Genomic DNA, 144,179 nt, shown 5'->3' with positions numbered 1-144,179 from the left:
ATTGAAATACCGGATAGGTTATAAATGGATGAAGAGGAGATACATACGACCCATTTGAATTAGGAGCGGGAGTAGGCCACGTCCATCAAACCTGCTGAATGTAATGCCATTCAATAAGATCATGGTTGATCTGATAGCAACCTCAACTCCACATTCCCGCCTACCCCGTTTAACTTTCACCCCCTCGCTTATCAAGAATCTATCTACCTCTGCCTTAAAATTATTCAAAGGCTCTGCTTCCACCGCCTTTTGAGGAAGAGTTCCAAGATTCATAGCCCTCTAAGTGAAAAAAAATTCTCCTCATCTCTGTCTTAAATGGGTGACCACTTATTTTTAAACAGTGATCCCTAGTTCTAGATTCTCCCACAAGAGGAAACATCCTTTCCACTTACACCCTGCCAAGATCCTTCAGGATTTTATGTGTTTCAATCAAGTCGCCTGTTACTCTTCTAAACTCCAGCAGATACAAGCTTAGCTTGTCCAATCTTTCCTCATAAGACAACCCACCCATTCCAATTATTAGCCTAGTAAACCTTCTTTGAACTGCTTTCAACACATTTACATCCTTCCGTAAATAAGGAAACAAAAACTGTGCACATTAGTCCAGATGCGGTCTCACCAATGCTCTGTATAACTAAAGCATAACTTCCCTAACCTTGTATTCAATTCCCCTCACAATAAACAATAACATTCTATTAGCTTTCCTAATTACTTGCTATATTTGCATGCTAACCTTTTGCAATTCATGTACTAGGACACCCAGATCCCTCCATAACTCAGAACTCTGCAATCTCTCACCATTTAGATAATATGCTTCTTTTTTATTGTTCCTGCCTAAAAGGACAATTTCACATTTTCCCACATTATACTCCATTTGCTAGATCTTTGCCCACTCACTTAACCTATCTATATCCCTTTGTAGGTCCCTACTTGCTTTCCTACCTATCTTTGTATCATCAGCAAATTTTGTGACCATACTTTCGGTCCCTTCATCCCTTCAAGTCATTTTTATAAATTGTAAAATGTTGAGGCCCCAGCACTGATCCACCATTTGTTACATCTTGCCAACCAGAAAATGACTCATTTATGTCTGCTCTCTGTTTTCTGTTAGCGAGCTAATCTTCTATCCATGCCAATATGTTACCCCCTACATCATTGTTCTTCGTTGAAAGGCCCATGAGCCAGTGGCAGCTTCCATCTCACTAAATGTGGCTCCCCGACACTCACCATGCTCCCTGCCTCTCCCTTTCCTGTAATCTCATCGAGCATCGCGAGATTTGATTTAACGTTTGTTTTCCATGTGACTGGCCAGGCTCCACTTTGGAGCAGCCTCTTGCTGCTCCCCGACCTCCAAGTTGCAGCCTACACCCCACCCCCAACATCCGAATTGCGGCAGGATCTTGAACGGGAACTCAAGTTGAGGAGAGGGAAGCGGCGAGAGGGTGGGTCAGGGAGTGGGAGGTTCTGTGAGAGGATGGGTCAGAGAGGCGGAACAGGCCACAACTCGAAGGTTGGGGAGGGGGAGAGGCCACAATGCTGAGGATTGTGGAGGAGGATGATCTGCAATGACTAGGAGGATCACAGATCAGGAGGGTCAGGAAGCAGGATTGGTGGCAGGCAGGAGGTAACTTAAGTAGAAAGCTACATATTTCTTTTAAAATAAAATAAGTTTAAAAATATAAAAGTTATTTCATTTACCAATGTAGGAATTCAGCAGTGTGGAATATTGTAACTTAGAGGTTATAATGTTTTAATATTTGTTTTTTTCTGGTAACGAAGTTCCCATGGAATCTAACTACAGTTTTAACATTGGTTCCTATGGGAACCAATGATTCACTTAAAGTTGTTTCATTTAAAGTCATGATTTTTTGGAACTCAAACACAACTTTAAATAAATGCATGTGTATTGATGTTTAAGTACAATATGGGGAGAAGTTTTAGCTCGTTGGGAGGCCGCGTACCTGACCCGACCAAGCCTAAAATGACGCGTGATGACGTCGGACGAGGTTCCTGACTCACTCGCGCAATATTTTGGTGGGCGGACGCGCTGCCGAGTCCAGTGCATGCCCACCAACAATTAAAAGGCCTATTAAGGCCATTAAAAAAGTAATTGAAAGAAATTTCTCGCTGCCCGTCCAACCTTACAGATGACACCTAGATGTATTGTGAACTATGAAGAGGATAATGTTAGACTTCAAGTGGACATAAATAGGCTGGCGGAATGGGCAGGCATGTAACAGATAAAATTTAATGCAAGGAAATTTGATTTTAGGTAGGAAGAATGAGGTGACGTTACACAAACTAAAGGATACAATTCTAAAGAGGGCTCGAGGACCGAGAGGCCTGTGGGTATATGTGAACAAATCGTTGAAGATGACAAGGCAGGTTTAGAAAATGATGAAAAGAGGAGTTCAAAATCATGTGGGGTCTAGATATAGTAGATAGAGAGTAACTTCTCCCATTGGGGGAACAATCGAGAACCATCTGTCTTTTACTGTTTCCTCTGTCCGCCAAAGGATTGCTTCCCATTTTATCATCACCTTTAAATATTTGCTTCAGAGTGTTTGGCATCTGAACTATGTGGCTGACCAATGAAGTTGTGTCACATTGAGTGTTCTTTCCATCTGTACTAGCTCATGACAAGACTTCCCCATTGGTGAACTTACCTTAGCTTCACATGACTGTCTAGTCACTGAACACAGTTTTTTGTGTCTGCACTTAAATGCATCCTCAGAACTGGAATATCTAACGTCAATATTTCTGACAGAAGCAACTGGGCCTAGCTGATTACAGAACTCCTTGAAAACTTTAAGGAAATCTAAGGCTTAAACTTTGTACCAGATGCAGACACTGCAGTTGATGTGAAGCCTAACTACCTCCTCCTGATAATCTCACACTCAACTCAGATGCTGGACTGCTGCCATTTCAGCCACAAATACAATCTGTTTCCTACATCTCTGCAGATCAGAAACTGCTTTTTGCAGCAACATAGAACACGCAGTTTAACGGCTGGATCATATGATCAGCACCTTATCCACACCTGCCAATTCTGATCAGAAGAGGTAGAAGTTTCCATTCGGCGTGTGGTCGTGTGCCCAACATGCTCGAGCGTGAAATAGCACACAATAACGTCGGGCGAGCGTCCCAACGTCATCGCGTACTCGCGCGATATCTCAGTCAGCGGGCGCGCGCGAGAGTCAGCAGCATGCTTGCCGACAATTAAGAAGCCTATTAAGCCCATTAAAGTACCAATTAGCGGGGAATTTTTCACTGCCTGTTCCAACCTTATCATCAACCTTGTCATCATCCGTATGTTGAGGTGCCTCATTCTGACGTGTGGACGTTTTTCCACGATTTTACGTTCTGTTTTTATTGACTTTAAATTAATCGGCTCCCTGAGGCAGCTCTCTGCCTTCAGGGAGCTTTCCTTCTGCGCTCCCTCCCTCAACGCCCACATTGACTTCAGCGCTCACCTTCCTCCTGCCCCCGACCCCGACAGCGCTAAGACTTTCAGCGCCCCTTTCCCGCTGGCTGGCCGGTCATTGGCCAGCCAGCATGAAATGGCGGTCAGCAGCCCGTTCCCCGGCCATTCCTGAGCCTGCTGACTGCAGCCACCCGCCGGTCGAAAATTCTGCCCATGATTGCCAAATTAGGTGTTTGCTGTTGTTACAACCTCAAGTCGTTTCTGGTGAAGTTTGAGGCATGGCGCTATGTTTTTTATATTTTAGTGAAGTCTCTGAAAACCTGCTTTGAACACAGTGAGGCCCATATCCAAGTAGTTGTTAAAAGTTCCAACTGCTGGGTCCAATAATGTTTTTCCCTTAGATTTTGAATTGGAGCAAAGTGATGAGGGTATCTGCCTGTGACGTGGCAAGAGGTACGACACGCACTGAGAGCTGGGCTTCATTGCCATTCTTTTGGTGAGCTCATCAGGAATTTTGAGCGCTGATGGGCAGTTTGTCGTTTGGGGAGCCATGATACCCAGGCTTGCCTGATGCTCACTTTGATGGAAGCTCGTGCCAAAGGGGAAGTTGCCTTTACATCGGCGGTTTGAGGTCGGTGCAATTTTTGAACGCTTGCGCGGAAGAACTTCAGCTTCTAGGACTCCCTGTATTTCTGATAGTTTGCAGAGGTGCTGCTGGAGCAGGTGAGGAACACAAAGGCGATCCTCCATCATTCAGGCAGGTGCACAGGCAAACCAGCTATCTGGTACTGAGAAAGAATGCAGGATCAGTCAGTCACTGCCTGCAACATCACACCCAGACCTGGCTGCAGAAAAGAATTCAATGATTTGGCCATGGCCAAGGTGAGGATTTTATCTTCACCTGCAGTTTTCCCTGAATGAAGCCTTGTCAATGTTTTTGCCTGAGTAGCGTCCCAGAATTATGTTAAAGATGCGATGTTAGTGTGAGTTGTTATTTTTGGCGGCAGCTGCAATGCCACACTTTCCCTTCAGCACTCTGAGCCCTTCCTTCCCCTGCTGCACGTGCTTCTCTTCCAATCGCGATGTGACACTACACCACATTTCTCCCTGCTTATCATCACACACTCAGCATCTGCCACTGCCCTCAGAACTGACAACACTGTGCAGCTATCGGGTTACAAATACAATGTGTCTCGCTGTGAACTGCTTTCACACTGGGGGAGGGGGCCACTTTCTTACAATCGGCCACCTCGCACCTCCTCTGCTCATAACTCGCTGTTTCTCCTTCTCAGCAGAAAGACTGCCTGAAGCTGCAGCACCAATCTCTGCAGACTCTGCAGACACCAACTCAGCTCCCGCCCTCTTTACAGGACAAGTGGGTGAGCCAAAATAAAAGGAGAGGGCCAGAACTGGAGAAGGTTCAGAAAAGCTCTTGCTCCAGTGATGTGAGTAACAACAAAATGAACCTGCACTTAGTAAAACATCCTGAGGCATTTCACAGAGCATTATGTGACAAAAAGAAATTGACATATTGACAAGGTTTCATTCAGAGAAAATGACAGATGCAGGTAAAATTCTCATCTTAACTGTCCTGGTTATTCTCCTGTATTGCAGCCATCCTGCGTCACTGTTAGCACAAGGAAGATACAAGGCATTGAAAATGGCGGGGATGGAGGCAAAATGCAGCAGGGTATTTTACTATTCCCGTGACCTTTTCTTTTTCCTCAAACAGTGATGGCGTGTTAATCTGGTACGGCATTGTGCTGCCGCACAGTTGCTGCACCTAACCCTTCACATGATATGCTGACACTTGGCTCTGCCCCCTTTGCTAGGTTCATACACTGGCTCAGTATCTACAGCCACACAGGAAAGGGTGCAACCCTCCAGAAGATGCATTTGTAATTGCCATTACCTTTCCAAGCACCAGCACAGAAAATTATACGGTAAATATCCCTGTCTCTATTACAGAGCAAAGCTGTACAACATGCAGAAGATGGTAACAAGGGACCCTCTCTTTGAGTTGTGTGGCAGAGATCCACCAGGCCTATCCAGTTGAAGCTTGTTGTCTGAGGAACCTGCTGGTCTGCTCAATGGTGGGCCCATGGTTCAAGTTGTATCTCAGAGCAGCCACAAGCTAGGTGTAAAAATGAGATAGCCCTTTTCCCAACAACCATTTTTAAAAATTCATTCATGGGATGTGGGCATCACTGGCTGGGCCAGCATCTATTGCCCATCCCTTGTTCAGAGGGCTTTTAAGAGTGAACCACATTGCTGTGGGTCTGGAGTCACATGTAGGCCAGACCAGGTGAAGACAACAGATTTCCTTCCTTAAAGGACATTAGTGAACCAGATGGGTTTTTACAACAATCAGCAATTACTTCTTGGTCATCATCAGACTTTTTTTTTAACCTGAATTCAAATTCCACCATCTGCCATGGCAGGATTCAAACTCAGGTCCCCAGAGAATTACCCTGCATCTCTGGAATACTAGTAGTCCAGTGACAATACCATTATGCCACCGCCTCCCTATTTGCTGTGACAGGTCAAAAGATTGGAGGGGGGAGGAGAGTTTAGAGGACTGATGTGGTCTGAAGGAGTCATGACAACATGAAGCGGTGATGATCACTGACCAGTTAAATATTAGGGCAGGAATCTTCCGTTCTGCAATCTAAGTTCAGCGGTGTGCGCGCAAGTGGGAATGATTTCTGCCGGGGGAGGGGGAGTGGGAGGGGGAGGGGGATGGCTGACCACCATGATCTTGAGCTGTTCGGCTCATTTAATATGCATCCATGAGAAGCTCACTGATTCTCACAGCGGGAACGGGCAGGGAGTTGCCATCCCTGCCGTTACCTCTTGGGTCGAAGGTCCGGGCACCATATTTAAAGGGCATTCAAACAACCGATACTATCCCTTTACCCAGCCACTGCTCCATCCTTCCCTGATAGCCCTTCCTCCCTTCCTTGGTCATTCTCCACGCAATTTACACAGCCACTGCCCGGTCTCAAGCATAGGCTGGCACTTACAGACACTCCCCAAAGAGGACAATATAGCGACAACTCCACTGTTAATTATGGACGAAGTCTACCCCGCCAGGCGCACGTCACGGAGGTGCAGTTGTAAAAGTGAACATTCTAATTTCTCGCTGGTGGGGAGCTTCATTTGGCAAGAGAACTTAATTCCGGCGAACTGACTGTTTACTGAGCTAATACACACAAAAGGGCTTCCTGACATTGTTCATTGGGAAGCTTGACCTGCCCTTAACCCCCCCACCTTTAAAGTCCCAAGAACATAATTGCTAAAGTTTACCCTGCCATCGGGAAACTGATTTTTGGCCTCGCGCCAAATTAAGATCCCCTGCCTGTCAATCTTCCTGTTGCTGGCAGGTCTAGAAGATTCCGCCCGAAGGGTGTGGCTGATGAAGCCTGCTGGCTAAATTGGCAGGAGGCTAATAATGGTTGCAAGGAGTCTGCCAAGCTTTTCTGATGCTCTGGGGAGTAAATGTCCCGAAGTTAACCTCCTGCAACTCGAGGAGTTCAGTGAACCCATATTACAACCTATGTTATTCAATCCCCCGTCAGTTCGTTTGCACAAGTGACATTTTCAGCAGCAAAGAACCAGTATATTCCACATGACATTTGATCGTCTCTATCTCTACCTGGAAGCTTCAAACACATGCTAAATTTCCTATTTATTCAGCTCTTTACAAAGCGGTTAACCACGTGAACATGCGGTTTCCACAGCTGTATATATCCCATATATTCTACTAGCCAGTGGGGGAAAAATTTCTTCTAATCTCATTTAAGATCGTTCGTTTTGTACTCATGGTTTACGTTCAAATTAAATCACCTGCTTACAAGTGCCTCTAATCATTTTTACATACCTGGATCATGACCTCTCTTGAACTTTTTTTTCCTGCAGTGAAAACGAATTTAATTTAAGGGCTTTTCTTTATAGTTTAAAGATTTAAATAATCAAATCATCCTTGCTGTTCTCCTCTAATGTGTTATTGCTCATCCGAAGTTAAAGTGCCCAGTGTTCTGAACATGGTATGTTCAGTGAATGAGACAAGGTTAAAATACTCAAAACACATTCAAGGCTTACCCCAGTTTGTGACTATTTTACATAATAGCTTCACTCGCTTGAACTTTCAGTGAATGGCCATTCAAATCCAATTTATTTTCCACCTTTGCCATTGTAAACCCATGACTTTGTACATTCCCGCAATTAACAGCCCATTTTAAAATGGTATTTTCATCTATCAAATCACAAATGCTCACTTTATCCTGTGAGAAAGAAAGAACAAATTATCTTGCATTTATACAGCAACTGTCATTGCCTTGGATAGTCCAAAGCACTTCACAGTCAATGAAGTACTTTTTGAAGTGCGGTCATTATCGTAATGCATTGTTCTAATTTGGCTGGATTGCTTTCAATTCCTTACAGTTGTCCACCAATCGTGTTACTTATGGTCACTGGCAAACTTGTACTAAGTACCCTCCTAAATAAAAACAGAAAATGCCGGAAAAACTCAGCAAGCCTGGCAGCATCTGTGGAGATCGAAACAGAGTTAACGTTTGGAGTTCATATGACCCTTCTCCAGAGCTAGACACCCTCCTAAATTTGCTTATAAACAGCAGGGCCAAAACTCCGCAGCCCTTCCTTCTTGTGCCTAACTTCACAAGAGTCCAGTTTTGGAGCCAAAACAGGCCAGGGTTCAGATATGTCAGGTCCTTACCTCTATCTGGTAGAGCCTCCTCCAGCTTCAAACAAGGTCAGTAGTGTGAGAGAGGGTATGTTCAGAAAGCAGGAACTCCCAAGCCAGAAGTCGTATGATCCCCAGGCTAGCCGGAGTTCAATGTGCCAGCACTGCTAAATTACACGAGTCTGAATGGTGATTGTGGGGCCAACCTGGAGGTTCAGGCTTGGACCATGGTCTGGACCTCTCAAAAAGCAAAAAATATTAAGTAAAACATTCAGCTTCCTTATAAGGTAGAACAATGGGGCAAAGGTTGGCATATTTCTATGCAATAGAGGTAAAGAGCTCTGGAATGAGCAATTGCAGCCTAATGGTGTAAAGCACGCACCCCAACATTTATGCTGGTGTGTTGTGGCTGTGGATTTTTGCACCCAAGGCAAAGAGACAAACTACTCATAATCTTTACAGTGCAGAAGTCACTGCTCCCTCTCGAGGAGCTTCTAAGCTCTTTGTTGTGGTACTATATTCAGCTCTGTCACATTCATCTGTTCTCTCTTCTCTGCTGCATGTAAATGTTTCCATTGTTAATGCCAAATCTCTTCTGCAACAGTAAGAGAAGCCATCACATGACCAAACATCTGACTATCTCATTCCCCACCCCTAGATGGTGGTGTTGTTTAGTGACATTGTGGTTGCTCTGTGGTATTTGAGCAGATTTTATTTTGCGAATTCTTGATTTTTTTTCAAGTTCTTGTATAATATATTTTACTGGCAGTGATCTACACTTGTCAGATATGTATGTCAGATATATATGATTGTATCATAAATAAACAAATAGCATGTTAGACAATATAAGTCTGTCACTGTGTGCTTTTGGAATTGTACCAGAATAATCACAAGATGAAAAATATCTTTAATTAAAAGACATGATTTATAACTTAAAAGGGAAGAAAATAAATAATTTGTGGCACAGTGTATATATGACCAGAAGAACAGAGCATACAGATATCCATGACTCATTGGACTAGATTCTCCTGTCCTTGGAACAGCGCACAATTGTGATGATGTTCTGCATTCTTCATCATTAACAGTTGGCAGTGTGCCATTATGAAGTAGGAAGGCTGGTATTTATGGAGCACTGGAACCACTGTTACTACATAATAATTTAGTTTAAAAGCGCAGGCCGCAGACACAGCATTTATTTGGTGCTTCAAAGTTGTGGTCCACAAAACAGTGGAGTGTGGGTTTGTACCACTCAATGGCATTCCCAATATTAGCCTTTCAGCGAAGGAAACAGGGACGTAGAACAGTACCAATAGATTTCCAAATACATTCTGAAAAACTTCATTCATGTTCGACTTCTCTGAATGGTCATTGAGTTTATCCAGCTGGCATTTGAGCCAAACAGAAATGGAAGGTCCTCAGTTCAATCTCATTCGCGCCGATGATGGTGGAATAATTAGCTTCAGTGCCGCTGGACTCTGGAGGAAAAAAATTATGCTTTAATTTTATCCAGTGAGCCCCCTACTGGACTCCCTCCACCCCCTAAGCTAATCTGCTTTAACCATTTATACCTCATCTGGACCTATCTCTCATTTCTACACTCGTCCCATTGCTACTTTCTTTTGTCTCGTACCATAGGGTAGAACCTTTCCTATGGTGGGCAGGCTGTTCGGGAGCGGGCGCGGAGCCGATCGCCTCCCGGGATTGGCTGCGTGCCGCCATTTTCCGCGTGCGGGCCAATTAAGGCCCATCCAGGTTAACGCGTGGCCGGTAGCGCTCAGCGCTACCTGTGCAGACGGGAGGATGAGGGAGGGTCAGGGCCTGCGCTCTTTCGCACATGCGCGCGAATCAGCACAGCAATCTCCCTAAGGCAAGGAGCTGCCTCAGGGAGACTAAGTAGATAATAAATCTTTTTCATAAATAAAGTAAAAAAATTATTTAAATATGCCCCCTCATGCGACAGTGTCACATGAGCTGGGACATGTTTGTCAATTTCGCAAAATTTATTTAATTATTTTATAAAACCTTCAGGAAACCTCATCCCGCCCGTGGATGAGGTTTCCTGAAAAGCGCGAAGGCCACTTGGGCTCTTCGCCTGCTCGCCAACCTTAAGGTTGGACGGGCAGCATTTTTAACAAGGTAAGTTTATTTTTTAATGGCCTTAATAGGCCGTTGACAGTTCAGCAGGCCTGCAACCGCCTCCGGCGCATGCCCGCGGAACGAAATATTGAAATGACGCACGATGATGTCAGGATGCGTCGTTTTACGTGTCGCCATGTCAGGCCCTCCCCCCGCATGCCGACAGCAATATTCTGCCCATAATTTCTTTGCCTTCCGTCCTATCACGGAGCTTCTTTTTTTGTCCCTCTCTCCAACCCATCCCCTTTTCCAGGCTCTGAATTTGCTTTAAAGCAGCTCACTGAAGAAAGATCGCAGACCGGAAACGTTAACCCTGTCTCTCCCTCCATGGATGTTACCAGGCCTGTTGAGTGTCTGCAGCATTTTCTGTCCTCATGCCATCTGTAGCGCCTTCCAATTCTGATGAAAGGTCATTGACCTGAGACATTAACTCTGTTTCCTTCTCCACAGCTGGTGTCCTGATCTGCTGAGTGTATTCAGCATTTTCTATATCTATTTCCTGCTTCCTACTTTAATTGTGTGCGTGTGAATGAAAAAGATTGGTGTCAACTGCGATTCCCCTATAGTCAAATATTCTGCTGACAATGGCAATGACTAATGGCCACACGAATGAGGTGGAAGTCTGCCTTGCTGCCTGCAATACAGCATCCCAACAAGTAATCAATAATTTCAGAAACGAGGGGAAAGTGTAGAAAAATTGAGAATAATATTTTCTAATCCATCCCATAAATGATTCATAAAATCTAAACTACAGTGTCTGTTACAGCTGCTGCTATATTTACTGAAATAATGTAGTTTCAAAAACCAGACTCAGCTGATTACTTGTGTAACATGCTTTGAGGATGAAAGACACAATTTCTCATTTTTCTTTATCTAGCTGAATTTAAAAAAACACTGGAACCCTATGGAGACAATGATGAAACTGCTCAGATTGATACAATACACGCAATTTCGCATTCCACCAAGTGGGATGAAAAATAAAACAGACACTCAACCCCCTGGGAAGTGTAAAAGACCCAAACCCCTGTTGGCTTGACAGCATCCTGAGACTGCTCAAATGTTTCTGAGATGAGACATCAAAATGCAATTACGTGTTCTGAAACAATAACTGCAGCAGACATGAACTAATAGAATTTCTCCGGAATATACATCCAGCAAGATACATTTAAGGACTCCTTACCAAGCAGGAGAGAGAGAAAAAAAGACAATGCTATACTGAACACGGGCTGCTGAAGCCATGTGCCCTCTCCGCCTCTCTCTTGAAAGTATTGTGCTTGGTTTTGCAAGGCAACCACCCTAAGAAGAGAAATCTACTGTGGACCAAGACCTTTTGTGAATAGAACATGGAAATCTGCTCCAGGCAACTACAACCAGGAAAGCAACTGAACAAAATGGCCATAATGAGGAACGACCACATTAAGAAAGCCAAGGAACAGCTAACCATATACTCCTGTTTTATTTTTCATAAACTATAAAAATTCTATAAACCTATCTTCTTATTCTGTCATCTGTAGTAGTGTGTGTGTATATATATATATATATATATGTATGTATATATATATATATATATATAAAAATAAATATATGTGTGTGTGTGTGTGTGTGCCAAGACGAATGCATGTGACGTATGAATGGTTGTTGCAATTTACCTATTTTTTAAATTCAGGAAATAGTTTCGAGAAACTTATCTTATTCTTTGCTTAACCTGAGAAAATGTGCCTGCCTAATCCTTTACAACGTAAAAGTGTAAATAGTGGGATTCTTACAGAATTGGTAAAGCACATCCTTTCTAAATCCACAAAAAATCCTGTTACAGTCAAACCTGGAGTAGGAGAATAGGGGTGTCATTTCAAACCTCCTCACATGGTCATAACAAGCAAGAACAGAAAATACTGGAAATACTCAGCAGGTCTGTCAACATTTGTGTGCAGAGAAAGTGAGTTAACATTTTAGGTTGATCACCTTACATTAGAATGCTTCATTAGATGGAAGGACAAAGATCTGAAACATTTTTCCAGCATTTTCTGTTTTTAGTTCAGATTTTCAGCATCTTATGATGACTTATGTAGTTAGTTTATTGCTACAAACTTCTTCATACATTTTCTGCACTCTATACACAAATCCATCAGAGAATAATTTTAAAATGCACAATATTATCACAGTACACCACATATAATTTGAACTTGAAGCATTGCGAAATGCTGTTTATTAATGATTAGGAATACATCCTCATAGTTTTACCATTACACGTCTTGACCTGCAACTTTCTTGCAATTGATTGGTTTCAATTTCGTATTCTCAAACAACAACAAATCAAAACTCTGAACAATAAGCAGTGAGTAATTCTTAAAAACAGAACTGGATCAATCAAATCACTCAAAAATTACTTCTAGCTGCAATTTTTTCAGTAACTGAAAATTCTAATGTTGGAAATAAGAATTGTAACATATTGCTGGAAAAAGAGCCATGTCGAAACTTTCTGTCTTACATTCATTAGGACACTTCACAAGAATTCCAATATAAGGGGAAAACAACAGTTTATACTGCATGTGAGGAGTGCTGATTGGTTGGCAAGTGGACTATGATTGATGGAGGTGTTGCCATGGAGAATGCACCAGTGTTGTTGACTGACAGTTAACTGTCAAGCATTATTTGAAATTTAAACTAGGCAGCTTGACCCTGATTGGTCAAGGCATTGCCCTGAGGAATGAGTCAGTGAATGGCTGTCAATTATTTTGTTTAGCCGAAACAGGCACAATGTGTGTACATGTTCTTTCTGTCTGCAAAAAATAGAGCCCTGTGTATTAATATATGTAGCTTCCAGTACACACAAATGCGCCACACTGAGAGCCCAACTAACAATCTTAAATTGGTTGTCAGTATAATTCTCCGCACACTTAGGATTGTCAGTCAGGCTCGCAGTGTCTCTTTTTTCAGTAATACTCAGCTTCTGTAATTTTAACATAATGAAGATATAAGAAATGACATATGCCATAATAATATGGTTAAACCTATGTAAGAGAATTGTCCTTTATCTTCCTCATTAACCTCTAAACACACAGGCCTCAGCCTCTCCAAAACCCTAAGGTTTTAATTGTAGCTGAATCTTTCCAGATCAACGACTCTGCCAATGAAAAGTGTCAACAACTGAAATGTCACAGTCTGAGTCGGTGCAGTTTTAAGAATCTCACAGCATGCATCAGCTTTTTTCTCTCTCTGAATTTTCTTCTCAGGCTAAAACAATAATTATAACTATAACCATGCTACAAATGGGCCACACTGTGCCCAAGAGAGGGGCCTTAGCATCAAACGAATGTTATCATTTATCTGGTAAGGTTCTGGCTGAGATCAGCAAATTTGACCACATGCTATTGAAGACCTTAACCACAATTTCACCCATGTTTAAACTGATAAATAATATCAGACTTCCGAAATGTGGCCCAGAAAATTTGACAGTCTATTAAGTGCTGCACATTCATTTGATGGATATAACCTTCACCACAGATGAAACTTGTGATGGATCTGTGGTTTAAATTCGTCTTTGCAAGCGATTTTATTGCTCCTGCATAGGTTTATCACAAGTTTACATCATTTCCTTTCCTATCAGTGCTATTTTTAAAACAATTTTCATTCACAGCTCACAAGTGGAACAAAAGTGTTCCTGTGCTGAAGCCCATTCTATCCAGTGATCACCCTAAAATATCACTTAATTGGTACTTACATTATTTATGTTCTTTTCTGACTGAATCTGCCAATTCCTCCCACTATCTGCTGTAACAGGTGTAATTCATATCATTGCATCAAGACTGGCAGATTCAGTGCTACAGTTCATAAATGATTGAACAGCTAGGAAACATTATAAACAATCTGAGAGATGATTTATTTGAGACAGTATGTGAGTTTACTGCCTTATTAGTGCTAGATATTTGTATCAATGATAAACCTGACTTTCTCCCCATTGGGTGCCCAGAGAGGTAAACTCCTGTAATTCATTTAATTCAAACTAGAGGGGAGTCAGTAACAATCATCACCCACCCTCAGCTTTCTGCATTAAGTCTGGATTACCTAACAGCAAAGTGGATTTCTTGCTCCTGGTTGGGAGGTAGGTTTTATGCTCATTGGAAATGTGCACTAAGTGTGGTAGCAGGCGTGAAGACCCGCCGGCCACAATGGCGGGTTTTCGCGCCATATCATCCCCCCTTCCCACCTCATAATTTATGCGGTCACAGGAAACACGCTGGTTCACTGGCGGGTGGCCTCCAATTTGCCCATCAAGCCGTTACCTCACTGTTTCCGCATGTCGGGCGTTATATTTAAAATACAGCTGCGCACACACTTCTTAATGCTTATAGCCCAGGACTGCTCCGGTGAAGACATGGCCCCAAAAGCCAGGAAGATTACAGCACCCACCTCCCCAATTCAGTGACACATCCCTGGGACGCCTTCTGGGTGCCTTGGAGACCCACTGCAAAGTCCTCTACCCCAGCTCTGGCCGCAGGAGGCCCATCAGTCTCACCAATCTGGCTTGGGAGGCGGTGGCAGAGGAGGTCTTTGCCAATGCTGCACACAAGAGGTCGGCCATTCAGTGCGGTAAATGGATGAATGATCTCACCCGAGCCAGCAGGGTAAGTCAACCATCTCATTGAACTCAACTCACACACTCACAAGTCCATCGCACACTTACTGGCCCCTCACTTACCTCCAGCTCAAGGAACATCACCACTCGCTCTCTCACACACATCCTCACATCTTCAACTGGCCTCATCTCCTCTTCATTCCGTCCATGGCTCCACTCAGCAAACACGCACGCCTGGCATCCTTCTCATTTGGCCTGGCATGCGCCTTGCTCACATTCTCTCCATCCGTTTTTATGCAGGACAAGATTGTGCACAATCGTTGGGAGAGCTCCCAGACCACGGGTGGAGTGCCGGACATTAAGGTCTTCACTGTGTTCATTGGAGCTGGCTGGAGAGGACGTGGACTGTTCCTGTGGTGACAGTGAGGTCGATGGCAAACACCCACCTGAGGATCCTGCACCACATGATCCTTCTCTCAACACTACTCTGAATCCATTGTTCTGTGTTCAACGTGGAACACTAATAATCTCAAATTTCTCTCCAAGTCACATCTGACATGTCGGCCTCAGGGAACCTTGTGCCTGACCCCAGCGCTGAGAGCACCTCACATGAGAACACTGAGGGCAGCACTGTTGAAGGCCCATCACGTCGCGCACCCACACCATCCATCAGCACAGCAACACACACTTCGGTGGGACTGAGATGTAGAGCAGCCTCAGGATCACAACCTGCTGAGCACAGCACATAATCTATTCCACAGCAGGCGGAGGCAGGGACATCTGAGTTCGCTGGCACTCAGAGGACTGCTGGAGGCAAGGAAACTGCTGAGTCCGAGTCAGATGATGAGCCTCTGGACTCGGTCCTCAATCAGTTGTTGGAGCTGCAAAGATAATCACAGGAACATCAGGAAGGGATGTCTGGTGCACTCCTCAGATTGCAAGGCATGATGGAGGAGTCTGTCCGCCTTCAGTCCGAGGTGATAGCGTCGCCATGCCAACATATTAAGGTCAACACTGGCAGAATGGCAGCACCATGGAGACTTTGGTCCAGGACATTGGTCCTGCGCTGCTGCACAGGCTGAACTCCATTGCTGACGCCATAGTTGGTCTCCAACAGTGTCAAAGCGAGAGAGGTGCAGGGTAGCTCGATCTCACTCCAGCTTCCCCTTCTCCTCAAGGAGTCAGCCAGGGGCCATCGAACACCCATAGGGAGGAGGACCAGCAGCTCAACACCCCGGGGCCATCCATCTAGGTGACTCTGGGAATGTCTGGCTGATCAAATTCCTCTCTTCCTGTGACTCCCGCAGCTCCAGCTCCACGGGCTGAGGAGGGTGCAGCTGGCCAACAACAGGACACCTAAAGAAGGGCAGGGCCCTCCAGGCCTCCAGAGGACGCCCACCAAGTTCATCACAGACAGGGCAAAGCAGTAAGCAGTCCAACTGCACTGTGGATGTCAAGGGAGCACCAAGACATAGCGACAGAGTTAGGAAGATTAAGAAGATGTAGTTCCACAGCCTGGGTATGGGTGTTAATCACTTGTACATAATGTTGACTATTGTAAATAAACTACCAAGAATGTCTCCCTGCCTATGGCTCCTTGTTATGATGAGCAGTGTTCATGTCACTCAGATGTGAAACTTTGGTTCCTGCACAAGATAAAGGCAGGTGTCTCAGTCCAGAGCTCTTCCTTGTGTAGTGTGTAACCTTCATAGCAAAGTGATAGTCCGACTTCATACTCACTGGACACATCAGGGATGCCTGCACCTCAAAGGTGCTTGTCATTGCTGCCAGAATGTTGTGGGCAGGCATCACAGAGTTCCAGTATTCTCTGTGCACGCTCAGCACCTTTGAGGTGGGGATGGCCCCCATTTCTTTAGCATCTGTGGCCGGTGGTGGTGTGCTCCTGAAGGGGACAGGTGCTGAAGGCTGACAAAGGATCAGGTGCATTTGAAGTTTCACAGCTGCATCTCCATGATATGACCCTAATCACAGGGTGCAAGCAAGCTGCCCTCAACCAGACAGGAGTCAGACATTCACAGGAGCAATGTGAAAATCTGTGGAGTGTCCCCAGTGCATATCGTCATCATCCTCCTGGAACCTAGTGACTGTTAGGGCCTCTGCTGCTACTCCAAGACATGAACATCAGCACTGAGGGTATATGCGCTAGCATCAGCCGCACAGGAGTCAAACATTCGCAGATGCAAGGTGAGGATGTCAGGGCTCCTCACTGCATCTCACCTTCACAAATCTAGCAGCAATGAGGGTGTGCTTGCCTCACTGACCAGTGCGATGGCCTCATCGCCGATATCCTCGCCTTTGAGTACCTGAGGACCTCATAACCCTCATCCCCTTCGACATCCTCCGCATCGGAGGAGAAATGCAGCTCTTCCATCTCCCCGCAGCCAGGTCCTCCCTCCATTGCAGCACCAGGCTGTGTAGCATGCAGTAAGCTGAGATGATGTGTGACACCTTCAGTGGACTGTATTGCAGTGCTTCATTTGGCCTGTCAAGGCATTGGAACCACATTTTCAAGATGTCTATTGTTTGCTCCACCAAAGCCTGGGTTGCGGCATGAGCCTCATTATACCTTCACTATGTTGCATTCTGAGGCCAGTGCACGGGCGTCATCAGCCACATCCTCTGTGGGTAGTCCCTGTCCCCAAGGAGCCAACCCTGTAGCCTCTGTGGACCCTGGAAGCTGTCAGGGATCTGAGACCTTCTAAAGATGTAGGAGTCATGGACGATCCTTGGGAATCGTGCTCAGACCTGTAGGATGTGTTTGTGCTGGTGGCACACTAGCTAAACATTCAGCTAGTGAAAGCCCTTAGAGTTGACGTAGTTGACTGCTTGTTGCCACCGAGATCTAAGCACCACGTGAGTGTAGTCAATTGCACCCTGCACCTGTGGAAAACCAGAGATCTGCACAAATCCCAGCACTCTTGCTTCCTGGCTTTCCTGATCCTGGGCGAAATACACAAAGTTCTGTGCCTTCGCAAAGATGGCGTCCATGACCTCCTGGGTACACTTGGGTGTGGAGGCTTGCAAGGTCCCACACATGTCACCTGTGGAGCCCTGGAAGGAGCCACTGGAATAAAAATTGAGCACCACGATCACCTTCACTGCTGCTGGCAGCAGATGCCCTCCATGGTGCCAAATCCTGCAGCAGGAGGCATATGTGACCAATCAGTTCCCTAGTCACGCGCAGTCTTTGGCAACACTGGTTCTCAGTCAACTGCAGGAATGACAAGCTCCATCTTTAGACCCTGGGTCTAGTGAAGAACCTATGAGCTACAGCTCGCTGTGGATAAATGGGAAATGGGTCAAAACCACAGCTCACCTGTGACAACGTAGCTTTCTGGCTCAGGAGCAAGGTAAAGGGCCATCGCACAAATAGTGAGGTGGCTGGCAGCTCCTTGGTGAGGGGAAATTGTTCTAGTTGAACAATGATCAAAAGAGAGAGAAGTCTGCAGAATCACTGTGGAACCTTTAGCACTATCCTGGGGAGGACTGTGTGAGGTGCCATGTCACTACTTCCATCTTTGATTTTGGTCCACAGAAAAGTGAACTCCAACTCCCTCGTTGGGTCTGTGAGTTTATGTAGTAAATTATCGTGCACTAAAATCCTACCCAAAAGCAAAATACTGCAGATGTTGGAAATCTGAAATAAAAACAGAAAATGCTGGAAATACTCAGCAGATCTGGCAGCTTCTGTAGACAGAGAAACAGAGTTAATTTTTCAGGTTGTGACCTTTCATCAGGACTATAATCCTACTTTTGCGAATGGACAGCCCCTTTTTATATATCAGTGTTTAATGTACGCAATCTTAAACTTATCCACTTTAAAAGTCATCATTCCTAAATCTATTGGCTAATTGCTCATGTTCTTTTGAATTCCATTAGTGCTTCCATATTCTTCACCAGCTTACGTAGCATTGCATCAACATATCACAAGAAAACTCTCTTCCGTTAGGTTAATGGACAGTATGGAAAACACAGTGGCCCAAAATACACGCTAATCACAGAGGCACCCAAAGCTATTCCCCCTTAATGCTTTCTGGATTATTACCAATTTTTAGCTAGCTTGACTACCTACCTTGCCGATGGCTTCTTAAACCATTAAAGGGAAAAGATGCGGAGCCTTATTTTTATTCCATCTGGCTGAAATGTTTATTTTTCTCATATACATAAAGTATCTAGCATGCATTTTGTTGGTCACATCACACATCCAGTGCCATATTTTGGATGTCATGTAAATTTCTCTCAACCGACTGTCTCAAATTTCACAGTTATAAAACAATAATATACTGGAGCTAAGAAGGAGGGAGCATCCAAATCCAGGAAAAAGACTGAAAAGCTACCAGTGAGGAACCAGAGTTCACATTTGAATGAAAAGAACCAAGCATCGGCAACATCTACCAGTAAACAGAGGGGGCAGGACAGTCTATCCAACTATTGTATGAAAATCTTTCCAATGGCCATTTCTGCTTTCCTACGGATTTTCTACTGGAGATCACGGACAGGGTCTTCCGGTTGGCGAGCGGGGGCAGGGCCCGCTCGCCGACACGTAAAATGATGCGGGATGACGTCAGGTGGAACTCCCGACGTCACCCTGCGTCATTTCCATTTTCAGGTCAGCGGGGGCGCAGCCGAGTCAACTGTGCGCCCACTGACCTGTCAACGGCCAATTGAGGCCATTGAGAAACTAATTAAAATCATTAATGGACCTGCCCATCCAACCTTAAGGTTGGCGGGCTGGCCAGGAGCCCTGGCGGGCTTCAGAAAAAGCATGAAACCCCATCCACGGGCGGGATGAGGTTTCATGAGGGCATTTAAGATTTTAATAAAGGTTTCAGAGAAAATTTTTAGACATGTCCCAGCTCATATGACAGTGTCACATTACAGGCCACGTCAGGGAAATTTTTCTATCATTTTTATTGCAAATTTTATTTCGGACCCGATCTCCCTGAAGCAGCACCTAGCCTCAGGGAGATGAGTGCACTCTTTCGCACACATGCGTGAAAGAGCGCACTCCCGGCTGAGGGAATCTCCCCCCCCTCACCCGCACAGGGAGCGCACAGCGCTTCTGGGCGCGCGTCACACTGGGCAGGCCTTAATTGGCCCATCCATGTAAAATGGAGGCACGCCCCCTCCACCCCCCACCCCAACGGGGGGGAAAATTTTTCCCAAGGTTTGCATAAGAAGGATTTTTTTTTTAAATCAAGAAAAGGACTAAGTACATCAATAGGATCATGTGTTCTATGTTTGGAATGTCACTGTCAAAATGTTCTGTCAGAAGTACGCGATGATTGAGGTTTGCATTCAAAGGGCTTCCCAGAGCTATCACACTGTCAGCTCAAGGTAACCCTGGATAAGGCAGAAGAATACTGTTCCAATATGACGAATGTGACTGTGTGCAAGCAGTTCATAGGAAAAGCTCTCAGAATTCTGAGTTTAATGAGCACAATTGTGATAAGTGATCATTACCTCCTCTACTCCTGAGGTCACTAACCGCTGGGTAAACCACTAAGTACAAGTTCTACCCACTGAAACAAACTTGAGTCATCAAGTGCTTTTTTAACGTTCATGTTTATTCAGTGGCAAAACCTCACTATTATGCTACTGAATAAACTCAAACTATCAAAGAAAACCAAAGGCGGGAATCATCCCAGATTTGCCCTAGTGCGGCAGTGGGCGGGTAAAATGATGTTTTACCAGCTGGCCGCAATGGCGGCTTTTCACGCCGTATCATCCCAAACCTGCCACATTAATTGTGCATTCCCGGGAAACAAGCCGTTTCCTTGGCGGGCAGGCTCTCATTGCCCGCCAGGTCCTCACCTCGCCGCTTCATCATGCTGGGCACCATCTTTAAAGTCCAGGCACGTGCACACATCTCAGTGCTTCCAGACCATAACTACTGCAGGGAAGATGTCCACGAGAGTCAGAAACACTGTAGCCGAAGATTTAGTGACGCATCTCTGGAATGCCTTTTGGACGCCGTGGAGGCCTGCTGCAGTGTCCTCAACCCCTGCTCTGGCCACAGGATGGGCAGTGGCGTGACTAACCAGGCTTGGTAGGTGATGGCAGTGGTGGTCAGAGCCAATGCTGTGCAGAAGAGGTTGGCCATCCAATGCAGATAGAGGATGAATGATCTCATCCATGCTGTCAGGGTAAGGCAACCATCTCATCTCTCTAAACTCACACACTCAAGCCCATCACACATTCACTGGCATCTCACTCACTGCCAGCTCAAGGGACATCACCACCCATTCTTAGTCACATACCCTCACATGTCCATCTGGCCTCATCTCCTCTGGAGACTACCTCCTCAGCCCTCACCACCTTGAGGCTACGAGTACGGAGCACCGAACGCGCCCAGTTCTAAGTTGCACAGCGAGTTAGTGCAACGCATGAAATCGCACTTTCAGCCCAAACCGTCTGTGGTCATTCAGCACTTCAAATTTAATTCGAGAGTTCGTGCCCCAGGAGAGTCAATTGTTACCTTTGTGGCAAATCTGAAACAGTTAACTGAATACTGTGAGTTCGGGGATGCCTTGAATGATAAGCTACGGGACAGGCTTGTATGCAGAGTCAAGGAGGGCGCCATACAGTGCCGCTTGCTAGCCAAATCCGACATCGATTTCAAGTGCGCAGGAAGACTCGCAGGCTTTGCAGCATGTGGATAATGGCGCCGCACTCCATGGTTGAGCAGGAAACTGTCACTAAGAGTGGCACGAAAGACAGAACAGCAGATTTTAAATGTGATTCCATGAGCACTGCAATTAAAGATGCACCATCGCCCTCTAATGTGACAGAGCTTAAACCTTTCTTAGGTATGATTAATTACTATAGCTGATTTTTACCTAATCTTTCCACTGTCCTGGCATCACTACATTCGATGCTGAGAAAGAACATCCGCTGCTCATGGGGTTCACAGCAAGAAGAAGCCTTTGTAACAGCGAAGAAACTACTTCAGTCACCATGTTTATTGGTGCATTGCATTGACGTCTGATGCTTCTCCTTATGGTGTAGGAGCCATTCTTTCACATCAAATGGAGGATGGATCAGAAAGACCCATTGGTTATGTTTTCAAGAACATTTTCCCAAGCTGAAAAGGGCTACTCTCAGCTGAAAAAAGAAGGGTTGTCGATTGTATTTGGTGTTAAGATGTTTCACCAATAGCTACACGGGCAACATTTTACAATTGTGTCTGACCATAAGCCGCTGAGAGGTTTGTTCAGTGAAGAAAAGCTATTCCGCCAATAGCTTCCTCGAGGATCCAACATTGGGTTTTGATGTTATCAGCTTCTGAGTGCACATTCACATACCGCCCTGGCTCGAATATAGCCAATGCAGATGCACTTAGTCATCTTCCATTACCGGGTAGTCTTGTCAGTACACTCGTTCCACAAGAGTTTGTGTTATTGTTAAATTTCTTGGATTCATCACTTGTATGTGCCAAACAGATCAAGAATTGGATGAGCAGAGACCCAGTCCTGTCAAAAGTCAAAGACTTTGTTTTACAAGGATGGCCAAGAACACTCATGTCTGATGATTTACGACCATTTTATTCCGGAAACACTGAACTGAGTTGTCAAGATGGAATTTTGCTGTTGGGTTCAAGAGTCGTAGTCCCATCACACAGGGTAGAGAATCACTCTTGGCAGAGCTCCACAGTGCACATCCAAGCATTTTGAAGATGAAGATGCTAGCATGTAGTTATGTCTGGTGGCCAGGAATAGACAGTGACATCAAGAACATGGTTAAACACTGTTTCCTTTGCCAGCAACACCTGGAGCTACCTGTTTCAGCTCCTCTCCACCCATGGGAATGGCCTGGTCGACCTTGGGTTAGTCCACATATTGACTATGTGGGACCGTTTCTAGGCACCATGTTCCTATTAATCATCGATGCACATTCAAAATGGCTTGATGTCTGTGAAGTAAAAACGCCAACTTCAGCCGCAACTATCGAAAAGCTGCGTCATTCCTTCAGTACACATGGTTTACCTGAAATTGTTGCCTCTGATAATGGAACAGCTTTCACCAGTGTGGAATTTCAGAGATTCATGGGCGTGAACGGTATCTGGCACATAAAGACCGCTCCCTGGCATCCTTCATCCAATGGTCTCGCCGGAAGACCTGTCCAGACTTTTATAGCTGGTATGAAGAAGCTATCTGGGGGTACACTGCAGTCTCGCCTTTCCAGATTTCTCCTGTTACCGTACAACACAATATACTACTACAGACTCGACACAGTCGGAGTTACTGATGAAACGTCATTTGCACTTGGTGTTTCCAAATCTAGACGGAAAGGTAACACAGAGCCAGAATAATCAAAAATTGAACCATAATCTACACAGCAAGATTTGTACATTCCATGTAGGCGATCCTGTGTACCAGGATAATTTTGGAAATGGACCCTATTTGACTCCAGGAGCCATCATTTCAGAGACTGGTCCATTACCTTTTCAAGTGCAAGTCAAAGATAGAATTGTACGTAAACATACAGATCATATTAGGGCTAGCGAAACATCCCAATGAATGTGATTGATATTTCGGGGCCGATTTCTGAGGTGCGTGATCATCCTAAAGCTGATATCCCAGATGTATCTAACGAGTTGCCAAATACAGAACTATTCAGTTCCAATCATGTATCTCCTAGTGCGACTCCAGATCCCGTTAATCCTGTTCAGGAACCTCCTTCGGTAGAGCTACGGCGCTCCAGCAGTCCCCGATGAGCTCCTCAGAAACTTGATTTGTAATCCCCAGAGACTGCACAAATGTTTGCTGGCTTTTCTGACTTTTTTTTTATTGTAAATGTAAGAAACTTAGGGTGGGGAGGAATTGTAGTAACTAGATGTATTGTCCCTCCCTCCTGTCATTCCCTCATCATGTGATGTAATAACAGGGGCTTTGACCATTAAGCTTATTGCGTGGGTAATCAGTGGGCGGGGCTTCCGACGGAGCGATCGCGTCTCGAGTACAAGCACCTCTACATGTCTCATAAATGAAATGCAGCCTTTTCTTCACCAAACCAGCTGCTCCATCAAGTTATTACACATCAGAACTGGGACCATTTCCTTTTTTCAGACAGAAACAACTGATCCTTAGTCTATTAACCAGCTTTTGGCTGCGTGTACCCTTTAAAAAAAATAGTTACGACAATAAATTTCTTTTAAAAATTGCTTTAAAAGGAGGTATTTTTCTAAATCTTTTCTGGGGAAAAATGGTCAAGGAAATACAGAAACATGACAACCTCATTGTTACTGTCTTGTTAATTACATTATTAGGGTTTGTTAATGTCATTGTTAAGGTTAAAAAAACAAGTGATGGGTATTAATTGTCTTTGAGCACATATAAATAAGAGATGGTTGGCCACTGCATTGAATGGAAGGAGAGCTGTGAGACTGAACAAGTCAATAAACTCTCTAGATAAAAGAAGAACTCTGTATCTTGGTTTCAACTTCACCAATCAGTTTGGACGGTATTAACGTTCGTTATATACAGTTTATTGAAGACTTATAACAAATTGAGCAACATGACTTCAGTTGATATAAATATTACAAAACAGATAGGACCCACTAATAACATTTTACACATACCAAGCCTCCAGAGTATACCCATTGCTCATTACTGATAAATGCCAAGTTATCTAATTACTTCTGACACTGAGACATGTTGACATTGATTTGGTTCCATCAGTTAAAAATTGTAGCTTGTCAAATCAAGATGAATTATTTGTAATTCAGCATCCATTATCTTTGTTAAGGTACAATGCAATTTCATATATTAGCGCCCAGGATTAGCCAGACTATATGATTTGCCATGCGAATGGACCCTCGTGGAATTAAAGTCAGCTTCCCAAGGTTCATACCCTTCACCATTGGTTATGCCAATGCTTTTCCAATATGTTCATTGCGAATAAGATAAATTCAGGGCTTATTCAGTACAGAAGAACTGGACACTGAGAACATTGCAGTGGATTTGGTTATCTAATAGGGCAACTACAACCAAAGTTAACATATACAGGAGGAAAACACGGCATTTTATTATTCTGCGGAATACAACCACAGTAGTAATAGCAATTCTTGGAAAGAAAATTGAGAAATTGAACCTTTCCGAGAAAGGAAACATACATTTGCATTGCACACACAATATCATATTGTTATCTGAGACCTTGGCAGTTTTTAAAAACTTACTCCTAAAGCATCTTTAAAAACGCATTCCTTTGACCATGGTTCCTAGTGGTTTTAAAATGATACAAATGTGTGTCAACACAATTCCAACTATCTATATTTATATAATGGCTTTAACATAATAAAATGTCCCATGGTACTTCAAGATTGAGATCAAAGTACCCCAGCTTGGCTTTTCAGTTTAGGTTTAAGCATCTTTTTGATTCCTGTTAGAAAGAAAAGCACCAACATTTCTGGGTCCTAGGATGATAATTGTAGCAGGATTTCTGACACATTCTGGCAGTAACAAGATATTTTGATGGAGGAGACACAGGTGCCTCCCTCATGTAATCCAGTCTCCCTGTCATGACTTCATATTTGGTGCAGGAATGCAAGGATCCTGAAACACCCTGCCAGGTCCACCTATTGTACAGGCAGTGGTAAGAAAACCATGAAGGAGGCATGTTGGCCATGCAAGGACTTGAAATAACCTCACCATGCCATATCCTAATGGCAATTGATCCAACAGAGATGGATTCCCGTTAGGATATCAGCCACGCATATTGGGAGCAGCAGCCACTTAAAAGTGGTAACTCTGGGTTCAAAGGTTAGACGGCCCAGCACTCACTTCCACCATCTCCTTGCATCAACTGGAAAGACATTGCTCAAAAATTTGCCCCACTAGTGCTATGAATGGTTCATTTTTGAAGTATTCCATCCTCAAGATTTGTGATGGGTGAAGGTGAGGGAAAATGGGCAGATGGAAGCCCCAGCCTATCTTTAACCTTTGGAACTTTAACCTCAGTACTTATAATTATTGTTAGGCTGGTTGTGGAGCTGGAAAACTGGGAATGCTAATCCCAGGTTCCCCAAAACTATACAAATGGCACCAGCCTTTTCAAATTCACTGGAAGCTTCCTGTTTCTTGCCTGAAAAATTCACCGTTAATCTGTCCACTTAAATGATCTTCGGTGGTAATTGAAGAATATCCAGCTACTACTCGTTATATATGAAAAGTTTTTTTTTTCTTTATTCTTCCATGGGATACGGGCATCGCCAGTGAGGCCAGTGTTAATTGCCTATCCCTGATGGCCTCTGAACTGAAGTGGTTTTCTGGGGCCATTTCAGAGGGCAGTTAAGAGTAAACCACGTTATTGTGGATCTGGGGTCATATGTAGGCCAGGCCAGGTAAGGCCAGCAGATTTCCTTCAGTGTTGCCTCACAAGCATTCTTTTTCATATTAATTTATGTTCACTGGTGTTCAAATCCTTTCCTACAGTGCACTACACGTTAGCTTTAATGCAAAGTAAACCATCAATCACTTTGTCAGATCTTTGGCTAATAGCTCCAATCAGATAGCAGCCACTCTCAGTGGCTGCATTAATGTAAACTGCATTGGTTACCTGGAGAATTTAAACTGAACACTTTATTAATAGGCAAGTTAGAAAAAAAAATGGCCTGGTCTGTGTAACCCTGCCTGTGCGTGGCCAATGTAGACATTATGTTCTCATGGTGGTCTTTGTCATATGTCATTCTTTCCATTATAACTTGGTTGCTCTAGCATGGTACATGAAATCAGGCCGCCCTCCAGGTCAGAAAAACTAATTGCCATTAACTAGTTGTCATGCCCAGTAAAAGGCATGTCATATTCATAACTCTAGACATTGACTGTACTCATATGGAAGTTTCTGGAACTGCCTTTATTTATTTAAAAATGGACATTGAGGAACTGTTAATATGGTTGCTGAAAACCTTTGCAACTTCAACCTAAGCTATTAAGCTTCCGGAAAGTTCTGAATTGAATATTTATGGGTGGGACTCTCTCGCACCCCCTCCCCCACCACTTGAATGGACATGTATAGACAGCAGTCCTTGTGGAGTTCATGCCTGCCATTGTTCAAAGCTAACTCCAAAACACTTAGTCAATGCATTCTTAGACTCAATGGCCAGGATTTTCCAGCCCCGTCGCGGGTGGGGCCTACTGCGGGTGAGGCGGTGCTCCTGCCTGAAGTCCATTGACTTGCGGCGGGACCGGAAGGTCCGGGCAGCGGGCGGGTGCAGAAAATCCCGCCCTATGTCTCCAGGTAACAAACGGAAGCTGACAAGACCTGTTATCCACAAGTTAATGTGAAAGATCACCATCTACCTTCTACTGTATATCAATGGCTGTTGACCATGTGACTGAAACTGGTTCTTTAATACAGAAATCCTTTTATCCCAAAACTCAGAAGAGAGTAGTCAGCATAATAACACTGACAAAACAACAGCTGCAGAAAAAAGCTGTGCCACCTCTGCTTTTTTATGAATCGTGAGGCTTAAAAGTATTTTTTCCAAAAAAATTGCCTCCCAGCTCTGATCTCACCTGTAAAGAAATTGGACCTCCTGACACAACAGTCACAAATGCCGGACTTCATGACCTTCTGAGCATTCTTCGCTTCAAAGGAATCCTGCAGTAATCCTCATATCCAACTCCAGCTAACTTACCTGAGCTACAACTCAAGATTGGGAAAAGCCCCTTCCTTCACAGGATTTCCAAAGACACGTGAACTGTTAGCTATTCCTTGGATTTAATTTTTGTAGAAGCGCACGATCTTCTTTAATTGTATCTTCCTGAAGTGTGAGTGTAACGTTTAGACCTTTTGGGGTTAGTGTGTGAATAAATAATCCCCTTTGTTTAAACCCACAAAAGTCTGCTCTGGCGATTTTAAACTGACCGCACATGAATGGATGTTTAGAAACATGCACATCTACCTTTTCAAAAATAAACCACACTGATTGCGGACAGGAAGGAAGGAAGGGAATTGGAGGCTTCGGTTTATCTCTCCTCCCCTGTCCATAATGTAGTATTTTCACAAGATCACAAAATACCTACAGTTGGTGAAGGCCATTTGTCCCATCTTAAATCATCCACCCAGAACTACCTACACCACCCATTGCAACAACTAATTGATTCTGAACTGATTCCAGGGTTTTTACCTCCACCAATCTGCCAATCCCAATTATCAGTCATTCTTTATGTGAAGAAGAATCTCACGATGAGCAGTCCTGATATACCTGTTGCAGCTTAGAACTTGTGTCCCACTGCTTGTTTACAAATAGCGTTCAAATTACCCAACCCATTGTCCGAAGACCCTGACCCACCATCACTCACTCGAACTGTGATCTCTTCTCCACCCTCCCTCCTGCGACCTCTTCCTCCTTCCTAAACGTTCCTCAGCTGCGGCCGTGCCACTGGCCTTCCGACCCAGCAGCCATTAAATTCGGCAGGGTCTCCACATTAACCACATTTACAGACTTCCCGGTCCTACAGCCAGGGATGTTAAACAGATGCCCTGACTTCCCTCTCAGATGGATGCAATAGATTCCACGACACTATTTTGAATCAAATCAACATCATTAAAAAAAAATGAACAATCTGGTCATTATCACATGGCTGCTTGCTGGGCTTTGCTGTGCACAAGTTGGCCACTGTGTTTCCCATATTACAGTCCTTTCTTTCTTTACTCTATGAATGATTAAATTGAAGAAGAAAGAAAGAACATGCATTTGTATAGCGCCTTTCGCAATTTCAGGACGTTCCAAAGTAGTTTGCAGCCAATGAAACACTTTCTTCGATTCTCTCTTGCCCTTGAGAAGGTGGTGGTGAGCTGCCTTCATGAATCGCCACAGTCCATGTGGTGTAGGCACTCCCACAGTGCGGTTAGGGAGGGAGTACCAGGATTTTGACCCAGCAACGGTGAAGGAGCTGCAACATATTTCCAAGTCAGGAGTGTGTCTTGAAGAGGAACTTCCAGGCGGTGGTGTCCCCAAGTACCTGCTGGACCTTCAAGTCCTGGGGGCAGTATAGAGAAAACTGCGAGACTGATCCCAAGCAACACAGGACTGTCTTGTGTGAAAATCTGGGCTATTCTGCACCTTGAAGAGGGGCAACTAATCCATAGAGGTATATAAGATAGGAAACAGCATAGATAAGGTAAATTCAGAACATTATTTCTGACAGCAGGAAAAGATGACATAGGCTTTAACTGGCAATAGACAGATTTAGGACTGGTCTCAGGAAATTCTTTGCACACAGACTGATCAGCTGGGAACTTATTTCCAAGTAGGATAAAGGGCTAAAATTATTGGGATCGTTTAGAGGACACTTGGATGAGGTGGTAAGGGTAGAGTGTGTTTTTTCTGGTTAGGCCAGTTGTGATGGGTCAAATGGCCTTACCCCTCTCTATTTATCCTTTGAAATGCCAACTCACAAACAGCTGGCATTTAATTTTGTATTAAGGATGTGACCGCCACATTAATTAGTGCAAAGGTATACAGTGGAAATGAAAGATAGCTTGCATTTATTTATGCCATATCAGTTGTTGACGAGTCTCAAAATGAGTTGTCGTGAATTAATTTTTGCTGCAGGGATTATTTTTATTTAGGAAATCATAGCAACCATTCTGTGTCAACAATAAGCACTTATATTTGCAGCATTTTTCTTTCGCAGTTCATCATCTCTATCTCTGCAGCAGTGCACAGGGCTAATGAAAATTTGAAATAACCACTTCTAGATGCTGAATGAATGAGAATTTCTAACCATTATCTCCTGCCCCAGGGGTACAGCTACAATGACAAGATCTATGTAACAAAAGGCCATGTCATCAACAGACTCTTTTGAACTGATGTTATTCAAGATTGAAACTTGCAATCCATTGTAAACAGTTGCCTTCCTCTTTGCAAAAAAGTAATTGACGCAAATGCACAGTGGTCACCAGCAAGAAGAGAAATGGCGAGCAGAGCTCATCTGGCTGCTATACACATTAGAGCCACTGGATGTCACTATTCTACAGAACAACCACTCTATTGTCCAAGGCATGTACCACTGCTTATAAATGCTATTCTTTCATTCAGCAATAGGGCAGTGTGTTTAAGGTGGCTGGATTTGAGCAACTGAGCCATTTCTGATATTAGACCGAAGTCACTATTCATTCTGAATTTTAAAATATCCAAAATGCACCACACATTAGCATTAAGTCACACAAGCACTTATTGTATATAAGCCACTAATATTCAAACTGCCCTTAAGCAGTTTTAGATAATACCTTCTGCTAATTTCCAAGTTCCACATTGTACAGACTGTCAATGCTTCATCCATTAAAGCAAAGAATTTTCAGATGATACTCCTGCATCATTAGTAATATGAAGAAGTGAAAAGTTGTGGTTAACCAACTTCCTCTTACAAAACCATTAATGTGCTGAGCAACATGTTTATGATAACTTTGCTGTTCTTGGGTTGCAATGGAAAGGAAAAAAAGACTTTATTAAATCATTCACAGAACGTGCTTTGCTTGCAGAGCAATTCTTACCATCCAGTGTCATATTCCAGTCTCTGCCCTGCCTCAATAGGTGTATCTCATCGGAAATTTATCCAATAAAGAGAGCAGAAGCCACTAGAGTGCACTTTTGCCTGATAAGGTTATATTTTGGATATATGTCAGTGACAGGAAGTTTTGTAAAAATAAACCATGTTAGAGTGAAGCTATTGCACAAGTGAGTTATACTGATTGACACAGTTGATGTATTTTCCACATATCATCCTTCCTCAATGCATATTCTATCTACATCAAGCAAATAGACTACCTAAAAGATTTTAAAAACAAAAAACTACTGCGGATGCTGGAAATCCAAAACAAAAACAGAATTACCTGGAAAAACTCAGCAGGTCTGGCAGCATCGGTGGAGAAGAAAAGAGTCGACGTTTCGAGTCCACATGACCCTTCAACAGAACTGAGTATAGTTAGGAGAGGGGTGAAATATAAGCTGGTTTAAGGTGGGGGGCAGGAGGAGAGAAGTTGAGGGTGGGGTGGTTGTAGGGACAAGCAAGCAATGATAGGAGCAGATAATCAAAAGATGTCACAGACAATAGGATCAAAGAGGTATTGAAGGTGGTGATGTTATCTAAGAAAAGTGCTAATTAAGAATGGATGGCAGGACACTCAAGGTACAGTTCTAGTGGGGGTGGAGTGGAAAGACTGACAAGGTATTAGTTGTAGATTTAAAAATAATGGAAATAGGTGGGAAAAGAAAAATCTATATAAATTATTGAAAAAAACAAAAGGGAGGGGGAAGAAACGGGGTGGGGATGGGGGGAGGGAGTTTAAGATCTAAAGTTGTTGAATTCAATATTCAGCCCGGAAGGCTGTAAAGTGCCTAGTCGGAAGATGAGGTGCTGTTCCTCCAGTTTGCGTTGGGCTTCACTGGAACAATGCAGCAAGCCAAGGACAGACATGTGGGCAAGAGAGCAGGGTGGAGTGTTAAAATGGCAAGCGACAGGGAGGTTTGGGTCTTTCTTGCGGACAGACCGCAGGTGTTCTGCAAAGCAGTCGCCCATTTTGCGTTTGGTCTCTCCAATGTAGAGGAGGCCGCATTGGGAGCAACGAATGCAGTAGACTAAGTTTGGGGAAATGCAAGTGAAATGCTGCTCCACTTGAAAGGAGTGTTTGGGCCCTTGGACGGTGAGGAGAGAGGAAGTGAAGGGGCAGGTGTTGCATCTTCTGCGTGGGCATGGGGAGGTGCCATAGGTGGAGGTTGAGGAGTAGGGGGTGATGAAGGAGTGGACCAGGGTGTCCCGGAGGGAATGATCCCTACGGAATGCCGCCAGGGGGGATGAAGGGAAGATGTGTTTGGTGGTGGCATCATGCTGGAGTTGGCGGAAATGGCGGAGGATGATCCTTTGAATGCGGAGGCTGGTGGGGTGATAAGTGAGGACAAGGGGGACCCTATCATGTTTCTGGGAGGGAGGAGAAGGCGTGAGGGCGGATGCGCGGGAGATGGGCCGGACACGGTTGAGGGCCCTGTCAACGACCGTGGGTGGAAAACCTCGGTTAAGGAAGAAGGAGGACATGTCAGAGGAACTGTTTTTGAAGGTAGCGTCATCAGAACAGATGCGACGGAGGCGAAGGAACTGAGAGAATGGGATGGAGTCCTTACAGGAAGCGGGGTGTGAGGAGCTGTAGTCGAGGTAGCTGTGGGAGTCGGTAGGCTTGTAATGGATATTGGTGGACAGTCTATCATCAGAAATTGAGACAGAGAGGTCAAGGAAGGGAAGAGAAGTGTCAGAGAGACTCCCTGGCGGCATTCCGTAGGGATCATTCCCTCCGGGACACCCTGGTCCACTCCTCCATCACCCCCTCCTCCTCAACCCCCAACCATGGCACCTCCCCATGCCCACGCAGAAGATGCAACACCTGCCCCTTCACTTCCTCTCTCCTCACCATCCAAGGGCCCAAACACTCCTTTCAAGTGAAGCAGCATTTCACTTGCATTTCCCCTAACTTAGTCTACTGCATTCGTTGCTTCCAATGCGGTCTCCTCTACATTGGAGAGACCAAACGCAAACTGGGCGACCGCTTTGCAGAACACCTGCGGTCTGTCCGCAAGAAAGACCCAAACCTCCCTGTCGCTTGCCATTTTAACACTCCACCCTGCTCTCTTGCCCACATGTCTGTCCTTGGCTTGCTGCATTGTTCCAGTGAAGCCCAACGCAAACTGGAGGAACAGCACCTCATCTTCCGACTAGGCACTTTACAGCCTTCCGGGCTGAATATTGAATTCAACAACTTTAGATCTTAAACTCCCTCCCCCCATCCCCACCCCGTTTCTTCCCCCTCCCTTTTGTTTTTTTCAATAATTTATATAGATTTTTCTTTTCCCACCTATTTCCATTATTTTTAAATCTACAACTAATACCTTGTCAGTCTTTCCACTCCACCCCCACTAGAGCTGTACCTTGAGTGTCCTGCCATCCAATCTTAATTAGCACTTTTCTTAGATAATATCACCACCTTCAACACCTCTTTGATCCTTTTGTCTGTGACATCTTTTGATTATCTGCTCCTATCACTGCTTGCTTGTCCCTACAACCACCCCACCCTCAACTTCTCTCCCCCCGCCCCCCCACCTTAAACCAGCTTATATTTCACCCCTCTCCTAACTATACTCAGTTCTGTTGAAGGGTCATGTGGACTCGAAACGCTGAATCTTTTCTTCTCCACCCATGCTGCCAGACCTGCTGCATTTTTCCAGGTAATTCTGTTTTTCTACCTAAAAGATTTTTCCCTCTGATTTTTTATTTTACTCCACCTCTCCTGAAGTCAGTAACTCATGTCCAGAGGCCAGCTATTACAGCATGAACCCTGGATCACACCAGGCATCTTCCTAGTGACATTCCACAAGGTGCTTTTTATCCACTGAGCTTTTAAGAGATTAACTATATATTTTTTATGTGGTTTAAACTAATATTTGTCAGCCCATTTATCATGGAGCGTGATTACGAATGATGAAAATCCACAGTACAAACAGGAAATTCTGCAAATACTCAGCATCTCTGAAGAGACAAACAGAATTAATGCTTCAGGTCAATGGCCTATCATCAGTTCTGACAAAAGCTCACTGATCTAAAGCATTGGATGAATTTTCCGAGCCCCATGGAGGCTGTGTTGGAGGCAGGGGTTGGGGGATGGATATGGAAAATAGAGGGGAGCTGCACTGGGACAGATCCCTGATGCATTCCCTCCTCCAGGCAACTTTCCTAGGGGCTGGCTTGGAACTGAGCTGCTGCCCACTCCTCAGAAGCAGGCAGTAAATTAAGGCAATTGAGGTACCATTTAGAAGCCATTCCCACCATCAGGGCAGCCGCCTGCTGCCAAGTGTGGAGGCTACCAGGTTAGTTGAGCCAACCTCATTGAGCAGCAGGCCAGGTCGCCATTGGATCTGGAGGCTCAATGCCACAGTGATAGGCATGCATGGATGATAGGCTCCAACCATATCCATTGCGACTCCTGTAGATGGGTTTCTTCTTCACCAGGATGGCCCTATTGGCTTTGGACCTCTTTATCTGATGCCTTCAATGCGGGCAACTGGGGGTGTCTCCATGCTGAAGCCCCTCGTGCTTGCCTGCCTGCCTCAACAGTCCCCGCCTCTCCTAGTGGGGCTACCGGCCTGATGTCAGTGCAGGCCCTTTGGTTGGGCCTCCAGCCTCAGGAACCACCTCGCTGTCCTTAATCAGAGATTAATGCGGAGGTGGCCAATAGGGCACCGCCTCCTGGAAGGCTGCACCAGTCGGCCACTAACAACATGGGTGGGCTCAGGATTCCTTTATGGGCCCAGTGTCAGTGTCCCAGTTCCCATTGAAATTTCAGCCCATCAACTTGGTTTCTCTCTCCACAGATGCTGCCAGACCTCCAGCATTTTCTGTTTTTAAGTACTTTGGTCTTGATGAAGAGCCACATGTATTTGTACTGTTTGAAACTTGGAGGGTGAGAGATATTTATTCCATTTCCAATGTCTTGGTCAATGGAGTTGTAGCTAAATCACAGCTGCAAATAAACTTCAAAATGCACTGGGAATATTTTAGTTCTTGAGTAATTCTGAAAAAAGAAACATGTTGTCAAAGCTTTTCATCTTGCACTCATCAGGACTTTCAAGGTAAACCAACAGTGAAGGGAGCAACAATTTCAACTACATGAGAAGAGAGTGCTGATTGGTTGGCAAGTGGAACCTGATTGGTAGAGGCTTTGCACTTATGCACGCTAGAAGCAACATATATTCAGACACAGGAACCTGTCTTTGCAGAGGAAGGAACATGTCCACGTACTGCGGCTTTTCCAACTAAACAAAAGCTTGGGGGGCAGCCATTCCCTGGTTCTTTCCCATGGCAATGCCTTGACTAATCAGAGTCAACCTGCCTGGTTTGAATTTGAACGTAAGTTTGGCAGTTAACAGTTAACTGTTCTCTGCTACATTCTCCAAGGCAACACCTCCACCAATCAGGTTCCACTGGCCAACCAATCTGCACTCTCTTCTCATGCGGCATAAATTGTTGTTCCCTTTACTGATGGTTTATTTTGTGAGTTGTCCTAATGAGTGCAAGACAAAAAGGTCTGATATCATGTCTCTTTTTTCAGTAACACTCAAGTTCTGTATTACCAAATGACTATTTTAGTTTTTGTTATTTGCCCAGATGACTATTAGAATTAAGATCACATGTTTGGAGGTGCATTTTATGGTAGTGACTGTGAGACATTAATATTCATGGAGGAGCAGTGGCATAGCAGTATTGTCACTAGATTGGTATTCCAGGGACCTTGGGTAATGCTCTGGGACCAGAGTTCAAATCCCACCAAGGCAGATGGTGAAATTTGAATTAAATATCTAATGAAGACCATGAAACCATTGTCAATTATTGTAAAAAACCATCTGGTTCACTAATGCCCTTTTGGGAAGGAAATCTGCCATCCTTACCTGATCTGCCCTACATGTGTCTCTAGACCCACAGCAATGTGGTTGACTCTTAAATGCCCTCTGAATGAGGGCAATTAGGGATGAGCAATAAATGCTGGCCTAGCCAGTGACACCCATTTCCCATAAACAATTTTTTTAAAAGTACATGGAATGCATAAACCACTGACCATAATCTAATGCTATAGAGTCCTAGATTTGCTTTCCTTCCATGGCTCCAAGTCCAGGGACCTGAAGTCACTCTGCTGACGTGGGATTACATTAGAGTTTCCCAGAGCATCCCCATTCACTAAGAGTGAAGTCAGCACTTCAGACTGGCCTGGATGCCAATGTGGTGACATTGGCACTACCCAAGTATGCAGTTCCTCCATGACATAGGCAGGTTGCCATGAAAACCAGGTCATTGCAGCTACCTAAGGTGCAAGTGGAAATCAAAAGTAGCAAATTTGTCTCAATCAGAAATTATTTTATCAAAGATACCTCTGACCAGGCAGAGATAGAATATACAATTTTGTAAACAAAGTTATACTTACTTTGCATTCTTTCTCATGCTTTGGATATTCTTTCTCAAATGTCCATTCGGTCAGTGATGTTTTGATTGGTTTTAGTGAAGCTCGTACATATTATCTTTCATGGTGCTTTATTTTCTTTCAATATTTAACTGTTGGCATGATTTGGACAATGATGAGACATTCTGCATTGACCTGAATTATACAATGGTTTCTTAACTACATCATTGTCAGCAGTTAAACTCGGTCTAGTTTAATAGAACAATGTTCAACTCTAAGTAAAGAAAATTGGACTCTGGACTATAGCTTGCGTATTCAGGACTATGAAAAGCTGCAAAAAATGTCCATGAATCACTATCAAGCGCCTGAAAATATACCTAATAAAAATACTGTCCACAGATATCTATTTTTATTTTATGTCATAACAGAGATTTCATCCCGCCCTTGGATGAGGTTTGATGAAAAATGTAAAGGCCGCCTGGCCAAATCGCCAACCGCAAAGTTGGACAGGCCACAAATAACTCGGAGACAATTGCGCCATTAAGGGGTTTAATTGTCGGCGGGCGCGCTTTCGACTTTTGCGCGCACCTGCCGAACGAGTGCGCGATGACATCGGGATCCTCGCCCAACGTCATCTCACGCGATTTTACGCCCGATCAGGTCGGGTGTGCGCCCGCCCACGGGACATAAAATTCTGCCCTGCGAGTTTGGCGACTGAAGGATGATCTGATCAGTGATAGGATTGTCTAAGGAACAAGAGATCCCGCTGTGAGAACACATCTGCTGAGAGAAGAGAAACTTACTGTCAAGAATGCTTTCGACACACGTGCAGGAACTCTGAGGTTGTTAATCATCAGCTGAAGAGTATTGATGGGGAGACTGACAAGCCTTTGCACTAGGCTGAGAGGCAGTCCAGACCTTCGAAACACAGGACAATGGAGAAAAGGAAGAACTGTTTACAAAAGGCCTAGCAGAAAGATCAAAGCCAGAGTACTGGAGATAAAAATTGTGGAGGACACCACACAAAAGAAAAGGAATCATGTCCAGCGTGGGGAAAGCAGTACTGTAACTGCAAGAAGCTGAACCATTTTTCACACAAGCATTTTGCTGGAAAGAAGAAAAGCAAGCCTATAAAGATCGTTGCTGGAGAGATGTCAGGCGATGCTTCTGATGAATCACTCCACACCTTAGAACAGGTTGGTACCTCAAGTCTCGAGGTCAAAAATTGTCTATGACTATGGGAGCAATGACTGCAGAAGTAGAACATCAAGTCAATGTGAAGTCCCAGATAGACATCAGCACCATATACAATATCATGAGCTTCGCAGACCTGGGTGAAGTTGATCATGATGGTAACCCAAAAATGAAGCTGCCAACGGTAATGTTGAGGCTATCTGATGGAACGATGCTCGCCCCAAGAGTACACACGAAGCTGAGAGCCTAATGCAATGGGAACAAGAAAGATCTACAGTTCCAGATAGTAGAGGCTAAACAAAACCCTCTCATCTCAGCTGAAACAATTCATGAGCTTGGACTGGCCACCCTCCGAGTACCAGAAGAGATTTGTGGTGTTTTGCATGGACAAGGCACGGAAAGTAGTGCAGTCCAACAACTAATGTCACAATGCCCCAAGACTACTCTTCCAATAGCTAAAAAATGACTGAAGCCAGAAGCAATATCAGGAGAGTGAGCGACAAAATCAAAGTAAAACAACAGAAAGCCAAATTTCACTTTGCTAGAACTGCTAAGTTACTGCCAGGGTTGAGAGTTGGAGAGCTGGTTCAGAGTGCAAACATTCAATGCCCTCAACAAAAGTCAGCCCATTTGGCAACCTAAAACTTGCGTAAAGCAGTTGTTGCTTCAATCGTACACAGTGATAATGAATGACCAGCAATATTGCTGCAACAGCACACACATATGGTGCAACCAGAGAAGCTGCCCCTTCACAGCAGAGAGCTGAGGAGGGAGAGTTGATTTTGCCAACTGAACAAGGAACGGAACGAACATCAGTCCCAGAGGTCAACTGCTTCCAACAGAGGCAATGGATCAGCAGCAACACTCGCCACGACAACAACATTCCCCGGAGTGGCAATGTCACACCAGGAACCAGCAAACACCAGATGAACAGCCAACAATCTGCACATGTACCATCAGAAGACCTGAACTCTTTAAGGATTGTGTGTGAAATGCAGCTGTAGAGACAGACGAAAGTGAGACAGACTAGAATGAACAGTTTTCTGCTCGTGGCAGATGACTTTCTTTACAGACTGTTTAAGTGGGTAATTTGCGACTGCAAATGATAATGCATGCAATTTGTTTCTTCCTTTTTATGAAAAGGGGAATGTTTGGGGAAATGCTTGCGCCTTTGTGCACTGTGCATGTTATGCACTGTGGATTTCCATTGTCATGTGACCACTGAGTCATGTGGCTTCTGATGTCATTCCTTTGTGAGCAAAGGATTCAGACAGAAGCCATTTTACCCATCACATGAAACACACAGAGAGACTTGGGGGTATATGTTGAAGGTGACAGGGCAGATTGAGGAAGTCATTCATGAAACATGTGGGATCGTAGCCTTTATAAATAGAGGCACAGAGTACAAAAGCAAGGACATTATGGTGAACCTTTATAAAACGCTGCTTTGTCCTCAACTGGGGGTTTTGTGTCCAATTCTAGGCACAACACTTTAGGATGGATGTGAAAGCTTTAGAAAGGGTGCAGAAAAGATTTACGAGAATGGTTCCCGGGATGAGAGACTTCAGTTATGTGGATAGATTGGAGAAGCTGGGGTTGTTTTCCTTCGAGAATTGAAAGTTGAGGGGAGATTTATTAAGGTTGTTCAAAATCATGAAGGGTCTAGACAGAGTAGATAGAGAGAAATTGTCCCCTTTGGTGGAAGGGTTGACAACCGGGGACACTGATGTAAGATGAATGGCAAAGGAAGCAACAACGACATAAGGAAAATAATTTTTAGACAACAAGTGGTTATGATCTGGAATGCACTGTCTGAGACGCTAATGGAGGCAGATTTATCTGTGGCTTTCAAAAGGGAATTGGATAAGCACTTGAAGTGAAAGAAATTGCAGGGCTCTGGGGAAAGGATAGGGGAGTGGGTTGCTTTTGGAGAGGAGCCAGAAATTTGTGAGTCAAAATCCCTCTCCAGAGACTTGCGTACAAAATCTAAGCTTGCAGTGCAGTATTGATGGAGTGCTGCATTGTGAGAGGTGCAATTGTTTGAATAAGATGTTAAACTGAGGCTCCATCTGCTCTCTGAAGTGTGTGTAATAGATACCAGAGAGCACCATTTGACGACGACCTGGGGAATATTTATGCTTCAATCGACAAATAAAAATGGATAGATTATCTGCCTATTATCACATTGTTGTTTACGAGACCTTGCTGTGTGAAAATTTGCTGTCACATTTTCCTAAGTTTCAAGAGTGACTGCATTTCAGAAGAATTTTATTGGTTGTGAAATCATTTAGGCTTCCTGAAGTTGTGAAAGATGCTATCTAAATGAAAACCTTTTTCTGTTGGCTTTTCCTAATTGAAAAAAATCAATTTGAAATAAATCCATGTCTGCACATAGGCTGTGACAAAAAGGCCATTGCCCATTCAGTGGAATGAATCAGACAAAACTAGGAACACCAAAATATTGTTGGTATTGTACAAGCATTATGTATCCAATCTTTCTGCAACAATGCGACATAACTCAAACAGTCATTAACACTACACAAAATACCAGCGACTTTATAGCCAGGATTACCATTACATCATTACTTCCGGAGGTTTTACTCTCCAGGGAAGTATGTGTGTGCATGCGTGTGCACGAATGTACGTACGTATGTACATACAGCTTGTAAAGGGTTTGAAAATTTTCATTGTTAGAGGGGATTTTGATCCAAGAAACCTTCTTTTGTTGGGCATAGGATCTGAGGACTCAAAAGACAGTTTAGAGATAAAGATGTCAAATGAAAATAAGAAATATAGGCAGCACTTTTAGGGATACGGGAATAGCGCGGGAAGATGGTGTTGAAGATTAGCCATGATCAAGTTGAATGGTGGAGCAGGCTTGAGGGGCTGAATGGCCAACTCTTGCTCCTATGAATTGTAGAGTAGGTTAGCAGCAGGAGCAGTAGAACAGAGAGTCAAGGGAGGTTTTAGAAAAATATATATATTTTTATTCATTCATGGGATGTGAGCTTCATTGGCTGGGCCAGCATTTATTGCCCATCCCAAGTTGCCCTTGTTTGAACTGATGTGCGTAAATTGGATACAGGACTATCAATTCCAGAATTACAATGAGGAACTCAATGGGAACTTTTGAAATGTAGATTAGAAGATGTCTTCTGCTGCACAAAACTTCACTATGTAATTAAGGCCCCTCAACTACCCCATGTCTCCTTTATGAATTCAAGACTGCTAACTCTAAAGTTCATTTATCTCGATTCCTTGTTAGTTTATAAATTCTGAACCTAGTATTGAATTGAACAAAACAGTCTGTGTTGAGTTAACTGATCTCTATCTATGTGACAGTATTTTTTATTTGTTCAGGGGTTGTGGGTGTCACTAGCAGGGTCAGCTTTTATTGCCCATCCCTAATTGCTCTTGAGAAGGTGGTGCTGAGCCACCTTCTTGAACTGCTGCAGTCCATGTGGTGTAGGTACACTCACAGTGCTGCTAGGGAGAGGGGTTCTATGATTTTGCCTCAGCAGTGATGATGAAATGGTGATATTTTTCCAAGCCAGTTGGTGTGTGGTTTAGAGGGGATTTTCAGGCGTTGTTGCTTACTTGCATCTGCTGTCCTTGCCCTTCTAGATGACAAAGGTCGCTGGTTTGGAAGGTGTTGTAGAAGGACCCTTGACAAGTTGCTGCAATCCAACTTGTAGATGGTATACACTGCAGCCACATTGCTCTGGTGGCAGAAGGAGTGAATATTTTTAAGTTTAAGATATTTAATGTGGCCCCTACAAGTAGACTTAGTGGCAATGGACTGGGTGAGGAGGAATCAGCCAGGGATTGCATTCCTAATCCAGGGTTGTTTGCAGGAAGTGTGTGTCAGCGATAAATCAGAAGTGTATGGGAATTGGTTGTGACACCCCATATTGTCAAATAGCCCGTTGCGTCTCAATACCTGGGATCACAGAAGAACCTGGGTAAAGTAGCAGACGGTGGTTTATTTCTGAGGAACCAAACCTCATCATGAATCAAAAACTCAGCAGGTCCGGCAACGTCTGTGGAGAGAGAAATCGAATTAACATTTCAAGTTGAATATGACCCTTCTTCAGATCATGCACTAGTAGTTTCAAGGAAGGAAGGAATTGAAAAAATACTCCAGTAGGTGACAGGTACCAATGGGTCCATTTATCAGCACACTGTCACGGACACCACAGGAGGCAGTTTTGTGCCCCAGTTTTTCCTTACTGTGGGGGATCCCTTCTCCTTGGTAGAGAAATCATGACTGACTTCCTTGTGCTGACATTTATGAATGCACCTCAAATAGTGAAACAGTGGAAAATTTTCCCCATAGCTGGGTCATTGAAGAGAGGTAAGTAAATCAGCAAGTGGGACAACCCAAACTGTTCACACTCATCTCCTAAGAGCTAACTAACAGGTCTGATAGCAATGCTACTAAGACTAGTAATTGAGAGGCCTGGATTAATAACCTGGAGTCGTGCTTTCAAATATTCCCCCCAATGGCAGTTGAGAAATTTAAATTCAGATAATGAAAGAAATCTGGAATGAATGACTAATATTAATAATAGTGATGAAACTACCGGATTGCTGTAAAACCCCAACTGAATGTCCTTCAGGGGAAGAAACCTGCTGGTCTGGCCTACATTGGGCTCCAGACCCACAGCAATGTAGTTGACTCTTAAATGCCATCTGAAATGGCCCAGCGAGCCATTCAGTTGTGCCACTTGCTATGAAAATTATAATCCACATGGACTGCAACGGTTTAAGAAAGTGAGGCCCGCCATCGGGGCATGCATGGGGTGGGCAATAAGTGCTGGCCAAAAAGCGACACCCACATCCTGTGAATGAATTTTTAAAAAAATTACAGAACACGGAACACTGATCAGATTACCAGTTCACCCTTGCAGCCGCAGAATAGGCGAAAACACAGAAAATAACCAAAAGAACGAGGATAACATTTGTTTTACATTTCAAAAACGCTCCTATGAGCCCTATTCAAATTGCTAGGCCCACAAGTGACTTTGAAATAACTTTTCAACACTGAATGCCCTCATGTTTTGTTGGTGCTATTACAGTTGATATGAGAAAGTAATACAAACATTTTTGGATTTCCTTTGTTTGCTATTTGTCGCGAAATTATAATTGCAGCTGTATTCGTAACTTCACCACAAGCAGCACACAGTTGATTTTTTTTCTTACTTTGTATCTCTTTGATGACTGCTGCTTACCCCAAGCAAAAATAGATTTAAAAACTTGTGTGCCAGGCTCCGTAAATGGCCCTCTTTCTGCTTTCCAAAAGTGTTTGTATTACTTTCTCATATCAACTGTAACAGCACCAACAAAACATGCAGAGTAGGGTTTCAACTGGATTGCCCCAGCATTTAAATCTTTTAATAATCCCTCTTTTTTTCTGTTTGTCTCTAAGCCTAGCTCCAATGTCACTGGTCTCAAGTTACTGAAAAACAAGGCCATTCACCACCTCAAATGTAAATTCTCCCTTCTTAAAGCAGAAACCAAACCTCATAATAATGAAATTTGTTGTCAAGAAAAATGAACCTTTATTAAAATTCCAACAAGACTAACAAAACCTTATATTTATCTAGTGCCTTTAATATAATTTTTATGTCTTGAGTTTATGAATTTGGGGGAGGTGGTGGCATAGTGGTGTTGTCACTGAACTGATAATCCAGTAGACCCAGGGTAATGCTCTGGGGACCTGGATTCAAATCCCATTATGGCAGATGGTGGAATTTGAATTCAATTTTTTTTTAAAATCTGGAATTAAAAGTCTAATGACGACCATGAAACCATTACTGATTGTTGTAAAAACCCATCTGGTTCACTAATGTCCTTTAGGGAAGGAAATCTGCTGTCCTTACCTGGTCCGGTCTACATGTGACTCCAGACCCACAGCAATGTGATTGACTCTTAAAATGCCCCCTGAACAGGGCAACTAGGGATGGGCAATAAATGCTGACCTGTTCAGCAACGCCCAAATCCCATGAATGAATAAAAAAAAGTTCACCAGTTGAGTAAACTCGAATTACATGTCTTCATATACATCTGTTAGCTGATGCTCGCTATCAATAACAGAGAGAGACTGATGTAAGGACAAACTGTGATTCTTTATCGCGACAGAAGGCAGAGCACTAAGACCTTGTGTGCTCCCACAACCACCTCCTCCAGCTCGAGATTGACAGTTAACCAGTAGCCCACGCTGTAAGTGACTAGTAGTATTGTCACAAGTTAGTCCACTTGCATTCTCTTAAAGGTACATGGTACTCCACCTTACCACAATAATGAATGTCCCAAGGTGCCTCACAGGAGCATTATAAAACAAAGCATGACACCCGAACCACACAAGGAGAAATTAGGTCATGTGACCAAAAGCTTGGTTAAAGAGGTATGTTTTAAGGAGTGTCTTAGAAGGAGAAAGACAGAAAGGCATAGGGAGGGAATTCCGAAGCTCAGGGCCTAGGCAACTGAAGGTGCAAAATTGGGAATGCATAAGCAGACAGTTTGAAAATCTGCAAGTTTATTTTATTGTCAGAATTAGATTGCTAGTCCTAATCAAAATGAAGTGTTTCATTCATGAGCCAAGATTAGGCCGATGTCCCTTCTATTAATTATTGGCTTCAAGATGTTTGAAAAAAGAGAGGGGAAGTGAAACATTTTTGGCAATACAGTCGACTCCACTTACAGTTAGTGTGGTTTCTCTAGACAATCCAGTACGTTCACGGTAATGTGAGAGGCCACATCATATGTGTTAAGCCTGTATTTTTCTTTGGTCCCTTGGACAGCATTATCAGTTTGACCTGCACTGATGTTGTGGGTGACCTATGACCCAGCAGCACCAGCTAGGGATGTTCATACAGTTTACGATGAGGCCTCCAGGCTTGGGGATCAAAGGCTCAGATGGATTGACTGTAAAGCTTAAAAAAAATGAAGCAAAAGTTGTCCAATTGTAAAAACGTTCTAATCTCTGACCCACTGTTAGAATCATATCTCTCAAGACTGAATTTCTTTTTGTCAAGAAGATATAATAATGTCTGTAATGTTATTGAAAATTATTTTAAAATAGAGTTCTAGTAGTGTCTATGTGTGTGTATGTAGGTGTGTAGGTAACTATGTGTGTGTATGTGTCTTAATTGGATTAAAGCCAGCTGGCCTAGAGGCTTTGATGTACAGAAGGGAAGTAGGTTTGAAATGTTAATTAGGTAAATATAGAGAAGTTAGAAGGTGAAGTGTAAAGGGGAAATTTGCATTTTTTAACTAAACCATTTAAAAGAATGGGTGAAATATTACACCTAGCCAGAAGAAGCCAAACAATGTGTTTATTTTTTCCAAAGCTTACTAATAAAATTGGTGTTGTGAAAGGGTCTTATTGTTAGAAGAGGTAAAGTTCAAAAAACCTAGTGATACAATGAGACTTTGCATTCAAAGAGGAAAATATGTATAAAGGAAGAGAAGGCTGTTGGTAAAAGGAGAGGGATTCTAAGATCTAAAGCCTCCAGCCTCTAAGCTTCAAGCCACTGCCTGCAAGGACCCAGAGGTGGAAGAAACTCATTTTGAGTGTGACTGTCCAGAGTTTGCTTTGCCAAGGATCTGTTTAAACCTATGTATTTTACTGTTGCCTTAACGGAGGTGTAACTGGGATTCAGATTAATTAGGGGATTTTAGAAGCTATTATAGCAGTAATTTGTAGACATATGTATGTCCTTACAATCTTTTAATTAATAAGTGTTTAATTTAGTTTTATAAAAACCTTTAATTTAGTTTTATAAAAAAGGGGTTTTTATTATATATTTTATAACATCCATCCTCCAAAGCCCACCTCTGCAGACAGACTCTATCTGTTTGCCCTTTGTTTGTCTGTGTGTGTGTGCGTCTGTGTATGCTGGGGGGATTTCTTTAGGAAGAGACAGATAGTTATGCTTCCCGATTACAATTGTGTGTTAACCAGTACTTGCAACTTGTTAAAAGAAGTTTTGTTTTAAAATAAACTAATCATTCCAACTTTTTTGAAAGAAGCCTGGTCAGAGTCTCTACTCTTCTTGGTACTAGAAGTATAGGCCATTTCAGTGAGAAAATTAAACATTTAAATTAATGATATGGCCTGCGGAGTAGTGGGGCTTGATAATTCGGGCACTCCTCCAATCACGGTCGTAACACCCACCAATGAAAGATGAAAGATGGAAGAAAGACAGACCATGTATTTATGTAGTGCCTCACACATCCTCTATTCCCAAAGCAGTTCACAGCCAGTTAATCATTTTGAAGCATAATCACTGTTATCCGATAGGCAAAAAAGGACAGCAATTTGTGAACAGCAAGGCCCCACAAACAGCAAAGAGATACATGATCAATTAACCTGTTTAACTGGGAGATCCTGTTGGAATAGTTTTTTTTATTCATTCTCGGGAGTGGCTTCGCTGGCTGGGCCAGCATTTATTGCCCACACTTAGTTGTCCTTGAGAAGGTGGTGGTGAGCTGCCTTCTTAAGCCGCTGCAGTCTATGTGCTGTAGGTACACCCACAGTGCTGTTAGGAAGGGAGTTCCAGGATTTTGACCCAGTGACAATGAAGGAACAGCGATATATTTCCAAATCAGGGTGGTGAGTGACTCGGAGGGAACTTTCAGGTGGTGGTGTTCCCATCCATTTTCTGCCCTTGTCCTTCTAGATGGTACTGGTCGTGGGTTTGCAAGGTGCTGTCTAAAGAACCTTGGTGCGTTCCTGCAGTGCATTTTGTAGATGGTAACACTGCTGCTATAGTGCATCAGTGGTGGAGGGAGTGAATGTTTGTGGTTGTGGTGCCAATCAAGTGGGTTGCTTTGTCCTGGATGGTGTCAAGCTTCTTGAGTGTTTTAAGGGCTGCACTCATCCAGGCAAGTGGAGAGTACTCCATCACACTCCTGACTTGTGCCTTGTAGATGGTGGATGGGCTTTGGGGAGTCAGGAGGTGAGTTATTCATCGCACAATTCCTAGCCTCTGACCTGCCCTTGTAGCCACAGTATTTATATGGCTAGTCCAGTTCCGTTTCTGGTCAATGGTAACCCTCAGGATGTTGATAGTGGGGGATTCAATGATGGTAATGCCATTGAACGTCAAGGGACAATGGTTAGATTCTCTCTTGTTGGAGATGGTCATTGCCTGGCACTTGTGTGGCGCAAATGTTACTTGCCACTTGTTAGCCCAAGCCTGGATATTGTGCAGGTCTTGCTGCATTTGGACATGGACTGCTTCAGTATCTGAGGAGTCGCAAATGGTGCTGAACATTGTGCAATCCTCAGCGAACATCCCATTTCTGACCTTATGAGCAAAGGAAGGTCATTGATGAGGCAGCTGAAGATGGTTGGGCCAAGGACACTACCCTGAGGAACTCTTGCAGTCATATCCTGAAGCTGAGATGACTGACCTCCAACAACCACAACCATCCTCCTTTGTGCTAGGTATGACTCCAACCAATGGAGAGTTTTCCCCTGATTCCCATTGACTCCAGTTTTGCTAGGGTATCTTGATGCCACACTCAGTCAAATGCGGCCTTGGTGTCAAGGGCAGTCACTCTCACCTCACCTCGGGAGTTCAACTCTTTTGTCCTTGTTTGAACCAAGGCCAGGAGTTGAGTGGCCCTGGCAGAACCCAGACTGGGTGTCAGTGAGCAGGTTATTGCTAAGCAAGTACAAAAACAAAAATACCTGGAAAAACTCAGCAGTTTTTCCAGGTATTTTTGTTTTTGTTTTGGATTTCCAGCATCCGCAGTTTTTTGCTTTTATTGCTAAGCAAGTGTCGCTTGATAGCACTGTTGATGACCCCTTTCATTACTTTACTGATGAACGAGAGTTGACTGATCGGGCGGTAGCTGGCTGGGTTAGATTTCTCCTTCTTTTTGTGTACAGGACATACCTGAGCAATTTTCATATAGCCAGGTAGATGTCAGTGTTGTAGCTGTACTGGAACAGCTTGGCTAGGGGCGTGGCAAGTTCTGGAGCACAAGTCTTCAGTACTAGTGCTGGTATATTGCCAGTGCAAAAGGGATCATTCATATCCACCTGAAAAATTGAAAAAGTTTGATGGGTCCTATATCTATAAGGAGGAAGTCTTGTGGCGCAGTGGGTGGCGTCCCTGCCTCTGAGCCAGAAGCTCTGGATTTGAGTCCCACCCCAGGACTTGATGGCCAAAGAAGGTGCATTGATAACCCGGTCAAACAGGTTGATTATCCACCTACAAATCCTTCCAGCACGCCAATGGCAGCAGGTAAAAGTGGGAGAGATTCCTATTCAGCCATGTGATGGAAAGAATGTTGGAGCTTCTACCCTCATTGTCCATTGCTCCAGACTACAATGCGCACAGCAACTCAGACTCCCTTCACGTCGATTATGTGGGACCCTTCTTGGGCACAATGTTCCTTTTACTGATTGACTCCCACTCCAAATGGATGGACGTCTATGAAGTCCAGTCGCCTGCATCAGCTGCCACCATAGACCGTGTGCGGCAGAGTTTTGCAGTGCACGGGTTGCCGGAGGTCCTCGTGTCCGACAACAGGACCGCTTTTACCAGCAGTGAGCTCCACAGGTTCCATGATCCTTAATAGCATTACCCATATCAACACCTCACCCCACCACCCAGCACCAAACGGCATGGCTGAGCGGGCAGTCCAAACCTTTAAATCTGGGATGAAAAAGATGGAAGGGGATTCCATCGGCGCGAGATTGTCCCGGTTCTTGTTCACGTACCGGACCACGCCACACACAATGACCGGCATTGCCCCTGCAGTACTACTAATGACCCTTATCCGGCCAAATTTAGAGGGGAATGTAGAGAAAAGCCAAGAGGCACAGAAGACCAGGCACGATGGTCATGGTCGCGAAAGAACTTTAACGGTGGGAGATGCTGTCCTCATGAAGAACTTTGGAAATGGGCCCAATTGGCTGTTAGGCGAGGCGAATGCAGTAACTGGATCCCTCTCCTATAATGTATCGGTAAATGGCCGAATAATTAGACAAAATGTGGATCATCTCCACAAAAGAACACCAGTCCCACAAGAAGAAATGCAGTCTTCACCAGTGCTTGAGTTTGTGCTGCTAACAGAGGACAGGTTACATGATTTGGAAGCGTAGGTGGGGCCTATGGGACCTGAGGGGGTCGGGGAGACAAACCTGCCAATTTCCATCAAGGAAACTAGTGGACTAGTCCCCTGAAAAGGAGGTCACGGAAAAACCAGCCGAGGTTGTTGAACTGAGACGCTCAACATGTCCAAGAAAGCCTCCTGAGAAACTTGACCTGTAAATAGTTATTGTACAAATAGTGAATGTGTTCTAAGCTTGTTTGCTGTATTTTTAAGTAAAGGGGGAGGGATGTGGTAAAGTGAGGTACCCTGTCCTATTAAGAGAATGCAAGTGTACCGATCATGTGACAGCACTGACGAATCACTGTACAGCGTAGGCAACTGGGAACTGTCAGTCTAGTTCTGGAGGTTTCTGAGTGAGCATATATGATCTGGTGCTCTGCCCTATGTCTAAATAAGCCATCACTGCTTATTCTTACATTAGCCTCTCCCTATTATTGATTGTATGCAGCAATTGATGAGAACATAGGAAAGTGTGCAGTTAGAGTTCATTTGACCAATGAACTCATTTACCCATGACATAAAAGCTTCCATTGGACAACCTGATTTATCTGGATACAATGGATGCCACCGAAACAAGACATATCATGTCTGATTAGATTAGTATACTCTAAGCAGCTTATTAGTCTTTGTCTTTGCTCAGTAGTCATACTTGTGCCTTTATATTAGAAGGTCATAGGTTTAAGCTCCTCCACAGGGCTTAAGCCACACTTCAGTGCAAGAAGGGAGCACTGCTGATGGGGCCATAATTTGGATGAGACGTTAAACTGAGGTCCTGCTTCCCTTGCCAAGTAGATGCAAAAGATCCAAAAATATTATATGAAGAGGGGAGTTCCCCTGATGTCCTGGCCAGTATTTATCCCTCAACTCATACCACCAAAACTGGTGCTTTGTCTTCTTACTGTTTGTGAGACCTTACTGTGTTCAAACTGGCTGCTGCAGCTGCCTACTTAACACTGATTGAACTTCAAAAGCAATTCATTAGCACATTGGGACTCCCTGAGGACATGAAGATGCTATATAAATACAAATTTGTTTGTACATTGCAACATTCTAATGTAAAAAGGATTAGACTTTCATTGAGGGCGCTTTAGGGTAATACATTCCAGAGTACTCAAAATTTCTTGTTAATTTTGTGCTTCAGCACACAATATAGTGTTTTGCACTTTAACATGTGGGGCAGGATATTGAGGTCGGGGAGCGGGGAGCGGGGCCCACTCGCTGATGTGTAAAATGACGCAGGATGAAATCAGGCAGAACTCCCGACACCACCCTGCCTCATTTCAATTTTCAGGTAGGCGGGGGTGCAGCCAAATCAGCTGTGCACCCGCCAACCTGTCAACGGCCAATTGAGGTCATTTAAAAAGTAATGGATCTCATTAAAGGACCTGCCTGTCCAACCTTAAGGTTGGTGGGCAGGCCGGGAGTCCTGGCGGGCTTCAGATAAAGCATGAATACCTCATCCACGGGCGGGATGAGGTTTCATGTAGGTTTTTAAATTTTAACAAAAGTTTAATTAAAAGTGGTGGACATGTCCCAACTCATGTGACAGTGTGACATGAGGGACATGTCAGGGAAATTTTATTTTTCTACATTTAACATTTTTGAATTTGGCGCTGAGCTCCCTGAGGCAGCACTTAGCTTCAGGAAAATGAGTGCGCTCTTTCACGCACATGCACAAAACAGCGCACTTTCAGCTTAGGGAATCCCCCCACCCCCCTGCACAGGGAGCGCATAGCGCTTCCTGGTGGACGTCACACTGGGCGGACCTTAATTGGCCTGCCCACGTAAAATGGCGGCGCGCTCCCGATCAAGGGCACCAATCGGGGGTGCGCCCACTCCTGAACGTCCCCCCAACAAGGGGAAAATTCTGCCCATGATTGCAAAACTGCATATTCTGCAAGGTTGTCGCACTCTCGCCCCTAAATTAAAGCTTATAGGTTCAATGGCCACTGCAGGGGCTGAGCACATAATCTAGGCATTCACTTCAGCGCTGTAATGTCCTTATTCATTTGTCAGAGGTTCTAAAGGAAGTTAGGTACAGGATTAGGCCATTTAGCCCCTGGAATTTGCTCCACCATTCAATTAGATCACAGCTGATGTGTACGTCAATTCTATTTATCCACCTTAGCTATATATCATTTGATATCCTTATTTACTAAAAATCAATCTATGATTCAAAGGTCCAATTGTCCACCAGCCTCCACAGACTTTATGGGGAGAGAATTCCAGATTTTTATTAGTTGTTGTGTGAAATAATGTTTCCTGATTTCCCTCCTAAATGGCCTAGTTCTAATTTCAAGTTTACATCTTTTTCATTTTTAATTTCCACGCAGAAAAGTTTCTCTTTACCTACCGCATCACCACGTAGATTGCGGGAAGTTGACCTTTGAAGCTTCAAAAAAATCCTTCCAAAAATGAGGGTCGCAGAGTATAAAATATGAACCGTCGGTGTTGGAACAGGAGGACCATTTCTGTTCATCAGTCGCCATGAGTCTTCTGCTCTGTGTGGCCATATCTTAAGTCCCCGCACATCTTCTTGGCAACATGGCCTGTGTCACCTGCTTGATCCCATGAGCTGACTTACAAGGCAAGTATAACACTAACAATATACCTCTGAGCTGAAAAATTGAGATGACTCTTAATGCAAGAAGAGCCATAATGATTATGGCTATACTTATTGTACTATATTTATTTGCTGAAAAATGGGGGTCAACTTAGGCACTGCAACCTACTGTACCTATTTTGACCATTTCTCCACTGATTTCCCACTAGAAAATCTGGTGGAAATTTCAGACCCAATACTTCTAACATTTCAGATAGAGAGGAATATCAAAGTCTGAGTAGAAATGTGAAAATGCTTACCCCGGAGAACGGGAGATGCTGATAGCAAAACTGATGCAAGTATGAGAAAAATAATCGAGTTAGGAGCTAGTAAAGCAGCACCTTAAAGAGGCTGAGGAAAGTTAAAAGGGAGAACTTAGAGCAACAGAGGAAAGTGAAGATGAAAGCAAAATGGCTCAAAATTCAGCTTTCTAAATTAGAAAAAAGGACTCATGCAAATTGACGACTTTAATTGTGAAGGCAGTGTCAGAATAAGGGACAGGCCATTTAAGACTGAGATGAGGAGGAATTTCTTCACTCAGAGGTTGGTAATTCTTTGGAATTCTCCATCCTAGAGGACTGTGAAAGCTCAATCATTGAGCATGTTCAAGACACAAATCAATAGACTTCTGGATACTAATGACATCAAGAGATACAGGGATAGTAAAAATAACATAGAGGTAGATGATCAGCCATAATTTGGCAGAGCAGGCCCGATGGGCCGAATGGCTTATTCCTGCTCCTATGTTCATAATAGGGTAAAAAGTTATTACCTGGAATAGGAATGAAGGACAAAAGAGCCAAAACTTTCACTGGCTGCATTGCTTCTGATTTAGGGATATCGTGACAGGTAAATTAGCTATGGCTGTTACTACACCCCTGACTTGCCTGTGTAGCCTCCTTGTTTTCCTGACAGAAAGGTGCCCACATTCTGTTTATCATAACAATGCAGCTGGTGCTCTGAGAGCTTGGGGACAGTTACTGTTGAGAAAAATAACAAGATCAGCAAAATTACCTTAAGACAAGATTTGTGATTTGTAGCAAACCTAAATGACTCTAAATTCTGTCCAATGCAAAAGAGATGGTCATCAGGAGTCATTTCAAACTCCTCAAAATGATGCTATTTGTAAAGGGGCTCTGCTTCTATGGAAATTTAATTATTTTTTAAACATCAAACATGCTGCATTTCTGCAGACTTTTAAAAAACTTTAAACCTTCAATCTAAAAAAGGAAACGGGAACAGTAAGTGGCAGCAGCTGCCTGGCTGTCGCTGCTTCACTCCTGGCCTGAACTCTGTTCTGCAGGGGTATTCCAAATATAACCACAATACTAAGAATTCCCACTTGGCTACACTGGGTGAAGTTTCACAATGAAGAAGCAAGATCAGGTATTGGCAGCAATGGCAGTATCCATGACAACCTAGAAAAAAAGATTCCATTTCAAACATGGGGACACTGCCATAAATAAAATCATGTTGCCACTCATTTCTCTCTTGCCCTAAATTCTCTTCCATCTCCATTCAGTTCACCCTAGTACTCTTCTTAGAGTGCTGCAGACTTTATCAGTAGGTTGCAAAAATGGTCACTCTGGCATCCCATATGAACTGAAGGTATACTTGAGGTCGTAGTGAAGATGTAGCAAAGGCTATTCATGCAGTAGGTTAATTACATATTTAGAAGAACTGATGAATGAGTCTAATATCTAGCAAAGCATTTCAGTACCTGCGTATTTAGTATTGCTGACAAAAGTGACGTGTCATTGAAGCTTTTCATCTTGCACTCATCAGGACAAATGCAAAAATGCCAATTTCAAAGGGTACAACAATTTAGAATGCCTCGACTAATCAGAGTCAACTTACCAACCAATCGGCACTCTCTTCTAATGCAATATAAATTGACGCTCCCTTTGAAATTTGGCATTCTTGCATTTGTCCTGATGAGTGCAAGATGGAAAGCTTCAACAGCATGTCTCTTTTTCAACAATACTCAAGTTCTATACTATCAAGTGACTAGCTGCATCTTTAGGTTGTCCACCCCTCCCCCCATTGCACTATTTCTCTAGGTGCCCCACAGCTTAGTCCTGCTGGGTGGCAAATTCAGGAAGAATATACCAGACAAGATGCAAAAAGTTTTGTAAAGACTGGACTGACATGTGTGCTGATTTGACATTCTTTATCATGTACCTTGTGTGGTCTAAGTGGCAGATATGGGCACACTGCAGCCATAGAGATGTTCAGGATCAGGACTGAAGAAGATAGTATGGTAGATTGCCTTCTAACTGTATTTTTATCAATGCCTTGGAACAAGTATTCATCATATGCTGCAGTACTGATAGTCACAGAGAAGCTACTCATTCATGGAGTAAAAGTCCTTGTGATGCATGAATGCACCCCTATTATGAGAAGCACAGGGCTGCACAACCACCATCAGTAATGGTCTACACTTTAGGCAATCCTATTTGAAAAGTGCAGTTTGCTTTGAAACTGTCGTCAATTGCCCACAGAAAAAGTGATGGGAGATGCTTGGTCTGGCAAGAAAGGGATTATTTACCTGCACCAAGACTGATGTGAAAGAACTCACTCATGTGGTTAGAAAGGAATTTGAGTCAAGTTTTTAGGGCTGCACAGGCCCCAACGTGCCATTGCTGTGCCTGTCCTGGAGTGTGAGGCCAGTCTGAAGTAATGGTGCTACTGACCAAGTCATGGCTATCACTAATAAGAGAGTGTTCTGAAAACTGATAATTATTACATAGTGCAATTGGTTAACATTTTATGAAATTTAGTGGCTTTCAGTAATAAAGGATGATTGAAAATGAAAAGCAACAATAATGATCTGAAAGACATCCCTACATTTAAAATATATTTTATATATACAATCATTAAATACTTTACAAATTGGACAGCAGTGTGAACCTCTGGTTTAATAAGGCTTAAAAGGTTGCAGAAAGTCAAGGGGTCACTGGTGCTAAATGATTTTAATCTGCACCTTGACATGAAAATGGTAGCAAAACTAGAGTCAGGTCTCAATCTGGATCCACGTGCTGTCAAATCCTCATCGTACACAGCTTGGATCTGTTATGAGAGGATTCAGAGTGTAAATTTGAGTTTTAAGGTTATTTGGTAATGTGATAATTTAAACAGCTGAGTTCTAGGTTGAATGCATCAGAAGCTATTGTAGCTATGTTGCTGCAGTGTAATCAGGTGACTGATTTATAAGCATACAATCAGCGCACAACCTGGCAACTGTTAAAAACTTCACAGGGGAGTATCTCAGTTCTTAGAACGTGTTATGATCTGATTAAAAACAAAATGTATGCAACTGAAAGCATTCAATAGTAAAGTTCAAAAGAGAAAGAAATATCGCTAGAAAGAATAATCTACACTGACTGCTATGCATTGCAGGGAGACAGAAAAGACACAAGTTAGTAGGCTGATTGATTCTTCATTATTGACTTCCACTCGATTGCTCTACGGAATGTTGAATTTGTCATCGGATGAAGGAAATTGAATGTCAATATAGAATATAACTAGCAAGCTTATCACCACCAGACAGGCATTTAATAGACCTCAAGCTTCAGATTTCTATATTCAAAATTTAAGCAAAAAGTTCAATGTGTATTTTTGTGCCGCAATATATTTTAAACAAAAACATTGAAGCAGTGCTACAAAAATTCAAGATCAGGATTTACCATGATCTTGTGCATGTATTTCACTAGTGCTGGTGCTTTGAAGTCCAAGTTGCCAAAATTTCCCTGAAGCCACTGCCATAACATTTGATCCATCATTTGACAGTTGTGCTCTGGATTGATTTCTTCTCTCGGAGGGAGTGAATGTCTGGAATTCTCTACCCCAGAGAGTTGTAGAGGCTAGATCACAAAGTATTTAAAGAGGAGGTAGATAGATTTTTGAAATATCGGGGAGTTGAAGGCTATGAGGAGCTGGCATGAACGCGGAGTTGAGGCCTTGGACAGATCAGCTTATTGAATGGCAGGGCAGGCTTGAGGGGCCGAATTGCCTACTTGTGCTCCTATTTCTTATGATCTACCATATTGACGACAAGTGTCTCAATGAACTGTTTTGATTTAAATCGGTTTCCAGAACAGCATCTGAACTTAGTAATAAAAGAAACAGGGTCATGGTTGTGGTGCTGCAGGATTTTATTAAAGACTGACAAAGGCCAAACATTTCACTATCAGTCTGTCTTTATTCAGAGTTATTTCTTTTAGGAAAACATCTTATTTACATTTGAAGGAAAGTCTTATATTCTGTACTTAGTATAGTTCCTTTCACATCAGCTGAGTAAACACTTCCCAGTCTGCTCAGTTTAAAGCATTTACAGCCAAACATACTGCAAGGATTAATAGAGCATGTACCATTATTAAAACTACAGGCGTGCTTTTTAAAATGTTAGTTCATAATGTTGAAACTGTCAATTACATTCTAATGATTGTACAATTAATGAAGCACATTTAAAATGTGTGAAAATCACTTCCAGTGCCAAAACAGCAGAAACTTTGCAAAATCCAGAAAATAGGAGTGTTACCCGTCTCAAAAAAAAAATCAAATGTAAGAAATAAAATCACACTGCAGTTAAAATGAAAGGGCATGGTCCTCCAAAATAGATATAAACACAGTCTTTAAACATTTCAATCTGTACAACTTGAAAAAATCTAATTTGATTGAGACTTATATATACATCGTAATTGCATTGCTTGTCACTAAGTACCTCAAATCTAATCAAAGTAAAAGTTCTCAACTACACTCCAGATGAGGGATATTTCATGATAAATTCTCTCAAAAGAAACTGTGCAAATATTTAATTATTGCAGCATTTAACTCTTCACACTACCACAATAAATTTTCATTGTGTGATGACATCTATACAAAGCACTAAATGGTAAAAGTACTGCACACAAACAATTGGGGAAAAAAGTAGCTTCACAAGTACTAGTTATACAAACATATAAGGTATTGTGTTACACAAGTGCAAATAAGCCACTTTCTGCTAACAGGCCTTCGCTATCCAACTATTCACATCTCCTACAGCAGTCAGTGGGAAAGGAGAGGTTTAGTTTATAGCTATTTCCTCCTTGGGATAGTGGTCCTGTGCACAGTACTGTACCTCTTTACTGTACTGTACCTCTTCACTTTTGGTGACAAAGTTTTGCATAACCTAGATAAAAAATCATTAAGTTGACCTGTTAATTTTGCATATTACCCAAAATAAAACATATTCCTAAACTGTGTGTAACATTACATGTTTTTGATTCATTGAATTCGGATTTTTAAACCTGGAAAATATAGAATCTCTTGTTGCATTTGGTTACAAACAAGGTTTCCAGATACACCAACAGTTTGGTGAGTCTGCTGATTAAAGTCCTACAACAGATCAATTCACCGAGGAGTCTGCATAACGAGTGTGAAGCAGTTTACAAGACAGATGATAGTGAAGCCATCTATTTTCCTCAAAAGGAAATTTCAGATCACATGTATAAAAGCCAAACTGACACTGAGACTCAAGAGGTCATCACATCTTTTTGTTCATAAACCCAAAGTTCTCATGTCTTCAGAGGTGCAAATAGAGATGGCAAATTTAAACACACTTACCCTTTGATTGTACGTTAATCATAAAGCCTTGTAAAGGTGAAAAATAAGCAGTGTTTGAGTTTAATTGGGAATGTAATACTTTGGGAAGCATTTTCGCAGAAGTTCACCTCTTAACCCCTGTGAGCATGGAACATAAAATCTAGCCACGCAATTAGACGTTGCCAATTTAAACTTTTGGTGAGAGCTCACAGGTCAGGATGTTACTGGACATAGTATTAATCAGCGACTGTCCTGATGAACATATTGCACATTAGCACTAATTCAGAACTCATCCCAACATGCATCAGTACTAACAAATTCCAATACCAAACAACAAAGTTTAACAGAATTAGGATTCAATCCAGTACTAGGCTAGATTCTTTTGCATGTCTTATCTTATTATCAGAAGTACCTTAGTGTTTGTTTATGCTAAACAGCCTCTACAGTTGCACTGGTTTGTGCAAGTCAGCTGATCTCTGCACACAGATGGTGGACTTGCAGCTAGATACAGAACTCATTTTTTAATGGTTGATGAGAAAAAAAACTGGCCAGTGCTCATACTCAGTATTGAAAGACTCGTGCTGGAACATGCATGTTGGATGCAAAGGGGGCAACTGTGAATGTCAGTTATGCCCCGTTGTAGAAATGAGTACAACTGTCACTGTTTAGGCTCAAAATGAACCAGGGGCACTTGGGTATGCTACCATGCAAGTCTACCCATACTAATTAATAATTTCAGGAGAACAGAGAAACTTCACATTTGGAAAGAAGTGGAGGGAAAAGACCAGAAATATTAATGTGCATACAATTTGAATATACATGTAACCATGTTCCTGTTGCACTGGCCACAATTGAAATATGAAAGTTTTATAACAATAATGCTGATGTAGAAACTGCATTACGGTATGCATGGCCTGCAAAAAGAAACACTTGCTTTGCTACTGAAAATCATATTTTTATACATTATTCACTAAGTTTAACATTACTCTGGTAATTGTTTGCACAAGCAGCAAAATGAGAGTGTATTTCAATGTAATGTAAAGCTTATTGAAAGATTCAGTGGTATGATTCTAAACAGTTTATGATGAATGGATGCAGCCACAGTTCTGTCTTCTCCTTTAACTCAAGGTGAGATCAGATGTAGGTCAAATTACTAGGAATGCAGTTCTCCATTTTAAAAAAACTGCTATAAACAGGGGTTGGTGAAGTACAACATTTCTTTGAAACTGAGCTGAAGTTAGATGCTTCCAGCTATAAAAAGCTATAAAATGGTTGGAAACACTAATTTATGGTTTAAGTTCAACATTTCCTAAATCTCCTGACATAAGTGACATGAAGTGAGGGCGACTGAGCTGAAAGGAGAACTATGCTCTCAAATTTATGAACCCATTTTGTTACATGTTCTGGAAGAGTGGACATGAGCACTTTGCAAATCACATGTTGATCAAATTTGTGACTTTGCTGGCAGTATATTATATGCCACCCATTTAAAATGCTTTATGTAAAGTTTTATCAAACACAACTGAAGTAAACACTTCTGTTGTACTACATTAATGAAGTTTAAAATTGTTCAACTAAAGTAACATCACGTGATAGGTAGGAGATGTGGCTATTCAATATTCTTAAGGCTGCATCCTTGATTTCAATTATGTAAAATGTATTCTTTTAAGGCTAAGGCCAGTATATCAAATAACTCATGGATTGTTGTAAATCACAGTAAGAACCCCATCACTGCAATTTACACAGTCTGATTTGCATTTTTGAGTACGGCGGACATAATGTACTGCAATCTGCCTTCAAACGTTCAAATATGCAGGTCATCGTTTCAGAGCTGGGCTTCCTTTATCCACCTCTTTTGTATCTTTCTGCAGTGCTGACAATACCTGAAAGAGAAAATTTAAAAAAAATATTTAAGACTCATGAAACCACTGCAGAATTTCAGGTTATCTACTGGAGTTAAGTCTTGATGTATAGGGTTGTATCAGAGATAGCAAACTGACCCAGCACTGTGGTACAGGGAGCCATTCAAGTGGGGGGTGGGGAGGGGCAGGGTGGATGTAAAAAGGAAGGTAGTTGTTATAGGGACCAATATACTTAAATAGATACCGTTCGCTGCAGCTGAGAGTGAGAGTCCCAAAGGCGGTGTAGCCTGCCTGGTCTCAGGGTTAAAAGGACATCTCCTCTAGCCTGGAGACAAACTTGGAGTGGGACGGGAAGGATCCAGTTGTCATGATGCATGTGGGTACCAGTGACATTGGCAGGATAAGAAAGAGGTTCTGTTGAGGGGCTATGAGTAGCTAGAATCTAAATTAAAAAGCAGAACCACAAAAGTAGTAATCTCTGAATCACTGCCTGAGCCACGAGCTGAGTTGAACGCATGGCTCAAAGAGTGGTGTGGGAGAAATGGATTTCGATTCACAGGGTACTGGTACCAGTACTGGGAAAAGAGGGAGCTGTACCGTTGGGGATGGCCTACACCTGAACTGTGTTAGGACCAGCGTCATGTAACCAGGGCTCCGAAGAGGGCTTTAACCTAAATATTTGGGGGGTGGGGTGGGGGAGGGTGAAGGGCTCACATGAGGTTCACCAGAGAAAGGACAAGGCAATAGTCCAGGAAGCCATGAGAGCCTGAGACTCCACGGCCCACAGAGGAGACTTTGGGCAGGAAAGGTAATCCCGGGGCCCCAACGATTCTCCCCAGAGGCCTCTGCCCTATGATCAGCAGGGCCTGGCCCCTTGACCATCCTGAATTTTAATTTGTACTTACCTCCAACAAAGGTGCATCCATCTTAAGATGCCCCCAAGATCTCCGATCTGCATCAGCAGCACCCACCTCTCCTGGTGGCGCTGCTCAGGCTTCAGAGCTGTTGGTCCTCTAATTCTGTCGGCAGCATCAGTAGCCCATCACTGTCCTTAGTAGGATGTGGGGCCCGCAGATGGCTAATAAGAGGCCACCAGAAGTAAAATTGCCAAAAAAAATCCCACAACAGGCAAGTACGGGCTAGGTGCCCACTTTTCAGCTAAATATCAGGGTCCTGAAACCCGCGATAAAGTTCAGCCCATTTATACCAAATGCCTTATATTCTGTTGAAAAAAGTTGGAAGTTAGTTTCTATTTTTTCAATAATTCAATTTGAATATCAACAGAAGAAAAAAATGCTTAGCATCAATAAATTACAATATTTTTCCCTCTAATAGTGATAAAAGCTTTACTTCATTCACACCTGAGCCCACTTTTTATTCCTGCTCTGCAACTGAATAGTTGCAATGGCTCCAAACAGATCCTCAGATGACATATCTTCAGGGAGTTTGGTCAGGAACTGTGCCATGTGGATAAAATCCAATTGGGTCAAAATATCCTCATATTGCTTTAAGATCCCCAGAGCAGTTCTGAAAAGAAATTCCTCTCCATCTCGGCAGAATACATCCCAGACACGACATGCAAGGTCCAGAGGGAAAGATTTGCTGTAGAGAGTAAAGATCCTGAAGGGAATTAAACACAATTATTATGCATTCAATATCATTTAAGTGCTACTTGTCGCCGTCAAATATTTGTTTCAAAATGAGCAAAGAATAGTGGACACCTGGCAACAAAGTTTTTTTAGAAAATTGTTCTACCAATGAAAATGCGCTGTTCAAGTCAATCCAGATGGCTTTCCCTTTAGTGCATCAAATTCATGCCAATTTCAAAACATTTCCTGTTTAACGACTACTTAACGCTTGAAGGAAGCCCTATTCCTACATAAGGACCTTACATGAACATGGTAGAATTCCCAGTTTTTCATTTGTCCAGTGGAACCACTTGTACAATTTATAGAAACAGATATGATACTTTAAGGAAATACGACTTTAAAAAATAACTGAAAAATGAACATGTACCCTTCATATTATCAGGGCTTAAACAAGAAAAGGCAGGCATTTGTCCATGTCAATTCTTTCACTCTCTACAATCTTCATAAATCCTTGATACAATAAAAATAAACCGATTGCAAATGTTCAATAACAACACAAATACATAAAAGTTGTGAAACAATAGGCACTATGTACTACAAATATTACATCTTTGTGCACCACCCATCGACCTTTTCCATAATAACTGTCAATGTCCATGTTTATAATAGAAATTACCTATTCAAAATTTGTCATACTGTAATTACACCCTCCCATCAGTGGAGGTGCTGCAATGCCATTACTCGCCAAAGGGTATAATTATAGTATAACAAACTTAAACAGCCTCCATCATTTACAACTCATGTATTGGTAGTAATGTGATATGCCTGTTGTACACAGTGGATGGTAAAAGCAAAAAGGGGAGTAACCAGAGTTTTATTTTAAAAAAGCAGGAAATTTCACTTAGCAATTGTTAGAATCTCATCACTAAGTGATCGTACTTCAACAAAGCATGAACAGCTCATTGAAACTGTATGAACACCTGACTTTTGACCGAAGTCAACACAACCTTTTAAATTGTTAAGTGCAGGGCAACCATTTCTTGCACTGTCTGAAACTTATCATATAAATGGCACCTTTGTAATTGACTCTCATGATACTAGATAATGGTTAGCCTTATTTACCTCATATAGGCAGTTTAATGTGCAAAGCATGAACAGTGTTAGCGGTGGGGATGGTACAATTAGTTTCCATATTAATATGGACATTAGAATTTATTAGGGAAATCTAAAGATAAAGACAGAATGAATAAATTTAAAAGGGAACTCAATTATGTCTATATGCAGTAGTCTAATTATCCAACATTCTCTAATGCCATGGCGAGTCTGGTGTATTTACCAAGCATTCCCAACCCATAGCAAAAAAAATGATTCCAAATGTGCTAAATAATGAACTAGAAGCCCCATTAATTTAAATAAATGAATTTCAAATCGCTCCTTTCTGGCTTAAGAAAATGGAACTTCTCCCATTAACTTTCCCCAATCACTGTGAGGGAGTACACCACCATGAGAAAGAGTTCAATTATACCTCGCCTTCCAACACAGCATATTAGTTAGAATTGTCTCTAAGATTATCCTTATGTAAACTAAATAAGAGCCAAAAGCTTTTTGGCACCATGCATATATGAGTGTATGAGAATTGGATTAACGAATGCTTTCGTCCCAGGAATCAAATCATTCAACATTTCAAGCAGCTGTTTATTTTAAGAAAAGCTCAGGCAATGAAAGAGCGCGTCTAAAAATAGTTTAAACTTTAATAGTTAACACCCCTCTGCCAGTGCTTAACTACTGCCGTGACCAGAAGAGACAGCGAGAGAAACTTACATAAATATAGCATTAAAAGCTTCAGACAGTAGGGAGAAGGCTGCTTACCAGTCAATTAAATAAATATCTGGGGTAAGATTGTTTCTCTTGAAATGTGCAAATAACCTTGGTAGGTTTTCCTCAAAGAATACCTCAAAGGCTGCAAAATATTTCAACATCTATATGTGGAGGTGAAAAAGTGTGCATCAAACTATTGTTACAATAACAAAAAAATTAAACAATAGTCCTATTAATTAGAATAAGCAATGACCAATAAGAATACTTAACCTACCAAGATTTAAAGTCTCAATTTCAGATCACCATCAATTAGTCATTGAAACTTTCCCCAACAGCCTTTAAGCCTTTTAAAATGTAATTTGCAAGAACATTCTTCATAAAACAATGCTATACAGCTTAAAGCAGGCATGTTAGTATGAACATGATTTGTCTGCCACATGCAATTGCCAGTATAAAATATTTTCAACCTTGTACCCACTAATACTTCTGGCAAAAGTTCCTGTTTGTATCTAATGGACTGAGGTTTTCTGAATACATTTTGCTCTCATCTATAAAGGTTTATCTAGGTCATTCAGTCTAACTGCTCCATCCATGCCCATTTTTTTTAAGCTTGACAAACCAAGTTCTTTAACATATATAGTGCCCAGACCTACCTTTGTATCCACCAGATTAAAACAACCTGTCTTTTCACCCTACAAAGTAGTAAGCACAGCTGCATTTTCCCCCAAAATAAACTTAAGATGCTGTTAGCAGCAACTTTGAAATGGACTTTAATGTGAATTGATAAAGGTTATTGTTTTTTGGGCAAATAAAAGCAGCTGCCCAATTTAAACATGGATGCTTTAAGTTGTTGCGACTATATTTGGTAAGGCAGCAAACAGGTACAGCATTTTTGTTTATAGAGTAAATGAAGAGTAATTTATATCAGGCTGCACTTTATATATCAAAATTCTATTAAGATTTGCATGAAAAATGTTGGGGAACACAGGGTTTAGTGAGAGGGAGGAACTGAAATAAATCAGTATTAGTAGGAAAATGGTGTTGGGGAAATTGATGGGATTGAAGGCCGATAAATCCCCAGGGCCTGATAATCTACATCCCAGAGTACTTAAGTGGCCTGAGAAATAGTGGATGCATTGGTGGTCATCTTCCGAGATTCTATAGACTCTGGAACAGTTCCTACAGATTGGAGGGTAGCTAATGTCACCCCACTATTTAAAAAGGGAGGTAGAGAGACAACAGGGAATTATAGGCCAGTCAGCCTGGCGTCGGTAGTGGGGAAAATTCTAGAGTCCGTTATAAAAGATTTAATAGCTGAGCACTTGGAAAACAGCGGCAGAATCAGACAGAGTCAGCATGGATTTACGAAAGGGAAATCATGCTTGACAAATCTACTGGAATTTTTCGAGAATGCAACTAGTAGAGTTGATGAGGGGGGGACAGTGGATGTGGATTATTTAGACTTTCAGAAGGCTTTTGACAGAGTCTCACATAAGAGATTAGTGCGTAAAATTAAAGCGCATGAAATCGGGGGTATTGTATTGAGATGGATAGAAAACTGGTTGGCAGACAGGAAACAAAGAGTAGGAATAAATGGGTCTTTTTCTGAATGGCAGGTAGTGACTAGTGGGGTACCGCAGGGATCGGTGCTAGGACCCCAGCTATTCACAATATATATTACTGATTTAGATGAGGGAACTGTTGGCCAGAGGCTGCACCGAACTGCTGACACAAGCAAAAGCAACTTTTGACCTGAAGTAACCGGAGCCCAGTCACTGGCCTGAGCTGGCTGGAACCGGTGTGAAGTAGCTGAGTTTCTTGGAAAACAAAGGGAATGTGATAAGACACAAGTCCTTATTTGGGAAAGGAGTAATGACGTAATGCTACCTAAGTCTTTGGGACAGAGCCAATGAGAAGATGCCATAGACTAGGCAAGCAAGCCTAAACCAACGGGAGAGAGACAGCACTGCTTGAAGAGATAAGATTCAGTATAAGAATGGAGAATATTGGGTGTGGAGGCAGCGAGAACTCCGGAGAACAACCATCGCGGAAGTAGAAGAACCTACGTCAGCAACGTAGAGGCGCAAAAAGTGAGAGAACGGAACGCCTGGCTAGCGTCAGCTCTCCTTTTCGGGTATTAGCTTTTATATTCTGTGACCACTCAGGGAGTGTCAGAGAAACCTAGTGGGTGTGCGTTTAGATCCTAGCTTTGGGTATAAAACTGTATAACCTGCTGTAAACTGCATGTCTATATTTAACCAGATATATAAGCTATATGTAGATGATCTAACGACATGAATAAAGCGAATTGAGAGTTAAGAGAGAATTGACTCTTCTCCTCTTTGTACTAAGCCAATAGCCGTTGCCGGTGACCTCCGGCAACAGAATTAAATGTAATATCTCCAAATTTGCAGATGACATAAAGCTGGGTGGGAGGGTGAGCTGTGAGGAGGATGCAGAGATGCTTTAGTGTGATTTGGACAAGCTGAGTGAGTGGGCAAATGCATGGCAGATGCAGTAATATGGATAAATGTGAGGTTATCCACTTTGATAGCAAAAACAGGAAAGCAAATTATTATCTGAATGGCTATAAATTGAGAGAGGGGAATGTGCAACGAGACCTGGGTGACCTCGTACACCAGTCGCTGAAGGTAAGCATGCAGGTGTGGCAGGCGGTAAAGAAGGCAAATGGTTTGTTGGCCTTCATAGCAAGAGGATTCGAGTACGGGAGCAGGGGTGTCTTGCTGCAATTATACAGGCCCTTGGTGAGACCACACTTGGAATAGTGTGGGCAGTTTTGGTCTCGTTATCTGAGGGAGGATGTTCTTGTTATAGAGGGAGTGCAGCGAAAGTTTATCAGACTGATTCCTGGGACGGCGGAAATGACATATGAGGAGAGATCGAGTTGGTTAGGATTATATTCACTAGAGTTCAGAAGAATGAGGGAGGATCTCATAGAAACCTATAAAATTCTAACAGGACTAGACAGGGTAGATGCTGGAAGGATGTTCCCGATGGTGGGGGAGTCCAGAACCAGGGGTCACAATCTGAAGATACGGGGTAGATATTTAGGACTGAGATGAGGAGAAATTTCTTCACCCAGAGTGGTGGGCCTGTGGAATTCACTACCACAGAAAGTAGTTGAGGCCAGAACATTGTATGTTTTCAAGAAGGAATTAGATTTAGCTCGTGGCGAAAGGGATCAAAGGATATGGGGAGAAAGCGGGAGCAGGCTATTGAGTTGGATGATCAGCCACGATCATGATGAATGGTGGAGCAGGCTCGAAGGGCCAAATGGCCTACTCCTGCTCCTATTTTCAATGTTTCTATGTTTCTAAAAATGCATAACTACATGCATATTTTTAGCTTGAAAGTAATTGCTACAATTATCCTAAAATCAGTAAGTTTACCCAGTGACTCGAAGAGCCTTACACATTAGAAGGATCCCAGGTCCAATCTCCAAAACATGCTAAATTAGTTGATCTTGGGTACTGCTACTAACTGGCCTGAATACTCATGGGTTTGGGAGGGAAAACGATCCAAGGTTGCTATGCTAGAGTTGGTTGTACATCTTGGTTGAAACTAGAGGCAGTTGTGTACAAGGAGATATTCTCTACTCTTCTGACTCTCCCCCACCCCTCTCAAGCAATGAGTTCTGTTTTTCAGCACCTTCTAGAGATTGGTTGCAGAGGTGCAAGAACCTTTTGACCATCTCAGTTGGGGCTTGGCACATGGTATAATGCAGCAATTCAGTACTTTAAGCAGAGACTGGCTATGCTGTAAACAACTTGTCATGTTTTAATACTCTACACATTGTTAAGCAACATTTTTTTTTAAATCAAACCATTCAGTAATTTTTTAAAAACAATATTAAAATTTCTGTATACAATACCCACATTTCTATATTAAATCTTACTACTAAAAAGTTTCTGTATACGGTCAATTAGTTTCTCCACTATGTCATAAAGTAGGATTACAAAATTGCAAACAAAAGCAATCTGTAAACATCATATGCAGGGGTTCAGTTCATTAATACTGTATTGCATTGCAGACAAAATCTTGATAATTTGCTCTGTATCTAGTTCTATCCTTTCTTCTACCTTTCCATGTTTAATTAAAAAATCCTAGCTGAGAATGAATAAAACTTGCCCTTTTAAAAATAAAATTCTTTCATGCAATATGAGCATCACTGGCAAGGTCAGCATTTGTTGCTCATCCCTAATTGCTCTTGAGAAAGTGATGATGACCAGCCTTCTTTGGGCAAAATATTACTTAAATTCTGGTTCTGCCACTTAATCTCACAATTTAAAATGATAAGCTTATAAGCTTCCTTAGACAACTGGCGTTAGCCAAGGAACTTTCATAATGACAGGACTACGGCATTGAAATACTCACAAGGCCATGGTCCACACGAAAAAATGCCATTTGACATGGTTTATTCAATAAGTTAGCAAAGGCAATGAAGGCATCTGCAGTATCCAGGTTTAGAATTAACACAGCAGCAATGAATGACATTCCCTGTACCTTTTGAGAGATAAAATTCAGAGTGAACATGTAGTGGCTGTAATTTAGCCACATGAATAACTTTTCTACAGAAACAAATTACAAGACTAACTAAATCAGAAAATTGATCACAGAACAAGAGAAAACAGTTCAAATATTAACTTCAAAATCTTAAGATTGAATTATTGCTTTTAATTTACCCAAGTAACGTTTTAAATGCTGCACGTATAATTTAATGATTGAAGAAAACACAATACTATCTATGCCAATGTCACACACATTGTATATTGCTACTTAAACATTAGCACTAAACAAATTATAGTTTTACACTAAATCAAAATACTGTAAAGTATTTTTCACATGTAACTGACATTAATAAATTAAAGCATTTACAACACACTCAAGTGATACCCAAATATTTCATTTTCCCCTCCCAAAAAATTGCATACTTTTTTCAATTAGACACTGAGTTACTAATTGCATCCTAACCCAGCAGATACAACTAACTTCAGCTAAATACCTTAATGCCTCCTATACAAAATAATTTCTGATGTCACCATCTAGGTGGTACCTTGCTCTTCGGTGGTACCTTGCTCTTCAGTGGTACCTTGCTCTTCAGTGGTACCTTGCTCTTCAGTGGTACTTTGCTCCTCAGTGGTACCTTGCTCCTCAGTGGTACCTTGCTCCTCAGTGGTACCTTGCTCCTCAGTGGTACCTTGCTCTTCAGTGCTAACATAGTCCACAGGCAATCGTACAGTACAGTATTGAGGCAGCTTTTGTTCCATCCATTGCCAAGCAACAAAATTAGACCTAAAGCCCTCGTCACACTCTGATTTTTACGTTGAAACTTACAGAAGCAACACGAAGATCCTATTATAGAGCAGCTAAATTACACTTTTGAACCAACTAGTCAATCTTTGGTGAAACCACCTAAGCAGCTAATACTGGAGTACAACAGACCAACTCCAATATAACATGCTGGAACTAACATTATGGTACAGAAACAGGTGCATGCGATGATGCGCAGCAATTAAATTACCACTAAGTTTGACTTTCAGACGAGTTAACTCAAAAACCACACAGCAAAGTGTTAGCTAGTGAAGTGAAGAGGATACAGGCAATGGATATTCCAATTCCCTCTACTCAAAGTGTGAATGCCAACAAAGCAGAAGCAAGTTGGGAAGCACGTGTCACTCTTCTAAACCTATATATGAAAAGGTCCAAGATTTGGAGTATATCAGCATATTGACCCATTGGTCTGGATAAGCGAAATGACATGATTTAATCCTTCACACTCATATTAATGTTTTCAAAGTAACAAGGACATAAAAATTATAGTCACCACAAATAATAACACCACCAATTTTGGACAGAAGAAAAAGGTGCATTACTGTAACATTTGTAAACAGAAAGGATAAGATTTCTCATGTGGGCCTTTTGTCAGTACTGAAAAGATCTACACCTAAAATAGTAATTTGTTCTTTGTCTTGTCAACAAGCCTTCTGTGAATTTTCAGCATTTTAGTTTTATTTCAGATTTTCAGCATTTGCAGCTTTTAAAAATTGGCAACATTATGTCTCTCTCTTCTCATTGCATTTTCCCAAATGCTTACTTCTTCACCATGATCCTTCCCAAACAGACAACCTGCGCTCAGAGCTCTGCCAACATCACAAGGATGTATGAAGGAATTACAGTGATTGATTTGCTGGTTGCTCAAATTGCTTTGTCTTAGTTTGCCTTGGATTAAACTAGGAATTTGACTATTATTACGGGGAAGCACTCTCAACCTTCCTCTAGAGGTAGTGTGGATACTTCTAAGCTCATTATAGATTTGAAATCACACAAAGAAATCTGTTAACCATTGTAGTTCATTTAATTTTTAAACAACCTTCATTTATACAGTGCTGTTAGTGTAAATATCCTAAAGTGCTTTACAGGAGTGATATCAAACAAAATTTGACACTGAGTAACAGAAGGAAATATTTAGAGCAAGTGACCAAAAAAAATTGGTCAAAAAGGTAGTTTTTAAGGAAAATCTTAAAGGCGAGAGCAGTAGAGAGCTGAAAGCATGGCAAATATGTAAGAGACTTACATATCCTACATCAGGTCTGTAACAGGTGTATGCACCTAGAATGCTGTGTAGTACATCATAATATGGACCTCCCTGTGAAAATAATTAGATGTTAGTTTTATTCCAAAGTAATGAAAAGAGATATTTCAAGACACAATACCTATAGAAAAGATGGCAATACAAATATAATTTTAGTTAAAGGCTGTTGTAACAGGACTAACTTGAAATGGAATGCAGTATGTGAAGTTTCTTAAGTACATAATTTTAAAAATGGAGCCTGCTTAAAAACAGCACAATACTACAAAACATATAGAATTAAAAACAACATAGAACAATGCAGTACAGAAGGAAGTAATTTGGCCCATTAGAAAGCTGTTCTTATATCAATGATGTATGATGGCCTTTGAGCTTAAGTACAACAAGGAAAATTTGTAATTTCGTTAAAATGTCTTTGGAATCTGCAATTGTTTGTAAGATGTTCTGAAAAGACTTTTATTGGTTTGCATCAATTACAAAGGGAACAATTGTAATGTTCTTGGATAATAAATACTCTCCATGTAGCCTGGTGACCTTTGACATGGAAACAGTACCAACAGCAAGTTAAGGTACAGACGACATGTTGCCAGACACAAAGGAGAGCTTCAAGCAGAAAAGCTGGAGGTTGAAGGCCCAAATGCAAACATAAAGAGAAAGCAGATAGATACAGAAACAGGAATACACCAAACTCTTCTGAGGAGAAGCAGCAAATCCATCTCAGGAAGTCTTCTGTTCGGTGAATGGGAGACAGAAGCTTTTGGAGTTACTGTAAAAGATGGCTAAAAAGGTCTGAAAACTGGAAAGCTGTGCGGATTCCTGAGACACGCTAAAGAGCTGAGTGTTTTCCCAGAAGTGGCCAAACCATGAAAAGGGTGCTATTGGTTTGTTGGTTGAAACGGATTTCTGGACAGCTACGCCATCAGGACTGTCGTGAGCCAAGGCAGAGAGGGTTCTAGAAGTATGCCTTGCTGATGATAATCTTGGTCGTTAAACTCACACATGAAAGCTGTTGTTGGATAGACCATCCAACCTGCCCTGCAAGAATAAAGAACTGTATGCTGTGGAACTGTGTAGCTAGGTAATGCTTGTGGTTGCATGAGATGTATTTTGTTGTATCAACTGTTTAAAGTGAAATTTACCTTTTAATTTGAAGTATCATTTGCCTGTTAATTCATGTATAAGTTAATTCGGATTTGTGTTACAGTAAAAGTTGCAAAAAGTGAAATCTTGTTCGTAATTTCTTCTTTGGAGGTCATTTGGTAAATTTTGTTATTTTGGTTTACAGTTGCCCCATGGGGATCCAATAGATGACAATCATTGTTCAATGATCTAGCAAAGAACTGGACAATGGTGTTGCAGTTGTTAAAACTTTGCAGTTTATTACAGTAGAATTGGAAAGCCTATCTGGAAGATCAAATATATTTCTATAGAAGCAGAATAACAATAACTGCCTACATTTTAAGTTTCTACATTTTATACAATTCTGTGATGATAGAAAACTGGCTTTCATTATACAAAAAGATCTATGTAGGGAATTATGTCGATAGAATATTGGGGATATTTTTATACAAGCTCTGCAGTCCATCTTTGGAAATCACCAGGTAGAAGAGGGCTAAGAGACTGAGGTATGTTCTAATCATTAAATGTTCAACAAGTTAAAAGTCAAGTTAACAAGCTCAGTTTCCAGTATATTTTGTATCTGGACAATTGTTTGGACCTGTAATGATTCAGTACAGATATTTCCAAGACCAATCTACTGCGTGGACACCCACCATTTTAGTATCCACACATAGGTATGTGTGTACACATACCTCAGTTCCACAAATCAAAAGGTTGAAAACATTTACCTGCTGAAATATACAAAGGTTTGGAAAGGTGCGAGAAATGTCCAACTTTATGAGCTCCAGACTGGCTTCCCTGTCTGCTACAGATAATCCTAGGTCTGGAAAGTAGAAACATATACAATTATTCTATACCACATAACACATTGCTCAGTAGCTTAGTTTGTGATGCTGCAAAAATGAGAATCTTCAATGAACAACCAAATATTTAAGTATTGAGATACCAGAAAGGACATATTTTTTTAAACAATTCATTCACTGCTAACATGGTAGCTGATATATTTTTTTTAAAGAATATCAAGTATAATTTCCTATCTTTCCCAGTTAGGAAAAAAAAGTATTTCAATTTTACAAAAACTAATTTGATTTTTTTTTTGTTGACCATTAAGGAATTGAACAGGTTCGTTTCCAGTAGAGATTGAAGGTAGGGTTAGGTTTAAAATACTGTCCAGCAATCAAAGTGACTGGGCATCAAACCCAATCAAACCAGCAGACCATAAATTCAGTCTCTTCGGTCACCCTACCACTAGTGGTAGAGCTACAGTATTTGTTACATAGGCTGTTAGATGAAATCACTCAAAGAAGTTGGGCATGTGAGATCAGTTACCAACTCTGACTATCCCGTCCTCATACCAAGATGCATGGTGAGAAACTGTATAAAAAGAACCTCAATATAAGATACTAAACTGATAGTAAGGAAGGATTGAGCTTCAGACGCATTATCAAGCACTTGCTGAATGTTGCAGTCTGCTGTTGATGGCCTAACTAATCATTTAAAACTATTCTGTTCCCTTTTACATTTCTTGCTCTTCCCCCACCCCCTCATCCATTATGAAGACCTCCAAACAAGCCTAAGGGTTGACCCTCCCTTATTAATATCGACACTGAATGGTAGATGTTTAATTGATGTTAATATTGACTGCTTGCAGAAATGCAATATTTGTAACATTAACAAATGCGAAATGAACATACTACTTCAATTCAAGCCCCTCCAGGAGCATCATTAAGCACTCAAAACAAGTACCTTCACTGTCGACATCAGAGTGTGCCGTACTGAGAGATCTACATTTATCTTTAGCCCGAGTTAAGCAAATATCATACAGTTCTGAAAGACAAAATTATTTGAAAAGTGAATTTGTAATTTCTGAAGAAATTCAAACATGAAAAAGAATTCAATTTAAATTAAAAAGATTTCATTTAAGTGAAACAATTTTATATCACATTAGATGAAAATAGCATGCCAATTTCAGGAACAGGGCAAAGAAAGAAATACATATTACAATGTGCTTTAGAATCAAGCTGATCTCATTTTAGTTGGTGCATAACTAGATGCCTCAGAGAAGCTTGCTACCACAAAGGGTGGCTCTCAACAGAATACGAGAAACATAAATTACTTGTGTTACAAATACTCAAAAGCTTTGAAAGATCAGAAACCAGTCTTGCCTGTGTAGGGATGTACATATCACCCCAAAAAATGTCAAATCCATGTCAGTCAGGCAGCATCTGTGACAAACCTAAAAAGTTAAATGTTTTTCTCTCCACAGATGCTGCCTGGCCTGCAGAGTATTTCCAACCTTTTCTGTTTTTATTTCATATTTCCAACATCCTCCAGTATTTCGCTTTTGTTTTGTGTCAATTCATGTCAATGCTTTTCACTATCACAAAGATATTACATAATTGCAATCTAAGCAGCATAAATCTAGACTTCTGTTGCAAACTAGTTTGATACTGCGGCTTGAATAATGACATTTCACAGTGTTAAAGCAGAATTTGTTTGCAGCCAGCAGGTACAAGCTCAACAAGTGAAGGAGCAGTTCTGGACTTAGTTTTAGGGAATGAAGCTGGGCAGATGGAAGGGATATCAGTGGGACAACACTTTGGTGGTAGTGATCAGAATTCAGTTAGATTTACGGTAGTTATGGAGAAGCACAAAAATAGAAGCTTTGAATTGAGGAATGTCCCATTTTATTAAGTGGAGATGGAATTTGGCAAAAGTGGACTGGAAATGGCAGTTTGAAGGCTAAGTTTCAGCAGTGGTAGGCATTCAAGGAAGAGATAGAGGGTTCAGAACAAAGAAAAAGGATGGCACTCTCAAATCTTGAGCCCCGTAGGTGTCAAAGAGCACATCAGGCAGGATAAGGCAGAAAGAGAAGCTTGCCAGGTACCTAGCGTTTAATACTGTGGAAAACAGAGAGGAGTATAGAAAGTGCAGCGGTAAAATTAAAAGGGTAATTGGGAAAGCAAAGAGAGGTCATGAACAAATATTGACAAGTAAAATCAAGGAAAACCCAAAGATATTTTACAATTAAAAAAAAGGGGGTGGTTAAGGAAAGAGTTGGGCCTACTGGAGATCAAAAAGGAGCCTGTTGATGACATGGGCATGGTTCTTAAAGAATACTTTGCATTTGTATTCTCAAAAGTTGGGCATGATGCAGGCATTGTAGTTAAGGAGGAGTGTGAAATATTGGATGGAATAAACATAGCAAAAGGGAAAATATTAAGGGGTTTAATCTCTGAAAGTAGGTAAATTGCCTGGCCTGAATGAAACGTATCCCAGGCTGCTACGAGAAGCAAAGGAGAAAATAGCAGAAGCTGAGACCATCATTTCCCAACTCACTTGAGTTACAGTTATGGTGCTGGAGAACTGCTAACATTGTGGCGTTGTTCAAAAAGGAAGAAAGGGATAGCCCAAGTAATTGCAAGCCAGTCAGTCTAATCTTGGTGGTAGGCAAATTATCAGGAAAAATTCTGAGGGACAGTATAAATTGTCCTTTATAAAGGAATGCATTAATCAAGGGCAGTCAGCATGCTCAGGGAAGAGCACATCTGACTAACTTGATTGAATTCTTTGAGAAAGTAACCAGGAGGGTGGTTGATGCTAACACATTTGAGGCAGTGCACAGATAAATTTTAGCAAGGTTTTGACAAGATCCCACATGGCAGACTGGTCAGCAAAGTAAAAGTGACATGTTAGATCCAAAATTGGCTCAGTGGCAGGAAGCAAAGGGTAGTGGTCAATGGGTGTTTTTGAGACTGGTAGACAGCTTCCAGTGGTGCTCTGCAGGGCTCAGTACTACTTCCCTTGCTTTTTGCGGTGTATATCACTAAGTTGGACATAAGCATAGGGGGCATTAAGAAGTTCGCAAATTACACAAAAAATTGGCCGCACAGCTGCTAGTGATGAGGAAAGTTATAGTCTGCAGAAGATATCAACAGACTGGTCAGATGCACAGTAAAGTAACAAATAGAATTGAAGTCGAAGATGTATAAGGTGGTGGGGTGGGGAAAACAAACAAAGCAATGGAATACACAATAAATGGTAGGATACTGAAGTGCAGAGGAAGAGAGGGGCCTTGAAGTGAATCTCCACAGAAATCTGAAGGTGAAAGACAGGTAGAAAAGGCGATTATAAGGCTGCAAATGGGATAGTTTTCTTTATTAGTTAAGACACAGAATTTAAGAGCAGGGAAGTTATACTAGAACAGCATAAACCACTACTTAAGCCACAGCTAAAATACTGCATACAGTCCTGGTCACCGCAGTGCAGAAAGGGAGGCAATCACGCTAGAGAGGGTACGGAGAAGATTTACAAGAACGTTGCCAGGAATGGAGAATTTTAGCTATGAGAAAAGATTGTATAGACTGAGGCTGTTTCGTTTGGAACAGAACAGACTGAAGTGAGATTTAATTGAGCTGTATAGAATTGAGGGCCGAGATAAGAATGGATCGGAAGGATCCATTTCCATTAGCAGAGGTGTCAATAACCAGGGGGCATGGATTTAAATAATTGGCAAAAGGATTACTGGGGAGTTGAGGAGAAATCTTTTCACCCAGTGAGCGGCCAGGGTGTAGAATTCACAGCCTGAAAGAGTGAAGGCAGAAATCCTCATCACATTCAAAAAATACATGAGCATGTACTTCAAGTTCCGTAACCTACATGGCTACAAGACCAAGAGCTGGAAAGTGGGATTAGGAGGGATAGAGCCTTTTCAGACGGCACAGGCCTCCTCCTGCACTGTAAATTTTCTATGTTTCCATATTCTGTGAAACCAGTGCATTCGCCTGAAAACAGAAATTTTGAAACAGGGTAGGGAAGAAGAGTGAGAAACATATCACAGTTAATAGGATGAAAATAGAATAAACATTATATCACTATCACAAAACAACCAGAACTAACTCATAACTGGTAAATTGCACTGTATATGCCTTCTATGGTTTTAATCTGGTCCATAGTTACATTTCTCAAAAGCAGATCTCAACTTATAACCCAAGCCAGGAGACAGAAATATAATTCAGTGATTGAGACAGATAAGCTAGAAATGTAAACAGCAGGAAAATGGAAGGCATACCGCAAACAGGCAGGAAAAAGGATTGTAAGAGAACTTGTGTGTACAGGAAAGGTATGAAGATACAAAAAAAAGGGATAGAAACTCTCCTGGATTCAAGTATAATTTGCCGAACAGATCAGATACATCACCTCCCTCCTCATCCCATCCAGCATTCCAGTACTTCTCTCTAAACTTGCCCTCTCATCAGCTATATAAAACCATAGCAAAACATAATTTCTGATTTCTTTGAAATCAAAGCAGAGAGACTCACTAACATCCTTCTCCAGAAAACAGTGCAGATATGTTTTAAATTTATCTATACAATTACAGGTAGGTAGCTGTGCAACACTCACCATGAGTAATGTTTAAGTCATTGCCTATTGCCAAGCTCCACACTTTTCCTCTTACGCTTGGAGGAATACCTTGCCACCAGAGATCACGAACTTTACGAGAATGACACCTTCAGGGTTTTTTAAATTAAAAAAACTATTTCAACTATGGATAATAAATCTAAATAACTATAAATATACATACAAGAAACAAAGTCACTGTTGTTTTTCAAATGTTGTCCAGGATAAAGTTAAATTTTTAATAAATCCAAATCATGTCACTTAGCCAAAGTAAATGCCAGTGTTGCCCATGTTCAGATTACCTATGACAAACATTCCCTGAAAGAATTCCAACCTCATTCCTATCCCATTAGGAGAAATTTCCTGTGAGACTGTTTTTTTATTGAAATTTGCACCTTGCAAGAATGCTTCCTTTTGGACTGCATTCTCAGCTCCTTTACCAGATGAGGCAGCATTAAGACCAAATGATAGCATAAGTAGAGAGACATCTGAACTAAAAGATAAAATAGCTCCAGACCAAATTAGGGGGACGAAATAAAGGGTTGGGTCAGAGGAAGCTTTACATCCACAGGATGAAACTTAAAGGACAGTCTCTTATTGTTACAAGTCTTCCACCATTTCTCCTTTTCTTCCAAATGGCAGAACTGAGAAAAGTCATTAGAATGCAGAGCTTCTTAAAGGGGTCCTTTGTGGAAAATGCATTCCGTGTCCATTTGGCTATGGTAAAATGTGGCTCACTTTGATGCCCTCCCTCTTGACCAAATAGCCAAATGCCACTTGTTTTGAAGGCTTGCACTTGCAGAATGGCCAAACATGGCACTGAAACTCTACCTCGGCAGCAAGTGGGGCCGTAACTTTCTCGGAGTGGCAATCAGCGTCGGATTGTCACTCCGTGCCCACTTATCTATGCCAAATTTCTTCCTTGCCTGTCTCACCCGACCTTCCAACTCAGGCCGAGCAAGATCCAGGCAGCACAGCTGTCTCCGAAGTCCAGCACCATCGAATTGAAGGAGGACACGCCCCCTTTTTACGGTACTCGCTGCCGTAAAGCAGGTAAGTTTAAAGGTCCCATTGAAATTGACAGGCCAGGGAGAAGGTAAGTGCCTAAGGTAAGTGAAAAGGATTTTGAGGGATGGGGGTGTTCGGAGGTCAGGTGGGGAAGGGGAGATGACATTGGGGGGGATGGTCAGACATTGGAGGGATGTGAATCGTACATTCACGGGGCTGGAATTTTGGCGGGGGGGGGGGGGGGGGGTGAGAGTTGGGCATGGAGGGTCCGGTTGGGGAGGGGGGGTGGTCATAGTTGAGCCCATGGGTAGGGGATGTTGGGTGAGGAGTCCTGTGCGGGTGGGGGAATCCATGGGTGGGGGGGGGCACGGTCAGCGGGTGGGGAATACCGTGGGGGGGGGGGGGGCTCGGTTAGTCAGAGATGAGGGAATCCCCTGTGTGTGTGTGTGTGTGTGTGTGGGGGCGGCGGGGGGGGCGGCAGCGGGAGTTGGGGCTGTGGGGATTGGTCTGGTCTTTACAGTATTTACCCAGAAGTTAGAAGAGGTAACTATTGGTGTAACCCTGGCGGAACTATCCGAAGTTTGCGATTTAAACTGCATTTCTGCAATTGCCACGCAAACCCTTACCTGGGAAGTTCCCAGAGGGATTCCCCAGCGCATCTCTGGGGTGCCCCCCCCAAACCCGATGCTGGGGAGCTCAGAGGTTATGGCCCATTAGCTCTTTTAACAAAAGAGTGGGAAAATTCAGGAAAAAATGAAAACAATTCATGTCTTACTGAAATGACAATTAAATTAGTAGGGAAAGTAACCGATAAATTTAAGTGTGTTATATGGTTGGGAGAAATTTCGGAGTTTTAATCTCCTCTTGTCATAAAAATCGCAAGATAATGAATACTTTATTTAAAGAAAATTCTACATCCAGTATGTAGTCCACACAACAGTGCCAAAAATCTAATGAACATTCACACAAGCCATCTTAATATTAAAGCAAAGTTAAAGAATTTTCCTTTGTTCCTCACTCACATAGCCTCCCAGTTCGGTAGGATTTCATTGTTCCAGGTAACCACAGCATTACCAATAGTTTCTTCCAGTTTACACCTGTCTTCAAGCAGCTTCCTTCGCCTCTGAGCATCCTTTTGTTCTACGCGGAACAACAAAAGCTTAATATAATATTCAGCAATTTGAAGGCACTTTCCTATACAAACACCTTAAGAACAGTGACATTCTATAAAAAGAACTCAAATTCAAGTCTTTGGCTCAAAACAATTCAACAGAAAAAGTTATCATCCAAGCACTTTAATAGATGATCTGCACAAACTTCTGATCAACAAGATGCCCAAAACCTCAGTCTATTTTTCATTCACAAACATTACCAACTATGAATACATCTTTAATTGCAGAAAATGAGCATACAGTATAAAATCTTAGGAGTGACATTGACCTAACCTGCCTGGCTGAAAACTGACAGGATCAGACACTGGATGCCTATTTTGTACCCACTGGTCAATGGAAAGTAAAATGGATTTAATCCCAGCATTTCCCACCAGGCAGTTCAGGTTAAGTTTATTATTGAAATGCAGGGGCAGGAGAGGTTTTAAAAAAAAGAGACCCCAATTTTGAAAAGAAACCTGGAATAACAGAATACTGCTTCACATCACCTAGGCATAAAACTTAGCATATAGACAGCTCCCTGAAAACTGCCACAAAAATACAGCTATACAATAATGGAGAAAACTAGCATTTAACCTCGTTTTTTCGCTTGAGCCACCATTTCCTCGTACTGTTGTCTGTGTTTCTGAGCTTCTTCTGCAGGTTTTGCAGGGAGATTCCTGAGGACAAATAAGAGTAGTTACTCAGTGCTTGTTAACTTACCAACGATTGTAACAGTTCAAAATAGAAAACAGGCGCAATGAACATTTGGATCCAAGATATATAATCAGTCTCCAGCAAAGGTACAACTAATTCAGCAACTGACATGTATTTGAATATGATGTAGAATACAAAACTGCTTTTTAACTGTCATTCCTATATTAACTTTAAGCCTGAGCGTATAGAATATGCAATAGTGCATCAAATGTAACTGTGTAGTAATAAAATTATAAAACAGCTTAGACTGAATTTTGTATTTTTAGCTTAAGAAATTCAGTAACTTGATACAGATGCAAGAGTGCGCTATAATCAACCAATGAAACATAGCAAGCAAGAGATGTCTCCATAACACAGGAGAAGAGGGAACCAAGGAAGAAAAAAACAAAACGCTCACAATCTCCTTATTGCTCTCACTCAACTACTCACAACCCCTTCTTTCACTACTCTACTCGAAGAAAGCAACAAAGATAGATTTGAACAGCGCATTACATCTCCCTGGACATTCCAAAGTACTTTACAACCAGTGAAATACTTTTGAAGTGCAGTATCTAAGCAGAAGGTTGTTCACAAGGCCCATGAAGGACCATGAGATAATGACCAATTTGGTGGTTATTGTTGGTCGAGCAGGATAGCATAACAAGTCCACTATCCTTCCAGTAGTCATGGGATCTTTTAAATGCACCCAAGGTAGTGACTGGGCCTTCATTTTAACACCTCATTCAAAAATCAACCCAGCAAGGCACCACTCCCTTAGTAGTAGGCTGAATTATCAATCTAAGTTATCTGCTCAACTTTTGTAAAGGGAATTCAACCCACCGATTCCACATGCCCCAACGGATCCCCAATATGTTTCTCCCTAATTGTCACCCTGCAACTCATTTGCCCATCCACCAAACTATTACATCCTTTCCAAATTGAAACTGAAGCCATCGGAGAATTAGGCTGAAGCCCTTCCAACAGCACTGCAGTAGAGTCAGCAAGCCATCATTCAAGTGAAAACAGAATTACCTGGAAAAACTCAGCAGGTCTGGCAGCATCGGCGGAGAAGAAATCAGTTAACATTTCGAGCCTTCATGGCCCTTCGGCAGAACTGAAGCATAGTTAGAAGAAGGAAGAAATATAAACTGGTTTAAGGTGGGTTTGGTGGGGGGGGGGTGGGGGGGTGAGAGAGAGAGAGAGAGAGAGAGACATTGAGGGTGTGGTGATTGTGGAGATGAGCAGATAATCAAAAGATGTCACAGACAAAAGGGTCAAAGAGGTGTTGAAGGTGGTGATATTTGTCTAAGAAAAGTGCTAATTAAGAATGGAAGACAGGATATTCAAAGTACAGCTCTAGTGGGGGTGGGGTGGAAAGACTAACAAGGTTTTAGTTTTAGATTTAAAAATAATGGAAATAGGTGGGGAAAGAAGAATCTATATAAATTATTGAAAAAAAAGGCCGGGGGGGGGTGGGGGGGTGGAGAAACGGGGTGGGGATGGGGGGAGGGGGAGTTTAAGATCTAAAGTTGTTGAATTCAATATTCAGCACGGAAGGCTGTAAAGTGCCTAGTCGGAAGATGAGGTGCTGTTCCTCCAGTTTGCGTTGGGCTTCAAGCCCAACGCAAACTGAAGGAACAGCACCTCATCTTCCGACTAGGCACTTTACAGCCTTCCGGGCTGAATATTGAATTCAACAACTTTAGATCTTAAACACCCTCCCCCCATCCCCACCCCATTTCTTCCCCCTCCCTTTTGTTTTTTTCAATAATTTATATAGATTTTTCTTTTCCCACCTATTTCCATTATTTTAAAATCTAAAACTAAAACCTTGTTAGTCTTTCCACCCCACCCCCACTAGAGCTGTACTTTGAATATCCTGTCTTCCATTCTTAATTAGCACTTTTCTTAGACAAATATCACCACCTTCAACACCTCTTTGACCCTTTTGTCTGTGACATCTTTTGATTATCTGCTCACCTCCACAATCACCACACCCTCAATGTCTCTCTCTCTCTCTCTCCCCCCCCGACCCCCCCAACCCACCTTAAACCAGTTTATATTTCTCCCTTCTTCTAACTATGCTTCAGTTCTGCCGAAGGGCCATGAAGGCTCGAAACGTTAACTGATTTCTTCTCCGCCGATGCTGCCAGACCTGCTGAGTTTTTCCAGGTAATTCTGTTTTTGTTTTGGATTTCCAGCATCCGCAGTAGCTTTTAGCTTTTTGTTTTCATCATTCAAGTGTCTTGTCAATCATTTTCATCTCATCCCCTCAAGATTTGATTCTGCACAAGTAATTTAACAAACACTTTGGCTTATTATCCCATAATTCTGCATAGTTTATTTAACAATTTAAAAAATAAATCCAAGAACCTTGAGCCTTAATTTAAGCTAAGTATTTCTTTTGGTGAGGGAATTGAAAGAGTATCAGGGAGTACTTGTTTCTCAGTTCTACTAAACATCTGTGCTATAAATACTTGCTACAGCATCTCTTGAGAGCATTCAATAACTTGCTATTCAAATGATTCAAAACAATTCTGACTCAACATAAGTGTTCAACAAGTGTTAACTTTGTCCTAATAAAGCTGGATGCAAGAAACTAATGGTTTAAAAGTTACATTATCACATTGTTTACCTTCAGCTTCCTACCTGCTATCTCCCCAAAGGCATCACTCACTGGGGCATGTTGCCATAGAGAGAAGCACCACTGGTACCACAACATGGCATCCTTTACATGCAAGCATAAGCAGAGTGTCAGCAGGCTATTTGACCATTAGAGCATCATAGCCAATCTCAATCTCAACTTCAACCACTGTCTACACGAAAAACGTGAGGGAACTCTAGATGAATAGTAGCAACCCTGGTTGATGGTTATTGCCTCTCACCTAAATCAAATATGTTGAAGTTAAACAGTGTCCCAACAATGAGCACAAAAGTTTGGCAGGCCAGGCAGTGAAATTCCACTGTGCTACGGTCTAAATGGCTCTGTACCACACTGAGTAATGATTTATTCATTGAGCTGTGTAGAATTACATGATATAGCATTGGTTTGCCACAGTTTTTAAATACATTTCTCCTCATCACTGTGACAGATGGCACCTCCTGGGGTACAGTTTCGTAGGAAGCTGGTCAGTCTCAAACAGATTGCTTATCTTATCACCTCTTAGGTTAGATGATGAATGCATTCAGACAGTTTAATCACAAGGGCATCGCAGCCAAACCTATTTTTGTGCACCTCTATATCCACACACTCGGTAATTAAAATCTGAAAGCTTTGAGTTATTATAATCATTTGGTCTATGCAAAGTGGATCTATTAACTCATTTTCAATAATCAATATGTAGAATATAGTAAATTAGCATTAGAGCTTTGCCACCAATTTTGTATTTATCCGTCTTCAATATTCTCTATAAGTATAATGGATAAATAACTTAACTTCAAACTTTGGAACTTACCATCCCTCCCCCTTCAAAAAGAGGGCTAGAAAAACTTGGTGTCAATCCAACATTTCACTTTTTAGGTCTTCACACAATGAAAAGATAGTTTGGTATTTTACAAATAGGAACATACAACAAGCCAATTTGGCAATGTAGTCAAAAAAATAAACTCAATCTGATCTTAACACTATCTAGTTTCATCTCATACATCACAGGGGAACAGGAAGTACTTTAGGGTATACAATCTTCTTGCAGTTGAATTTTAAAAATGAGAGAAAAGGTTAGGTTCTTACGCTGGCCTATCCTCAAGGATAAGTGCTGTTGTGGAGAGAGGCTCGAAGTCAAGGTTTTTCCTCACACTCTGATTCGGAGAGGGAGACTTCTGGGCTCTCCTAGATCTTTCTTCATATTCCTGTATAAAGTAAATAATTTACTTTTATCTCCAAGACTACTAACTAATGTTAAAGTTTATAAGCCATAAACCAAATATTATCTTCAAGTAAATGCTAGCAATTACTATAAATTAGTCTACAACAGACCCAAACATGTCTAGGAAAAATAATATGACACTCTTCTGGATGCAATTTGTGCCAGAATCACGGGGCTGAATTCTCCCCCCCTCCCCCATCAGGGGGGTTGTGAGGGGGCGGGCGGGAACGAGCGCGAACCCGATCGGCACCCCTGATCGAGTGTGCGCCATTTTACGTAGGTGGGCCAATTAAGGCCCACCCAGTGTGACGCACACCCAGAAGCGCTGTGTGCTCCCAGTGCAGGCGAGGGAGATTCCGAGTCGGGGCCTGCGCTCTTTCGTGCACACGAGGGTGCCTCAGGGAGATTAGTTTAAGTTGTGAAAAATGTAATAAAGGTAAAAAAATATTTAAGGACATGTCCCCTCATGTGAGCTGGGACATGTCCATTAATTTTTTCAAAAAATTATTTAATTAATGAACCCCTCATGAAACCTCATCCCGCCCGTGGCTGAAGTTTCATGAAAAATGCGAAGGTCGCCTAGGCCCTTCTCCTGCCCACTAACCTTAAGGTTGGATGGGCAGCATTCTTAACAGCTTTAATTACTTTGTTAATGGCTTTAATAGGCCTTTGACAGTTCGGCGGGCGCGCAGCTGACGCAGCTGCATGCCCGCCGAACTGACAATCTAAATGACGCGTGGTGATGTCGGGACGCCCGCCTGACATCACTGCGCGGTATTTTACATGTCAGCGAACGGGCCCCGCCCCCCGACAGACAAATTCTTCACACTGTGTCCAAAGCAGAAACTCTACCCATGTTTAGTGGCTCCACGAAGACCAGCAAGTGTCAGGGCTAGTCAGATTTTTTTAAAAAGCATCTTCTGGGATACCCATCTTAAAAGATCTGGCAAGTTTATCTTGATGTTCCATCGAGATTTACTAGAGAAAGTGTTTGGGAATGCCAAGGTTCCTGGCTTATATGGTTCTCTAATGCAAAATAGTGAAACCTACTCCTCACTGCTGACAGCAATGGAGAAGTATAAATATTGCATGATCAGTTTAGGTTACTGCAAATTATCACACGTAGTAGGAAGTGGAATGCAGAAGTAGCTAAAGACAATGCCTGCCCAAGGGTCTGGGTGGTGACTGAAGCTATGTAACTTGAGAAGCAAAATTTAGGATCGAGACATATGGTGGGGTACAGCGAGATACAATGAAGTCAGATTTAGTCATTAAAAAGGCAAAGGCATCAGAGTTAGCAGCCCAGATTACAACAGTGATCGGTCTTAATACAGTGCTTAGATTAAATAAAAACTATAAAATTCAATTTCATAGTCACAGTTGCGGATCACAAGTGCAGATGGATTAAGCTTTATAATCAAGTCAACCTCTGATATTTGTCAGCACTAGCTAATATAAAGAAATAGCTCTCCTTGAGCAAGGTGTGCAGTATGTACAGTCAAACAGGCATGGTATCCTTTAGCTAGAGTGGGAGACATGGTAGAGAATATTCCGGTGAACTATTCGCATCAGCTCTGAAGCTAGTAATTTGGGTTTCAGCTGGCAGCACTTCTACTATTTTCTTCCTTCAAACTGATTTTTGATCCAGTTTGCTATTTTACCCTTGCTTCCATGCACTTTAATCTTCTCTAGTAATCCCATGTGATACCATACCAAAGCCTTTCCTCAGGTTCATATCCACCACATCCAGTGCAATTATCCCATCTACAATGCCTGTAATTGTCCCCAAGAAATTCTATTAGGTACATCAAGCAGGATCACCCATTTTGAAGCATGTGATGGCTACTTCTAACTATTTTCCCTTTATCTAGATACGTGAGGTAATTTCATTGTTAAAGTCTCATTGGTTCATAGGAACCAAGCAAAAGATGCCGATCTCCAATGAAATAAATGATAAGCTGCAATCAGAAGATGGAAACAATTATTTTAGTTGGGAATATTTAATTACAATTCAAGTTGCTGGGAAACTGACTACTTGGACAACAATGGCACATTTAAACAGATTGGAATACATATCATTTTTTTCAAATAATCGACCACAAATTACATCTAAATGTTTAATTTGAAATGTTCATTTATTCATTTTAGCTAAAACAGCAACAGGATACTTGAGGAATGGCAGTTCAGGCTATGCATAAGGATTCCATCTGGTCATGCTCAATGGTTAATTATGACAGAAAAAAGAATGTAATAAGGTGAATTCCTATACCAAAGCCGTTTACAGTCTTACAAATTAGACACAAATGCTGAGAACAGGACTATCTGGTCTGAATACCGATCAATTACTTACAAATATTTATTGAGGGAGAAATGCTAAAACCCAAAAGATCATGCAAGCAAAGTATTTTGTTTGGGAATATAGCTTCTGACTTCCCAATAAGACTCAAAGGCAAAATTGAGTGAAATCTTTTTTTCTTCAACCACCCACAAACATACTCCCCAGCACAGATCATATAGCATCAATCAGGAGAAGAAACCCAAAGTGAATTGTTATTTTCTTTAACTCAGTAGGTACTGAAGGCAATTGTGCTGCCGTTATTGCCTGGTCAAGCACAGTTATGTGAACACAGGAAGCTTCTGCACCTTATGTCTCATCACATAGTGGAACTTATAAACTGAGCCAATTAGGAAGCTAGACTGTGTAACTTTAATGGCTGAACTAGTTGCGTCTCTATCACTTCAGCCACCCAGCAAGCAGAAACCTACATAATTCATCCTAATGGAGCACAGAGGTGTAAATATCCATCTGGCAGACAAGCTTCCATTCTATACTCTTCTCATTACCTAAAGTAAAGAAACACAAATAAAAAAGAAAAATGCCTGTAGTGACCACATTTCCCACAAAACCTTCAACATTGCACATTTCAACAATGTTACCCAAACAGCTTTTAAGAAATCAGTAGATGAGTCCATTTTTATTCTCCTGTCCTAATTTTAATACCTTTTAGTCATGGCTAATCAGCTTGGGCACAGCCCACATTTCATTAAAAAAATTATTTCCAAGAGACCGACCAAGACACTTTGACAAAATCTAATGATCACAGCCAATCTGTTAAGAAAGCTGAAATTATCCCCGGCCGGTTGCAAAATAGTAAATCAATCCAAAGTTACTTAATCAGAAAACTTAAAATACATCATAGTACATTGAAAATCTACATGAATCAAATAATAACACACTTTAATCAGGATTGATCAAATATATCAGGTTTTCAATTTTATCTTAACATTCTGCTTTACTTTGTTTTTTCCCCCACAAATATTGAGTCTAGTGTGCTTTCTTAATTGATGCATCATGTTCAATACTTTTCTTGAAGTCAAACAGCTTCAAGACAAGATATACTATCACAATACATGCATAACCTGCAAATGCAATTAAAAGAAATTCATTCTCATACACGTCACAGATAGAAAAGTGCTTCACTATTTATAATGGCATGTAGTAAATTAATCTATTCTTGATTCTACAAATGTGGTTCTGAACTACATTTAAAGCATATTAATTCCCATATACTGACTGCATCCGTTGTATCATCTCCCTTTACCCTCCCACTTATTTGCATGACAGCGCCCTGTTGAAGTAAATAATACGTCAACACTACTATTAGATTTACTAGGTATCCCCTTTAAACAGATGGCTACCTTTTTTCACCTACTGAAGCATGGAAATACAAACTTAAATTGTTAAATGATTGCCATTGCACAGGTTAACTATATGCATAGCAAACAAACCAACTTATAAATTTTATATTTTTATCAGTTTGTGGAGAAGAAAAAAATATGAATTCAATTTGAATGAAATATAGTACTAAGCAAGTATTTAATATGGTAAGGTTAACACATACACTTAATCATTGGTACCAAGTTCAACACAAAGAAAATGCACAAGGTACCCTGCTGAAAATGAACTTGATCAATAAAGACTTACAAAATTTGATAAAGTAATTCTAGGGTTCATGACTTTCTCCATACATTCAAGCAGTGCCATTTCTATCCGCTCAGAAAGATTCCCTCCCCATGGAAGTTGGGAACAAACCATGATTCAAATCTTCATGAAATGAAGCTGAAAGCAGCGTCAACTACAAAACGATTCATCATTGTTCCTGGTGTATGCCGAGCACAACAGGAAGAAAAGCTGGATCAAAAAAAACTTATTTATAATAATTTCAATACCTATAGACTGTAATTAAAGGAAGCGGTCTTGCATAAACAATAAGCGTTCTAACAACACTGCTTTAAGGTGTGTACTTACCATGAAAGCTGGCCTCAGAACAATCCAGGGGAGAGCAACAATGAAAAGCCTTCATTATGTGCCTTAAAGCTCAAACGGCTTTTTCTTTCAAGAACACGACAGCATTTGGGGCTAGCTAACTCATCTGTCGTGACTTTCCCTCCCTCTCTCTCCCAGTTCATATCACTGCAAGCATAAAATCACTGAGATCTGCAGTTAACCACCGTCAGTGAGGAAAAAGGCTGCAGCCATATTAATCATCTGCAGAGAGGAAACATCCAATCAGTTCTCTCAGATTTCTCCTGTAATGCCTTAGCCTCGTATCATGGCTAGGAAAGCGTCAGGTTAAAATTAATTCGACATGGCCTCCTAGATTTGTATACAATTGCTGATGTACCATAGTAGCACAGCAGAGGATTAAGCTAAAATCCCGACTGCAAAGGCCTATCTTAGAGAGAAAGTATTTAATCAAACAGTCAGATTCAAGTGACCCTTGAAAATAATGGTGGCAATTTTATAGTTGATATGCAAGAAGAAAAAATCTGGATTCCCAAAATTTCTCTGCATCAAACAAAATTTTGAACCAAGTGCCAGTATACAAAGTCTTTTCTGATCAATTTTAAGCCTTTAACTGATAATTGTACATAAAATTGTACAACGTACTGTATTGCATAAATCACAAAAAGCTAATCAGGTTCCCTGTATGTTAATATAATAAAGACAAAGACAAACAAGTGAGCACCATCAGCTGGGGACCAAATCTCATCCCATTGATCAGAGACAGGGACAAGGAAAAGTTAGGGTGAGGAGGCACTTGCCTGCCTTAAATACCCAGTGATGGTAATAAGCCCAAGAATCAAATTGAAGAAATTGATAGATAACACCAAAATCGATTTACAATAATATACAAATATAGTTCCCGTTTTGGCTGAAACAGACTGGAGGATGCCTCCTCACCCTGCCCCTGAGTGTGGAAGGCAATGACAAATCACCACTGGGAAAAAACTGCCAAGAAAAATGGTTCATGATGAAACATTAGTAAACAATGAGCCAAGAAGAACCTGTTTTCAGCCAGATACACATGAAGAACAAATTTATACCTCCAGATAAATAAAAAAAAGTTAATCTCCTGCACTAAAATTCAAACTGGCCCCTGAACAGGATCTTGGCCATTAATTTGTATACGAGTTTGCCGTTCACCATCTACAAAGCCCCTTTGCCTTTCCGACTACTTTGGATCCCTGAAGATACATCGGTCAAAAATAAGCCATAACAAAAAAATTTTTTAAATGTACACGAAATTCAAATAGATGTTTGTATTTAAATCCTGGGTTTCAAGTCTTTTCATTGAACTGAGGCATTCCCTCACTTACGAGTGATTATAATAAACATTTATGCATTAAGGTCTGCCTGAACAATACCAACATTTTATTTATATTCTAATATGCATCAGCCAGACCAATAATTTCTTTAATTGAACGTCATACATATACTTCAACAAGAACGCAAGCAATAAAATTAAAATTGGATTTCCAGCAATTGCAGCTTCTTTCTTTTTGTATTAAACTATGATTTCCTTTCACCAAAAAAGGTGTCATGTGAACGAGAAACAAGAAAAAAAAGTGTTCCTTCAAGAAAGATTTAGCCCCGGAAGGGGCTTTCCGTTAATTAATGACAGAAGATAGATTAAATTTCTTGTTCAAAAATTGATGAGGCACTTGGGGCCCATGGGGCATGGGATGAGGATAATATATAGCATAAATTGAGGATTCGTTAACAAGACAGTAAACAGGTCATTTTTGGATTGGTAGACTGTAACTAGCTGGATACTGTAAGGTCTCACCAATTTACAATCTGTATCAATGACTCAAACGAGGGGACTGAGTGTAACATATCCAATTTTTCCTAGGATAAAAAGTTAGGTGGGAAAGGGAAGCTGCAAGGAGGATGGAGAGGGACGACTAAGGGATACAGACAGGCTGTATAAGTGGGCAACATGGTAGATGAGTTACAATGTGGAGAAATGTGCAGTACCTACTTTGGTGGGAAAAACAGAAGAGCAGAATATTTTTTCCAACGTGAGTGACTGAGAAATGTTGTACAAGGACACATGGGTGCCCTTGCCTTTCTGGGAATGCAATAAAGGATCACTAGGCTTATCCCTGGGGTCAGAGGGTTGTCCTGTGCGGACAGATTGAGTAGACTGGGCCTATATTCCCTAGAATACTAGAGAATGAGAAGTGATTCAATTGGAGCATATTCTTAAAGGGCTTGACAGCGTAGATGAAAAAGGATGCTTCCCTGTCTAGAACTGGAGTTCACAGTCTCAGAATAAGGGGTCAGCCATGTCAAACTGAACTGAAGAGAAATTTCTTCACTCAAAGGTTGTGAAGTTTTAGAATTCTCCACCCCAGAGAGCTGAGTGCTCAGTCATTGAGTAAACTGAACACAGATGTTATGGACAGGGGTGGCAGAGAACTGAAACCCATTTACCCTTTCCACTACTGTCTATAATCAGTGTGGTTTTGGAAACAAAGGTGTGCGCGTGTGTGTGTGTGTGTGTGCGCGAGCCCCCTTGAGCATGCAATTTGATTAACAGCAATAAGCTTTTGCGAATTTAAATAAAGAGAATTATTTATTCATGCATTCACCTTGAAAGTCTAAACGCTACGTCATTCACTCAGCATTCTCTCTCTCTCCACACACACACACTTGAGAGGAATTATAGTTGGGGAGAATAGTGCATTTTTACAAGTTGTAAACAAGAGTAATTAACAGTTCACGTGTTTGGTTCAACTTGGAAGGTTCATCATTGCGGGCCTGTTAAAGAAATGAGTTCTTGAGCCGGATATCAGGATTATTGCAGGATTTCTCAAAGAGATGATATTCCGCAGGTTCACAAGGTTAGGCACAGGGTCAGGCTGGGAGGCGTTTTTAAGATGTAGCAGCCTCAAAGTTTAAAAAGGCTTCATGTTACTGCCTTGGTCTGCAGCTGATATTCTGCAGTGGTGCTCTTTGCAGGCTGGCTAGGTCTCTCTGAGCTTTTGGTTCATAAAGGTATTTGGGGTCAGAAGCCAGTTTCGGTCACATGGATCAACTGCTAATGTCCCCCCAGAATGGCTTTAAGCTGAAACCCACTGCTATGCAACGGGGGTAGAGGATGGCTCTTCACATCCACTTGTGGTTAACTGGTTTTCTGCAGTTCTTTCTGTTAAATTGCAAACTTAGAGACATTAAGTCTGAAGTCCATTGATTTTGAGTTTGGAATAAACCTCAAACAAAGGCAGGTGTGAATTCCACAAAGGGGTTCCGTCGCAGGGTGATTCAATTAGGAACTTCCTGGAAGCTTGAGGTATTGTCTATGTTGAAATTTTACAAGTCACCTGACCCCTAGAAGCTACCTTAGTCACCTTGTTTGTGTTCATTTAAAAAAGTAAAAAACAGTTCTGGAAGCTTCCAAACAAACACGGTCCACGTTAGATGTTATGAAGACATGCCTTCATGGGGGCGTAACACAGAGTTCAACAGATTTTTGGGAATTAAGGGGCCTGTGTATTCCACAGGAAGGTGGAGTTGACGTAGAAGATCAGCTATAACCTTATTGAATGGTGGACCATGTTCAAAGAGCCAAATAGTCTACTCTGGCTCCTATTCATTTTTCTATGCATTTGGATATTTCCAGAGGATCAGGATATGATTTGTCTTCAGCCCTTTGGGGGTAGGGAACAGGTAGCAGGAACAATTGTCTCAGAATCTTACAACATATCTACAATAGACCTAGAAGTCTAGTGTATTTAGGTAAAATTATGAAGGTAGCTTATAGTCTCTGACTGGGTCATATAATTTCTATATAAGCATTAGTCAAAATAGGCACATAATAGGGCACAGGGGCAGATCTGCCAGATGTAATTCTATCATTGATGCCAATCAGTAAGCTGCAAGGATATCCATTGGACAAATTTTAAAAAGAAAATATTTGAATTTTCCTACATCACATTCTAGAATACATCAAGTTACTTTCAAAATTTTACTGTTTTCAAAAAGAAAATAAGTAAAGAGGTTAACCAAAGGTATCAGGTTTTTAAGATCATAACAGGAGAATCTTTGGTAAGGTGAAACTGATCACTTTTTAAAAAGAATCCTACTATACATAATGTAGCAATTCAAAAGAACTGCTTATTCTGCCACATTTTTTTTAAAAAGGCACAATAACCTAAGTATAAATGTTTTTAACAGCTATGCTTTTCAAAAGCATCAATGTCAAGTGCACCACAAACAGTAACATGCCTAAAGCAACGAGAAACAAATTCTTTATGTGCAGTAGCAGTTACAGAATCATAAAAATTACAGTACGAGGCAATCATTCAGCACATTGTGCCCATTGTGGTACCAGTTCTTCAAATGGAGCTGTTTCCTAATCTCTCTCTCCTGTCTTTTTCCTGTATTATTTCAATTTCTCCTGTTTAAATAAATAAATGGTAATCTTCTGTGAAAGGAAAAATGCTAACTTCCTCCATTAATAATAAACCTTCTAATAATAGTCTTCCTGTTACTGGCTCACCAAGCAACAGAAACAATCATTTATCCTCTCATCATCTTCTCTACGCCATTCAAAAAGCCCAATTTTTAAGCCTCTTGATAACTGTAACATCTTATTTTGGGTATCATTCTATTGAAACTACATGATAGCTTTTGCAAGGCTCCAATAATGCTCCATAATTGTATGCAGTATTCCAGTCATGACCCAATCAATAACTTGCATAAATTCAGCACAACCTCATTAACCTTCAAATGAGCATCAGCTCACTTCTATTCTCTCCAAGTCTAGATTTGTTTGCTTTTGAATTTTAGATCACATTCTCAAGTGAATGGTGACTGCCTAGGGTTTAAGAGTATGCCTTCATCACTTTCAGCTCCTGGAATTACCCCGAATCTCAGTAAGATTCTCCAGGCTTTAATAAGCAATGCAGCATCAGACCTCCAAGATCCTGTTTTAAGTTTTCCCTTTACAAACCTATACTGATTGTACCCAAATAATCCATGCCTTTCCATGTGATTAATTCCATCCCATGGTTATTGGTTCAAAATAATTACACACAACTGGTCTATCATACATGAACCTATCTCTTTCTCAAACAGGGGTGCAACATTTGGCACTGTTACGATCCGGTCTTTTTTAAAAAAAATCATTCATGGGATGTGGGCTTCGTTGGTTGGGCCAGCATTTATTACCCATCCCTGGTTGCCCTTGAGAAGGTGGTGGTGAGCTGCCTTCTTGAACTGCTGCAGTCCATGTCATGTAAGTACACCCACAGTGCTGTTAGGGAGGGAGTTCCAGGATTTTGACCCAGCGACAGTGAAGGAATGGCGATATATTTCCAAGTCAGGATGGTGAGTGATTTGGAAGGGAACTTCCAGGTGGTAGTGTTCCCATCTGCTTGCTGCCCTTGTCCTTCTAGATGGTAGTGGTCATGGGTTTGGAAGATGCTGTCAAAGGAGTCTTGGTGAATTCCTGCAGTGCATCTTGTAGATGGTACACACTGCTGCTACTGTGCGTCGGCGGTGAAGGGAGTGAATGTTTGTGGATGTGGTGCCAATCAAGTGGGCTGCATTGTCTTGGACGGTGTCAAGCTTCTTGAGTCTTGTGGGAGCTGCACTCATCCAGGCAAGAGGAGAGTATTCCATCACACTCCTGACTTGTGCCTTGTAGATGGTGGACAGCATTGGGAGTCAGGAGGTGAGTTACTCGTCACACAATTCCTAGCCTCTGACCTGCTCTGGTAGCCACAGTATTTTATGGCTAGTCCAGTTCAGTTTTTGGTCAATGGGAGCCCCCAGGGTTTTGACATTGGGGGATTCAGTGATGGTAACACCATTGAACATCAAGGGGCGATGGTTGGATTCTTTCTTGCTGGAGATGGTCATTGCCTGACACTTGTGTGGCGCGAATGTTATTTGCCACTTGTCAGCCCAAGCCTGGATATTGTCCAGATCTTGCTGCATAATATCCAGGCTTGGGCTGACAGGTGGCAAGTATTATAGGTTAGGGGCCGTTAACATTTAAAGAGAAATCTGAATGTCTCATTTTACCCAATAGATCCATACTACAAGACTTCACTTTTTTAAAACAAAACCCAAACTTTATTGTATATAGAGCAAATAAAACAAAGCAAATACAAGTCAAAGCTTGTAATTATGTATGTTATGCACTCAGGTTTACTTCTTACTTTCCTCAAGAATTCTCTTATAAGACACATCAATCTTGGAGTTATTTAGGGATCACCCATAAGTAGGGCACACTTCTCCAGAAAATTTTCCTTAACTCCAATTTATCTCAGAGATAAAACTTCAATTTACCCTCCCTTGACTGTGGAGGCCTCAGTCCCTTGTTCTGGTTACTTTTCAATACTTCCAAGCTAATTTGTTGATTACTTTCCTTTGCAATAAGACACCGAGGCCTACTGCAGATTCTCTCACTAGCATCAAACTAACATCAATTTCTGTTCCTCACACGATTTAAACTGAGATTAAGCCTCACTTTCCTTCAATGATAAAGTTAGTGTTTTCCTCTGGTTACAGTGAGGTCCAACCATCATTTATTTTAGCTAAAATCTGTCAGAGAGATGCAAACCACACAAGAACAAACTGCAACTAAAAACTTCTCCCAGAAAACACCCAGATAATCTGCAAAGAGAGCCTTCTTCAGCTCCATCCATCTCCATGACAGCAGAGCCTGCCCTGGGCTACCTTCAAATCGATCTTTAACTTAATTACCCCTCACCTACAATTTCTTTTTTGGTCTGAAGTAAATTAGTTTTACAGCCGTTCAGGATTCACTGAATGCTTTTAAAATGCTTCTTAAAAAATCTAATTTAGCTTCATAAACAAAAACATCTCTCTGGACTGCACCTCTTTGCAAGCAGTGCAGACATCATGTCTCCAGCTAAGTAAGCTCACCTGCAGTTTCATGATCATACCTTTCCTGCTGTTAATCTCTTAAAGCAACATGGCCCCAACATTTTAAGTGTAGTAGACTCCAAGCTACTTTAGTTGCATTTATCCCATTTACTATAGTTAAAACTTTAATTCCTGAAACTAAAAATTATATGCTAAAGCACAAGAACCATGAACTAGATATTCAGTTCCTTGTGCAGCTCTGGTTTCTGAAGGCTTTCAGAAAATCGCGACTACTGCCTCATCCATTTTCTTCGGTATTCTGAGGTGGATGCCCTCTGGGTTTATTACTTTTTAGCCTGTGACTTTTCCACATCCTAATTAGGTGCTCCTAAAAGCTTGTTTCAAAGGGAGGTGAAATATCTTTTTTTTTGAACAAGAATGTAACACTTAGCTGAAGATGGATGTTTCATTCAATGACTATTACTGCAAGTTTTGGAAGGAGCCTTCTATATTTTTGGGGGATGGGGTTGTGAAGAGAGAAGCAAGAAAGAGAATGGCTTGAAAATTATTTTGCCCAGATTAGCATTTGGCATGATTTTTGCGGAGGAATTGGAATATACTACCAAAGGATTCAGAATGATGTTTCCAAATGAGATGCATGAGGCTAAGCAACTTCCCTGCCACAGATACAACCTCTGAAAGATGTCTTCTTCAAGGAAGAGAAACAGCAGCAGGATCAGAAGTTTGTGAGACGATTGAAAAATTTCAAAATGGTGCAGAGGCTCAATTTTTCTGCCTGTGAAATTTTGAGTTTGCTAAAGTAATCTGGTGGTGCTTCATCCGTAAATTAGACCTTAATACTTTTATTGGAGATTTTTTCAAATTTGTTTTGAGTGACTTTATTTAAAAAGGCACATAACATAACAAGCCCTGCCACAGGAAACAAAAATAGGAAGTTAACAGGCACTCACCATAGGAGCTCATTAGTACATGTTCATAAATAGGAGCGCTAAATTTTTCTTTGCATTAAGGAAAATTTTATGGAGTTTTAAGGAGTTATGGTGGTATTACTTTTTACTTTAACTAGCCTTGTTGTTCAGATTGCTTGAGCTTCTTATTTGTGCCAAAAGGATGGAAAGACTGCCTTCACCAAATTCCACTTTAATAAGATGCAAGGATCTACAACTATCCAGACTGCATTATGCTGCCTATTTCCTCTGTTTTCTCTTTAGCTGCTTAGGAACTGAGCAGAGAACAGCTCAAACCTGCATGTTCCCACTTCAAAGTCCCATGTTCAATTCCCATGCCAGTTCCTGATTGTAAACACAATTAAAATTGAAGTCCACAATAGAGTCTAAACCCAATGAAATAACACTGAGTATTAGAAGAATTATTTTAGTCAATTTCTACATGTTTGGCTGCAGGTCTGTAGTCCATAGTCCTCCACATGATTAACTCCAAAGGTGAGATCCCATATAAGTAGAGGAAAAAACTGTCATGGCATGTAGCCCAGATATGTACCCTTCAATTATTGCTTACAGGCAGGCATTTTGTCCCAGTGTTAGAATGTAAAAAGGAAGAATAGAAAATATTCCAAAAAAGGTTTCATAACTGTTGCATTTGATGCATCCTCTGATGATAATTTCATCCTGCTCTATGATTTGCTTTGTAAGGAACACCAATTCCACATCTTCCAGCAGTCACTTAATTATGCATTTTTTTGAGCATGCAGAGCTAGACTTGACTCCAGGAAAAAATGCATTGTTTTGCCCTACATTCTCGTTCGGTTCTCCTACAATGACATTGTGCATGGTCAAAATTTTTACACTACCCGGATGCAGAATATTTTAGCAGAATAGATTTTACTTTCATCTCTGAAAGCCACATTCAAATCAAGTCAATCCTGAAAGAGTGCATGCATTGTCTTCTTTGAGCCATAAAGACCCTTTGTAGAGCATTTGGGTCATTTTAAGCCCATTAAAAATATGCTGCAATTTAGCGCAAGTTGTCCAAAATCCATAAGGGAGGTCAATGTATGCATAAATATAGAAATTAGCAGAAAAAAAGACCAAAATCCATCTTGTTCACTTTCTAATAAATGGTACAATGATAATGGAGTGTTGACTAATAATAGAAATCAATATCAATTAATCTACAATGCACCCAGGCATGATGCCAGCAAAATCCCAGTGGTGGAAAGCTCTGGGAACCATCAAACTCAGTTGTTCCTCCCAAACTTGCTACATTTACCACATGTCATGTTAGAAATGGCAAAATATTTCTGCAAAAATTCTATTTAATTTGTATTCAAATGAATCAATACCAACTGCTTTCACTTTGTCCCTGGTAAGTCTATTCCATAGATAGACCGCTCACTGAAATATCGTTTCCACAGATTAATTTGAAATCAAGTGCAGGCCACGTTGTCTGGTTTTATTGCTCTGGAAAAAGCTTCTCTGGGGCTGCATCATCTAATCCCTTTAGAATTCTAAAAAGATCAATCCTATCACCTCTCAAGTGTTTCTATATCCACTGAGAACATGCCAATTTACATAAATGCTCTTCATCATCCCTTCAAGCATCCTGGTTGCTCTCTTCTGCATCCTTCTAATAGATGCAATTTCCTTCTCATACTGTGACAACCAGCACTCTGCAGACATTCCAAGTGTTGTACTATTGATTTACAAACTAGCAGGATTATCTCACTATTTTGGACAGATTCAAACCTTCCACCCACTCTTCCAAGCCTTCTCAAGTGCTTAATGGTGGTTTTCTTAAAATTTAACTCTTAATAACTTCTCCAATTATTAACTCAAATGTAATCACAGTGTCATAGAACGTTACAGTACAGGAGGCGGCTATCAATTGATCTTGTGTGTGCCTGATCTCTGCAAGTGAAAATCACCTAGTCCCACGCTTCTGTCTTTTCTCTGTATCTCTTTTGAAGGCCTCAATTCAATCTCCGCCAACACACACTCAGGCAGTGCATTCAAATCCTAACCACTTGCTGCACAAAAATGATTTTCCTCATGTTGCCATTGCTTCTTTTGCAAATTACCTCAAACCGGCATCGTCTGGTTCTGGATCCTTCCTCCAAAGGAAGAGGTTTCCCACTCTCTGGCCAGAACCTTGAGGCTTTGAACACCTCTATGAAATCTCTTGATCTCCTCTTCTGCAAGGAGTACAACCCCAGCTTCTTCAACCTACCCAGGTAACTGGCATCCCTCATCCCTCGAACCATTCTTGTGAATCTTTTCTGCATCCTCTCTAATGCCTTCATGTCATTCCTAAAACGTGGTGTCCCAAACTGGACACAATAAAACCAGTGTTTTGTTCAGGTTCATCATGACTTCCTTGCTTTTGTACTCTGTGTCACTATTTATAAAGCCCAGGATCCCATATGCTTTATTAACTGCTTTCTCAACCTGCCCTGTTATCTTCAATGATCTATGTACAGATACCCCAGGTCCCTCTTAGAATTGTACCCTTTATTTTACATTGCCTCTGCTCATTCTACCAAAATAAATTACTTTGCACTTCTCTGCATTAAATTTCATCTACCACTTGTTTGCCTATTCCACCAGCCTATGCCCTTTTGAAGTTTATCACTATCCTCCTCACAGTTCACAATACTTCCAAGTTTTGCGTCAACCACAAATTTTTAAATTGTGCCCTACACACCCAATCCCACTATATACCTTCCTCCAGTTTGAGAAATAAGCATTCTCCACTGCTGTTTCCTGTCGCTCAATCAATTTCATATCCATGTTGCTACTATCCCCTTTCTTCCATTACTTAACTCACTGCCCATTTTGTATTGTGTTGATTATCTCTATTACTCATTCATATTATGGATGCTTTCTCTCCCTATTGGCTCTTTCATCAACTGAGTCATTAAGCAGACTTCTTTTAACTGCAGAAATCCCTCATGTGTCCTACCAGTAGGCGTATTATTGTCCCGGTCAATTTCCGTTAAGTTGAAATCACCAACCACCATAGTTGGCCCCTTACCGAGAACCATCCTCATCTCATCTCACAGTTCCAGATCAAGGTTTGCATCCTTTAGAAGTAATTTAAAGAAAATCATTTTACTGCAGTAAGGCCATTTAAGATAAGGTTGGAAGTGACCAAGGTACAGTTTGCATCTGGCTGTGCTACACCTCATCAGGGAAAGTTTATTAAAATGTCTTCCAAATTTCAGAACCAAAACCCCTCAACAGCTTCAATAGCAAAATACACAATTTTTTTTTAAATGAAACCCATTTTTTATGGGTAAGTTTGAGTTTAAATTTGCCAAAGATGACAACCGCTTGACGTTCCCTCCCTTGGGATAAAAGCCATGCTGCTTTTCATTGTACATGTATACAGTTTCAATATCGAACCATGGAGCGAAAGAATGGAAATTTGATTGCTATCGTTGCACCATTTACTTTGCTTTGTTATAAAAAATATATGTAATACTTCAAATATTGTCGCTTGACTGCTCTTAGCACACAGGGTGCAGTCAGTTGCATTCTATTATGTAAAGAACATTCTGCAAAAATTAAAAACTGGCAGGTCAGGGCTGGTAACTTCAATTTCTACTAGTCTTTTACCAGGAATTTACTGAGTAACTCATTCCAAAACAGTCAGAGCATTTCACCCCAAGGATACCTGCCAACACCAGAGGCAATTCCACAGGGCTGTCTAATAATTTGCACTAGAAGTCTGGTCCCTTCCATTCCCAAGCAGTACATTCCATTGCAGTGTTTAAAGGTCGTTTTGTTCTTAATGATAAACTATCAACTCTAACATCAGTGACACAAAACAGAAAGTACACCCTTACTTTGCCCTCCTCTTTCCTGTATAATACTCTGGGCACATTGAAGAGTACCACTGGACAAAATTTATGATTTCAACATAGTAGTTGTTTTCAATAATCAAAAATGAATATTCAAGTTTATAAAGATATTTTTGTTTATGAAAGGATTGGCTGCAGCCTGCAATTTATCAATATGTGCTTCTGGGAGGAATAGCCTAGAGGAATTTTCAGACATTTACAGCACAGGAGGCGGCCATTTGGCCCATTGTGTCCACGCCAGTCAACAAAAAACTGACTACATTAATCCTATTTTCCAGTGCTTGGCCCATAGCCCTGGCGGCTACGGTAACGCAAGTTAATATCTAAATACTTCTTAAATGTCACGATAGTTGCTGACTCAACCACCTTTTCAGGCAGTAAATTCCAGACTCCCACCACCCTCTGGGTGAAAATATTTCTCAACTCCTCTCTTAGCCTTCTACCTCTTACCTTAAATCTATGCCTCATGGTTATTGACCCCTATACTAAAGGAAAAAGTGACTTCCTATCCGCCCTATCTTTGCCCTTCATAAACTTATACATCTCTATCAGGTACCCTCTCAACCTTCGCTGCTCCAAGGAAAACAACCCCAGCCCATCCAATCTTTCCTCATAGCTCAGACCCTCTAGCCAGGCAGCATCCTGGTAAATCTCCTCTGCACCTTCTCCAATGCAACTACATCATTCCCATTATGTGGTGACCAGAACTGCACGCAGTACTCCAGTTGTGGCCTAACCAGCGTTTTATACAGTTTCAGCATAACCTCCCTGCTCTTGTATTCTAATTCCTCGGACAATAAAGGCAAGCATCCCATATGCCTTCTGAACCACCTTATCAACTTGCCCTGCTACCTTCAGGGATCTGTGGATATGTACACAAAGGTCCCTCTGATCTTCAGTACTTTCCAGGATCCTATCATTCAGAGTGTAATCCATTGCCTTGTTAGCCCTCCCCAAGTGCATTACCCCTCCATTCCTAGTTCCTTATCCTTACTTTCTAGCACACAAACTCAACTTTTACTGTTCTCATTAAGGTTCTAAGGGGGAAAGAAAACAGCAAAATTCTCTCCCCAGGATCCCAGAATTTTGTAAAAATAATGCCATTTTAAAAATTAAGTATGTTGTGTAGATTTAGCTGTAGTTTCTTTTTAATCTTCAGAAGAGCGAACTGCACATCTTCAGTGGGAACAAAGGTATTGATCTAACACAACAAAATTCACACAAGTTACCAGACTCTATTTTAATGTTTTAACAGCTGTATAATTTGCCAGGATGTTTATTAGTTTCTCAAGATTTGGAAGGGGACTACAAAGCAAATATTGGACATTACAACTGAATAGATGGACATGGAAAAGTACTGGTGTCAAGCTGGGCAATATCTGCATCAAAATTTCCAAAGCTTGAATCATTTACAACAGGCTTTACCCAATAATGCACCTTAGAAACAGACTTGCAATGTCCTTCAATCTCAGGTGTCAAACAACTATGAATACAGAACATAACGGCTTAGTTTCAGAGCCTGGGCTTTCCCCTTCATTTGAGTCATAGATTACAAATCATTCTGAATTTCCAAAACAGATTTTAAAATCCTCAGCAGTTATACTAGTGTGGCTTTCAGGGAAAATCAGCAGAGTTTCAGTGATTTTGATTTGTCCAAGTGCACAAAGCTATACCATATAGCAGATTACATTTTCAATTATTTTAAGCCACACACGCAATTGTTGAAATTGTCAGTTTAAAATTTAAAAATTGTAAATGAATATAATTTTGAAACACTGCAGTTTCTACTCCAGATAGTATTAGAGTTTAAGTGTATTACAACAGGCAAGTTTTTCTGAAACTTCAAATAATCATTGGGTCACCTTCACTAGAGATTCATACTAGTTGCAATAATATCAGTCCATCTTTGTGTTTTTTGACATTTACTCATCACAAAATAGGGTTCTGGGAGGCAGGCAAACTTTGTGAGATTGATTTGTTAGTTTGAGATTCCTCCCTCCTGAATAAAAAAATAATCTTTTCACCTCAGCATATTGCAGAAAACTACTTATTGTGCTTGCAAGCCAGTTGATGCTATATCACAGGCAACAAACGTCACATATGCTTTCATTGTAATTGTTTTTCTAAAGGATACATAAACATGAAACACCTTTTTTAAACTGCGACTATGAGAACACTGACATATAATTTATCGTAAAAAGGCTTGGTTCTACACATTGCCACTATGTACCTGTTGAACCTTCTTGGATTCTTTAAGTGGGCTTTCCTTGGCAGGTATCCTCCCAAACAACTTCCATCCTTGAGTATTCTGCTCTAATGGTACGGGCTCTTTGAGCTTCTTAGCAAACAAACTCCTGCAAAATGGGAGCAAACAGCTATTAGCTAGAACTTAACAAGTGTCTAATTAGATGGCTAGCACATGAACACCAACATTGGTATTTCTTTTATAGAGTAAACAAAAATGCCTCTTTTGCATTCCAGCTAACTTCAACAGCAGTGTTGCAAGTTAAATGAGATGGCACTGCTGCCTTTGGAGCAGTTGAAAACCACTTCAAAAAAACAGTTGCCCGGGCTTTGTCTGGGGGTAAATTTAAATCAAAAACAGAAATTGCAAATGATGAAAATCTGAAAACAATAATCAATAACACAGTACAGGTTCATTAGCATCTGGAAAAGAGATGACAGATTAAAATCACAATGTAGAGAGAAACAGAACTCCAAGCTTGGCATTTATGGAAGAGAAGTGGCAGTGAATCAAACAGTATAAGAAAAAAACCTCAACTGCTGAAATTCCATGAGCTGCTGTAAACTGTGGTTTATAGTACTTGTTCCAATTGTGGGTAGGCAGAGCAGTCCAGCTTGCCTGTACCAGCTATATTTATTTTCTGACCAGCATAGGCCTTATCCAGGCATCAGGGAAGTTAACAGTCAGAAATGACAGGCGAATTTACAACCGCTAAACATTCTTACATAAACTCATGCATGTACAGTTGTCCTCTGCCGCTAGTGGTATGGAACATGCGCCACCACAAAGTAAGTGACATGGATTTGAAAACAGTGTGCTTAAATTTATTACAGAACTCCTGCTTTACGATGAGGATTTATACACTCTTTACACAAGTTGACACATCTTACACCAGTCTCAAATCACATCTATCTGAACACAGGAGAAAGGACCACACATCACTTATAATAACCTTTTCACAGCTAAGTGAAATTTCATGTATTTTATTGGAAAGCTTTGTGAACTCTATTTGATGGCTATTAGTGAATGCAAAGATATTTAAATGGCAAGATGCAGTTTGCCATAAAAAACAATTCAATTAATTGCTCAACAGTCTGAAAGGTTACCAACAATTTTTCTCCTTTTGCCATTGAGAAATGTTTTTGATTGCATCAGCATTATATTGATAATGAAAGAAAATACTGTAGTTAATAAAAAATGTAAATGCTCCACCAATTTGAGTAATACGGTTTGGGACCAATGAAAGCAGTACTCAAATAGAGACCTGTGGCTGCTATAAACTGCTAATTCATCGCTATTGCAATTCTTGTGGACCAATTGGAGATTGTTTGAAAGAGAAGCTCTGGATTTGCAAAGCTATGCACAATTGGCATTACTTGATACCACAACTTAAATGAAGGGTGGGCCTATAAACCAAACATCTAAATTCACAAATCCATAGAACATTTTTAACCACAGATGCAAAAAGACTTGCTTTTATATAAGCACAACCTCAAGCCACCCCAAAGCATGTTAGAATCAATAAGGTAATTTTTAAAGAAGTATTATAATGTAGGAAATGCAGCAGCCAAATTGTGCACTGCAAGGTCACAAAATCAGCAATGTGATAATGAGCAGATAATGTATTTAGGTTTTACGGCTGACAGATAAATATCGGCCAGAACACAAGGAAAAATGCCCCTGCTCTTTTTGAATAGTGTCATGGGATCTCTTCCATCCACCTGAGAGAAGAGGCCTCTGTTTAACATCTCATCCAAAAGGTAGCACCTCCAATATTGAAGTATTTTAAGTTCTACATTGAAGTGTCAGCCTAGATTTTGTGCTCAAGTCTCTGGAGTGGGACTTGAAGTTATATCCTTATGGCTCAAAAGGTCAAAGCATTACCATTGAGCCACAGCTAGCTCCATAAAGGAGGCATGGAATCCAACAGCCATTTCCAGATCCACAAAAAGTTGGGCTTCTTGATCTAATTTTGTTGCTACCAAGAGCACTGGTTAAAAAAAAATCTTGTCACATCAGGAAGGTGTCAGATTCAGTTTGACTCTATGCTGGCCTCATTAATTGCCAGGACATGCAATAAACAGCCACTGGGCAACGTCCCCACCACTATCTGCAATCTTTGCTGTGTATGCACATTTGACATTGCAAATGGACAAAACCTCTCCCTCGCTACCCCATAATAGTCATAATCCTGCCAAAACCCAGCTTATACAAGGAGTGGTTGCTTGAGTGAAGCACCAGAGAACTTTGAGCCTGTGGAATCAATTCACTGTTTATATATTCTAACTCTTTGTAGCATCACAAGTGAATCACAAGGTCATATACTTCAAGGCTGCAAGGATTGGCTATCAGACAAGGTACACGCTTTGTACGTTGAATGTCTTCAATTAAGCTTATACAGTAGGGAAAATAAATACGTATTTTAAATAAACAAATCTCAGGTGGCATTACTAACAAACAATCTGAAATGTGGAACAAAGCAGTAACATATTGCATGATCCCAGTCCTAGGAGGGAGTGGATCACAGGCAGTAGGACAATGATTACAGAATTATATGAAAAAACAATTTGACTGACAGAAATAAAGAATTGTTAGCTTTCCCCTAAGTATTCTAAAGCAGCCTCATAACTAAGTAGTTAAAGGCACTACTTTATTTGGCACAGTATTTGCTTAGTGTCCAGTTACATTAAATCTACAATAGTTTCTAACTAAAAAGCTCTAAAAGGACTCAAATTAGCTGGTAAAAAACTGTCACTAGTCTACTTTACTCCAGGCTTACCAAATGGTGCTTATTTTCAATCCTGTCAAGAAAGGTGCCTTTGCACATGAAAATGCATGACAGTAAGATTAATTACTCCTAGAGCACATCACAACTTTATAAACACTTCTCTTCCCAATATTATCAGAAGGTGGCAACTTAATTATTTTAAAAGAAAAATACTGCGGATGCTGGAAATCTGGAACAAAAACACAAATTGCTGGAAAAACTCTGCAGGTCTGACAGCATCTGTGGAGAGGAAGTCAGAGTTATCTTTTCAAGTCCGTTTGACTCTTCATCAGAACTAAAGAGAAATAGAAATGTGGTGAAATATAAGCTGTTTAAGGGGGGTGGGACAGGTGGAGCTGGATAGAGGGCCAGTGATAGGTGGAGGCAAAGGAGAGATTGCCAAAGATGTCATAAACAAAAGGTCAAAGGGGTGTTGATGGTGGTGATATTAGCTAAAGGATGTGCTAATGGTGACATTAAGGGTAGAAAGCAGGATGATCAAGTGACAGATGGCCCTAGTGGGGTTGAGGGGAAGGGATCGAAATAGGCTAAAAGGTGGAGATAAAACAATGGATGGAAATAAATTTTTAAAATAATAGAAATAGGTGGGAGAAAAAAAATATACTAAAAAAATATAATAATTATTAGAAAAAAGGGGATCAAAAAGGGGGTGAGGATGGAGGAGACAGTTCATGTTCTGAAGTTGTTGAACTCAATGTTAAGTCCTGTAGGCTGTAAAGTGCCTAATCGGAAGATGAGGTGCTGTTCCTCCAGTTTGCGTTGAGCTTCACTAGAACACTGCAGCAGGCCAAGGACGGACATGTGGGCTTGAGAGCAGGGTGATGTGTTGAAATGGTAAGCGACAGGAAGGTCTGGGTCATGCTTGCGAACGGGTCAAAGGTGTTCCGCAAAGCGGTCACCCAGTCTGCATTTGGTCTCTCCAATGTAGAGGAGACCACTTTGGGAGCAGCGAATGCAGTAGACTAAATTGAGGGAAGTGCTGCTTCACTTGAAAGCAGTGTTTGGGCCCTTGGATGGTGAGGAGGGGAGAAGTAAAGGAGCAGGTGTTGCACCTTCTGCAGTTGCATGGGAAGGTGCTGTGGGAGGGGGTTGAGTTGTAGGGGTGATGGAGGAGTGGACCAGGGTGTCCTGGAGGGAACGGTCCGTACGGAATACTGATGGGGGCGGGGTGGTGGTGAAGGGAAGATGTGTTTGGTGGTGGCATCATGCTGGAGTTGGTGGAAATGGCAGAGGGTGATCTTTTGAATGCGGAGGCTGGTAGGGTGATAAGTGAGGACAAGGGGGGCCCTAACATGGTTCTGGGAGGAAGAGGAAGGTGTGAGGGCGGATGCGCGGGAGATGGGCCGGACACGGTTGAGGGCCCTGTCAACCTCTATCCAGCTCCACTTGTCCCAACCCCCTTAAACAGCTTATATTTCACCATATTTCTTTTTCTCTTTAGTTCTGATGAAGAGTCATACGGACTCGAAACGTTAACTCTGTCTTCTTCTCCACAGATGCTGTCGGATCTGCTGAGCTTAATTATTTTGTTGTCAATAACTTACATATGAGAAATTTATTTTCAGCAGGGCATCTTACTTTCAGACAAACCAAATGGCAACTTTAAAATAATTCAGCAATTTTATTGGTTTCCCTTTTCACGTTTTGATTTTATTTTCACAGTGAAACAACTATTTCATTTTTGCACAAAAAAATAATGATTTATTTAACTATGATGGCATCCACCCATGCAGGAGATGATGGACTGCGCCCAGAGTGTATGGTGCCTCTGTAATGAACATCGTCTGTTGTGGCTGTAGAGGCCGTAAGTGACAGTCCCTTCCACAGCTGGCATAGATGAACAGTATTAGCCCAGGGTCGACTGATGTTCTTTCCTTCCTGCGGGTTCTCTTTTCCGCCATCTGGTCATTTCTTTTGCCTCTGCTTTTTCCATGCACTTCCTGACTGCTTAAGGTACACATTATAAACATTGGCCACACAGTTGATCACGCCATCCTCCTCCAAAGCCTTTCCACCGTCATTCAGCTGGGTGGAACTGCATAAGATTTTGTTAAGACAAATCTCAGTCAAAGGGCAATAGCAAAGAAGGCGCTAGTGGGTTTTGACTGTCATTGGCATTCATTCTGAGAAATTCACATTTGCTTATGTTTAATTGTTGCAGAATTCCCCAAACAACTCCATAAACCTGAAGCAACAAGTAAATCAAAAGATAATGGTCTGGATCTTCCAAGCAGCGGCAATGATGGTCGGATTGCCGCTGTGCTTGAAAATCCCCCTGACCCAAAGCTGTTGTGCATTCTACCAGAGCCCTCCAATCCCAGCTTTCACAGAAATGCGCATTAGGTAACTGTCGGAATGCAATAGAGTCAAGGGAAGACAGGACATACTGTAGTAAGGTAAAATTAAAGGCCCAGTCTTAATGTTAGTGAATGGATGAGTGGATGAGAGAGAGAGCGTGAGAGGTGGGTGGCTGCATAGGTCGTTGGGTCAGGCAGGGTAGTGATTGGGGGTCAGCTGTGTAGGTACCCAGGTATTAGATTAGGTATTAACCTGTTTAACATTTCCTGGCTAACTATGCAGGTAAGTCTGAAGTCTCCGACTCTAACTCAGAGTTGGAGACATTCACAGAGGGTTCCGGGTGCAGGGGAATTGCTCATCAGAAGGTGCCAGGACTACCACAGGGTCCCAAAGCGCATCTTCAGTTGCATATCTGGTTTCCTACTATCCGTAGACTGGGAGATTTGGCCCAGTATAAAAATGAATACACATTTTAAGACTGAATTTCAATATAAGTCAGGTTACAGTTATGCACACAGACTTAGAATGATATTTTTAAAAATTTGTTCATGGGATCAGATTGTCAGCATTATTGCCCAATCCTAATTGCCCTTGTTTCAGCCATGATTAAATGCCTCCACTGTTTTCTTTGGAGACATTTCAGTTTCAATTTGGAATCACTAAAATTCACAATTTTCAACACATAGAGCTCTTGCTTTTGGTTATAAATCAGAATCAAAGAATTTCACAGAAGGTTGTTCAAATAGCTTTGGAATATATTTTGACTTTAGCTTCTTTTATTTACATTAATGACCATCCTTTGCTTCTCCCTCCTGTCTGGAATGTTTCTGAAGCTAAAAGGAAAACGGAAACTAGGCTCAAATCCAGCCCAGACTACTGGGATGGAATCGATCTGTCGTTGCCCACTGAAAGGACCTTATTAAGTTCATGAAGTCTCATCCTAATTCCTGATTTGAGAATATCTGTCAATGTAAGACTCCCACTAAATTTATAATTTCTCTCTATCTCTCCCATTCAAGTGACATCCCTAGTGTTTACATTGATACAAAGTACAAAGTAGTCTCATTGCATGAAAATAAATGCTGCATGGAGTCATAGAGGTCTACAGCATAGAAAAAGGCCCTTTGGCCCATCGAGTCTGCGCCGGTCAAACAAGTACCTAACTATTCTAATCCCATTTTCCAGCACTAGGCCCATATCATTGTATGCCATGTCATCGCAGGTGCACATCCAAATACTTAAATGTTATGAGGGTATCTGCCTCTACCATCCTTTCAGGCATTGAGTTCCAGATTCCCACCACCCTCTGGGTGAAAAAATTCTTCCTCTCATCCCCTCCAAACCTCCTGCCCCTTACCTAAAATCTATGTTCCCTGGCTATTGATCCCTCCACCAAGGGGAAAAGTTCCTACCTGTCTACCCTATCTATGCCCCTCACAATTTTATACACCTCAATCATGTCCCCTCTCAATCTCCTCTGCTCCAGGGAAAATAACCCCAGTCTATCCAATCTCTCCTCATAACTAAAACTCTCCAGCCCAGGCAACATCCTGGTAAATCTCCTCTGCACTCTCTCTAGTGCAATCACATCCTTCCAATAATGCGGATTCCAGAACTGCATGCAATACTCTAGCTGTGGCCTAACCAGGGTTTTATACAGTTCCAGCATAACCTTCCTGCTCTTATATTCTATGCCTCGACTAATAAAGGCAAGTATCCCATATGCCTTCTTAACCACCTTATCTACCTGTCCCGCTATCTTCAGGGACCAGTGGACATGCATATCCTCGGTACTTCCCAGGGTCCTGCCATTCATTGTGTATTCCCGTGCCTTGTTTGTCCTGCTCAAGTGCATCACCTCACACTTATCCGGATTAAATTACATTTGCCACTGATCAGCCCGTCTATATCCTCCTGTAATCAAAGGCTATCGTCCTCACTACTTACCACCCCACCAATTTTCATGTCATCCGCAAACTTACTGATCAACCCTCCTACATGCAAGTCTAAATCGTTTATATATACCACAAACAGCAAGGGACCCAATACGAATCCCTGTGGAGCCCCACTGGACACAGGCATCCAGTCACAAAAACACCCCTCAAACATCACCCTCTGCTTTCTGCCACTCAGTCAATTCTGGATCCAATTTGCCAAATTGCCTTGGATCTCATGGGCTCTTACCTTTGTTATCAGTCTCCCATGCGGGATCTTATCAAAAGCTGAAGTCCAAGGCGACTACGTCAAATGCATTGCCCTCATCTATACACCTGGTCACCTCTTCGAAAAATTCAATCAAATTGATCAGACATGACCTCCCCTTAACAAAACCATGCTGACTGTCCTTGATTAATCCCTGCCTCTCCAAGTGCAGATTAATTCTGTCCCTCAGAATTGCTTCCAATTGTTTCCCCACCACTGAGGTTAGACTGAGTGGCCTATAATTCCCTGGTTTATCCCTTCTTCCCTTCTTGAATAACGGTGCCACGTTGGCTGTCCTCCAGTCCTTTGGCACCTCTCCTGTGGCCAGAGAGGTATTGAAAATTATTGCCAGCGCCCCTGCTATCTCCTCCCTTGCCTCACTCAACAACCTGGGATACATTTCATCCGGGCCTGGAGATTTATCTGCTTTTAAGCCTGCCAGACCACTAATTTCTTTAATTATATCAGTCCTTCTGCCTGATTTCTATACCCACATTGTCCCTCTCACTTGTAACACTTACACAAAATGTTCATTTAGAACCTTACCTACATCTTCCGGCTCCACACACAAATTACCACTATGGTCCTTAATGGGCCCTACTCTTTCCCTAGTTATCCTCTTACTCTTAATGTACTTGTAAAATAACTTTGGATTTTCCGTTATTTTACCTGCCAATGTTTTTTCATGCCCCCTTTTTGCTCTCCTAATTTCACTTTTAAGTTACTCCCTACACATTCTATACTCATCTAGGGCTTCTGCTGTTTTGAGCCCTCGGTGTCTGCCATAAGCCTCCCTTTTTCTCTTTATCCAATCCTGTATATCCCTCGACATCCAGGGTTCCCTAGATTTATTGGTCCCACCCTTTGTCTTTACTGGAATATGTTGGCCCTGTACTCTCCCTATTTCCTTCTTGAATGAGGTCCACTGCTCTGACGCAGATTTACCTAAAAGTAGCTGCTCCCAGTCCACTCTGGCCAAATCATATCTGATCTTATTAAAATCGGCCTTCCCCCAATTTAGAACTCTGATTTCTGGCCCATCCTTCTCCTTTTCCATAACAGCCTTGAACCTAACGGAGTTATGATCACTATCTGCAAAATGCTCCCCCACTGATACCTCTATCACTTGCCCGGCTTCATTGCCTAAAATTAAGTCCAGGACCGCCACCTCTCTTGTAGGACCTTCTATGTACTGGCTTAAAAAGCTCTCCTGGATGCATTTTAAGAATTCTGCTCCCTCTAAACCTATCACACGATGACTAACCCAGTTAATGTTGGGGAAGTTGAAATCCCCCACTATTGCTACCCTATTATTTTTACACTTCTCTGAAATATGCCTACATATCTGCTCTTCTATTTCTCTCTGACTGTTTGGGGGCCTATAGTACACTCCCAGCAATGTGACTGCTCCTTTTTGTTTTTAAGTTCCACTCATATGGCTTCATTTGAGGAGCCTTCTAAGATGTCATCCCTCCTTACTGCTGTAATTGATTCCTTGATTAATATTGCGATACCCCCTCCTCTTTTACCTCCTTCCCTGTCTCGCCTGAAGACCTTATATCCTGGAATATCGAGCTGCCAATGCTGCCTCTCTCTCAACCATTTCTCAGTGACAGCAATGACATCATACTTCCATGTGTTAATTTGTGCCCTCAACTCATCTGCCTTATTCGTCAGACTCTTTGCATTAAAATAAATACCATCCAACCTTGCCAAGCTCCCTTGTGTCTTAACTGGCCTATAATTTCTATGCCTTCCAGACTCACTTGCTCTCTCTTCTAATTTTGGCTGTGCATCTCCCCCTGCTGAACCTCCTCTCAGGATCCCATCCCCCTGCCAAGTTAGTTTAAACCCCCCCCAACAGCGCTAGCAAACCTTCCCGCAAGGATGTTGGTCCCATTCCGGTTCAGGTGCAACCTGTCCGCCTTGTACAGGTCCCACCACCCCAGAAATGGTCCCAATGTCACAGAAATCTAAAGCCCTCCCTCCTGCACCATCTCTCCAGCCAGGCATTCATTTGGACTAACCTCCTATTTCTATACTCACTAGCGCATGGTGCCAAAAGTAATCCAGAGATTACTACCTTTGAGCTCCTGTTGCAGCCTTAACAAAAGGATGGCTATTGGTCAAGTGCTGTAAACTCTCCTGGAATTGGGATTTCAGTCACATTTTGTAATTTTTTAATATATTTTAAGCTGCTTTTTGTTCAATTTAGTGGTGCTTTCTTGTCCCCAATGAGCTATTTTTGCATAATCAGCAATAATTAGGTAAAAATAGGTTTTAAAAACATGATCCTATTTGTTTATGATTTTATGCAATCTGACAATTTTGAAATCACTACTAGCTCAACTAGACACTTGGAGCCAATAGTTATACACCAATATAAAAGGAATTTTCAGGTTTTTGTACTCAAGGGTTAAAAATGCATTATTTGGCATGATTATCGTTAACTGCAGTGTAACATGGAGGCAGGATGAGGAAAATCCCAGCACCAATTATGACACCTCCAAAATCCAATATAATCTATCAAGGATTATGCATGCAAAATGGTAGCTCCATAGTTGTTTAGTCAGGTGGTGACCATTCAGTCCATTATTTCCTACTAAAATCCACAACTAATCCTACTTCCACGCTCTCTTCCCATAGCCCTATATCTTTCTTGGCTTGAAACATTTATTTACTCTCGACAGACACAACTACTTCTTGTGGCAAAGTATTCCAGGCTCCAACAACTTTCTGCACAATTAAATCTTTCCCAACCCCTCAGCTTCCTATGAAATTTTGAAGTGATAGTCTTCATTGATTCTCCAATTAGACAAAGCAATATTCTTAAATTCTGCAGGAGTTCTGATCTCCCACTGCAATTTTGAGAGATCAGTTTAAATCCCAGAGAAATAATGTTCACACCATTTCTCAAGGAGTTCTGCCAATCTCCTGCTGACATCGCGGTAGGAGATTGGAAGTATGCCTTCAAAAATTAAAGGCCCAGTTTCTTCTAATTCACCCAATAAAACCCTACACAACTTTAATTTATTAAATCATCTTAACCTTCTCTACTCCAATTGAAATATTCCCATATTTAACTTCTCAAGAGTGTGTTAATCCTGGTACCATCATGAAGAATCTAAAGGACCTAAATTCATTAGCACCTAAAATAAAGCGCGATTCATCCAATGCACAGCCAAGACATGAAGAAGCCCAAGCACTGTTCTAAATTGGTCCTCAGGCCTCATCATCAATATACCATTTATCTGAGAGCACCAATTAGTTGCTGGTTTCTGACCAATTTAGCCATCTTCGATGCCAGCTGAGGCTCACAAGCGAGCCCAGGGGAGCGAAACAATCTTGTTGGGGGAGGGAAGTGGGCACAGTGAGCTCAGACCAGAAACTGATGCAGTGTTAACGTCAGAAACTAGAGGAGTGCTCTGGCTCCTCCTGGCTCAACATTAAGGTGCCTTACCTGCAGCTGTCTTCCACGGCTTGCAGTAATCCCTTTAAGTCCACAAACTAGGTTGCTTACAGCCTGAAAGGAGTAGTTAGAACTTGTGGCAAGGTTTAACCAATTTCAACAACAGGTCTGGAAGTGGGCACAGGAAGCTCATCAGGAGTCTCATTTCAAAATTGAAATGAAGTCTGTGCTCAGTTCAGGTGATTGCCACTGAAAGAAAAAATCCCTGGCGAATTTAGGGGTGGTCTGGTGAATAAGTGATTTGAGTCAGGGACAGTTTGCAGCACCAGTGATTTTTCAGTAACCCTTTGCACACATTTATCCTACATGAGATTTAGCATATTGTAATAACCAATACATTTTGAACACAAGGAAAATCTAACAGTTGTCATGGATAAAGTTCTATGATAGCATTATGCATAGCAGGGTTAACTTATTAGCTGCTTGAGAATTCTTTTAATCTTAATCTTTTATCTTAAAAGAACCTTTCACAACATTCATCCAACCTGCTGTGAGACCACAACTCATTCATTATTCAGTCATTCTCCTGAATATTCTCAAACTGGGATGAAGGGCTAATCTTATGAAGGAAAGTTGAACAGGTTGGGCCCAGACCAATTACAGTTTAGAAGAATGAGAGTTGATCTTATTGAATAATAAGATCCAGAGGGGGCTTGATAGAGTGGATACCGGAAGGATGTTTCTTTTTGTGGTGGAGACTTGAATTAGGGACAGTTTAAGAATAAATGGTCCCTTTTAAGACAGAGATGAGGAGAAATTTTTTCACTCAGAGGATCATTATTATGTGGAATTCTCTTCCCCAGAAAGCCAGGGAGACAGGGTCATTGAATTTATTTAAGGTTAAGATAGATTTTGATAGACAAGCAAGTCAAAGGTTATGGGGGGGCAGACAGGAAAGTGGAGTTGAGACCACAGCCAGATCAGCCATGATCTTGTCGAATGGCGGAGCAGACTCAAAGGGCTGAATGGCCTGCTCCTAAGTGCTTTGTTCCTATAAGAATGCATTACTTAGTTACAATAACTTGTATTTATATTGCAAAATGTCTCAATCTCAGCATTCTGACAAACCCAGGAAAACGTATGGACTTTCTGAATGCATATGTGACGTAGGTAGAAGAAACTTGCACTTACATTGTTCGTCTTCACATCCGTGATACAAGTACAGTCACGATTACACAGAGCTATTTATTCAGGCTGCCAAAAGCTAAAAAAAAATCCTCTTAGATTAAAAGCTAGTACTATAAGCATGAGTAGTTGATAGGTCCTTAAAAGTCTGGAGGCTAAACTGGCAAACAAAAACAATGTTTTAACAAGACAAGAGAGAAGGAAGGTAGACATAGCAAGAGAGAAGGCAGGTAGGCATAGAGGTAAAGGAATCCTTTAATTTTTCAGTATTCACTTCTTCAGATGTTACCTCCTTGCTATGTTTCACATAGACCCTGTTCAATTTCAATACCTTGCACAAGCGACTATTATTCATCTATCAGCCTAATTAGCAAGCTTAGCTATGAGAGTACGGTGGTATCTCATTCAAACCAACCCTATCCTCACCTATCATTTACAGACACAATCTCCTATTTGGCATTGCTTGACAGCAATTGGAAGTTTAAATCATGGACAATTTCATCTCTTAATAATCAAGGGATACTAATCTATGGTAACTCTGATCTGTCAAGTAACTGAGCAATGACTAGAAACAAAACCAAACACCTTCCTCAGATGCTCAATCCAGCTGAGCCAGAGCTTATTTGTACAAACAATTTACAGCTCAAGACCAAACTGATTGCGCGGTTAAGCCATATCATTATTGTAAAAAAGATATTTCTGGTCTATAAACTAGAAACCATTTGACAATTACATATATCAGGTTGAAATTTGCTCAGGCTGTACAGTACAGTTGGTAACTTTCAGTAGTAATTGTCTTTTTGACAAGGATTTTTATTGTTCAACCTTTTCATGTCATTCAACAGCACTTAAAATTAAGATTACACAAAAGCTTTCAGTAAAACTACCTTGACCCAAATACTTGTCTCTTCTTCCCATTGATACAATGCCAAATATAAGAAAATTAGTTTTGAGAAACTCAACTCCAGAATATGCAAACAGTAGTCCAATTATACATAGCTCTTTACCGACACCATGCCTACTGCACTGTTATGCACTGACACACATATACTCCAACACCACCATTTACACTGCATTATATATCCACAGAAGCGCTATGCCTGTCTACCAATAAGAGTAGAGAAGGTGCAGCCATGTTTTTAAAAGAGGAGTCAATGTCCCTTTTGTGTAATCACTAAAGCCAATAATTTCTCCAGCTTCGGGCCTGTTCATAGTTCAGTCATTCTCCTGAACATTCTTAAGTTAGGAGTAGAATCTTGGACCCCATTGTCATTTTATTACACATGAATTTATGAAAAGTAGTTGAAAACAAAAATACTAAGCTTTGTGAAAATCCAGCTCAGTGCCTCGACAGCAACCCAGTACAATACTAACATTAGAGAAAGCAGGCCTGAAAATTGACACAATACTTTAGGGCATGGTTGATTGCAATGAGAAGGCCTGCACACAAACTCAGTTTTAAATAAAAACTGTTCACGAGCGTCAGATTACAATTAGTGATCCTGCATTTATCTAAAAACTTTCCCAACTAACCTCGATGGTAGGGAGAATGGAAGGGATAGTTTGATATAGGGAAATTTAGATATACTGCAGACCAAAAACAAAATGGTCCCAAAAACAAGCAAATAAAAAGTTAGGCAAGCGAATAGCTGTCAAAACAAACCCTGAATGACTGCTGAATGAGGAAGTTTCGTATTAAATTGTCTTCCTGATACTTCTGAGCTTTTAACACTGCAGTCATACAGATAGAAAGAGTAAAACTTCCCTAAAAGATCAGCTGATCGAAACAAGACAGGATAATTTTTAACACCTCACAAGCAGTGGTCTATTCATGGACACCAGGTTTCCAAGCATAGCCCTACAGCAGCTCTGAAATAAAATGCCGAAAAACAGTGTTCTCGCTGTAGCTGCTGATTTGAGCTACTATGATTCTAGTTTTTGCGTTTTGGTATCAGATTTCAGTATTTGCAATATTTTTACTTTTAGCCATTTTTGTACATTCTTCTCCCCACCTTTGAAAAAGCTGCCTCCATCTCACAATATCTGCTATAAGGAAATATAAATACAAAAGCGTGGGGGACAATAGCTCCCTGTTGCACTCGCCATGGCAACATCTCACCTAATCAGAGTTGACTTGCCAACAAATTAGCACCCTTTTTCTCACGCAGTATAAATTGTGTTCCCTTTGAAATTTGGCATTCTTGCATTTGTCCTGATGAGTGCAAGACGAAAAGCTTCGACAACATGTCTCTTTTTTCAGAAATACTCAAGTTCTGTACTACCAAGTGACCAAATAGAAATACAAAGACTCGGGGGCATGAGGGGAGAAAGAGTATTTTTTTCTTGGGACAATGCAGATTGCAGGGTAATAGGACAGAAGTGTTTAAAATTATTTAAGGATGTGACAGGGTAGATAGATGGACTATTTTCAGGAACAAGAATGTGATGTCATGACTTCAAGATTAAATGTAAGAGATTTAGTACAGGGAGCTAGAAGAAGTTCTTTAGAGAGACTTGTGAAGCTTTAAAATTCATTTCCAGGGTTAGTTGTTGAGGAAAAAACTATGCCAACAGTCAAGATTAGATTGGCTAGATGGATGAAGGAAAGCAAATAAAAGAATGTGGGAACAGGATAGGCAAGTAAGATCAGACTATCTGCTCAGGTAGATGGTAAAATGCTGATCAGACTGAATGCCTTGCTTCCATGCTGTAATTTCCATGTATAATACAAATCTAACAATTGTCAACCACAAAAAGACTTGAGTGACTCTAAGCCTTTGTCTGGGAGCACCTACCGCCCCCAGACTGCTTGACTGAAAATAGAATGAACTTGCATTTACAACGCATCATAATTCATGTCCTCAGGAGTGCTGCACATGGCTAAGTTCAATCCCAATTCTACACAGCAAGAACCTGGAGGCAGCAAAGAAGTTGATCTGTTTATCATTATTTTTCCATGAGGAATGTTGGCTAGGACACCAGAAATACTCACTTCTCCTCTAAGGCTGTGAAATCTTTGATGTCCCCAAAAACAGGCAGCCCAGTCTTTTTCTTTTACTGGCTTTTAATGATGGAACAAAAATGTGATTTTGCTCACAGATCATTTCAGGCATAACTAAGTTCTTGAAAATCATTGCCAAAGCAGTTAAATTAACTTTATGGTTAATATTTTGTGCTTTGTAAGTGCTTGTGCAGATCTGCTGCAGTAGCTTGGGCCAGGGATCTTGGAGTTTTCTAATCTGTAACCACAAATAACATTGAGTTGAACATTGAACATGGGGGATGGTGGAAACAGTTGGAAGGGATGACAGTTATCTGGAGGGAATTTATGCATATGCTCTGCTACATAAGCCTCACATCACTTATCAGAGACCGTCTGAAAAAATCTTGTAATGTATTTGAATAGTCACTTGATAGCACAGAACTTGCGTACTGCAGAGCATGCTCTCGAAGCTTTTCATCTTACACTCATCAGTACAGATTTGCAAGAATGCCAAATCTCAAAGGGAACAACAAGTTATACTGCATGAGAAGAGGATCCTGATTAGTTGGGCAAGGGAACTCTGATAGAGGTATTGCCATGGGGAATGCACCAAGAAACAGTTAATTCCCAAGCTTTTGTTTAAATTCAAACCATGCAGGTCAACTCAAATTGGTCCAGGAATTGCCATGGGGAATGAATCAGGGAATGGCTGTCCCTCAAGCTTTTGTTTAGTTTAAAAGGCACACTGCGTTCTGTTTGCAAAGAACATGGGTTTTGTGCGTGAATACATGTGGTTTCTAGCGCACATAAGTGAGCCACACTGTGAGCCCAACTGATGACCCTAAATTGGTTAAATTCTGAGCACACAATCAGGATTGTTTAACAAGTGTTGTCCAATCTCAGAATCACATCTAATGTTGGAAACTATGTTCTGAGTTTTACAAGCACAAGTTGGTTGACTACAGTCAGTACTTTGCCTGTTGCGAACAGGGAAGGGGCACACTGTTTGATACATTCCCTCAGTCTTGGGACGTACAGCCTACATACCTGGCATCACAACGGCACCGAAATTCATTTGCCACATTACTCATTTGTGTAGTAGGAAGAACGTCTTTTTGGCTTGATTGCATAATAGCAGCATGAAACAGTCAACTTCACCTGTTGCTCAAATTGCTCAGGGTAATCTGAGGTAGACATGGCACTTTTCAGGACGGCATGTGGTAGCCTTAGGCCCATTCATGAGTTTGTGCGATACACAGAGAGAAATGATCTGATCAGGGGAGCCATTATCATGCAGGATAACTATGACGCACCCTATTTCAGCATCATGCTTGCATGGTCAGCAAATGGCTCAGGGCATACTTATGAGGTTGTCGACAAAGCCAATCTTATAGAATGTGGAACTGTAGGAATCCCAAGGTGCATACTGACGAGTGAAAGTGGGCTTGCGTTAAACAGTAGTATAGAACCCACAGGCAGATTTCTCAACTGGCACATCAAAGAAAGGGGATTCACTTGACTGCTCCATTTCAAAGGCGAATTTGAGTGCAGGATGGAGCCCATTAAGGTATGTAAGGAAATTCTTACATGCAGTTGTAGGTGATACTTTTGCTATATTTGAACCTACGTATCAGAAATATGCAAGGAGTAAGAGGTTAGGGGTCATTCAATCAAAGACGTGTTTCGTGGATGCCGACGAAGACGTTGACAAGAGCTAGGCCTAGAAGGGATCCCATGGCAACACCATCTATTCACGAACATACAAACAAGAAGCAGGAGTAGGCCATTCAGCCCCTCGAGCATGCTCTGCCATTTAATAAAATCATGGCTGATCTGATAGTAATCTGAAATCTCCATCCCACCTACCACTGACAACCTATCACCCCCTTGTTTACCAAGAATCTATCCACCACTGCCTTAAAAATATTCAAAGACTCTGCCTCTACCAACTTTTGAGGAAGAGAGTTCCAAAGACTCATGACCCTACGAATGAAAAAAATTCACCTCATTTTGGTTTTAAATGGGCGACCCCTTGTTTTTAAAACAGTGGCCCCTAGTTCTAGATTTTTCCACAAGAGGAAACATCCTCTCCACATCCAGCCTGTCAAGACCCCTCGGGATCTTGTATACTTCAATCAAGTCGCCTCTCACTCTTCTAAATTCCAACAGATACAAGCCTAGTCAATCCAACCTATCCTCATAAGACAACCCACCCATTCCAGGTATTAGTCTGGTAAACCTTCTCTGAACTGCTTCCAACGCATTTACATCCTTCCTTAAATAAGGTGACCAATATTGTACACAGTACTCCAGGTCTCACGAGTGCCCTGTACAACTGAAGCATACCTTCCCAACTTTTGCATTCAATTCCCCTTGCAATACATGATAACATTCTTTTAGCTTTCCTAATTACTTACTGTACTTGCATACTAGCCTTTTGTGATTCGTGCACTAGGACACCCAGATCCCTCTGCACTTCAGAGCTCTGTAATCTCTCAGCATTTGGATAATATGCTTCTCTATTATTCTTCCTGTCAAAATGGGCAATTTCACATTTTCCCACATTACACTCCATCTGCCAGATCTTTGCCCACTCGTTTGACTTATGTAGCTTCCTTATGTCGCTTCCTTATGTCCTCTTCACAACTTACTTTCCTACCTTTGTGTCATCAGCAAATTTGGCGACCACCCCTTCCACCCCTTCATCCAAGTCATTTATATCAATTATAAATAGTTGAGGTTCCAGCTCCCTGTGGCACGTCACTAGTTACATCTTGTCAACCTGAAAAAGACTCATTTATGCCTACTCTCGGCTTCCTGTTAGCAGCCAATCATCTATCCATGCCAATATGTTACCCCCATACCATGAGCTTTTATTTCCCACAATAACCTTTAACATGGCCCTTAATTAAATTTCTTCTGGAAATCTAAGTACAGTACATCCACCGGGCATATATGGTGTCATTAAAACTGAACTCAACAGAGCAAGTTGCTGAGTTCATAAGTTCAATGAATATAGGCTCAAACGATGACGGCATGCATCGAGGTCATCATGATACACTGACATGTTGCAAACGCCTATGGTTTCCTTGAGCAGTACATTAATGAATCAGCTAGCAATGTCGAATGAGCACATGGACATGGCATTGTTTTCAATATACAAGTCCTATATGGGGCTTTGCGAAGGTGAAGGAATTCTTCAGCGTATGTGGAAAACTTGCTCAGAACTGGTTGTAGCAACTTGCTCAACCATTTGACCAATTCATGCTGTGCAAAACCAGTCATAGATGGGGTAGAGCATAAAGGGACATGACTTGTGTGCGCTTTGGTCAGTCCATACATACATGGACACAATGAACCATGAGGACAAATCCAATCATTTACACCATCAGGCAGTTCACTACTCTTACACAAGCCCAACAAACATTTTTCTAACTGACTTTTGAGCAGGGCTGTGTAGTCATGCTTAGCACCAGGTCCAATGGATACGAATTTGGACCCGTCACTAAGAACCGTATGCATTTTGTTGATATAATCACACTTAAGGATGACTATTTCAGTCCCTTGGTTAGGCTTACAGATATGTATGTCTGGGTTGCCCTCAAGACCTTGCTACTAGGCATCCGCACTGCATGTGAAAATCGGCCAAGTCATTGGGCATCCCACAACATGCAGTCGCTAGATCAACTAGGTGTGCTTTCAAGGGCTCAGTGTTTTCATAGAACACTGGTTTGTACAGGGTAGCTGGGGAGACAGAAGTTTGAACTAAGCAAATACCTCTTCCCATTTGATGTGTTGACAAAGGCACACCAAAATTGAAGCCATGCGTGAGAACAAACTCTTTGCTTTCAGAAGAGTACATGGTTAGAGAGATTTACTGTGTGTTTGGCAGCATCATTATTGGGGTGCCAAACTGCTTCTGCTTAAGTGAGTTTACAATGTGGATAGATTTCAAGCGGGGTCATCTATTGAGGCAATATAGCAGCACAAAGGGACCAATGAGAAAAATGAAAGAAATTTGCATACCTCAGAGCAAGCGCAGTGTAGGGCATAGTGTAAATTAGTAACCCTACTACCAATCTTATCCTGCATAAATGCTCGCTCGATCATGGGACTGTGCCCCACTGTATAGGACTACGTGCAAGGTGAAAAGCTTTGACAGCATACATTGTGTATTGCTGAAAAAAGGTATTTAAAATACTGCAACAGTGCAGAGTCCATGATAACTGTCATGTATAGTGAAATCAATCAGCTATGCATTCCTAATTAGTTTTTAAAAAAGTAGCAAGGCATGTAACTTAGTCGTATTTGGGGTTGTCGTTTCATTTTGCTAATAAATCTAGTTTCGGAGTGCAGTGCCATACAAATCTCAGTGTTACTTCTTTTCTCACCCAGTTAACTCTCTAAATTCCAGTTTAGAATATAGACTGAGTATACACAGGGTGATGACATTCTGATCCCATTTAACCTCAGCTTTATCCATTTGTCATCTGATGCTGACATTTTCTCTATTTAGTGTCAGATTGGCTCTGTGCATTCAATGGATTGGGTGCTGCCAAAAGACTAAGAGAAAAAGGAGTTCTGAGTCACTGTTAAGATGACCAGGTCTTACAGAATTCCAAGTGTAGGTAAGACAGGGGATAGGGCAACTATAACCACCAATTACAGTCTAATTACATAAAAGTCATAATCAAGTGAGTTTCACCTAAAGAATGAATGTAAATGGATCTTCATCTCCGGCTAATGCAAATGAGACTATAGTGCCAAGATAAAATATTTTTGCCCTTCAACCCTTAAATGGAGCAGTGCTCACAATATTCAACCTCTACATCGTTAACCTAAAACCAAATAGAACATTTCCATGTGCTGCAGGAAGTACTAAAGCTAGTAATAAATATCTATTTATAGATGCAGTATTTATATACCATCTTGCTTTGTAACCTTAAGACACAATCCAAATCATCAATTGTCTGAATGTCTAAAAATATCAAGTATCTTTCATAAATTAAAGGAATTTAATTTCCAGTGTGTTGTTTACACATTAGTATCAAATTATTCTTTGCATTTTAAGCTGTTGGGCCATTTAAAATGAACTGTTTAACAACTTATTAAAATGGTTTGTGATCAAGGATAAAGGTAGAGAAACTCCCAATCATGTTATAATCAGCTGAGCTTCAAATGAAGACTACCAAGTGCAAAAGTTTCTCAGATTTGACTAATGGTTTCCTAAGCCAAAGACTTAAAAACAAAGATGAACAAATGTACCAACAGGAAAATTCAAGATTTCCCACAACCACTATGTATGCTTCCATGACTAAGGTTCACCAAGTGATAAAACTATGCATTTTAATCTATGCAAAGGGCAGAAAGATTTAAACTGAGTTTCAAAGGCATTTGAGTGTACAAAGCTTTCAGAGTGGTACTCAGTACTCACTAGCTTTGTTTACATTTATCCACTGAATGTGGGTATCTGCTGGGAAGGCGACATTCATTGCCCATACCTCATTGTGTAGAAGATGGTGTGGGCTTTATTCTTGAACTATTGTAGACTTTCTGATGATAGTATTTCCATGGTAGTATCAAGTAGGGAATACCAGGATTCTAAACCAGCAACAATGATGGAATGAAATTGTGTCCAAGTTAGGAAGTTGTGCAACTTGGAGGTGGTGGTGTTCCCACACTGTGCTCCTCATTTTTTGTTTTAATTGATTCATTAGGATCTGGGCATCACTGACAAGGCCAGCATTTATTGCTCATTCCTTATTGTCCTCAAGAAGGTGGTGCTGAGCTGCCTTCTTGAACGGCTGCTATCCGTGTGGTGAAAGTACTTCCACAGTGCTATTAGAAAAGAAGTTCCAGGATTTTGACTCAGCAACAATGAGAGGAACAATTATATATTTCCTAGTCAGAATGGAGTGCAGCTTGGAGGGAAAGTTGCAGGTGGTGGTATGCCCAGGCACCTGCTGCCCTTGTCCTTCTAGGTGGTAGAGGTCGTGAGTTTTGGCTGTTGAAGAAACCTTGGTGAATTGCTGCACTGTACCTTGTAGATGTGCACCATGACTGCAGTGTGCACCAAGTGGTTGAAGGAGTGAATGCTTAAAGTTGTGTATGAAATGCCAATCAATTTGTGGATGGTGTTGAGCTGAGTATTGTTGGAGCTGCACTCATCCAAGCACATGGAGAGTATTCCATCACAAGACTGAAGCATTTGCAACAATCTTCAGCCAGGAGCGCAAGGTGGATGATCCATCTCAGCCTTCTCCTGAGGTGACGTGAGGCCTCCTGAGGTCCAGGGCCACTCAGCTCCTAATCTCATTAAAGCCTTGGTCTAAACATGGGCAAAAGAACTGAACTGCTGAGGCAAGGTGAGTGACTGCCCTTGACATAAAGGCCGCATTTGACCAACTGTGCCATCAAGGAGCCTTCAGAAAACTAAAGCCAATGGGTATCAAGCAAAAACTCTCCACTAGCTGGAGTCACAAAGGAAGCTGGTTGGGATTGTTGGAGGTCAACCATCATGGACATCGCAGCAGGAGCTCCTCAAGGTAGTGTCCCAGGCCCAATCATCTTCAGCTGCATCGCCAATGACCTTCCTTCCATCATAAAATTTGCTTGAGGGGGGGGCGGGGGGGCTCGCTGATGATTGCACAATTCGCAACTCCTCAAATACTGAAGCAGTCTGTGCCCACATGCAGCAAGACCTGGACAATAGTCAGTTGGGCTGGGGTTGATAAGTATTAATAGCATTCATGCCACACAAGTGCAAGGCAATGACCATTTCCAATGAGAGAGAATCTAACCATCTCTCCTTAACATTCAATACCATTACCATCGCTGAATGGCACACTATCAACATCCTGGGGGTTACCACTGACCAGAAGCCGAACTGGACCAGCTATATAAATACTCTGGCTACAAGAGCAGGTCAGAGGCTGGGGATTCTGCAGAGAGTAACTCACCTATCATCTACAAGGCACAAGTCAGGAGTGTGATACTCACCACTTGCCTGAATAAGTGCAGCTCCAACAACACTAAAGGAGTTCAACACCATCCAGGACAAAGCAGCCTGTTTGATTGGCACCCCATCCTCCACCACCAACATACAGTGGCAGCAGTGTGCACCATCTTCAAGATGTACTATGGCAACTCACCAAGGCTCCTTCAACAGCATCTTCCGAACCCGCGACCTCTACCACTTAGAAGGTCAAGAGCAGTAAATGCTTGGGAACACCGCCAGTTGTAAGTTCCCCTCCAAGCCACACATCATCCTGATTTGGAATTATATCACCGTTCCTTCACTATCTTGGAACTCCCTTCCTCACAGCACTGTGGGTGTACCAACACCACATGAACTGCAGCAATTCAAGGCAGCAGCTCACCAGCATCTTCAAGGGCCGTTAGGGATGGGCACTAAATGCTGGCTTAGCCAGCAACACCCATATCCTGTGAAATAATTCAAAAAACACTACTGACTTGTGCCTTTGTAGGTGGTGGAATGGCTTTGAAAGGCAGGTGAGTCACTCATTTATGGTGGCAGAATGCAGGGGAAGGTGCTGCTGTTGAAGTACCTTAACACAGAATCACAGTGCAGAAGAGGCCCTTCGGCCCATCGAGTCTGCACCGACACGTGAGAAACACCTGACCTACCTATCTAATCCCATTTACCAGCACTTGGCCCATAGCCTTCAATGTTATGACGTGCCAAGTGCTCATCCAGGTACATTTTAAAGGATGTGAGGCAACCTGTCTCCACCACCCTCCCAGGCAGAGCATTCCAGACCAGCACCACCCTCTGGGTAAAAAAGATTTTCCTCGCATCCCCCCTAAGCCTCCTGCCCCTCACCTTGAACTTATGCTCCCTTGTGACTGACCCTTCAACTAAGGGGAACAGCTGCTCCCTATCCACCCTGTCTATGCCCCTCATAATCTTGTACACCTCGATCAGGTCGCCCCTCAGTCTTCTCTGCTCCAACAAAAACAACCCAAGTCTATCCTACCTCTCTTCATAACTTAAACGTTTCATCCCAGGCAACATCCTGGTGAATCTCCTCTGCACTCTCTCCAATGCAATCACATCCTTCCTATAATGTGACGACCAGAACTGCACACAGTACTCCAGCTGTGGCCTCACCAAGGTACTATACAACTCCAACATGATCTCCCTACTTTTGTAATCTATGCCTCGATTGATAAAGGCAAGTGTCCCATATGCTTTTTTCACCACGCCACTAACATGCCCCTCTGCCTTCAGAGATCTATGGACACACACACCAAGGTCCCTTTGTTCCTCAGAACTTCCTAATGCCATTCCGTTCATTGAATACTTCCTTGTCAAATTACTCCTTCCAAAGTGTATCACCTCACACTTTTCAGGGTTAAATTCCATCTGCCACTTATCTGCCCATTTGACCATCCCGTCTATATCTTTCTGTAGCCCAAGACACTCAACCTCACTGCCAATCTTAGCATATCGTCACAATGCATTTTGGTCCCCTCAAACTTGCACTTGCTCTGCCCCCAATGGCCATAGTGATACACAAGTAAAACTACTTTTAGGCTTACAAAACCAATTGTTATGTTATACAGTATATTCAAAAGCTATTACGTTAACTGTTACTAATAACTATGTCAATATTTTTTCACAACTAAGTACAGCTTGATGTGCATACTTTGTACGTACTGCAGCCACAGTGGTACAGGGGGTGGACCAAGTCTAGTGGCTAGGAGACTGATCAAATAAACTTCTTTGTCATGGTTAACATCAGGCTTCAAGCATTACTCTTGCTGTACTCATCCAGATGAGTATTTTATCACAATTCTGACTTCAGCTTTGTAGGAGAGACAGAAGCTTTGAAGGATCAGGTGAGCCAACTGTGTTGTAGGGAAGATCCTTCTTGGGTAACTTGCCAAAATCCTTTTCGGAAGCTACTTGGGTGTCTTACTGGGTTTCCCTCATCCATTATCTTGGTGAATTCTTCAAAAAATATCACATTTGCAGGAACTTGACTTTTTTTGAAACCATGTTGGATGTGACAGATATATATGCCTTTCTCTAACCAAGGAGTCGTAAACGCCATCTCTCATGACTCCCTGAAGCCTCTTTTCCATTATTGACATCAACCTAATCAGTCTATTGGTTATCTTGATAAGTCATATCTCCCTTTTTTCAAAGATGAAGAGTACATTAGCCTCCTTCCAGGTTAAGGGAAACATCCAAGAGCTCTGTGAGTTAAAGATACAGACAAGGGGCTCAGAGCAACTTTCCCACCTCCAAGGACCCTTGGGTAGATATTATCTAACGCAGTTACCCTGTTGATTTTAAGGTTTCTAATTATATCTAAAACAACACATTTATCTTTGTTAATAAAGTTTTATTTTTAGCAACATCATGGAATTCTGACAGTCAGGCATCAAGAATGAAGATCGATGAGAAGAACTGATTTAATATTTCCACCACATCACGGAAGTCCTTAGTTAGCTATTCTCAAGCACTTTGACGGCTCAACAGAGTCCCCTCTGATGCCTCACATTACTGTTTGTGAAACTTCCAGATGTTCTTGAGCCACTTTGAAGGCCCCTGTAACAGACACAATCTAACAGAGGATTCGTCCTTTTGCCCTAAAAACTTCTCTTTAATCAACTTGAGGATCTCTTATCTCATGTCCATAAATTAATTCAAAAGGGCTAAAACCAGTAGATCAATTTGGTGAATCTCAGGTACCAAATAAAGTCCAGTCCTTTTTCCCCAATCATGGGCACATTCATGACAATATGCTTTAATAAAATTGGAATATTGATCTGACTGTATCTCCACCGTAATCCATATCGAGTAAAAAATTAGGTTAACTTCTCTACCACTACTTTAGCTGTAATTGTTCTTAAAGGGATGGCCTCTGGAAATCGAGTTGTCATATCCATAATAGTAAGGATATAATGGCCTCCTCCTTTGGTTTTTGCTATCAGTCCCACACTGTCTACTGATACCATTTTGAACGGTTCCTCAAAAACTGGTATGGGAATTAAGGGTGCCAGTTTGATTGTATGTTGCAGTTTCCTACCATCTGGCACATATTTCACATTTTACAAAACTGTACCACGTCCTTGTGAAGGCCTGGCCAGTAAAAATGTCAGTTTATCTGCATCTGAGTTTTCCAAATCCCTACATGCCCTGCCATGGGAATTTCATGTTCTATCTGTAATCTCTCTTTACGATACTTGGGCGATGTCACTACCTGATGAACAACTATCCACTTTTCGCCTGCAGGTCTCCACTACCCATCAGTATCCCCTTAATATAACATTCTGGAACTTCCTCAGCTTCAGTTGGGCTGATTGTGCTATCTTACTTTTAACCCCGGATTGACTTGTTGAGCCTCAACCAGAGAAGATTTATCAGACATCTCTTTCGAATGATCTAAGTCTTTAAAGGAAGCTTCAGTTAGCCAAATATCTGTCTGTGGTATCATTGACTTTGCTTGGCCATTGCTCGGGTCATCACACACAAAGGAAAATTTCCTGGAACCAATTCCTATAACTGCTCCACCTCTTTAACCTTACTTGGGCTTTCTGTAATTTTGGAAGAAGCTACTACCTTCGCTCTGGCCAAATCATTTCACAGGAGTAAGTCAAATCCATCTACCTAATGTCTTCTGGACAACCCCTACCGTCACTGTTCCAGACATAAGGTCACACTCCAAGTGCACCCAGTACAAAGATACAGGTATATACTCCCCGCTAATACCATTTATTAAAACTTTGGCTTTTAATGTGCTCTCTTGTGGAAAAGTTATGCCTTTCCCTAGCAAAACTGTTTGGGTGGTTCCCATATCTCTGATATAATTATAGCTTTGATATAGTTATAGGTTTGGCTGTCTCATTTGAGGGATAAGGAGTTACTTTTCCTCTCGATAAAAATTATTTATACCTCTCATGTATCTCATTCGCTTCTCCTGAACTCTCAGCAGTGTTTACACTTGGTTTCACAGCTTTAGTTAACGCTACAACTTGATCTGTTGTATTTTCAGTTAGGGCTCCTTTTCCTGAATCACCCTTACGTATTCCAATGAGTCCCATTGATTTCCCGCACAACTGCCAGCAATCTGCACCTTGTTACAACGCTACACTTTGGCTTTCGAATATTGCCTTCACCCTTAGCTCCTTCCTTTCTGGCCTAAGGAGAAATTTCCAGGGCGTTCCCAACTGTCCCTTTTCTTCCCGAGCTACTTGTCTTCCTTTCACCTTCCCACCTTCTACCCTTCTCAGGTTTCTGGGGGTGATGGAAAAAGGGTTTGGATTTATGGACCAGCTCATAATTGCCAGCTATCTCCACTGCCTGTCTGGCTGTTGCAACCTCTGGTCTTCAACATGGGTCCTAACTGCTGAAGGAAGTGAATTTTTAAATTGTTCTAGGAGAATTATTTCCCCAAGGGCTTAATACATTGTATCTACCTTTAATGCCCATATCCAACCATCAAAATTACTTTGCAGTACCCTCTCAAATGTAGGTCTGCCCAGGCTGTTTCCTTATGTTTCAAAATTTCTGCCTGTATGCCTCAGGGACCAACTCATATGCACTAAGAATAGCCTATTTTACTGCAACATAATCCACAGAAACCCCTTCTAAAAGTGATGTATAGATCTCATGAGCTCTATTCAGCATCCTACGCTGTAGGAGCAATGTCCAATTTTCTTTAGGCCATTTCATTTGCTTAGCTACCTTCATAAACAAAATACAGAATGCCTCTACATCCCCTTCCTCAAACTTTAGAAGACTTTGCACAAATTTAAACATCTCCCCACCAGCCTTGGGGTTGGGGGTGGTTTTTCTGTCATCAGAATTTTCCTCAGCATCGGAGGCCTTTTTAAAAATTCCAGCCTTTTAAGCTGGTATTTCATTTCTCGTTCCTTCTCTCTTCCCTCCCTTGCTAACTTTTCTCTCCGGAGGTCAAGTTTTTGCATTTCCATTTCTCTTCCTTTTTCTAATTCAAATTTTTTCATTTCTCTTTCTTTTTCATCCAATCCAAGATTTTTTATTTACAACTGAATCTTAGCTAACTTAATTTACTCCCTGAAGAACGTGGTCTCTTGTATCCCTTCCAATTTCAAACACTGCACTATTACCTCAACTATGTCTCGCGCCTACAGTTATTTGTAACTCCAATTTATCCATCAATCCCATTAGCTTGGTTACTTTTTGTAAACCTGTCAGGGATAAATCTTCCATCTCTAGAAAAGTCTTAGTAACTTCCAAAGCCATTTTGGTTTACTAATGTGTAAGAAATCTGGTATCTGTCCCTTTATCCTTTACCAATTATTATTAATCTGCGTCCAATCATCCGTTGTCTGTGTTTTGAAATTCCACAAGAGCCCCCAATCTATGTTAAGACCGGGATGGGAGGAGCGCGCAGTTTATCTAGCCCCGCTAATCTACAGGTTGTACCATTAGTGTAAATGTTTAATTCACTTACCAAAATGACCTATTACTTACCTTCACTACTGTTAGACCCAGAATAAAGGAGGCTTTAACCAGGCTCCTTTCAATAAACTCAGAATGACTGAATTATTATAAAACAAAACTTCTTTTTAAAACAAGTTGCAATCTGGAACCGTAACTATCTATCCCTTTTAAAATATCCCAGCACACGCACACATGCACAGTACAAACAAATGGGGTCTCTGCAGAGATGGGCAGTTGAAAAAAAACTTAATAAAAATCATAAGGTTCCCAGGGTTTTGATGCTGCCAATCTGGTGCTCCCTCGTGCAAGGGCAGGCTGCTAGTCCCAGTAGATGTCTGGAGGTTCTCACCAATGGAGCGTCAGCACTGAAGAAAATAAAGCTGGATCAATCCTTCTCATCTCAGCCTCTCGAGTTTCCAAACACAGACAAGTTCCCCCAACATAAAGATTCCTAGCTGAATACTGATAACCACACTAGATTTCAATCAAGGCAAGGAGCGTGCAAACTAGGCAGCTTTTCCCCTTCTCAGTTCATTCCCAATTGAGTTCAAAAAAAGTTCAAAACATAAAGCTCCTCCATCAGGTGATTTCCAGTAAATCACCAGACCTTTGTCTTTTAAAGTTTTTGTTTCCAATCAACTGAAGTGATTGCAGTTCAAATAAACAAAGAGCTCTCAAGTATCATGCAGGTCACGTTTTCACGGAAAAAGCATGCTTGCTCACAGTCCAAGATGAATTTATGACCTTCTTAAAAAAAAATCCAAGTGTCCAAATAATACAATGTCCTTCCAAATTTTAAAAGAAAACAGTACTTGAAGATATGGTTTCCCAACACCGGGTTCTTGGAATAAGAGGTCAGCCATTTAAAACTGAGACAAAGAGAAATTGTTTCATTAAAGACTTGTGAACCTTGGAATTCTGGAGCCATACCTAGCATTGGTTGTGGTTGTTAGAAGCCAATCATTTCAACCCCAGGTTATCACTGCAGAAATTAATCAGAGCAGTGTCCTGGGGCCAACCATTATCCACTGCTTCACCAATAACCTTCCTTTTAATACAAGGTCAGAAGTGGAGCTATTTGCTGATGATTAGAGCTGAGCACTGTACAATCATAATTCCTCAGATAATGAAACAGTCCATGTCTGCATGCAGCAAGAACTGGACAACATCCAGGTCTGGTCTGACAAGTGGCAAGTCACATTTGGATCACACAAATGCCAGGCAATGACAATCTCCAACAACTCACAACCTAACCAGTGTCCTTCATATTTAATGATTTAACTATTGCTGAGTTCCCACCATCAACAACAAGGGGAAGGGGGCAACAACAACCAGAAACTCAACTGGACTACCCACAGGCATGCAATAGCAGCTAAAGCAGTTCAGAGCCTGGGTATTCAGCAGCAAGGAATTCACTTCCTAATTTCCCACCATCTACAAGGCACAAGAAATGCACTAAACCGATTAACTGTACAGCAATTCACCATGTACCCCACAACGAAACCAGAGGTTCATGCACAAGCAACATTCTCTTTAACATATGCACAAACATGGCCACACAACAAACTTAAAAGGGTCATGCAGTGCAACAAGCAGGCTGCACACAATGAAGAAAAATTAGAGGGAACATGGGCAATAAGTCAGGGGTGCAGCAGAATTTCTCCACTTGGTTAGATAGGAGTAGCTGCAACAATACTGACAGTCAACAGCATTCAACACCAAAGTAGTCTGTGAGATCAGCACCTCATCCACTCGTCTTAATGTCTAACTCCTCCATTCTATGACTGCAGTGTGCAATACAGAAACTCAACAAGGCTTCTTTGGCAGTAGCTCCAAAAGAACTTTCGGCACATTCAGGTGTGGTGGGTGCATAGAAACACTACCATCTCCATCCATTCTGACTTGGACATATACCACCACTCCATCGCTGCTGGGTCAAAATCCTGGAACTCCCTATATAAATGACATTTGCACCACATAAGTGCCAGGCAATGACCATCTCCAACAAGACAGAATTTCCCCATGACATTCAACAGCATTACTATCACTGAATATTCCACCTTCAACATCCTGGGGGTTAGGATTAACCAGAAACTTAATTGGACCAGTAGGCCAGAGGCTGGGAATACTGCAGCAAGGGACGCACCCCCTGACAAAGCCTGTCCACCATCTACCAGGCACAAGTCAGGATTGTGCTGGAAAACTCTTCACTTGCTTGGATGAGTACAGCTCCAATAGCATTCAAGGAGCTCGACACCAACCAGACAAAGCAGCCCACTTGATCAGAACCCCACCCACCACCAACACGCTATCTACAAATGCACTGCAGCAATTTGCCAAGCCTCCTTCGACTGCACCTTCCAAATCTGCGACCTCTACCACCTAGAATGACAAAGGTAACAGATGCATAGGAACACCACCACCTGCAAGTTCCCCTCCAAGCCGCACTTGGAACTATATCGCAGTTCCTTCACTGTTGCTGGGTCAAAAACCTGGAAAACACCTTCTTAACAGTGGGTGTACCTATACCACATGGACTGTAGAGGTTCAAGGTGGCAGTTCACCAGCACCTTCTCAAAAAGAATTCGGGTGGAAAATAAATTCTGGCCTCACCAGAGACACTCAAAGCCCATGAAAGGAAAAAAAATATATAAAAGCACATCTATAATACATTACGTATATTATTTAAGAATAAAAAACAGCTTTGTGGACACACCTTCACAACACAACCTGCAATAGTTCAAGGCTGCAGCCCAGTATCCACCTTCTCAAGGCAATTGAGATAAGTTAATGCACAAAAATATCCACGGCAAACATACCAGCCCCACCCCTCCTTCTCTGCTTCCAGAAAGTTTAAAAAATAACTAATTGGAGTGGACTATACCTGGTAAAAAAGCTGGCAAGTGTGCCCAGTTTTTTGTATTTGGTCTCTTGTTCTGAAGGACTGTTAATTTGATTGTAGCTGTCTCGTGAAGAATTTAGACTGATATCAGTGAACTGTGCCTCATCAGTTTCCAGATTTACAATTGCACTCGAGTTACTGGTGACCAAACTATCTAGAATATCCTCGTTGCTAACAGACAGGGTTGTGGAAAGTTCTGTGCTCAGACTTGAAATACTGCTTACAGATATATCATCGGCCTTGTTTACTCCTCTGTTTGATGGACTGTAAGGCTTCACATTATCATAACCAGATCGAGGAAATGTTGAAGATTTTCGCAACGCATTGTCAGTCTCAAGACGGATAGCTGGTGAGCACACGCCAGGTGGGAGACTACCTGAACCTTGTCCAAGTTTATCTTGTGCCATTCCAGTTGTTTGGGATAAATCAGCATTGTTCATTCTGACATTTAACACACCACAATGGATGGGCTCTGGATTTCCAATTTCTAATGTGGGAATGCCCGAGTCCTCAGAATTAAGGCTATTGCTGTCTTCATACCTAGAGCAGTGCAAATTGTGCTTGTATTTTGGTACAGATAAGGACCACATTGCCTTTACTTCACAGTTTTGAAAATTCACAACTTCACAATTATCGACACACTGTCCAGCAGGGGTCATGAAGTCCGTGCAAATTGTGCCCTCCAGTATCTTAGGTGGGTTGTTACATGTACCTAAAAAAAAAACAACATTTTGAAACGGAAGGCTGAATCTCAGGTATGAAAAAGTCAGCAGGATTAAAAGCAATGCTAAAAAGGCACACAATTAACAACTTTGGTAACCCTATAAACAAAGATTATAAAAACAGTTTTTCATACCAAATTAAAAAATATAACTATTTCAATTATGCTCTTTGAATCGTATTGCTAAAATGTGAGAATGTTTTAAATATTTCCTTCAGAGAATATGTTAACTATCTAGTTAGAACCAAATATCAACACTCACGTCAAAAATGACAACATACATTGATTACAGACCAGCATGAGATTCCTATTACTTTTGACAACTATTAAAATGCAAGAGAAGGAAAAGGTATTTAATTTAAGACAGGTGAGCTGAACCACATCGCATGTTAGCACAATGTGCCAGTTCTTTCAAATCCAGCCCAGGTTAATGGCACAAAAGTATCTTCTACAATCATAATTATACATGAAGCCTGCTGGAAACGTCTGAATGTAGTGTTTACTAGATGCAGTGCAAAATTGTTAAAAGTAGAGGTTGATAAAAGACAAGTACGAAAAGCAAAAAGTTCCTAGTAGCATTGTAATGAATGTAGACTAAAGGAAGCTATGCTTTGCATCTTGCCAAGGGTACCTAATGAGGAATGCTCAATCCCGAGACCAGACACCAGAAGTTGAAAGATGTTCTATTTCTCCTGTAATGATAGCCTCCACATGTTGATGAGCACAATAACATTCTTTTTCAAAAGACTTATCTGAAGCAATTGATACCAACATGATTTTTGGTGATAAGTACCATAGAAATAACTCTAGTTCTTGGCCATCAGTATCAACTCAAACATTGCAATTTTCATTCAACGTCAAATAAAGAAATGCTGTTATTTTCTTAACAGATTATTTTACTACTCCAGGCTATTTCTCTTAGGCAGTACTGTAGGTCTCAACTGCAAACTACTTCCTCATTTTCACATCTATCAATGAGGAAGTTAATCTTGTGACCATTATTTCCTGTCCCTCCCAATAAGAATTGCATTTCCAAGTACAAGGAACCACACTGGTTTAAGGCTTTAAATAGCTACTTTGCGACTTCTGGAAGAGTAGATGATATTCCATCAACCCAGTTATTTTTTTTTTGAAGAGGTTCAACAAAGGTAGCCCAGTTAACATAGTATTAAGAGATTTTCAAAAAGCTTTTAAAAGGACTCACATTGAATGCTAATTTATAAGATAGAGTTCTGTCGGATTGGAGAGCATATCCTGGGATGGATACAAAACTGGTTGCATTTTTTTTCAACAACTCTGAGAAGAATGTTTCCTCTTGTGGGGAAGAGTATAACTGGAGGCCATCAATATAAGGCAGTCACCAAGAACTCATCTGCTGACACCCCAAAGTCTGTCCACCAACCACAAGGCACATATCATGATTGTAATGGAATACTCTCATCTGCTTGGATGAGTGCAGCTCCAACAACACTAAAGAAGTTTGGCACCAGCCAGGACAAAGCAGCCTGCTTAATTGACACCCCATCCACCACCTTCAACATTCACTTCCTCCACCACTGACACACAATGGCAGTAGTGTGTACCAAATACTAGATGCACTGTAGTAACTCATCCAGACTTCTTTGACAGCACCTTCCAAACCCATGACCTCTACCACCACGAAGGACAAGAGCAGCAGATGCATGAGAACACTACCACCTGCAAGCTCTCCTGCAAGCCATACTCCACCCAGACTTGGAACTATACTGCCATTCCTTCACTGTTGCTGGATCAAAGCCCTGGAACTTCCTTCCTATTAGTACTGTGAGTGTTCCTACAACACATGGACTGCAGCGATGGCTCAGCACCACCTTCTCAAGGGCAATGAGGGATGGGCAATAAATGCTGGTCTTGGTCTAGAAAAAATCCAATCGGTTATTCAGAAGAATTTTCTTTACCCAAGGAGTGGTAAGAATGTGGAACTTGCTACCACAGGGAGTGGCTGAAACGAACAGTATAGATGCTTGTCTAGCTTCCCCTTAAATCCATGAGGGAGAAGGGAACAGATGGTTATGATCGTAGATTTAGGTGAGAAAAGATGGGAGGAGACTGGAGCGGGGCATAAACATCAGCTGGACTGGTTCAGCAGAACAGCCTTTTTTGCCTTGTATGCCCTAGTCCACGGAATCCTAGATTCAAATTGTAATCACAGAATGATCAACAGAGAAAGAGGCCATTTGGCCAATTATGCATGAGCCAGCTCTCTGAAACAGCCACTAATTAGTCCCATTCTCCCGCACTTTTCTCTCAGCCCTGCAAATATTTCCTTTGGCCTTGGCATCTGTGGCTCAGTTGGTTAAAGCGCCTGTTTAGTAAACAGGAGACCCTGGGTTCAAATCCTAGCAGAGCCTTGCTTCCATTTACAAGTTTTGAGCTGATCTGGGCTGATTTGAGCAAGTCCTTCGTAACAGTGCAAATATTTCCTTTTCAAATATACCAGTAATTTTGATTCTTTTTTGAAAGTTACATTGAAACACCTTCAAGCACCCTTTTGGGCATTGCTTTCCAGATCACAACTGGTTGAGTAAAAAATACATTTTCATCCGCACCACCTCCCCCCAACCCCTGCCAGCTATTTTGCCAATGATCTAAAATTGACGTCCTCAGGTTACTGATCCACCTGCCAGTGTTAATAGTTCTGTCCCATCAGCTACCTAAACCACCTCATAATAGCACCGCTATTAAATCTCTTCCAACCTTTGTTAAGACTTCACCTCACTGACACATTTATGTAATTAATAAAGCTTAAATTATCAAATTGCACTGTACATAAACAGTGATGAAAAGCCTTAATTTGTATATATTATTGGAATGGTGTTAAGAAGTCTTTAAATTGGCATCCCTTTAAGTGCTGTATTGTAGCTTTAAGGAGGAAAAAAACATTGGAGTGAACTCAGATTGTAACTGGGATACGTTTGCACATTTGGGCTCCAGTGAGTCTCACATTAGCAGTAAACAGAAGCCAAAGGATACTGATTGGACAGAAGTATGGTCTGAGGATTAGAATTGTACGCAAAGGATACAAGTTAAGGTTAGTTTGTAGCAGTGAAGCCAGAAGAACTCTCCCCATTGGTCAAGAATTGCAAACATTTGGGTGGACATTATTAACTGTGTTGACACAGGTGCACAATTTGGGCTGAATATTGCAAAAGCTGCCTGCAAAGAAGGGTATTAAAAATAGTACACTTGCCAGGAGATAGCATTTGTCAGAAGGCATATGCTAAGGGGGATCTTGCCAGGAAAGAATGTTAGGAGTTAGTAGTAGGGCAGTTGATAGGAAGTTAGCATCTGCAGAGGACATTGCCAGTCAACAAGTAATTGTTAGAGACTGAGGATTGCTGTTAACAATTTTGACTCTACACTGACTGAAGCAGAGCAAGATTTCCTCTTCCAGGCATTTCATATCAATATGGAAATTAATTTAAATTCTTCATACAATTAGATTATAGATTTGCCACTGCCACTTTCATGTGCGCATCTAAATTTATAAAGTAGCAAATTCACTAAATTGGTAGTGGTGAAACTGTGAAGAGAGGAACTATCACTAGGTTGAGAGAAACAAACAAGATTTATCGGTATAAAAACCACAACTTAACAGTTTCACTACTCTCATACCACAGCAGAGAAAGCACACCATCAGTTTAGTTTTCTCAGTAATCAAGTTTAAAACCACTTTCTTTACTTGGAGTATCCAAAGCCACTTTTTAAAAAAAGCAAGAGCACATTGATTCTTCAGCCATATAAAAAGTCAGCATATAGTCTTCACAACATTCAACAGCCATGTTCCAAAAAGAAAGTCCATCAAATAAACATTTGACCAAACACAAGGTTCCTCTTTCAAACAGGGTAAAAGGGGCAAGTGACAAAGGATCAATAGCTAAACACTACACCCCAAATGCCTGAAGCAATTAACTCAATGCTGGGATATGGATATTGTTGAAGTGACAAGCACCTTCCATGAACTCAGCCAAGTCACCATTATCCATGGAACCTTAACGGTGATTGTCCATAGCCGGACTGGAGACAGAAACAAGACAATCACAACCAAAAGGATAAAAAGGAAGTTGTATTTATCTAACATAACCTCAGGATATCCCAAAGCACTTTACAGCCAAATTTTTGAAGTGGTCACTGTTGAAATGTAGGAAACACAACAGCCAATTTACATAAAGCATGGTTCCACTGGCGTGTCAGCCTGGATTATGTGCACAGTCCCTGAGATGGGGCTTGGATCCACAATCTTCTGATTCAAAGACAATCCCCATTGACATGTAACCTTGCCCCTCTTTCAAAGCTCTCACACATGCACTCCAGTGTGAAATGCCAGAATGTGAACAAAAGTGAGTGTCTAATTCCTTCCCTTCCAAAATGTCTAAGCCCCAACTATTGCCTGGCGAACATCAATTCATTCAGGACAAACCAAAGTCAAAACCAGGATCTTTATGGCATATGTGGTTTAACCACTCATACTGTCATGGTTTTTTTTAAGAAAACAGAATCACTGACTTAAGCAAATGTTTATAGAACCAGTGAAAATGAACTAGTCAGACTCTGTCAATCTATTTAAAATATAGCAAGAGCAAAATACTGTGGATGCTGAGATTGAAATAGAAACAGCGCTGGAAAAACTCAACAGATCTGGCAGCATTGTGGAGAGAGAAAAACAGAGTTAACATTTCAAAGTTGAATATGACACTTTTGCAGAACAGTACTGAGAAAGTTCCAAAGAAGAATCTTCTTGGACTGAGAACATTAACCTTGTCTCTCCCGCCACAGAAGCTGCCAGGCCTGCTGAGTATTTCCAGCACTTTGTTTTTAAATTCACAATACGGTGTGCCTGAGGGAGAGCTCTTTACAAAAAGCTTCTCAAGGGCAATAATTTGGCAAAGAAAGGACGCAAAGTTATTTTTATAATAATATTATGCAAAAGTGATGAAAAGCATCAAAATACAATTCATCTTTTCGAACCACTGGCTTGATGTCCCTAAAAAGACACAGTCAAGTTCTTGGGGGGGGGCGGAAGGGAGGGGAATTGGGTCGCGGGGGGCGGGGGTGGAGGGGGGTCGCGGGGAGGTTGCCGGTGACTCACTGCAGTAAAACCCCCACCCATCGCTCCCCTGCCCCGGTAAGATGCCGGCGGGTGTCCGATCCCAAAGCTCTCACCTGCCCTCCGGGAAGGAGAGGGGCCCGGGGCATCGCTCGGGCTGCCGTTAAACCGAGACCCGGCCGGCTGGGCTCCGCCCGGGGCGGCGCTTATTTGCTCGGGTCCCGGCCCACCCTGGGACCGACCTTCCATCAGCCTCGGAGCTCGGCTCAGGCGGGCTGGTGGCTCAGCTCCGAGCCGCTTTCCGGAAGTTTCTTTCCAGCCCTGTGGTTGCTGTTGCCGTCGCCGCCGCCGCCGCCATACTGAAAACTACTGACGTCGCGGCAAAAGGGCAATCAATCGATCATCGAGTCAGTCCACCCATTCAAACCGAAGCAATCGAGAAGCTGGCGCGAGCTGTGCATGCGCGGGGTTTCAGCAGCGCGGCTGGACTAGTAGCACGCATGCGCGCACAAATCCGGTAGTGCGCATGCGTTTTGGGAGTTTTTGCAGTGCCCAGGCGTTGCTGGTACATAATCGGAAAAGGGCCTTGTCCTCACTTATCACCCCACCAGCCTCCGCATTCAAAGGATCATCCTCCGCCATTTCCGCCAACTCTAGCATGACGCCACCACCAAACACATCTTCCCTTCACCCCCCCTGGCGGCATTCCGTAGGGATCATTCCCTCCAGGACACCCTGGTCCACTCCTCCATCACCCCCTACTCTTCAACCCCCACCTATGGCACCTCCCCATGCCCACGCAGAAGATGCAACACCTGCCCCTTCACTTCCTCTCTCCTCACCGTCCAAGGGCCCAAACACTCCTTTCAAGTGAAGCAGCATTTCACTTGCACTTCCCCTAACTTAGTCTACTGCATTCGTTGCTCCCAATGCGGTCTCCTCTACATTGGAGAGACCAAACGCAAAATGGGCGACCGCTTTGCAGAACACCTTCGGTCTGTCCGCAAGAAAGACCCAAACCTCCCTGTCGCTTGCCATTTTAACACTCCACCCTGCTCTCTTGCCCACATGTCTGTCCTTGGCTTGCTGCGTTGTTCCAGTGAAGCCCAACGCAAACTGGAGGAACAGCACCTCATCTTCCGACTAGGCACTTTACAGCCTTCCGGGCTGAATATTGAGTTCAACAACTTTAGATCTTAAACTCCCTCCCCCCATCCCCACCCCGTTTCTTCCCCCTCCCTTTTGTTTTTTCAATAATTTATATAGATTTTTCTTTTCCCACCTATTTCCATTATTTTTAAATCTACAACTGTAATACCTTGTCAGCCTTTCCACCCCACCCCCACTAAAGCTGTACCTTGAGTGTCCTGCCATCCATTCTTAATTAGCACATTTTCTTAGATAATACCACCACCTTCAACACCTCTTTGATCCTTTTGTCTGTGACATCTTTTGATTATCTGCTCCTATCACTGCTTGCTTGTCCCTACAACCACTCTCCCCCGACTCCCCCCCACCTTAAACCAGCTTATATTTCACCCCTCTCCAAACTGTACTCAGTTCTGCTGAAGGGTCATGAGGACTCGAAACGTCAACTCTTTTCTTCTCCGCCGATGCTGCCAGACCTGCTGAGTTTTTCCAGGTAATTCTGTTTTTGTTTTGGATTTCCAGCATTCGCAGTAGTTTTTTGTTTTTAAAAGGTCATTGGGCTTGTGTTGGGAGAATCGTAAAATTATTATAGCAAAGCAGGAGGCCATTCGTCCTGTTGTGTCTGTGCCAACTCTGTGCAATAGCAATTCACCCACTCCCACGCCTTTTCCTTGTAGCTCTGCAACGTTATTTTTTTTCCTTTCACTAAGATGGAGAGCAGATCAGCTGCCTCTGCCATGTCCCTCCCTTCCACTCGCCCATCTGGACAAACTTCCTCTAATGCTCTCCCCACCCTAACCCTGAGCTCGCATCTTTTCTAGTTTGTCTCTTATCTCCCCTCATGGCCTCTGAGCTCATCTTGTCAATGAGACCCAGCTCCTGTTCTCTCAATCCTATTCTCACGAAACTGCTGATCACCCAACTTCTCCTCCTGGGCCCCGTGTTAGCAGATATTGTTAACGTTTCTCTCCAGGTGTTGTCCCTCCTTTAAATCTGCTGTCATCACCCCTCAAAACAAAAGTCTGACCCCTCCGACCTTGCAAACTACCATTTCCAACCTATCTTTCCAAAGTCCTTGAGCGTGCTGTCGCCTCCCAAATACATTCCCCATCTAACTCCATATTTGAATCCCTCCAATTAGGTTTCCTTCCCTGCCACAGTAACAAAACGGCTCTTATCAAAGAGTCAAATGACATCCTATGTGTCTGTGACAAAGGTAAACTTTCTTTCCTCGTCCTTCTCAGTCTGCCTGCAGCTTTTGACATGATTGACCACACCATCTTCCTCCAATGCCTCTCTACCATTGTCCAGCTGGATGGGACTGCTCTTGTGGTTCCATTCTTATCTATCTAATTGTTGCCAGAGAATTGCAATAGCTGCTTTTACTGTTCCCATACCATTACCACTGGTGTCCCCAAAGGATCAGTCCTCGGTCCCCTCCCATATTTCATCTACATGCTGTCTCTTGGCTACTTCATCCAAAGGCACAGTGTTAGATTATGCCTGTACGCTGACAGCACCCAACCCTGCCTTCTGCCTCATCATCATGGCCAGGATTTTTAGGATGGCGGGGTTTCCCTTCCTGCCATCCAAAGAGTCGGTGAAGAACACATCCTTGCCAACGCCGTCTGCCCTGCAGCGATTTAACTCCAATGAGTGTTAATTGGCTGGTGGCAGGACTTCCACCCCTCACTCAGCAAGAAGTCCCACCTCAGACAGCTGCTGGCAAATCTGAAAGCAAGCAGTCCCCAAAGTCTAAATCCCAGGATTCCAGGAAGAGATAAGTTTTGGGATCTCAGTGCAGGGAGTGGTGAGTGGGGTGGGGTGGGGGGGGGGGGGGGAAGGGGGGGGGGGGGAAGGGGGGGCTGCTATGGACAGTGGGGGATTGGGATGTCCACAGAGAGGTCGGATGAGGTGGAGGGAGGTCCTGCCGTTACTGAACCTTAAAGGGGGTTGGGGGAGTGCCTGAAGTTAAAAGAGGGCTGCTGATGGGGGTGGGGGAACTTCGCCCACCAGCCTAAAAATTGAGGCTGGAAGGAAAACGGCCTATAAGTGGTCGATTGGCCACTTAAGGGCTTCAATTGGGGCAAGGGCAGACAGGCCATCTGAGGCCTCGTTCACCCCAGCATTACACTGCAGACAGGTCAGGAATCCACCAGGAAGCCCATCCAAGGAATTTTACACTCAATCCCATCTACAAATCCACCAGCGGGGCAGTGTAAAATCTGCCCAATTTCTTTTGACTGCTCTATTGTTGTTAAATTATCAGAGTGCTTATCGACACCCAGTAGTGGATGAGCAGAAATTTTCTCCAATTAAATATTAGGAAGACTGAAGCCATTGTTTTCGGTCCCTGCTCCAAACTCTATTCCCTAACTACTGACTCCATCCCTCTCCTTCCAAACAGCCTGAGATTAAACCCAGTTTGTTTGCAACCTTGATGCCACATTTGATCCTGAGATGAGCTTCGGATCTCATATTTGTGCCATCCCTCAGACCATCTATTTTCACCACTGTAACATCGCTCGACTTCACCCGTCAGCCCAAGCATACCGGGTTGAATGGCTTCTTGTGTGTAACCATTCTATGATTCTTGTCCCACACCCCTCAACCAGCTTATGTTTCATCTCATTTCTATTTTTCCTTAGTTCTGATAAAGAGTCATACAGACTCGAAACATTAACTGTATTCCTCTCTGCAGATGCAGTCAGACCTGCTGAATTTTTCCAGCTATTTTTGTTTTTGTTTCAGATTTCCAGCATCCGCAGTATTTTGCTTTTACCCCATAGTTCTGTCTCAGTCCATCTGCTGCTGAAACCTTCATCCATGCCTTCATTACCCCTAGATTCAACCAATCCAACGCATTCCTGGCTGGTGTCCCATATTCTACCCTCTGTAAACTTGAGATCATCCAAAACTCTGCTGCCCGTGTCTTAACTTACAGCGAGTCGCTGTCCCCCGTGCTTGCTAACCGACATTGGCCCCTGACCAAACAACATCTTGATTTTAAATTCTCGTCATTGTTTTCAAATACCTCTGTGGCCTTGCCTCTCCCTATCTCTGTAATCGCCTCCAATCCCACAGAAACATATCTGCGCCTCTCTAATTCTGGCCTCTTGTGCATTCCCAATCATAATTGCTCCACCATTGGTGTCCGTGCCTTCAGTTGCCCAGGCCTCAAGCTCTGGAATTCCCTCCTTACGCTTCTCCGCCTCTCTACCTTGCTTTCCTCCTTTAAGACGCTTCTTAAAACCTACCTCTTTGACCAAGCTTTTGATTATCTATCCTAATATCTGCTTATGTGTCTCAGTGTCATACTTTGTTTTATAATGCTCTGATGAAGCACCTTGGGATGGTTCATTGTGTTAAAGGTGCTATATAAATATAAATCAGTATTGTTCAGATAATCATCCAACTACTTTTTGAAAACCGTGATTGAATCTGCCTCCAGCGCACTCAGACTGTGCATTCCAGATCCTAACCGCTCGCTGTACAGAAAGGTTTTTCATCAGGTCGGCTTTGGTTCTTTTGGCCAATCACCTTAAATCGACGTCCTCTGGTTCTCGCTCCTTCCACTGATGGAAACAGTTTATCTCTATTTACTCTGTGCAGAACCCTCATGATTTTGAACATTTTTAAATCTCCCCCTCAACCTTCTCTAAAGAGAACAACCCCAGCTTCTCCAATCTATCCTCATAAGTGAAGTCCCTCATCCCTGGTACCATTCTTATAAAGAAAAGGAAACAAAATGGAGCAGAGATTATAGTCTGAAATTGTTGAACTCAGTGAGGAGTCTGGAAGGCTGTAAAGAGCCTAATTGAAAGATGAGATGCTGTTCTTCGAAGGACTGAAAAGCGCAAAAGACCAAAGCAACAAATGACAGTACCACAGTTATCATAATTTTTTATTGCACTTTCCTCCTTGAAAATGCACATTCTGGAATCCTATCTGATAAGGAGTTCAGCCAGGATGGGGGCTTCTTGTTGCAATAATAGCAGAAAAAAAATTACATTTTGGGCAATCCTCAATCACAACTAAAATAAAAATAGAAATTGTGCAAAACAATTATAAATCAATATTTTATTGCAAATACTAAAGCAAATAATATATTAGAAGAGCAGAAAAGGATAGAGATCAATCTGAAGAATATTGTTAGCAAACACATAGTTTGTACAGATAAAAGATGTTCAGTTAGGTGGATGTTGCATTACCTCAAGATAGTGGGTTTGGTAACAAATGCTGTACTTGCAACTTGCTGTAATACTCAAAATCTTGGTTCCTGAACCCTTAAGTGTAATGCCTGGCTCACCAGTCATTAAAGAAATCGTAACTGTCAACGTACTGAGCAACTTGTGTTGAGGATTCTGCTGTTATTGGTTAACTGTAGAAATAGCATTCTCCACCTCCATGGATATTATTACCAACAGAGCTGTTTGGATTGGGTTATACAAATGTGAGGCAGAATACAAGCAGCAGCAAAGACTGGTTAAGCAACTCTAATGCTTTGTACCACGTATCTAGAATGCATACATTTTCTAGAGGTGGATGTCTTAAACCGCAGTGGTATTTCTCTCAGAGTTAAATGCTGTCTAAAGTAGGAAGGTCTTCAAACACACTCATGCATAACCTACAAATCTATCTTTATATCTTCACTGCACAACATCCTAGAGATTTTCCTGTCTCTGTTTACTGAGCTCTTGTAGTCTCAGCCATTAGTTAGGACAGTCATACAATTTAGAGTAACATATCTTGATTTTACTTCTCAATGTACATATGGTTTTGAAAGGATAGTTCATGACCCAATTGGATTCTTGTAGCAAAACAGCAAGCTCGGACCACGCAAGTGCCTTATTTACAATCATATCAGTTTTTGATACATACTCGAAATAAACCAGTTGGTTTTCTATGTACCTATGGGTGAAATGCTAAATACCCATTAGTAAATAATTTACAATGCATTTATCATCTTGTAATGGAGGTTGCTTAACATTGAACTTCAAGAAAAAAATCCTAAACTGTAAACCGATTTCGGAAAGGAAAATGTTGCAGTAACAATTTTGCACCACTTGATGTTGCTAACACACAAAATATCAACAACTCTTGGAATGAAATCTTGACAGCTGCATATTTTGTATAGTAAATTACTTCGGAGACTTGACATTGGCACAATAGACAGCACTTCATTGTTTTATTTGTTTTGGTGCTAATTGCATCTGTCTTTTTTTTAAATGCTATCCGCACCACCCAGTGAAATCTTTCTATTTTAAACTGTACTTGGTTCAAAGGACAGACAGGACAGTTGCTCCCAGGCTGTCAATATTGTACTTTCACATGCTCCTTGGTTACAGGGCACAATTTCAAAATTTGTGGATGATACAAAGCTTGGAAGTACCGTGAACCTTGAGGAAGGTAGTGTAGAACTTCAAAAGGCCATAGACAGGCTGTTGCAATTGACAGACAAGAGGCGGATGAAATTTAATGCAGAGAAGTGTGAAGTGATTCATTTTGGTAGAATGAGTGCAGAGACACAATACAAAATAAAGAATACAATTTTAAAGGGGCTACATTAGCAGAGGGACCTGGGTGTATATGTGTTAAGTCATTAAAGGTGGCAGGCCAGGTTGAGAGAGCAGTTAAGAAAGCATACAACATTCTGGGTTGTATCAAAAGGGACATAGAGGACAAAAGCAAAGGAGATATGTTAAACCTGTATAAAACACTGGTTCAGCCTCAACTGGAGTATTGTGTCCAGTTATGGGCACCGCACTTTAAGAAGGATTTGAAGGCATTAGAGAGGCTGCAGTAAAGATTCAAGAGAATGGTTGCAGGGTGAATTGCTCCTTCATAGTGCCTGCACAGACAGGATGGGCTGAATGGCCTCCTTCTGTGCTGTAACCATTCTGTGATTCTATAGGACATCAGACTGTACACAGTAAATTTCCATGTTGCATGTACCTAGCTGACCTCTGCAAATAATCATGTGGCAAATGGTCAGTGAAGAATCGTATCCTAGTCTCTGAGTTCCACCTCATGGTCTAACACCATAAATCTCAAATGTGTATTTTCAATAAAAAAACAAATAATTGGTACAGATTATTGTCCTTTCACTCTGGATAGGCAGCTACCACCTGTGCCATTTTATAGTATTATAAAATATTGCTTTGTAGCTTTCAAGCTCACTGGCACTTTTCCCATCCTTCACTGTTTGTTTACCATGTAACCTTAACGAATAATCCACCTCATTTGGATGTTGCTAATTAAGCACTCTACAAATGGAAACACCATGCTACAAATGAATGCCATCTAATGGGAATGACTCCAACCTATCTTCATAACCATGACCAACTTTATCATAAAAGCAAAATACTGCAGATGCTGGAAATCTGAAACAAAAACAGAAAATGCTGGAAAAACTCAGCAGGTCTAACAGCATCTGTGGAGTGAAAAAAAAACAGTTAACATTTCGAGTCCTTATGACTCTTCTTCAGAGCTTTATCATGTCAGCAGAGGAAACATAGTCATGGGTATTTCACAAACAAAATGTAGATGAATGACTGAGGCATCTGAAGATTCCATTAGTGTGGTTTTCAACCTAGAAAAGAGAAAGAGATACCTTAGGGAAGTCACAGTGGAGGGCACAAAGAAGGTGACAGACTGGTAGGGAACCAGGAATGAGATTACAAAAAAAGAATGGCACTGCAGAGGTTCAAAGGAGAATGATGATGGGATGGGTATGAGCGAGATAAGAGAAGGGATAAAGATGGGATCAGAAAAACTAGGGCCACGGTACTCGCTGGGGTGAATAGTGTAAAAAAGGTTTTGTGGGGAGGGATGGTGGTTGGCAGGGGTTTGTGGGTTGGTGGAGAGGGGAGTGTGTCTGATGGCAGGGAAGAAAATAGATTTGGTGAGCTGTGGGGACGCACTCCTGCTTCATGAGCAGTGCTGAATAAACGCTTAAGTTTTCCCAGTTGCTGTCCTCTGAGGCCTGAGAAACCCAGCCAGCCAAGGTTAAACTTGTAAGAGGTAAAATATGAGGCTCCCAATATATTTAAATGGCCAACCCTGTGTCTTGTGAGCATGTTGGCTGCCTGCCCCTACCCACTCCCACATCTCACCTCCGTTAAATCCAGAAATGGTGTTTTACAGGATTTTTTTACATCGCCCTTCTCATCCATTTTCGGCACTAAAATTATCCCCTAAATGCAGACGTCATGACTCTCAAGGAAGAATGAGGCCCCCATCATATGGGAATGAGAATAAATTGTTGACATCCTTAGTGAGGGCCCAGTTAGCATGAAT

The 144,179-nt window shown here is 41.7% G+C and overlaps 1 protein-coding gene and 1 non-coding gene across 3 annotated transcripts; one reads left to right on the top strand and one right to left on the bottom strand.

Moving 5' to 3' along the window:
- Positions 1-54,912: 54,912 nt before the first annotated feature.
- LOC144678710 (TBC1 domain family member 14-like) lies at positions 54,913-136,117 on the bottom strand. Of its 2 annotated transcripts, none has more exons than XM_078538525.1 (14): positions 135,848-136,117; positions 129,907-130,636; positions 99,686-99,809; positions 81,295-81,413; positions 77,466-77,548; positions 76,743-76,860; positions 74,716-74,822; positions 71,059-71,139; positions 70,041-70,135; positions 68,179-68,250; positions 65,979-66,107; positions 61,635-61,744; positions 59,538-59,796; positions 54,913-58,197 (listed from the first exon to the last, which is right to left on the bottom strand). In XM_078538525.1, the coding sequence occupies exons 1-14, from the start codon at positions 135,978-135,980 to the stop codon at positions 58,132-58,134; spliced, it is 2,226 nt and encodes a 741-aa protein (XP_078394651.1). In that variant the 5' UTR covers positions 135,981-136,117; the 3' UTR covers positions 54,913-58,131. The 2 variants fall into 2 exon arrangements, with proteins under 2 accessions (XP_078394651.1, XP_078394661.1); XM_078538535.1 differs by having other exon boundaries at positions 70,041-70,129; positions 135,848-136,116.
- Positions 132,961-133,035, top strand: trnat-agu (transfer RNA threonine (anticodon AGU)). Its single transcript has one exon. It is a non-coding gene; the product is annotated as a tRNA-Thr (tRNA).
- Positions 136,118-144,179: the final 8,062 nt, after the last annotated feature.

This window comes from Cetorhinus maximus, chromosome 1 (genome assembly GCF_964194155.1).
Source record: "Cetorhinus maximus chromosome 1, sCetMax3.hap1.1, whole genome shotgun sequence".
Classification (NCBI taxonomy): Eukaryota; Metazoa; Chordata; class Chondrichthyes; order Lamniformes; family Cetorhinidae; genus Cetorhinus; species Cetorhinus maximus.
Note: the sequence above shows the minus strand (reverse complement) of the source record. Positions and strands in the feature narration are given on the sequence as shown.

Coding starts and splice junctions, on each gene's coding strand:
- LOC144678710 (XM_078538525.1), bottom strand. CDS start 135,980: ATGGAAGGTCGGTCCCAGGGTGGGCCGGGACCCGAGCAAATAAGCGCC. Junction 99,810..129,906: donor CTTGCCAGCTTTTTTACCAG/GTATAGTCCACT, acceptor CCCATTTTGCAG/GAGTTTGTTTGCTAAGAAGC. Junction 71,140..74,715: donor TGACTTAAACATTACTCATG/GTGAGTGTTGCA, acceptor TTTGTCTTTCAG/AACTGTATGATATTTGCTTA.